General features: G+C 41.7%; 15 protein-coding genes and 1 long non-coding RNA gene across 16 annotated transcripts; 6 read left to right on the top strand and 10 right to left on the bottom strand.

The window, feature by feature from the left end:
* Window positions 1-2,384: 2,384 nt before the first annotated feature.
* Window positions 2,385-4,404, bottom strand: LOC123772323 (cuticle protein AM1159-like). Its single transcript, XM_045765413.2, has 3 exons — window positions 4,365-4,404; window positions 3,036-3,226; window positions 2,385-2,757 (listed from the first exon to the last, which is right to left on the bottom strand). The coding sequence occupies exons 1-3, from the start codon at window positions 4,371-4,373 to the stop codon at window positions 2,586-2,588; spliced, it is 372 nt and encodes a 123-aa protein (XP_045621369.1). The 5' UTR covers window positions 4,374-4,404; the 3' UTR covers window positions 2,385-2,585.
* Window positions 4,405-25,274: 20,870 nt separating this feature from the next.
* LOC123772324 (cuticle protein AMP1A-like) lies at window positions 25,275-26,952 on the top strand. The gene is made up of 3 exons (XM_045765414.2): window positions 25,275-25,330; window positions 26,309-26,505; window positions 26,640-26,952. The coding sequence occupies exons 1-3, from the start codon at window positions 25,322-25,324 to the stop codon at window positions 26,809-26,811; spliced, it is 378 nt and encodes a 125-aa protein (XP_045621370.1). The 5' UTR covers window positions 25,275-25,321; the 3' UTR covers window positions 26,812-26,952.
* Window positions 26,953-30,136: 3,184 nt separating this feature from the next.
* On the top strand, window positions 30,137-31,377 carry LOC123772199 (cuticle protein AMP1A-like). The gene is made up of 3 exons (XM_045765263.2): window positions 30,137-30,230; window positions 30,733-30,929; window positions 31,065-31,377. The coding sequence occupies exons 1-3, from the start codon at window positions 30,150-30,152 to the stop codon at window positions 31,234-31,236; spliced, it is 450 nt and encodes a 149-aa protein (XP_045621219.1). The 5' UTR covers window positions 30,137-30,149; the 3' UTR covers window positions 31,237-31,377.
* Window positions 31,378-35,052: 3,675 nt separating this feature from the next.
* LOC123772200 (cuticle protein AMP1A) lies at window positions 35,053-36,260 on the top strand. Its single transcript, XM_045765264.2, has 3 exons — window positions 35,053-35,115; window positions 35,620-35,816; window positions 35,952-36,260. Exons 1-3 carry the CDS (start codon window positions 35,107-35,109, stop codon window positions 36,121-36,123), a joined length of 378 nt encoding a protein of 125 aa, XP_045621220.1. The 5' UTR covers window positions 35,053-35,106; the 3' UTR covers window positions 36,124-36,260.
* Window positions 36,261-41,639: 5,379 nt separating this feature from the next.
* On the top strand, window positions 41,640-43,865 carry LOC123772325 (cuticle protein AMP1A-like). Its single transcript, XM_045765416.2, has 3 exons — window positions 41,640-41,735; window positions 43,197-43,393; window positions 43,531-43,865. Exons 1-3 carry the CDS (start codon window positions 41,727-41,729, stop codon window positions 43,700-43,702), a joined length of 378 nt encoding a protein of 125 aa, XP_045621372.1. The 5' UTR covers window positions 41,640-41,726; the 3' UTR covers window positions 43,703-43,865.
* Window positions 43,866-47,859: 3,994 nt separating this feature from the next.
* LOC123772204 (cuticle protein AMP1A) lies at window positions 47,860-49,735 on the bottom strand. The gene is made up of 3 exons (XM_045765267.2): window positions 49,601-49,735; window positions 48,560-48,756; window positions 47,860-48,406 (listed from the first exon to the last, which is right to left on the bottom strand). Exons 1-3 carry the CDS (start codon window positions 49,607-49,609, stop codon window positions 48,244-48,246), a joined length of 369 nt encoding a protein of 122 aa, XP_045621223.1. The 5' UTR covers window positions 49,610-49,735; the 3' UTR covers window positions 47,860-48,243.
* A 17,518-nt stretch (window positions 49,736-67,253) lies between these two features.
* Window positions 67,254-67,556, top strand: LOC138355903 (ctenidin-1-like). The gene has a single exon (XM_069311457.1). It carries the CDS (start codon window positions 67,254-67,256, stop codon window positions 67,554-67,556), a length of 303 nt encoding a protein of 100 aa, XP_069167558.1.
* A 1,358-nt stretch (window positions 67,557-68,914) lies between these two features.
* On the bottom strand, window positions 68,915-71,188 carry LOC123772203 (cuticle protein AMP1A). The gene is made up of 3 exons (XM_045765266.2): window positions 71,168-71,188; window positions 70,389-70,585; window positions 68,915-69,253 (listed from the first exon to the last, which is right to left on the bottom strand). The coding sequence occupies exons 1-3, from the start codon at window positions 71,174-71,176 to the stop codon at window positions 69,082-69,084; spliced, it is 378 nt and encodes a 125-aa protein (XP_045621222.1). The 5' UTR covers window positions 71,177-71,188; the 3' UTR covers window positions 68,915-69,081.
* Window positions 71,189-72,581: 1,393 nt separating this feature from the next.
* On the top strand, window positions 72,582-73,945 carry LOC138355935 (uncharacterized). Its single transcript, XR_011224071.1, has 3 exons — window positions 72,582-72,754; window positions 73,543-73,733; window positions 73,810-73,945. It is a non-coding gene; the product is annotated as an uncharacterized lncRNA (long non-coding RNA).
* Window positions 73,946-74,240: 295 nt separating this feature from the next.
* LOC138355902 (serine-rich 25 kDa antigen protein-like) lies at window positions 74,241-74,711 on the bottom strand. Its single transcript, XM_069311456.1, has one exon. The coding sequence runs from the start codon at window positions 74,709-74,711 to the stop codon at window positions 74,241-74,243; it is 471 nt and encodes a 156-aa protein (XP_069167557.1).
* Window positions 74,712-77,994: 3,283 nt separating this feature from the next.
* LOC123772201 (cuticle protein AM1159-like) lies at window positions 77,995-79,384 on the bottom strand. The gene is made up of 3 exons (XM_045765265.2): window positions 79,362-79,384; window positions 78,372-78,571; window positions 77,995-78,259 (listed from the first exon to the last, which is right to left on the bottom strand). The coding sequence occupies exons 1-3, from the start codon at window positions 79,368-79,370 to the stop codon at window positions 78,088-78,090; spliced, it is 381 nt and encodes a 126-aa protein (XP_045621221.1). The 5' UTR covers window positions 79,371-79,384; the 3' UTR covers window positions 77,995-78,087.
* A 3,714-nt stretch (window positions 79,385-83,098) lies between these two features.
* Window positions 83,099-84,476, bottom strand: LOC138355779 (cuticle protein AM1159-like). Its single transcript, XM_069311303.1, has 3 exons — window positions 84,460-84,476; window positions 83,436-83,635; window positions 83,099-83,322 (listed from the first exon to the last, which is right to left on the bottom strand). The coding sequence occupies exons 1-3, from the start codon at window positions 84,466-84,468 to the stop codon at window positions 83,151-83,153; spliced, it is 381 nt and encodes a 126-aa protein (XP_069167404.1). The 5' UTR covers window positions 84,469-84,476; the 3' UTR covers window positions 83,099-83,150.
* Window positions 84,477-90,488: 6,012 nt separating this feature from the next.
* On the bottom strand, window positions 90,489-91,799 carry LOC123772326 (cuticle protein AM1159-like). Its single transcript, XM_045765417.2, has 3 exons — window positions 91,587-91,799; window positions 90,869-91,068; window positions 90,489-90,756 (listed from the first exon to the last, which is right to left on the bottom strand). Exons 1-3 carry the CDS (start codon window positions 91,593-91,595, stop codon window positions 90,585-90,587), a joined length of 381 nt encoding a protein of 126 aa, XP_045621373.1. The 5' UTR covers window positions 91,596-91,799; the 3' UTR covers window positions 90,489-90,584.
* A 9,171-nt stretch (window positions 91,800-100,970) lies between these two features.
* Window positions 100,971-103,067, bottom strand: LOC123772327 (cuticle protein AMP1A-like). The gene is made up of 3 exons (XM_045765418.1): window positions 103,038-103,067; window positions 101,340-101,530; window positions 100,971-101,235 (listed from the first exon to the last, which is right to left on the bottom strand). Exons 1-3 carry the CDS (start codon window positions 103,044-103,046, stop codon window positions 101,124-101,126), a joined length of 312 nt encoding a protein of 103 aa, XP_045621374.1. The 5' UTR covers window positions 103,047-103,067; the 3' UTR covers window positions 100,971-101,123.
* Window positions 103,068-133,189: 30,122 nt separating this feature from the next.
* LOC123772328 (cuticle protein AMP1B) lies at window positions 133,190-136,133 on the bottom strand. The gene is made up of 3 exons (XM_045765419.2): window positions 136,088-136,133; window positions 134,504-134,694; window positions 133,190-134,397 (listed from the first exon to the last, which is right to left on the bottom strand). Exons 1-3 carry the CDS (start codon window positions 136,094-136,096, stop codon window positions 134,226-134,228), a joined length of 372 nt encoding a protein of 123 aa, XP_045621375.2. The 5' UTR covers window positions 136,097-136,133; the 3' UTR covers window positions 133,190-134,225.
* Window positions 136,134-140,683: 4,550 nt separating this feature from the next.
* Window positions 140,684-141,565, bottom strand: LOC123772288 (cuticle protein AM1159-like). The gene is made up of 3 exons (XM_069311455.1): window positions 141,482-141,565; window positions 140,968-141,158; window positions 140,684-140,852 (listed from the first exon to the last, which is right to left on the bottom strand). The coding sequence occupies exons 1-3, from the start codon at window positions 141,563-141,565 to the stop codon at window positions 140,684-140,686; spliced, it is 444 nt and encodes a 147-aa protein (XP_069167556.1).
* Between the last annotated feature and the right edge of the window lie 368 nt (window positions 141,566-141,933).

Below are 141,933 nucleotides of genomic sequence, written 5' to 3'. Positions count from 1 at the left end.
CGATTATCATCACTGTAACCATCAACATTTCACACTGTTTTGATAAAAAAATCTGTGGTAAACTTCTATTTATTTTACATGTATTAAGCATTTTTCTTCAGTATGGTTTTTCATGGTTATGAGAGCTCCAAACATTTAATTAATCACGTAGAAAATAACTTACCTGATGAATCTTAGTGAAGATAGTGTCTGGAGAATTGAAATTTGGCATGTTTTTGCCAATTCATGCAAAATGCATCCCTCCCCATGATGCAACTTTTCAATATGCTGACTAACTCAAAGATAAGCATTTACTGCTCTGTGAACAGGCCATTAGGTAACAGGAAATACGTCAACCATTTGTCCCGCTCGGGACATAGTAACTTGCTCTTATGACGATATTAGTATTAGCGTACGGTAAAGAGATCTTGGCAGTACCCAGTGTGTAGGATGGCATCCTACTGATTTTCTCATTGCTACGTCACGTTAATGTGAATTATTGGTACATTCGAAGAAAAGTGTTGAGGGTAGAATTCCTATACCACAGCTTGAGTGTACGGATGTAATGTTTAAAACACTGACTTTGTATGAGAAGATGCCTCAGGAAACCTAAAGGATTCAGATGAATTCCAGGTTACATTGCATTCGTAGTCACGATATTAGACCTAGTGTGTGTGCTTTGGAGTACCCAGTGTGCAGCGAATCCTCTCATTAACTCCTACTGAATTAACGAATGTTGTTATTCTCTATTATTATTTATTTCATCAATTATTAATATATGTTTCATCACTATTGTTTGTTTCATCATTATTATTATTTGTTTCATCATTATTTTTGACAAAATCAATTGGAACTCTGAGGTGACCAGAACCCGCGACCTAGAGAATCCCCGCCACTGACACCTACAGGATTCTCTTGGTTCCAGATTCGAATCACCTCAGAACTCTAGTTGATTTTCTCACTGATATATGTCAAGTTAGTATGAGTTCTCTGGGTATCGTTATTGTTTCGTCGTTATTATTATTTATTTCATTATTATTATTATTTGTTTCATTAATATTATTATTGATTTTATTATTATTACCATTATTTGTTTGATTATGATTAATATTATTTATGTTTCATTATTATAATTAATAGTTTCATCGTGATTATTTAATTATTATTATTCATTTAATTATTATTACTATTTTGTATTTATTTATATATATATAAGAATTGTTACTTTTTGTAAAGCCACTAGCACGCATAGCGTTTCGGGCTGTTCCTTAATCTAATTTTTTTCTTGGAATACGACCCGCCAAATTGTTTAACAACCAGGTACCTATTCACTGCTGGGTGAACAGAGGCTAAACTTAAGGATTGACACCCTGTCATTCTTGCCTGGGCAGGATACAAAACCAAGCCAAAACGTTCGTAAAGCGCCATGAGAGTTTATTATCACTGCCCCACGAGGAATGCACAAATTTGGTCCATCATGATTAATATTATTATTTGTTTATTTGTTTCATCATCATTATTATTTGTTTCATTATTTTTATTGTTATTTGTTTCATTATTATTATTATTATTTGTTTTATTATTATTATTATTATTTATTTCATTTGTATTATTAGCATTAATTGTTCATTTTTATATTTTGTTTCATGAGAATTCCTAATATTTGTTTCATTATTATTATTTAAAACAAATAAAATGCACTATCCTGAAATATATAAACCTCATGACCCCCCACACACATTATTGTGATATATACCAATGAAAAAATCCCCTGCAGCTTTGAGGTGACTTGAACCTGCGACCAAAGAGAATCTCAGTCGCTGACGCTAACCACTCTATATATTTCATTAGCATCAGCGGCTAACCCACCGTCCAAGTGGTTGGTACAATTCCTCCCCCCCCCCCCCTCACTCTTGTCCCATCCCAAATCCTGACCTTAGCACTGAATCAGTGTTATATTGTCGTAATGGCTTGGCGTATTCCTCTGATATTTCCCTTCCCTTCTGTGTATCTGATTTTGGAGCGTACAGCGGATGAATTACGTTGCCTACACCAGAGTGCTTGAGGGTCATATGTTAAACTCGGACTGGCTTTAGGAACGGGTTACATGACTTTTCCAAGTCATGGTGGTCCACTCAACGTCAGTGGTTGGAATTCGCTTGGTCAAAGGTTCGAGTCACCTAAGACCTCCAGTTGGTTTTCTCATTATTATTTATTTCATAATGATTATTACCGGGTATTTGTTTCTTTATTATTATGTGTTTCATCATTATTATTATTTGTATTGTTGCTGTTACTTAACACTCGCTACTAGTTGATAAAAGTTTCCTATACAATATAAGTATAGAGTGAAGCTGAAGCACCATTAAAATCGCCAAAAGGAACTGCCCCACAGAAACACAGAGGCCTGCAAAAAAGTTTATTTTTCTATACATGTGATCCTATTAGGGTTGTGTTTGGACTACTGCTGAGCCGAAGGATGCACCCTAAAAATTGTGCTTGAGGGAGATCTTTTCTCATGTGTGTATGCAAAGGGTACGAGATAAGGGTCAGCTGTGTATCGAAGTGGTAGTGGATGAGTGGGGGCCAGCCTCACACCTCCCACATTACTTTTCGAAGGTGACGCCCTTAGCGCGCTGCTCCTCAGCAAAGCGAATCTGTTCGATTGCGTGGGCTGGGAGGGGGTGGGGCGTGGGGATCAGTGGAGACTCGGGTCGGTAGCCGTTCTCGTCAGCGATGAAACGGATCTCGCCTACGGTGCCGTCAGGCAATGTGAACCTGTGTGGGAACGATGATTGGAATTAACGAAAGACGAGCATGAGGTAAAAAAGGTTATTAGAGAAAACTCAAAGCTAATATTATTATATATCACTTGGATCGGATATGAGTACGAAGTGAATGAAGGGTGTCCAACCACTTGAAACATCGAGGGATTGAAGACCAACAGTGTAACAAAGGAGCACATTGCTTAACCAAACAGGTCAAGTGTGTGATTCGTAACCAAGAATCTGTCTCTGACCCAAAGGAAGTATCAAAACGTTCGTGCTGCGACCTACCTGAAGACGCCATTTATGTTGCTCTGGCCATCAGCCCCAAGGGTGCCAGTCCTCTCCTCGTAGATGCCGTTGCTGGTCTCGAACTTGTAGTTGAAGTTACCGTCGCCGGAGTCGTCTCTCTCGTCTAGCGTTGTTTCCGCGTCCTGTTCAGGGCGAGCGGCGGCCAGAACGACCAGGCAAGCGAAGAGTATCTGAAAAACGACGTTGACAGTGATTAGATTATTATAATAAGAATGGTGATAGTGTTAACTATGACGTCAATATCACCACACTTGCCGAGCATGAAAGTAGCATCAAGCAAAAACCACGAACTTCGAAACATGGGAAAATGAGAATAAATACGAGACGTCTAAATAAGGTATTTGAATGGAAAAGGAGAATAAGTGATAGAAAGACGGATGGAGGAACAAGCGGGCATATCGGCATTGGGTATAGATAACCGAACTGCTGAATAAGCGGCTGAATGAATTGATAGATGCCGCATTTGATGAGCGAATGGTTAGACGCAGCAACGCCGTATCTGCTTCAATGTCTGCTCCCAGCTACCTCCTGTCCTCCGACCCCAGATACTCATCCCACATACCTTCCTCCCGTTACCCCTTTTCTTCCCCACCCACCGCCTATTCCTATCACTCCTACTTGGTGCTACATATTCTTTCTGGCTTGGCGCCTTCTTTGATAATTCTTTACTTATCACCCCTCCGGCCCTCCACCTGGTAGAAAGAAAGCAAGAAGCTGTGTTATTGCATCATTGAAATCTATTATGACTTTTACTGTTGGCGAAAACATCGGCCGGAACGCCGGGGGTAAGGACACACAGCCAGCTGTTGACAAGCCTGGCACGGTATGAGTATACAGGATGAGAGCCTAGGCAGTGCTGAATCAAAGGCAGACGTGAATACAAGAAAATGCCGTAGACAAAGATGAAGAGAGACTCACAGACCAGCAGGAATAATAGGGGAAAGAGTGGTTGAAGATAATAGTAGCTTTGAGCCTAATGAGAATTTAAATCGTGAATTAACAGATCCAAGAATGGCACCCACAAGAGCGATAATGCGGATATAAATCAGAAAAAAGAATGATGATCAAAGCCGCAGGTGTTACAGTCGTTTTCCATGCTCTCTCTCTCTCTCTCTCTCTCTCTCTCTCTCTCTCTCTCTCTCTCTCTCTCTCTCTCTCTCTCTCTCTCTCTCTCTCTCTCTCTCTCTCTCTCTCTCTCTCTCTCTCTCTCTCTCTCTCTCTCTCTCTCTCTCTCTCTCTGAGAGAGTCTCTTTTAGCCTCAGACTGAAGAGACTGAGACTAAAGACAGCAGTCATGGCCAGTACTCACAAGCTTCATGTTGTCGGTGTGAGAGTCAGTTGAGAATGCTGACCAACCAACTGGGCCCCAGCTATATATACCGTCACCGTACCCCCACAGGACAGGCAGCGAAGGTCTCTTGCAGTGGTCAAGGACCTAAGGTGAAGGGGGTATAATGATGGAGGGTTGGGGTGGATATAGTAAGGGAGGGACGAGTATTGGTGCTACTGATGAAGATAGACAGAGAGGGATGATGATGGATGATAAGAGTAGAGATAGACATGGAAGGATGAGGATGGATGATACGGGTGGATATAGACAGAGAGGGAAGGGGGATGGGAATGGATGATATGAGCAAAGATAGATAGAGTAGAGATAGACATGGTAGGATGAGGATGGATGATACGGGTGGAGATAGAATGAGAGGGAAGGGGGAATGGGAATGGATGATATGATCAAAGATAGATAGAGAGAGAGAGAAGGGAAATGAGGCTGGATGATAGTAGTTATAGACAAGGAGGGTATTCACTTAAATTAGTGGAAATAGATTGAGAAAGAAAAACTTAATCGGTGATGCGAAAGGGGTGAATGGCAATGGTAAGCGGATATAAAGAGTTGGGGAAGAAGATGGAAGTGAGGCTGGAGTGAGAGAAAAAAAGCCAGAAAGTTTGAGAAGAAAGACTTAGATAAATATCATAAAATTTAAGAGTATGTTTGCCCTCTACCAAAACCTATAAAAATCTCCCCCACCAGTTATCACATAATAAGTGTACCTCTCTTAATATGTCTCCTCCACCTCCCTCCCCCGTCCCTCTCCTCTACATGCAAATAAAAATGAATATTAAACAAAATCCTGTATTTTTCAGGGACGTCTTATCACGTGAGCCGCTTTCATTGTTGATACTAACGGCTGACGCGAAGCACTTAGAGAACCAACGTCAACAGTGAACTTCTCTCTTTCCTTACGCTCAACAACGACGAATATCAGAATGGCTTACGTACCACAGAAAATAAATTAGCATTTAGGAATTCCCATTCTATGAACGACAATCATTCAATAAGAGTTATATGACTATGATAATCCTGAGTATCCCATATACAACCATCGCATGATCAATTTGTTATTCAATTTCTCGATAGTTTTACGTTCATCGTGATAAGTAATCACGGGAATCTTTAGTGATTTGAACAGCTTTTTCCTTTTTATGTGACTGTATTATAGATTTTACTGTACAGGCATTCAATGCATTTGGCAATCTTCCTTGGATCAGCCTGGAGTTGGGTGAATAGATTACCGAAATTCATGGTCTGTCCGGGTTTTACGAAAATAAAACATGACAAGAAGGACTATATGAGGTATTATATGCACAACATTTCATTCCTACCTGGAACACTTTAAGGTAAGATATGGTGTTTGGCATGTAGATGATTGATTGATTGATGAAGATTAAGCCACCCAAAAGGTGGCACGGGCATGAATAGCCCGTAAGTGGTGGCCCTTTTGAGCCATTACCAATATCAAGAGCTTGATACTGGAGATCTGTGGAGGTGCAACTGCACCCTGCGTGACGGGAAATGTCTCCCGTGTTGGCATGTATGGTAAGGGAGATATATATAGTCAGGGAGAGGTGAGGTATAGATTAGGTAAGTCAATCCGAAGCTCAGGTACTGGCGAATGATGTCATCTTCCATTCGGTGGGGTCTAGGTCTCAGTTTTGGTAATGATGCTGAGTCGTTGTTTTGTATGTTGAAGTTAGGTCTTTACCTTTCATGAGGATTGCCTCTAGAATTTATAATCTTTTGCCGTCAGTTGCAGAATCAAGTATATCTGTGTGATCCTCAAGCATTTTCATAGTGAGCGCCACATCGTGATTAGTTTGCATATGGGTTTTTTGCAGCTCCTGCTTGTAGGCAACAAGTCAACATTCTTGAAGGGTTGGAAATGATCATGCATATATAAGTTGACCGAAGGTTACATCCTTCATGGGGAGCAAGTGTATTAGTATACCATGTTAGCTTTCTGGAGAGGGTCGCTTGTTTTGTTCTGGCTATACTTCATTATTAAGTCTGCTGTTTTTTTGGTCTTATAGTAAATTATGAGTTCAAGTTTTTGGTTAGGTCAACTGGTTTTTACTCCTCTGGATATGATGTCCTTCACAGTGCGTTTATTTATCTTGTATTTGGTGTTCATGATAGATTTATAATATAACTTGATGGGTGGGGGCGTCTGCTGGTGTGATTGGTTAGAGCTGTACCATTAATCTAGATATTTCCTAATGCAGGTGTTCATTTCTTTGTTAGTTTATTCATTGTTTTCTCGGGCCTACAGATTCGTATATTCTCTGTGTACCTTTTCCCAGTTTGTACAGTGGGTGAGAGCGCTACGTATGTAAGAGTTCATCACACTTCTCTTGTATCGGTAGGGGCACTCGCTGAAGCCATACAGACACAAACCAATTTTGGTTAGTTTCGTGTAGACTTCATTGGTGAAGGTGGTGTGTCTGGTCTCGACGTCTACATCAACGAATGATAGTGCACCGTTGATACTAAGTTCATGTGTGAATTGGAGTACTTAGAAATCGGTAAGCAATCGCTTGATTTTTTCCAGGCTCTTGAAAGTCCTTGACGCAGAGGAAAATGTCATTAACATACAGATGATGAGTTACAATAACGTGGCTGAAGATTGATGACCAAACCACAGATCAGCCAATGGAGAAACTACGACCATTCGGTCCGTCCTGGACCATTATCAAGTCGTGTGATAGAAGAGAGGATGTTGTTTTAGATTTAGCTACTCAGAACGAAATGTCCATGTAGCAAGAATGTTACATTGTGAGCCCGTAGTGGACTTACCTGATACCGGAGCGGGGCTGTAACTGTAGTATAACCTGGCACAGGAGACACCATGATAACTTTTTTTTGATGATACGGAAGGTACGGGCAGAGAGGATGTTGTTGTTGTTTTAGATTCAGCTACTCGGAACAAAAAGTTCCAAGTAGCATTGCTATGATGAATCCGTAGTGGACTTACCTGGCACAAGAGCAGGGCTGTAACGGAGAGGATTGTTGTTGTTTTAGATTCAGCTATTACGCAGGCTACTCCAAGTAGTCCGTAGGTGGTAGACGTTTGGAGTGAATGTGATCTATGGTCGGGTAATATCTTGAAGTGTCTCTGGGTCACTGTGTATTTCATAACATTCTCGTTGTTTTAGATTCAGCTACTCGGAACAAAATGTCACGTAGCACGGGCTATAGTGAGCTCGTAACTGAGTTCGCTTATTCACGATAACCTTGTTACTGTGATATTTGGGTCAAAGTTTTAATGAAGAAAGAGTTTCCTTTGTTTCGCACTGGTTTTAGTATTTCGTTTAAATAACATTATCTTGGTGGCGGATATAGATGCACAGTGTTCACCATGTGTCCCATTCTTCAACTGTTTTTTTTTGTACCATTGTGTTCGCTGTGAATTTTTAATTTAATGCAGCTGCTCTTGTTGGTAGAATTTTGAGTTTGATGCGCACAGCTTCAGTTGCTTTACATTCTAGTAAGTAATGTAATGGTGGCATTTCTGCAACTGTTCCACAGATATGACGCTCTTTAACTATTGTGGTTTCACAACATGTTGTTGTTGTTGCTTTAGATGGTGAAATGACAGCTTACATAGTCGATGTCGGCTGAGGCAGTAGATGTGGTGTAAGAATGTAAGGTACATCCAGCTAAGACTAAGCTGGATGTTGATAGTTGGATGAGAATGATATGTACGAACTCAAATATATCTTCTTTCATATTTTCTTTATGTCTGTCGATTATTTCGGTATTGTTGGTCATGATATCTCTGACCTTGCTTATACACTGAGATCGCAGAGGTTGACAGTCCCCAAGTGGGCACATAAAGGCAAAGGCAACCTATATCATGCTATTGTGATTTCGGCTAGAATTGTCTGGACGGAAGGTTTGGGATATTATTGCCTAAAACAGAGTGTAAACGAGTATCATGTAAAACTTCCTGCCCGAAACGCTGTGCGTATTAGTGGCTTTAGGCATATTGTGTACAAGCTGAATCTAGAAATCCATCATTCTGTTAGTAACTCATTTTTAATGTATGTACTTTTACCTGAATGAACATTTATTCATTTATTTATTATATCTATTACTTAGACTGTAGTTACCGGCCTTCTGAGCGCCATGTGAGTTCAGTTGAACTTCTGGTTGCAATGCTTTTAAGTTCGTCGTTAGTGGATCGGTAATGCTCGCATCTAGGGAGGCCAGACAATCACATGTGAATAATAAACAACAAACTCTTACTTCTTTAGATGAATGGAACTTACAATATTATTATAAAAACAAATACGTAGTTGAGTAAATAAACCTTGTCAACAAATGACTGAGCATTTAAACATGGGACAACATAACCTCGTGCTTTACCGGGAGGGGGAGGTGGAGGGCTTTCCAGAAATATTTGAGGTCAAGAGTCATGTTTGAACGAGAGAATGTGTCCTCTCTCAGTTATTGGCACGTCTGGCACTTACAACACTGATACCTCTTATCTTTTTATATTTGAGGGGAAGACGGTCATGGAGAGTGTAGGAGAGAGACAAACACACACACACACACACACACACACACACACACACACACACACACACACACACACACACACACACACACACACACACACACACACACACACACACACACACACACACGCACACACACACACACACACACGTGTTTGTGTGTGTGGACCTCACGTCGCTGGAAGACTGGAAAGTTAGAGGGAACATGGTCTCCACATACGAAATTCTCAAGGGAATTGATAGGGTAGACAAAGACAGTTTATTTAACACAAGGGACTCAGGCACAAGGTGACACAGGTGGAAATTGTGTGCCCAAATGAGCCATAAAGACATTAGAAAGATTTGTGTTAGTGTTAGAGTGGTTAATAAATGGAATGCATTAGGAAGTAGTATGGTGGAGGCAGACTACGTACACAGTTTCAGGTGTAGATATGAAAGAACCCAACAGGCTCAGGAACCTGTACACCGGTTGATTGACAGTTGAGATGCAGGACCAAAGACCCGAAGCTCAACCCCGAAGTGTACCAACCACTTGGGCTGGACGGTAGAGAGACGGTCTCGCTTCATGCAGGTCGGAGTTCAATTCCTGACCGTCCAAGGGGTTGGGCACCATTTCTTTCCCCTGTATCCCGTACCAAATCCTTATCCTGACGCCCTTTTCCCAGTGCTATATAGTCACAATGGCTTGGCGCTTTCCCCTGGTATCATTGCCTAAAACAGAGTGTGAAAGAGTATCATGTAAAATTTCCTGCCCGAAACGCTGTGCGTGTTAGTGGCTTTAGCTCCTTTCCCTTCAACCCCCGCAAGCACAACTAGGTGAGTACACACACACACACACATACAGTAGTAGTCATGTATAGTCATAGGAGGGAAAAAAACGTATAGTAGCTTTAATATATATAACCCCTCACCAAAATTCTTCTTCTGGACAGAAGACGCAGACAGGAATATGATAGAAACAACACGGCTACCATTAATATAATAGAGAGAGCAGCTTCTGTCGATAGTCGGGACGGATCCGGACTACTAATAATAGAGACTTCAACCACGGGAAGATGGATTGGGAGAAAGAGACCCACATGGAGAACCAGTCACATTGAGAGCTACACTGCTGGACGTGGCAACAAGAAACTTTATAAGCAAACACATGAAGGGACTGACAAGAATGAGAGGAGAAGATAAATCAGCTATGCTTGATCTGATATTCACCCTAAATGAGTCGGGTATAAGGGAAGTTAAGTTGGAAGCACCCTTGGGAATGAGTGATCACAGTATATTGATCTGTGAGTACCTAATAGAGCTAGGAGTTATCGCCCCCCCAAAAAAGAACTAGAAAACAAGGTGTTGGCGTTCCGAAAGGGAAATTATGAGGAAATTCCTAAGGGATATACAATGGGACTCAGAGCTAAATCCATACCAGTAAGACATGATGGACTATGTCACTCAAAAGTGTCAGGAGGCAGTAAAAAGGTTTATCCCGGCCAAAAGTGAAAAAAATAGAAGCAAAAGAAGAATCCGTGGTATAATAAGGCATGTATGGAAGCAAAAGAACTAAACAAAAGGTCGTGGAGGAACTTCCGAAATAACAGAATACCAGAAAGCAGAGACAGATACCAGAGAACCAGAAATGAGTATGTCAGTGTGAAAAGAGAAGCAGAGAAAGTCTATGAAAATGATATAGAAAATAAAGTCAAAACTAAACCAAAGCTACTCCACAGTCACATGAGGAAGAAAACAACAGTGAATGAACAGGTGATGAAACTTAGAACGGGTGAGGACAGGTACACAGAGAATGACAAAGAGGTGTGTGAAGAACTCAACAAGAGATTCCAGGAGGTTTTCACAATAGAACGAAGCGAGGTCCCTGCGAAAGAGTGTTGGCCAGGTGGCAGTAAACCAGGCGGCCTTGGAAGGGTTTGATATTACCAGAGATGAGGTTAAGAGGCATCTGTTGGATCTGGACGTGACAAAAGCTGTTGGTCCGGACGGAATCTCACCATGGGTATAGAGAAAGTGTGCAGAGGTACTTTGCTTGCCACTCTCAATGGTGTATAGTAGATCACTGGAGAAGGGAGACCTACCAGAAATATGAAAACAGCTAATGTAGTCCCAATATACAAAAATGGTGACAGCCAAGAGGCACAGAACTACAGGCCAGTGCCCATAACTTGTATACCATGCAAGGTGATTGAGAAGATCGTGAGAAAAAATCTAGTAGCACATTCTGGAGAGAACGGACTTCGTGAGTAACCACCAACATGGGTTCAGGGAGGGTAAATCTTGCCTCACTGGATAAATAGAATTCTACGATCAGGTGACAAAGATTAAGCAAGAAAGAGAAGGATGGGCTGACTGCCTTTTCTAGGACTGTCGGAAATCCTTTGACACAGTACCCAATAAGAGGCTGGTGCATTAGTTGCAGAAACAGGCAAGAGTAACTGGTAGGGGTGCTGATGTGGCTAAGGGAGAACCTAAGCAATAGGAAGCAGAGAGTTATAGTGAGGGGGTGAGACCTCAGATTGGCGTAAGTCACCAGTGGAATCCCACAAGGCTCTTTACACGAAACAATATCCTCATTCTGATATACGTAAATGAGCTTCCAGAGGGAATAGGCTCAATCATCTCAATGTTTGCTAATGATGCCAAAATTATGAGAAGGATTAAGACAGAAATGGACTGCTTGAGGCTTCAGGAAGGCCTGGACAAACTGAAGAGATGACCTAACAAATGGTTATTAGAGCTTAACCCAAAAAAATGTATTGTAATAAAGATAGGAGTTGGGAGCAGGAGGCCAGATACAAGGTTTGGGAGATGAAATTCTTCTAGAATCAGAGAGAGAAAGAAATGGGGGTTATTATCACGCCAAACATATCCCTTGAAGCCCATATCAAGAGGATAACATCAGCAGCATATGCCAGGTTGGCCAACATAAGAACGGCCATTAGAAACTTGTGTAAGGGATCGTTCAGAACCATGTACACAAAATATGGCAGACCAGTCCTGGAGTATGCAGCCCCAACATGGAGTCCATATCTCGTCTAGCATAAGACTGAACTTGGGAAGGTTCAAAGGTTTGCTACCAGACTAGTACCCGAACTGAGGAGTATGACCTAAGAAGAGAGACTACGGGAATTAAACCTCACGTCGCTGGAAGACAGAGTTAGAGGGGACATGATCACCACATACAGGTTCTTAAAAGAATTGATAGGGTAGATAAAGACTATTTAGCACAAGGGGCACACGCCCTAGGAGATACAGGTGGAAATTGACTACCCAAATGAGAAATAGAGACAAATCCATAAGGGCCGTGACGAGGATTCGAACCTGCGTCTGGGAGCATCCCAGACACTGCCTTAATCGACTGAGCTACGATAGGGTTAAAAGGATTGAAACCGAAGTTCTACTGAACTTACTGGATCCCGTAGCCTCTGCGAGGAACAAACCAGGCTTTTACACAACCCCCCCCCCCCCTGAACCCGAGCTTTATCAATAGGTCGTTCTCCCTCTTCGCCCTTACATCATCACACACAGAGATCACACTAACGTGATGCACCAAATGAACAAATCCACAAGGGGAATCCCTTGTGGATTTGTTCATTTGATGCATCACGTTAATATGATCCCTGTGTGTGAGAAATAGAGACATTAGAAGGAATATGCTCAGTGTCAGAGTGGTTGACAAATGGAATGCTTTAAGAAGTGATGTGGAGGAGACTGACTCCATACACAGCTTCAAGTGTAGATATTGTAACGAGTAATCTTTATACTCGCTCATTATCTCATTTTCTTAATGGCGTAACTAATTAACGCTAACTACGCAAGTTATAATCTTATCCCTAATTACGGGTAACAGTTCTCACATCCTCCTATCCTAGTAGAGAAAGGTGAGGGGTAGTCACCAAATATAAGGAAGTGATATGAGAATAGACCACATCACTTCCTTATATTAGTATGCAGCCCCAGCATGGAGTCCATATCTAGTCAAGGATAAGACTAAACTGGAAAAGGTTCAAAGATTTGCCACCAGACTAGTACCCGAGCTGAGAGGTATGAGCTACGAGGAGAGACTACGGGAATTAAACCTCACTTCGCTGGAAGACAGAAGAGTTAGGGGGGACATGATCACCACATTCAAGATTCTGAAGGGGATTGATAGGGTAGATAAAGACAGTCTATTTAACGCAAGGGGAACACCCACAAGGGAACACAGGTGGAAACTGAGTGCCCAAATGAGCCACAGAGATATTAGAAAGAACTTTTTTAGTGTCAGAGTGGTTGACAAATGAAATGCATTAGGGGGTGATATGGTGGAGGCTGACTCCATACACAGTTTCAAGTGTAGATATGACAGAGCCCGATAGGCTCAGGAATCTGTACACCTGTTGATTGACGGTTGAGAGGCGGGACCAAAGAGCCAGAGCTCAACCCCCGCAAACACAACTAGGTGAGTACAACTAGGTGAGTACACACACAACACACACACACACACACACACACACACACACACACACACACACACACACACACACACACACACACACACACACACACACACACACACACACACACACACACACACACACACACACACACACGCACACACACGCACACACACACACACACACACACACACACACACACACACACACACACACACACACACACACACGCACACACACACACACACACACACACACACACACACACACACACACACACACACACACACACACACACACACACACAAACACATACACCATTTGCATTTATCGACATTTCCCGGCACTCTTGTTTGGAATGTTACTCCAGCAACTGGATATCAGAGTCTGTGTTTATCACGTTCGCTCGCTTTCATGACGCCGAAAGTTCACTATTTTTTTGTTTTTCACATCCTCTCACCTTCTGAAACCTGTAAGCCTATTTCCCATGCACATGAAAGTTCACTATGACTTCGCCCTTCCATTAACCTCACGTGTAAAGGAGAGATAAGAACAGTCATAACACTGGGAACTTTGTCAATGGAAAATCCTGGTCGTGAAGGCTTCAGTTTATGGAGATCTCATGTAATGGAGATTTTATATATATTAGTGAATCGAGATTTTGGAGAATCCGTATAATGGAAAAACATATGCAAACCATTAACAATCTAGGTCTAGTAGAATAATGTTGAAATCTAGATTTTTGTAGAATCCAGGTAAGCAAGAATCAAGATATGGGGGAATTCACAGGACAGTCATTCCTTTTAATGAAGAATCTAGTGCAAGAAAGTTCTTAGTCTTGACAAAATCAAAAGGTAAAGAATATATAACGATGAATATAATACAGGGAAATAATCATTGAATCCATAACTAGGAAAACTAGCACATGAAGAATTCTGATCCAGGTGAATCCAGACATTTTTACAAAATCTTGACTTTGTAAAAATGCATATCTTGAATATTTTCTTTCCTTTGGAAACTAGATATTACCGCGAAGAATTTGAACAATGGCGGCAAGTTGAAGAAACTTACTCTCACCTCGATAACAAAACTTACATATAAGAGAGAAAATAACCACAACATAGCGTTAAGACAACATGGATAACTACTGTTTGAAGGTGTGGTAAGGGACACAAATTATTGTGAATAGAATGAGGGGATACAAGATATGTGACCAGAACGAGAGGACACAAGGGATGTGAGCAGGAGAAAGGGACATCGGGAATGTGGCCAAGACAAAAGAACACAAAGATGTGACCGTGATGAGAGGGAAACAGGGACGTGACCGGAAGAAAGGGGCACAAGTGATGTGACCAGAACGAGAGGACACAAGGGATGTGCGTATACTTCATTGTAGGTAATTTAAAAGATTCCGCCCCTAAATCACTGTATCCGGATCAAAAGATTTATCCAGGACTCCATGCTTTAAGTATTAGCTTGATGGCTCCTCAACACATTATTAGCAATACCTGCAAACACATACACGTTAACACACATATCTATCCGAGTTTAGGAGTGAACGAAATAACATGTTAAGTATACCTTAATTCTGATTCCATGAACGCCAAACAGCTTGTCGATCACTGAGGTAATATTATTATCTTATGGTATGTGAAAAATATCAACGCATTCTACACTTCTGCATAAAATAATCAAGATTTCCAGGTTGCACGGATAATTCGAAGATCTATGGAACAAAAAATCCCGAGAGGTGACATTATGAAAGTCTACGAAGAAAGATTACATGTGCTTGATCTTACGACACTAGAAGAGTGCAAAACTACGAACATATGCTCATGATGTAGAAAATTCGCCTAGGAACCGACTGGATGGACGAGTATGGATTGTTCCGAATGGGAGAAACCTAGACCAGAGGACATGAGAGTATCAACAACAACATAGGGGGAATCAGGATCAAAGGTCATGTGGAGGGGACCAGTACGATAAGACATAGAATGGACCAAGACCAAGGGATACTGAATGAGTCAGGACCAGATAACATGGAAAGGAGCTTCAATAAAAGACATGAGAGGCGCCAGAACCATAGTACACGGTAAGGATCAGAACCTGAGGACATAAAAGGAACCAAAACCAAGACAAATGTAAGAAACCAGAACCAGACAACATGGTTGGAACCAGACAACGTGGGTGGAACCAAGCAACATGGTTGGAACCAGACCACATGGTTGGACCAACAACACCCGCAAACACAGACAGATGAGTGCACAGAAAAATAAGCATGAAATCTTCCGTAGAAATGACAAAACCCAAAATGACTGGAAGTCGCCATACTAGACAATGGATGGTTGAAAGGCTGAACACAAGAGCTAAGCTCAATTCATGCAAAGACAACTGGGTGACTAAATTTTCATGGAGACACAGGTGGAAGCTAGAAACACAGAAGAGCCTGAGGGATGTTTGGAAACATATCCTTAATGTAAGGCTTGCGAACAAGTAGAATGGGTTACAAGAATAGACAGTCGAGGTGAGTTCATTACACATTTTCAATAGAAAGTACGACAAAGACCATGAAAAACAAACGTCAAAAGTGTAACTGACAATTCAGTACAAGCAAGGAACCCTTCACTTAATAAAGCACAGTAAAACTAAAGAAGGATAAAATATGTGCAACAAGGCTTGCTTCTGAGCTACATGGACTGAGCTACAAGGAACGAGTAAATGAAATGTACATCACCACTCTGGTAGAAAGATAAAAAAAGTTGGACATGATAACAACATATAAAATACTAAAGGTAATTAACTAGTAGACAAAAAAAAAAGGATTAAAGTCACTGCCATCCGAGCGAGGGAACATAGATGTAAACTAGACACACTTGAGACAGAATTATTACAGTGCAATAGCTGTAAATAAATGGAATTTGTTTGAACCAGAAGAGGTCGTAGGTGTAAACAAAAACTGAAGTACTACTAATGCATTAAACAACTTAAGGATGGAAAACCTGAACGTTGGAGCTGGCATTGAACCCTAGGTGAGTACACATTCACACACCTGAAATACAACCTCTGAACATAGTGATTACCGCATGAATATTAATGGCTACCTGGCATTCACAGCATCACGCATCTCCGTTAGTAATAGTTGTACAGGAGCATCCTTCGTTAAGAGACAAACAGATAGAGAGGTAATTTTCATGAGCTAACAACAGCCACCTCGAAGAAAAATAGTTCCTTTCGCTCCTTGGAAAATATAAACAAGTTATACTTTGAAACACATGATCTTGCATCACCTCCTCGGGTGTTTGACATTTTACGTAGCCTGTAAAAGTCTTAGGATATGATTTACAACAATATTTACGAGCTTGTCTGTATTCAACAAGTTACATACATATATATATTTATATATATGGAGCAGCAGACTCGTGACTATCTCTTTGGGTGTCATCACCAGACTTTGCTATATTGGCTGAGGCAGATAGGCGTCTTTTTACCTAATTGGATGTTCCCCCAAAATATATCGTAGTTCATTTTTGTTGGTAAGCAGATCGTAGCGTGTTTGTTGACATAGTCGTTGGTTACTAGGTTATTGACATCATTGAGTGATGATCAGCATATCTGTTGATCACTCGGATATAATGTCACTTCTATCTTGGCAACAGAGAGGAAGAAAAGGGAAGAGATACAGAGAGAGAGAGAGAGAGAGGGAAGGGGAGAGATACAGAGAGAGAGAGGGAAGGGGAGAGATACAGAGAGAGAAAGGGATAAATACAGTGTATGAGAGAGAGATGGGGTTAAATACAGAGAGTGTGAGAGAAGAGATACAGAGAGAGAGATAGAGAGATACACCGAGAGAATGGGAGAGATATTTCTGTAGCCTCTTCTTAGCCCATCTCCCTTGCCCATCGGGTGTCATCTCCTACAGTTAGGCGCCTGGCACCCACCCAAGGCCTTCACTTGGACCAACTCAGCGCTGCCTTGTAGGGAGACAACAATCCCACTATTTAACAGGAATATTTAATACCTGTTTCATAATTAGCTACGGAAGTGATAGTTGTCCGACTACTAGTACTTTAATAGTAGTAGTGGGATAAAAACCCACACATGCGTATTTGTGAAATTTATGTAAGATATTAATACCAAGTCTTTCGCACGCTGCTGAGTACTTTGTCAAGGTCTGAGTGTGTGATTAGGACGAGTCTTACATCTCAACGTCTAATGACGTGGTCATTAGACGTTGAGATGTAAGTCTCGTCCTAAATTATATATGTTAAGTGTAAATTATCAGTTAACTGGTAGCAACCAAAATTTCGATTACCTAGTCCTATCAACAGGCAATATTACCATTACCAACCAATATGAGGTGCCTATTAGCAACAGTATCAGTTACCTAGTAGCAGCCAGTATAAGTTACCGAATTGCAGCCAGTATGAGTTACTTTGTAATATCCGTCAGCAGTTACCTATGTTACATGGTCATGTATAAACTGATAATAACCAGTGTTAACAAATGCTAATCAATGGACACCAGTGACAGCCCATGACAATCCATGACAACCAGTGACAACCCATGACAATCCATGACAACCAGTGACAACCCATGACAATCCATGACAACCAGTGACAACTGTGACGCCAACCGAAGGACTTGTTGCAAGACATTCTTGAGAGATATGATAAGAGCAGGAGGCTGGTAAAGTCAAGGCCTAGATGAACCTGATGTGAGAACGTAACCCGTCCTTGCAACTAAGAGGTTACGTTTTTAACGATATCATAACCTATTACTTTACAAATGTATAGTATTAAGAAAAGAGACGAATCACAAATATTCACGTTTTCTGTACATCGAACTCCATAGGTTAGGCGGGTTGCATGGGTTTGAACGTTTCTAGTTAGGATAAAAGGTTGGATTTTTTGTGTAGTGGGAAATTGAGATTACGGATTGTAAGATAAGCTCACCAGCTACCAGGGACCACTGGATCCTCAACTTATCCTTGTAAGGAGCTGATGCATCCTTTCTGAGGGAATTTTTAAAGTAATTTTATGATCATAGCTATGAAAGTAAATTTAACAGAATTCATATTTTGAACCAATGTCCCTGATACATGAGCAACATCTGTCTCATAGACAAGATGCGACTTTCCAGAGACCTGATACTCCATTCCACAGACGCGATGCTCTTTTCCAGATACCAGGTTCTCCTCTCCAGAGATTAGATGCTTCTCTTCATTAACTAAATGGTCCTTTCCAGAAGCCAGATGTTCCTCTGCACAGATCATGTTCTCCTGTTTAGAGACTAGAGTCGCCTCTCTAGAGACCAGATTCTCCTCTCTAGAGACCAGGTTCTCCTCTCTAGAGACCAGATGCTCCTCTCTAGAAACCAGATTCTCCTCTCCGTAGACCAGATAAGCCATCCTTCAAAGCAACTTAAAGCTTCCTTCTCACAAGCTCAAATAACCTAAAAATATGAAAGATCCTTCTCTATAATCTTTGAAAAAGATCTGAGCTTTGAAGACCTACATTGCTCGAGTTCCATGGCTGGTGACCCCGGCTGGCAATCACCCAGTGAGGCAGTGCCTTCACCAGCTCTATGTTGTCATTGTTGATGTACACTGTTGAATGCACACACGATGAGTCTGACAATATTCTTACCACGCGACATCCATTGCACCATGCTAGCCGGTATTAGCTCGGATAATATTCGTAAGAAGGCATTTGATATGCTGCTTTAAAATGTTGAAATGGTCGTTGATTCAGAGGTCATCGAATGGAGAAAAATTCAAGAATGTGAACAGTGGATGAGGCAATGCTGAGACTCCTGGACTTGCACAGGAACGTGAAGAACGAGGAAGGTGGAAACGTTCAGCCCAGCTCGTGGACACTAACCTTTCACCAGTGAACCTGGGATAGGATTATCGCGAGTTGGAAAACTAGCGAAACAGGAGTTATCGATGGTAGTCATATCCACATGTCCTCATATAAAGGCCCTCGATCAATGTCTCCAAGACGATTGGCGATTGCTTGGGGCTAAACAGCTTTATATAACAAGTAGGGACGTAATCTTTTATACAAAAGGTGGGGAGGGAATCTGGTGTATATAATAGGTGGGGAGGGAATCTTAGATTAGTTTTAGTGAGTACAATTTCTGACTAGAGGCACGTGACATTCTGGATGACCCCATATTATGCATGAGATGCTGCAGCTGGAAGCACATGCAGCTCAGGACACAGTCAGGCGGAGACTCACGCAGCTTTGTCCGGAACAGACGTCCTGTCCCAGACAAAACAGGACTTTTCGGCTTGCATCGAGGTGCCACAAAGGTCAAGCTACCGACCCTATACCACCCCACAACGTTGCTTAACTTCCGGGTACCTATGAATTGCTAGGTGAATCGTGGCATTAGATGAAAGGAAATCACTCGAATCATTTATGTTAAGTCTAGGAATCGATAATTCAAATATTCGTGTTTATTTGTATGCTTGTTTACTTAAAAATTATGTTTAGTTATATATTTGTAATAATTTTTGTTCATATCTATTTGTATGAACAGTTGAATATTGTTAGCTGTATACATGTAGAAATGTTAACATTTTTCCTGTCAGGATAGGAAGAGTTTGAGTCGAAATACCTCTCTATCAACGAACTTAAATTTGTGATCATCCTTTGAGATAGGCTTTGCTGGATAATCTTCCCATATCGTGTGCTAACCAGTTAAAAAAAAAAATTTACCTGAAGCTTGATAACCGTATTTAGTTAGCAAAGTCTGTTAACAAAAGCTTCTCATCCGAAGCCTATTAACCGTTTTTTGTTTTTTTTTTGTCAAGGCGCTGAAACCTGCAGCCAGTTTAGACGGGTGTGTAGTTCTGAAGGACATAGATGAAGTGGTTGTGTTTACATTTGCTTGTCTCTCTCTCTCTCACTCTCACACACACACACACACACACACGAACGCGGGTCAGGAAAGTGTAAAGTAATGAAATTAGGCGAAGGGAGCAGGATGCAGAAACAAATGACTTTCTGTCTTTCTGGTGCCCCTGTTCACCTAGCAGTAAAGAAGTACCTGGGAGTTAGACAGCTGCCATGGGTTGCTGATTGGGGATGTGTGTATCCGTTAGAAATATATGAAATAGATTTGGTAGAGGAAAATAAGTCGAGTCATTAAATTAGACAACCGAGTGAATGGAAGGCGGGGTCCAAGAGCTAACAGCTTGATCCTTCAGGCACAAATAGTAAATACTAATAGTAAACACAAAAGCACACACACTCGTCAAGGGCATCAAGCTTATGATTAAACATTGTGTTTATTTCCATATATATATGTGTAAGGTATACATATATAGGGAATACATATTCTATACAGTAAAAGGAACCCATTAAGAACGACCCGTGTAACAATGATACGTATTATATTTCACTATGTATCGTTATGTGATTTCTTAGTTGTGAATAGTGGGAGCGAGTTTCGGCTCTAGGACCTCGCCTCATGGCTGTAGAATCTTGTGTACTTATAACTATCAAATTTCCAGTGCCCATACTTGTTCTTGAAGCTGCGACTCCCCCTTCTGTTGTCTCTCACCTGGAAAAGACTTTGTCCAATTTGAATGCGTGCACTCACCTAATTTGTACTCACCTATATGTGCCTGCAGGATAGAGCATTGACTCTTGGATCCCGCCTTTCGAGTCATCGGTCGTTTACAGCAGTGACTCCTGTCCCATTTCCCTATCATACCTAGTTTTAAAATTATGAATAGAATGTGCTTCCACAACCTGCTCCTTAAGTGCATTCAATTTTTCCACTACTCTCACGCTAAAGGAAAACTTCCTAACATCTCTGTGATTCATTTGAATTTCCAGCTTCCACCCATGTCCCCTCGTTCTGTTACTATTCCTTGAGAACATTTCGTATATTTCCACTCTGTCAATCCCCCTAAGTATTTTGTATGTTCCTATCTTATCCCTCCTCTCCCTTCTTTTGTCTAGTGTCGTAAGGCTAGGTTCCTTCAGGCGCTCTTCATACCCCATACCTCGCAACGCTGGGACGAGTCTTGTAGCAAACTTCTGAACCTTTTCCAGTTTCCTTATGTGTTTCTTCAGGTGAGGACTCCACGATGGGGTGGCATACTCCAAAACTGGCCTCACGTTGGCTGTGTAAAGCGCCCTAAATGCCTCCTTACTTAGGTTTCTGAATGATGTTCTAACTTTTGCCAGTGTAGAGCTGCTGTCGATATCCTATTTACATATGCTTAAGGAGTTAGATTAGGTGTTACGTCCACTCTCAGGTCTCTTTCTCGAGTGGTCACAGGTAGGCAGTTCCCCTTCATTGTGTACTGTCCCTTTGGCCTCCAGTCACCTAATCCCGTTTTCCATAACTTTACGTTTGCTCGTGTTGAACTCCAGTAGCCATTTCTCTGACCATCTCTGCCACCTGTTCAAGTCCTCGTGGAGGATCCTACAATCCTCATATGTCACAACTATTCTCATCAACTTCGCGTGTGTGTGTGTACTCACCTATTTGTGATTGCGGGGGATTGAGCTCTAGCTCTTTGGTCCCGCCTCTCAACTGTCAATCAACTGGTGTACAGATCCCTGAGCCTATTGGTCTCTATCATATCTACATTTGAAACTGTATATGGAGTCCGCCTCCACCACATCACTTCCTTAATTAATGCATTCCATCTGTTAACTACTCAGACACTGAAAAAGTTCTTTCTAACGTCTCTGTGGCTCATTGGGGTTCTCAGTTTCCACCTGTGTCCCCTTGTTCGCGTACCACCCGTGTTAAATTTATCTTTATTATATGTATTTATTAGTGTATGTGTGTGTGTGTGTTACCAAACAATCACTACGGGGAAGTGAAGTTTTGTTCTTTATGCCCCGTCGACTAAGTTTCTTGTACCTGTTGCCTTATAATTTAACTTTTAGTTCGATTTAATTCATACGAGTATTTCTATACATTTCTACCATTCATTTGCATTTCCAGCTTCCCTCTATTTCTTCTTGTTCTACTTGTTCTCAGTTTAAAGAGGCTACCCTTACCTATTACCGTAAGTATCCTGTATGTCGTGATCATATGTGATTTATTTTAGACGCATGAGCTATAAGACAAATCACGGGTAGCTATTCTGACCATATAATCAAACAGCTCACGTTCATTTATTCAATTCCTCCTCACTGCTAATATAACTGAGTAAGCTTGAAGATCGTACATTCTAGACATTATTTACAATACTTCTTCATCAAAGTCCATCACCGTTTTTTATGAGTTTTGGACACGAGGGAAAGGTTGGTTTCGTGGTTCCTGGGAGAGTGTGTGGTAGTGTGAGGTAGGTGGTGAGCGGGTGTGTAGAGACAGGGTTGGCGTGTGGGGTCAGTCAGCAGGATTTCAGGGACGTTTGTGAATTTTATTACTGTGTCAGGTAGTTTGTGTGTACTCACCTAGTTGTGCATGCGGGGGATGAGCTCCTGCTCTTTGGTCCTACCTCTCAACTGGCAGTCAATTGGTGAACAGATTCTTGAGCCTATTAGGCTCTATCCAATCTATATTTGAAACTGTGTATGGAGTCAGCCTCCTCCATATCACTAATTAATGCATTCTATTTGTTAACTACTCTGACACTAAAAAAAAAAAATTTATAATGTCTCTGTGGCTCATTTGGGTATTAAGTTTCCACCTGTGTCCCTCATTGTGCGTGTAGGGGGTGGGGTGGGGTGCGGGGGAAGGTATTGTCTCAATAATCTTAATGTGCATTGTTGTCACTGAAACGATAATGACTTCATAACGCAGATGATGACCAGCCATGCTTTTGAAGAAGTGAAACAGTGAAGAAGTGAAACAGAATAGAAGGAATACATTATAGAATATAAGTGATACTGGAGATAATAATAGTGATCCAGGAGAGAATAGAAGTGAATCTGGAAAGAATAGAAGTGATACAGAAGAGAATAGAAGTGATACAGAACAGAATAGAAGTGATACAGAAAAGAAATGTTACTGGAGACAATAGAAGTGTTACAGGAGACCAAAGAAGTGATACAGAAGTGTTATATAAGAGAAAGGAAGTCATACAGGAGAGAAACCTTAACGGCTATATTAAATGATATATTAACGATATTGATCACAGATAAATGTGTGTGACGAAAGTGTACAACAGCGCTAAGAAAATGATTTATGTTTATGCAAGTTAAATAATGTTTCGGAAATAGTACGTCTATTCTCTTTCTGATGTAGAACAAGTCAAACTAAATATATGGTGAAAAAGCTAAGATAAAGTGGAAGATGGGGTGACGTAAAGATGCAACTGAGGGAGGTTAAGAGGTTGATGAATTCTGGGAGTGAAGAGATAGGTTAAAGACGCGGCTGAAGAAGATTGTAATACTAAGGAACAATAGAAAGTCGAGTCTGAACTATGCGAGTCATGCAACGCTAACTGCAATTAAGCAAATGTTTCAAATACCAGGTCAGGAACAAGGGATCTGCGACCATCACGACCTCTCAACTAATACCTCTCATATTGTAAGTTATGGTCCCCAACGTACAGATTATTAAATCCTATGAAACTTTGCGGCTTACATATATATTCACACTTTCTATGCCTCGGTTGGTTAGGCGAAGTGGTTTGCTTGGGATCTTACCTTTCTGGCTAAGTTAGTATACTGTATTTTCTACGTTATCGCACCTCCGTGGTACATGAAAAGATTGGGAAGACCACCGCTGATCCCAAGGAATGTCAAGTGAACTCTCAAATAGGGAGAGAAAGAGAGAGACAGACAGACAGACAGACAGAGACAGAGGGAAAGAGAGTAGTGAATCTTCTCGGATCCCAACAAGGACCAAACAAGGGTCAAGGAGACCCGTGATGGGTCCTTGTTGGGTCAAGGAGACCTCTTGTTGGACCCTTGTTAGCTCAAGGAGACGGAGCTTACAGAGCTGAACCCCCGCAACAAACTCAACTAGGTAACAAATATAAACACATAAAAAAAATGAAGACCTTATCGGGGTACCTCTGGAGGCACGCGGGCCCATCGTGGCTAGATACGACTCGCATCCTAATGACTGGAGCCTGAAAACGGCTCGCTGTGGGGAGTCACTGAGGGAATACTGGCAGAGAGAGATTGGTGTGAAAGACGAATTATATGCAATAGTATTCAATTAAATACAGACTCCCGCATTACGAAGAAGAAAAAGCGGAAAGGAAGAAGAAGAGCAAGAGGAAGAAGAAGAAAAAGAGGAAGAAGAAGAAAAAGAGGAAGAAGAAGATTAGGAAGAGGAAGAAGATTAGGAATAGGAAGAGGAAGAAGAAGATTAGGAAGAGGAAGAAGAAATGAAAACTAGAAATCCGCGAAAGAAGAGAAGGAATCGAAGGAAGAAGAAAATAGTGCTTCAGACATTAGGTGTTAATGGCCCGGGATGGAGGCGCCTCAAAGCATCTTAAGCCAGTCAAGACAAGATGTCTCCCAGGCCTCCAAGTCACACATATGCGTATTTAGCAGTAATATTCATGTTAATCACTGTAAGGAGAGGAAGAATTAAGTAATAAAGATCATTATATACTTATGTATATATATATATGTATATATAATATAATAATAGTAGCAATACTACACAGAAAACCTTTGAAGCGACTCATATACACATCATTTAAATGTGTTAGTTTCTGTACCAATTGGTAAAATGTCTGTTCAATGTCCTGTTTCAAAAAATGTTGGTTAAATGTCCATCAGGACCCGTTATGTAAATTCCCACTGGTGAAATACCTTACTCTTATGTACCTCTCGGCCTTGATACTTAAAAACATTGCAAATCATACCTTCCCTTCCAGACCCCACCACTAGTACCCCTACCACCCACCGGCCAGCTGACCCGTCGACCTGCCCACCAGCCTTCCCCTGCTACCCGTCCTCATGCCCTTGGTCGGGGTATATATACGGCTCCTATCACCAGCTCCTAGACATCCTCCGCTCATCCTCACACCGACAACATGAAGCTCGTGAGTACTGGACAGGCTCATTTCTCCTTGCAACACCTCTAATAAGGTGTTGAGTTTTATATATATATATATATATATATATATATATATATATATATATATATATATATATATATATATATATATATATATATATATATATATATATATATATATGTATATATATATATATATATATATATATATATATATATATATATATATATATACACATATATATATATATATATATATATATATATATATATATATATATATATATATATATATATATATATATATATATATATATATATATATGTATATATATATATATATATATATATATATATATATATATATATATATATATACACATATATATATATATATATATATATATATATATATATATATATATATATATATATATATGACGGAAAGATTAAGACAGGAATTTCCTTAAGTACTTTCGTGTTTAATAATACATTTTCAGGAGGATCCATCTGAAGATGTATTATTAAATACGGAAGTACTTAATGTAAAGCATTTAGCAAGTGTAAATTACAAAGCTCCAGGGAGAAATAAGAATCAGTTACAGGCTCGTAGCAAATCCTTAACACAGAAGCTACTTGTGCCCATCGATGGTTAAGTTATTGGGAAGCTGCAGTTAGTATGGCCCGCTGGTGACTCCTTTGTGTAAAATAATTATGTCAAGTCGTTCCTACTGACTGCCAATAAGGTCTTTTGGGAACATCGAACTCAAGAGGGATAAATTTGGGTACATAAATCAATTAACAAATTTACAGAGATATTTTCTCATTAGTTAAGTTTGAAAACTTTAATCGGTATCACACAATGTTAATTTAAACGGAATATAAGGTCTATAGAATCAGTAAGGTCTGAATGCATAGGAGAAAATATCACGTTCATGTGATTGCAATTTGTACATCAAAATCTTCAAGAAGTATTTACTACCCTGTCACCTGACAATCGCAGGTTCTGCTCGCCCTCTTGGTCGCCCTGGCCGCCGCCGCCCCTCGCCCTGAGCAGGACGCAGAGACCTTGGTGGACGAGCGCGAGGACAACGGTGACGGCAACTTCAAATACCAATTTGAAACCAGCAATGGACTCGTCGAGGAACGTGTCGGCACCGTTGGCGCTGAGGGCCAGAGCAACTTCCAAGGCAGCTACAGGTATGCAAATCCTCCTGACTCACCTTCCATTCGAGTGACTACTTTTTGTTTCTGAATAATTACACAAAACATTACATGTTTGTACGCCAAGAGATCCCTCTCTACAATATTTTATGTGTTGCATCTCTTCTCAGATTCACTCTTCCTGACGGCACCGTCGCCGTGGTCACCTACGTCGCCGACGAGAACGGCTTCAGGCCCGAGTCCCCGCTGATCCCCACGCCCCACCCCCTCCCCGCTCATGCCCTCGCACAGATCGCCTTCGCCGAGGAGCAGCGCGCTAGGGGCATCACCTTCGAGAAATAAGGAGGATATTGACCTACTCTACGACGACTCTGCTAACGACCTTTATGTACATACTTTACTCTGGACCTCCAACTTGTCCTTCTATCCTTACATAAGCCATCGGAATAACCCGTTTAAAATAAATTGAATCATCTGATAAAACTTTCTTTTGTTTACCAACCTCTGCTAATGAGCATCATTATTATTATTAACTAAAATTACTATAATTATCAGTACGGGCCTTGAGGATTATATATATATATATATATATATATATATATATATATATATATATATATATATATATATATATATATATATATATATATATATATATATATATATATATATTAGTTTTTTTTGGTAGCAGTCTTTCCTGTAGACATATATTATTAAATATGACCGAAAAAGTAAGATTAATAATTCTAACACGAATTTTCTCAATCCTTCGTACATTTCTTTTCACTGTTGGTGGTAATTCAAAAATCAATTCTCCAAAATTCATTTTTATTTCTAGTCTGACGCGACACGTGCACGTTTTGTAAAACTTATTACATTTTCAAAGACTTTAGTTTACAAATACACAACTGAATAGAACTTACACATCTCTGATTTTGTTTATATCTACATTTGAGTGAGGTGGATGGGGTGAGGTGGCATTAATAGGGTATTAATTTCATCAACACAAGACAGAACACGAAACAATGGGTATTGAAATGGAAGTGATTGTGGAAAGCCTATTGGTCCATATTTCTTGATGCTTCTATATTGGAGCGGAGTCTTGAGGTGGGTAGAATATAGTTATGCATTAATTGGCTGTTGATTGCTGGTGTTGACTTCTTAATGTGTAGTGCCTCGCAAACGTCAAGCCGCCTGCTATCGCATTATCTATCGATGATTTCTGTGTTGTTTACTAGGATTTCTCTGGCGATGGTTTGGTTGTGGGAAGAGATTATATGTTCCTTAATGGAGCCCTGTTGTTTATGCATCGTTAAACGCCTAGAAAAAGATGTTGTTGTCTTGCCTATATACTGGTTTTTTTTGGAGCTTACAGTCCCTAAGTGGGCATTTGAAGGCATAGACGACGTTGGTCTCTTTTAAAGTGTTCTGCTTTGTGTCTGGGAAGTTTCTCATCAGTAGGGTGGCCGTTTTTCTGGTTTCATAGTAAATCGTCAGTTGTATCCTCTGATTTTTGTCTGTAGGGATAACGTTTCTATTAACAATATCTTTCAGGACCCTTTCCTCTGTTTTATGAGCTGTGGAAAAGAAGTTCCTGTAAAATAGTCTAATAGGGGGTATAGGTGTTGTGTTAGTTGTCTCTTCAGAGACAACTGCTGTAATGAGCATTCATTTAGGCCCCTTAACTCGACGTTTGGTTCATCCCACAGCGCGAGTTCTGCTTACCAAAAATGGCCCACTAGATACTCAAATTAGTCGCCGAAGCTTCAGCGTTCAAGCCGAAGAAGCCGAAGCCAACAACGGCTTCTCCAATGGTTTCGTCGAAGACATCATAAGAAGGAAAGTGAAACGCCATGCAACCTCTGAAGAGACAACTAACACAACACCGTATTATGCTTCTCAAGTTTAATTTACATAACAAGAGGTGCGGTAGGTGACTACCAGACATAATTCTTTTGCATAAACACGACAATTTCGACGCTCTTACCACCCGAAATAGGAACAATATTTTTTGGAACACATTTTGGCAACAGACTGGAGACCAAATCATAGTAAATTCAGCAATTCAAATACAGTATTATGCAAATATATGGCTAATAACACAACAGTATTCAATGAAAGCAAATAAATTCCTACAGTATTACAAATTATGCAAATTGCAGTTATATTTTATAAACTCATAAGTAAACACTTACAAGTGACGTGTAAAACTAAAACAATAATAATAATAATAATTATAATAATAATAATAATAATAATAATAATAATAATAATAATAATAATAATAATAATAATAATAATAATAATAATAATAATAATAATAATAATAATAATCACACAGAAATCATATTAACGTGATATATATCAATTAGGAAATCCACTAGGGATATAGGTTTGCGCTCACCTATGACCACGCATTATCACACCGCATATTCTACCACTAGACCATCACTGACTTGCCAAAGTCCAGCGGTAGAGTACGCAGCCTGGCAATGCTGTGGTCGTAGGTTCACACCCACGCATAGGCCTAATGGATTTTCTCCAAATTAATAATAATAATAATACAAAGAAATCACAGTGGTGTGATATATCAATGAGAAAATAAATTGGGACAGTGAGGTGGCTTGAATCGCGTTCTAATGATACCCAGGTGCTCGACTTAACCCACTCGGTCACGATAGGACAAAAGCCCATCAACCCGGAACTCATTGGGAACGTCTGGAGGACCCAACTAGTGTCACAACAAGTATTTTACGAATGCCCCGCTTATACTCTGGTATGCGGGTAATAATGTTCCTTCAGGACGAAAAAGAAATTACATTCACTAGAACGCTGGTTCAAATCACCTGATTGCCTGAAAATATTTGTTCTATAACAATGGGTAAAGGTATACAGTTTGTTTAGGAATTTAAAAGGTAATGTGGCATGGCACTTTATACAAAATCCTACTAATTTAGCAAATTTGCCGGTGCCAACGAGGAGTCCCCCCTCACCTGTAGTGAGTACTGGTTCCCTTCAGACAATCCAGTAAGTAAATACCTCCCCTCATTTTAGCACTGTTTGTATACTAACCTAAGCATTATTTAATCTAATCCATAATACATACGGTAAACCTAATCTAAGCTAATCTAAACTAATCATATACATCCTAACCTATGATAAACTTAACCTTAACTAATCATATCCATCCTAACCCCTGATAAACCTAACCTTAACTGAGCATATCCATCCTAATCTATTATTAACTTAACCTAACAAAAATGTAATCAATCCTAACCTAACCTAACCTTGCCTATGCTAACTTCATTCAAACAAGCTCCAGGCCACTTACAAACGAACGTAAACACGTTTAAGACAAAATTTCATACACTAATAACTATATACAGAATAGTTCTTACAATCTTAAGCATAGTATTGCAATATGTTATTGAGACAGGATGCTTACGACAACAAATTATCCACTCGAGGGACTGAGAAGGACGTTGGCGAGTGTGCACCACAGGCCTCAGGACCAGAATTCTTTGACCTTGCTATCTCCCTTCCTTATTCAACCTCAAACCCGAGACCTCCCCTCGCCCCCACCACAACTCTCACTCTCCACACAACCACCCACTCGACCCACCTACCCAAAATCCCACCTACCCCGCGTCCCAGGAGCCGCCCCCCGCCTACCTTGCCGCATGATGTGGGTATATAAACAGCTCCCCGTACGCAGATGTCAGGCCTCTTCATCAAGTCCCCTTACCAGCAACATGAAGCTTGTGAGTACAGTGTTGGACAGCGTCACGGCTGCGTAGTATGACTATTCCAGCATACACAGTGATGTATTATATATTCTGCAAGGATTTATTAAGAAATTGATAAGGACATTTCGAAGCATATGTTCGTTTTGTAGCTTTCAAATAGAGAACGAATCTTGAAGTGACTATCAATTCCCGCTTGATCAAAAGCAACGCTTTAAGGTATATTTTCTTAGAAGTGAAAGATAGAAAAGATGATGAGCTATTTATTCAGTTGAATATGAATGTTTGCTGCGATCAAAATTGGCTTTCAGTCATCTGATTGTCAGGGTGATAAGAGATTGATAGAAGTTAAGAACACCCGAATATATTAATTAACGTATATATATAGATATGTTCAGCAAGTCAAGATTGAAACTTGCCCTCAGTATCATGTAAAATTAAGCAGAATTGAGAGTTCGATTTCTTAGTAAGGAGTAAGAAGGCACAAGAAATATTTACGGGTCTTTCCTGACGGTCACAGGTTCTGCTCGCCCTCTTGGTCGCCCTGGCCGCCGCCGCCCCTCGCCCTGATCAGGACGCAGAGACCTTGGTGGACGAGCGCGAGGACAAAGGTGACGGCAGTTTCAATTACCAATTTGAAACCAGCAATGGACTCGCCGAGGAACGTGTCGGCACCATTGGCGCTGAGGGCCAGAGCAACTTCCAAGGCAGCTACAGGTATGCAAATCCTCCTGACTCACCTTCCATTCGAGTGAACGCTCTTTGTTGCATAATAGTTACAATAAATATTATAAGATTGTACGCCAAGAAATCCCATTATGACAGTATTTTATGTGTCGCTTCTCTTCTCAGATTCACTCTTCCCGACGGCACCGTCGCCGAGGTCACCTACGTCGCCGACGAGAACGGCTTCAGGCCCGAGTCTCCGCTGATCCCCACGCCCCACCCCCTCCCCGCTCATGCCCTCGCACAGATAGCCTTCGCCGAGGAGCAGCGCGCTAGGGGCATCACCTTCGAGAAATAAGGAGGATATTGACCTACTCTACGACGACTTTGCTAACGACCTTTATGTACATACTTTACTCTGGACCTCCAACTTGTCCATCTATCCTTTCATAAGCCATCGGTATAACCCGTTTAAAATAAATTGAATCATCTGATAAAACTTTTTGTTTACCAACCTCTGCTAATGAGCATCATTATTATTATTAACTATAATTACTATATATATATATATATATATATATATATATATATATATATATATATATATATATATATATATATATATATATATATATATATATATATATATATATATATTTATATATATATATATATATATATATATATATATATATATATATATATATATATATATATATATATATATATGCGAACAAGCCTGAATGGTCCCCAGGACTATATGCGACTGAAAATTCTCACCCCAGAAGTGACTCGAACCCATACACTCAGGAGCAACGCAACTGGTAACTACAGGACGCCTTAATCCGCTTGACCATCACGACCGGACATAAGGAAGTGATAGTCGAACCTATTTGAACCACTTTCCCGCCGGCACTCGAATGGTAATCTTGGGCATAGCATTTTATCAAATCACCTGATTCCTTGGGGCACACATGAGGAACACAAATGCGAACAAGCCTGAATGGTCCCCAGGACTACAGCAACACAACTGTAGTTACCAGTTGCGTTGCTCCAGGGAGTATGGGTTCGAGTCACGTCTGGGGTAGTTTTCAGTCATATATATATATATATATATATATATATATATATATATATATATATATATATATATATATATATATATATATATATATATATATATATATATATATATATATATATATATATATATATATATAATACTCAAGGCTCGTCCTGATTTTCTCATGGATATATCACTTTAATGTGATTTCTTTGTGCAATGAGAGAAGAGCGTAGGAGGTAGAATTCCTTGAGTACAAGCCAGAGTGGATAAGGGCACTGAATGAAACCCTGATTAGTCTTCAATGAAAGCCTCAGGCACCCTAAAAAGTTCATTTGAATTGCAGTTTGTAAATGCGTTACCATGTCGTGGTGTCGTGGTTTAGAACGGTTGCCTGGGAGTTTGAATCATGTACATGAGTGCATGGTTTGAATCTTCGTCATGTCCCCTACTGATCTTCTCATTGATAAATCACGTTAATGTGATACCTTATGCAATAATAATAGTAACGACAAAAATAATAATAATAATAATAATATTAATAATAATAATAATAATAATAATAATAATAATAATAATAATAATAATAATAATAATAATAATAATAATAATAATAACGATAATATTATTAATATAATATATTCTTGTAGCACAACAAAAAAGTAGTCTGAAATTGGCAATGTAAGTCGTAACATCCTTAATGGACGTGCAGTGCCACTTGCAGCCGCTCTGTTAGTAAAAATCTATAGGTCAGCATCCTTCTTCTCAGTTGCTGGAAAGATCTTTATAAAAATCTTAGTTTTAAGACTAGGAAAAACACCCTAATAAATATTAAATGCTAAATAACAACCAATTTGGTTTTAGAAGTAAAGGATGCACATCAGATTTGCTACTACTCTAGTTGACCACAAAATAGAACTTGAAAATATGTCCTAACTTTTAATGTTGTTGGAGTACTGGATAACAAATCATTGATATACACTCAAATTACCCTATTACGTTAGGAAATTGATAAGAATCTGTCCTTAGGAAGACGTGATAGAATTAAGAAGCCAAATGCGCTAGGAAACTAGCTTATCTACGGATGGAAGCGAATCATCAAGACACTTAAGGATGTATAACCTCTACAGCTCGCAAATCTGATCTATAATGAAGCTCTCACCAAATTTGGGATTTATGTCTACAGTTTTACCTGAAGTTGTTAAGAGATAATTCAAGATAGAGCCGAGCAACTAGAGAGATGTAAACTTATTTTATCTGACCCAGTGCCGTACATCCAGACTCTCCAACACAGAAGATATGTGGCTAGTCCGTGTTTTCTACAAAGTTCACAGAATGTAACCCTTTACCCTCCTCCGTATTATGCTTCTCAAGTTTAATTTACGTAACAAGAGGTGCGGTAGGTGACTACCAGACATAATTTTTTTGCATAAACACGACAATTTCGACGCTCTTACCACCCGAAATAAGAATAATATTTTTTGGAACACATTTTGGCAGCAGACTGGAGACCAAATCATAGTAAATTCAGCAATTCAAATACAGTATTATGCAAATATATGGCTAATAACACAACAGTATTCAATGAAAGCATATATATTCTTACAGTATTACAAATTATGCAAATTGCAGTTATATTTTATAAGCTCATAAATAAACACTTACAAGTGACGTGTAAAACTAAAACAACAATAATAATAATAATAGTAATAACAATAATAATAATAAAAATAATAATAATAATAATAATAATAATAATAATAATAATCACACAGAAATCATATTAAAGTGATATATATCAATAAGGAAATCCACTAGGGATATAGGTTCGCGCTCACCTATGACCACGCATTATCACACCGCATATTCTACCACTAGACCATCACTGACTTGCCAAAGTCCAGCGGTAGAGTACGCAGCCTGGCAATGCTGTGGTCGTAGGTTCACACCCACACACAGGCCAAGTGGATTTTCTCAAATTAATAATAATAATAATACAAAGAAATCACAGTGGTGTGATATATCAATGAGAAAATCAGTTGGGACAGTGAGGTGGCTTGAATCGCGTTCTAATGATACCCAGGTGCTCGACTTAACCCACTCGGTCACGATAGGACAAAAGCCCATCAACCCGGAACTCATTGGGAACGTCTGGAGGACCCAACTAGTGTCACAACAAGTATTTTACGAATGACCCGCTTACACTCTGGCCTGCGGGTAATAATGTTCCTTCAGGACGCAAAGAAATTACATTCACTAGAACGCTGGTTCAAATCACCTGATTGCCTGAAAATATTTTTTCTATAACAATGGGTAAAGGTATACAGTTTGTTTAGGATTTTAAAAGATAATGTGGCATGGCACTTTATACAAAATCATACTAATTTAGCAAATTTGCCCCCTCACCTGTAGTGAGTACTGGTTCCCTTCAGACAATCCAGTAAGTAAATACCTCCCCTCATTTTAGCACTGTTTGTATACTAACCTAAGCATTATTTAATCTATTCCATAATACCTACGGTAAACCTAACCTAAGCTAATCTAAACTAATCATATACATCCTAACCTATGATAAACCTAACCTAAACTAATCATATCCATCTTAACCCCTGATAAACCTAACCTAAACTGAGCATATCCATCCTAACCTATTATCAACTTAACCTAACCAAAATTTAATCATTCCTAACCTAACCTAACCTTGCCTATGCTAACTTCATTCAAACAAGCTCCAGACCACTTACAAACGAACGTAAACACGTTTAAGACAAAATTTCATACACTAATAACTATATAGAGAATAGTTCTTACAATCTTAAGCATAGTATTGCAATATGTTATTGAGACAGGATGCTTACGACAACAAATTATCCACTCGAGGGACTGAGAAGGACGTTGGCGAGTGTGCACCACAGGCCTCAGGACCAGAATTCTTTGACCTTGCTATCTCCCTTCCTTATTCAACCTCAAACCCGAGACCTCCCCTCGCCCCCACCACAACTCTCACTCTCTACACAACTACCCACTTGACCCACCTACCCAAAATCCCACCTACCCCGCGTCCCAGGAGCCGCCCCCCGCCTACCTTGCCGCATGATGTGGGTATATAAACAGCTCCCCGTACGCAGATGTCAGGCCTCTTCATCAAGTCCCCTTACCAGCAACATGAAGCTTGTGAGTACAGTGTTGGACAGCGGCACGGCTGCTTAGTATGACTATTCCAGCATGCACAGTGATGTATTATATATTCTGCAAGGATTTATTAAGAAATTGATAAGGACATTTCGAAGCATATGTTCGTTTTGTAGCTTTCAAATAGAGAACGAATCTTGAAGTGACTATCAATTCCCGCTTGATCAAAAGCAACGCTTTAAGGTATATTTTCTTAGAAGTGAAAGATAGAAAAGATGATGAGCTATTTATTCAGTTGAATATGAATATGTTTGCTGCGATCAGAACTGGCTTTCAGTCATCTGATTGTCAGGTTGATAAGAGATTGATAGAAGTTAAGAACACCCGAATTTAATAATTAACATAAATATATAGATATGTTCAGCAAGTCAAGATTGAAACTTGCCCTCAGTATCATGTAAAATTAAGCAAAATTGGGAGTTCGATTTCTTAGTAAGGAGTAAGAAGGCACAAGAAATATTTACGGGTCTTTCCTGACGGTCACAGGTTCTGCTCGCCCTCTTGGTCGCCCTGGCCGCCGCCGCCCCTCGCCCTGATCAGGACGCAGAGACCTTGGTGGACGAGCGCGAGGACAAAGGTGACGGCAGTTTCAATTACCAATTTGAAACCAGCAATGGACTCGCCGAGGAACGTGTCGGCACCATTGGCGCTGAGGGCCAGAGCAACTTCCAAGGCAGCTACAGGTATGCAAATCCTCCTGACTCACCTTCCATTCGAGTGAACGCTCTTTGTTGCATAATAGTTACATTAAATATTACAAGATTGTACGCTAAGAAATCCCATTATGACAGTATTTTATGTGTCGCTTCTCTTCTCAGATTCACTCTTCCTGACGGCACCGTCGCCGAGGTCACCTACGTCGCCGACGAGAACGGCTTCAGGCCCGAGTCTCCGCTGATCCCCACGCCCCACCCCCTCCCCGCTCATGCCCTCGCACAGATAGCCTTCGCAGAGGAGCAGCGCGCTAGGGGCATCACCTTCGAGAAGTAAACTGGAGATAAATGGCCTCCTCTATGACCTTGATAACGACCTTTACGTATATATTCAACCTCAAACTTCAACATGTCAGTCTATCCTTACATAGTCCATCGGTATCACCTGCTTAAAATAAAATCTTATGAATATTTTTGCACCTATGCTTATACCTTCCTTAACTAATATCTGAGAACTCATTACCAGTAATGAAACTTTCAATACGATCGAGAAACTAAACATATACGCTACATCATGATTTTAACAATCTAATATTAATAAAATAGGATGTCTGTCATTCTCTGTCCACGCTTTGAGGACAGACGCATGGGGCTTGCATCACTAAATTTTTCAGTAGGGAGATTGATGCCAGTTTTGGGACAGTCATTTGTGGGGTTGGGGTCCACCCCCCATATCCCCGTCCCCTCTATACATGAAATATAAATTATACCAAATTCCTATATCTCTATATCCGCATTAAAATTTATCCCGCATATTATTTTCAAAGGGATGTTTAAGCGTTGGGAGGGAGGAAATTATTAAAGAAAAAGCGCCAAGCCATTACGACTATATAGCACTGCGAAGGGGTTAGGATATGGATTTGGGATGGGACGGAGGGAAGGAATGGTGCCCAACTACTTGGACGGTCGGGGGATTGGGCGCCGACCTGTATGAAGCGAGACCGTCGCTCAACCGTCCAGCCCAAGTGTTTGGAAGCTACTAGACTGAAGAGAAATCTAGCTAGAGTACGACGCTTGCGCGTGTAGGTAAGATGGTTACAGTAATGCCGATAGTGTGTAGTGAAGATGGCTACAGTGATGATGGTCGTGTGTGGTGTAGATGGTTACAGTGATGAGGGTCGTGTGTGGTGTAGATGGTTACGGTAATGAGGGTCGTGTGTGGTGTAGATGGTTACAGTGATGAGGGTCGTGTGTGGTGTAGATGGTTACAGTGATGTGGGTCGTGTGTGGTGTAGATGGTTACAGTGATGATGGTCGTGTGTGGTGTACATGGTTACAGTGATGAGGGTCGTGTGTGGTGTAGATGGTTACAGTGATGTGGGTCGTGTGTGGTGTAGATGGTTACAGTGATGATGGTCGTGTGTGGTGTACATGGTTACAGTGATGAGGGTCGTGAGTACTGTAGTTGGGCCATACGTTTTTCACCCGAGCCGCCCAGGTACCCAAGCTTGTGTTCCATATTAATAAAAAATATGATTAGAACAAAGGTTGCTACTGGTAAACAGGTTATGGATACTTCATCTTTAGATAACGAAAAGAGGAAGAACAGCGTCCTCCGGGTAGTGTAATCCAGGGAAGTAAACAATGGTAAGGACCAAGGTACTGTACCGGCGGAAGGTATTCCAATGAGTAGTGTAGACTATAATACTGTTCCCCCAGATTAGTTTGCCCCAAGGTAGTGTATTTCAGGGTATAGTGATCGGACCAAACATGAAGTTAATCGTAACTCTTAAACAGATGATCTCACACTTTGCTTTAGACATAAAAGATAACGTAAATCACATCAATAAAACGCTCATAACTATTACATACTGGAAACAATGAGAGCAAGTTAACGTTATCCCCCAAAATAATAAACTCCGGCAAACAAAAGCTCGACATGTGAAAGATGGCGCAGCTTAACGTGATAGGAAATTTGCATGTCTTAAGAGGGTCGTACATCACCGTGAAGCAGGTAATAATTATCAGAAGACGTCACACCGGGAAGACTGTAGCCCCGTCACCGTGACGCAGGGAAGTGTTCAACACAACAGACCCACAAACTAGGTCAGTCATGATTGAAGTTCCAGAAATTTATGATTGCTGTCCACGAACTAATTCACATTTTAAGGAAAACGTTCACGACAGTACAGGTATTTAATATGGTCTAAATTTAAACCACTCGACCGAATACCGCACATTTAGACTTTTCTACAAAGATGAGATGTGGCTTGTTGGTGTTCATTTTACCTAATTCCCATATGCGTTCCCTACTCTGAGCTTCTCCCCACCATCCTTCCTTGAGAATAAAATACCCCCTTCCCCCCCCCCTCCTCCCCCCCTCCCCCCCCCAAAAAAAAAATGTTCACCTATAACCAGATACATGTTCCCTGTGCAAGTAAAGAGTAGTTTAGACGCTCGTTTCACCAAATTATGCATAATTCAGAAACTTGGGTAGTCAACTGGCCCGCAAAAAGCAACAGCCCGTTCTCAGACAAAATCCATTTCATCCAGCGGTCGACCCCAAAGTCGCATTCAGCAATTATAATATTCTGTTCATTGTAAACGGGAATTTTCTCAAATATAAATTAATATTATTATATATTGGCAGATTGTTTATATTTAGGCATTGGTTAGGTTAGGTGTTTAGGTTCTGTTGGCGATTATTTGCAGTTGAGTGTGTAAACCGTTTTACATTCACAACAAGGGGTCTGCGGGAGCCTGGAATGGACCTTGGCCTTTGTTTATGAGGTCGGGCTGAAAAGCATAGTCTCTCTATCAATTCAAGTCTCGTAAACATATGGCTAATAGCATAAACTCGAATCCTAGCAGTTTCTTCATACCCGAACTACTGCAACAGAAAACGTTCATATTACCACATAACCAAAACGTAAAGTACAAGAAAAAACTTGTTAACTAATTAATAATAATAATAATAATAATAATAATAATAATAATAATAATAATAATAATAATAATAATAATAATAATAATAATTTACAAGGAAATCACATTAACATGTTGAATCAGTAAGAAAGAGTGTACACGGGTAATGTGTAACGACTTGATGTCGTATCAGCTCGAGGCCTCAAGACCCTTTAGTGGTCGTTTACAAGACAACAGCAATGATCCTATAACAATCATTGGTCTATTGGTTATGGTACTCTGTACGCCAAGGAGTGATCCTGGGCAGTGGGCTTCGAATCTTGATCGGGTCAATTGGGTTCATAGTGATTAGTGGCTCGTGCCTTCACGCAGCTTTTGTGGCACTCACACACACATCCATCCATGGTTCCATGGCGGGCAGGAACCATGGATGCAGTGTGCGTTTCCTCTCTGTATTGCTACACTAAGGCACTGAAAGAGGAAGCTGATAGTTCTGAGGTCTTTTGCTGTTTCAATTAGCTTATTATGAGAAGGATTAAGACAGAGGAGGAAAGCATGAGGCTTCAAGAAGACCTGGACAAACTGAAGGAATGGTCCTAGAAATGGTTGTTAGTGTTTAACCCAAGCAAATTTAATGTAATGTAGATAGGTGTAGGCAGCAGGAGGCTAGATACAAAGTATCATTTGGGAGATGAAATTCTTCAAGAATTAGAGAGAGAGAAAGACCTGGGGATTGATGTCACACCAAACCTCTCCCCTGAAGCCCATATCAAAAAGACAACCTCAGCGAGCCTGTGTGGGTGTGCTCACCTATTTGTATTCACCTATTTGTGCTTGCAGGATCGAGCATTGACTCTTGGATCCCGCCTTTCTAGCCTTTGGTTGTTTACAGCAATGACTCCTGTCCCAATTCTCTATCATATTTAGTTTTAAAATTACGAATAGAGTTTGCTTCCACAACCTGCTCCTTAAGTGAATTCCATTTTTCCACTACTGTCACGCTAAAAGAATACTTCCTAACATCTCTGTGACTCATCTGAGTTTCCAGCTACCACCCATGTCCCCTCGTTCTGTTATTATTACTTGTGAACATCTCATCTATTTCTACTTTGTCAATTCCCCTGAGTATTTTATACGTTCCTATCATATCCCCCCTCCCCTTCTTTTTTCTAGCATCGTAAGGTTCAGTTCCTTCAGGCGCTCTTCATATCCCATCCCTCGTAACTCTGGGACAAGCCTCGTCGCAAACTTCTGAACCTTTTCCAGTTTCCTTATATGTTTCTTCAGGTGGGGACTCCATGATGGCACGGCATACTCTAAGACTGGTCTCACGTAGGCAGTGTAAAGCGCCCTAAAAGCCTCCTCACTTAGGTTTCTGAATGATGTTCTAACTTTTGCAAGTGTAGAGTACGCTGCTGTCATTATCCTATTTATTTGTGCCTCAGGAATTATATTAGGTGTTACGTCCACTCTCAGGTCTCTTTCTCGAATCGTCACAGGTAGGCAGTTCCCCTTCATTGTGTACTGTCCCTTTGGTCTCCTTTCACCTGATCCCTTTTCTATGACTTTACATTTACTTGTGTTGAACTCCAGTAGCCATTTCTCTGACCATCTCAACAACCTGTCCAGGTCCTCTTGGAGGATCCTACAATCCTCATCTGTCACAACTTTTCTCATTAACTATGCGTCATCCGCGAACATTGACATGTAGAATTCCACTCCTGTAAACAAATCATTTACGTAAATTAGAAATACAATTGGTTCAAGCACCAATCCTTGAGGTACTCCACTCGTTACTGTTCGCCAGTCCGACTTCTCGCCCCTTACCATTATTCCCTGGCTCTTTCCTGTTAGGTAGTTCCTTGCCATGACAGGGCCTTTCCACTTACTCCTGCCTGCCTCTCAAGTTTGAGAAGCAGTCTCATGTGCGGCACTGTATCAAAGGCCTACGTGTGTGTGTGTGTGTGTGTGTGTGTGTGTGTGTGTGTGTGTGTGTGTGTGTGTGTGTGTGTGTGTGTGTGTGTGTGTGTGTGTGTGTGTGTGTGTGTGTGTGTGAGTGTGTGTGAGTGTGTGTGTGTGTGTGTGTGTGTGTGTGTGTGTATGTGTGTGTGAGTGTGTGTGTGTCACATTATTCATTAATATGACACCAATTACATTATTATTAACAGAATATACCTCAAACAGTGTTTATGTAGGCCAGACGTAAATATATGAACTTATGTATGTAGTTAAGCATTCTAAAAGCACTACAATCACTTCTGTGGTTGATTGTTCAGTAAATCACTGAAGTATATGTACAACAGATCTCCAACACTGTTTATGAAGGACAGAAGAGCAGTGATTGACAGCACACGGTCCGTCACCGGTCAATAAATGCACAGTACACTACAAGGCGAGTATACACTATAAGTCTCATTACGAGTCATTGAATATACACCACAGGGTTCATCAACAGCCAGTGAGTATACACTACAAATATCATCACCAGTCAGTGAGTATACACTACAAATATCCTCACCAGTCAGTGAGTATACACCTCAAGGCTCATCATCAATAAATGATTATACAGAACAGAGGACAACATATATCATAACTAAGTATACAACTTAGGTTTCATCAGCAGTTAGTGAGTATATATCACAAGGTTCATCACCAGTCAATAAGTACCCCGTAATCTACAAGATGAGCATACACCACAGGTCTCAGCACGAGTCAGTGAGTATGTGCCACAAATGTCATCACCAGTTAGTGAATATATACCCCTCAAGGTGAGTAAACACTACAAAGGTTTATCCCCGGTCAGTGAGTACACACCATAACTCATCACCAGTCATCCCACAGCTCCTCGACCTTGCCTTCTCTTCCAAGTCCCGACACCTTCCCCAGCAACCGCTGCAGACGCTCCTATACTTGACCCACCTACCCGTAGCTGCTGTTGATGGTCGAGGGGGTATATAAACCGCCAGCCCAGGCACCAGCAGTCAGACGTGCTCAGCTAACCCTCACACCACCAACATGAAGCTTGTGAGTACTGGGCAGCAGCAGACAGTTGTTTATTGCGAGTCGTTCACGACAGCACTGGTGCTGCTGAGACATACTGAGACCGGCTTTGTGAATTGTTCTTTTTCTTGAAGATCTGAAGGAAAATGTTAAGGAGATGAAGGAATTAGAATTGATAAAATCTATAGCTATGAAAGGGTTATCAGTTTGACAGTCTATCCCTCTGTGAATAGACGCAGGGCACCTGACAGCTGAGTGGACAGCGCTTCTGATTTGTAGTCCTGAGGTTCCGGGTTCGATCCCAGGTGGAGGCGGAGACAAATGGCAAAAAGTTTCTTTCACCCTGATGCCCCTGTTATGTAAAGTAAATAGGTACCTGAGAGTTAAACAGTTGCTACGGGCTGCTTCCTGGGGGTGTGTAACAAAAAGGAGGCCTGGTCGAGGACCGGGCCGCGGAGACGCTAAGCCCCCCGAAATCATCTCAAGGTAACCTCTGATTGAGGTTGCGGCCTGACGCCTTGGGCTAGCCTTCATAAACTTTGCATGGTGACTGGTTTAGTCCGTGAATGGTCCTCGGCATGTCAAGGGAAATCTTGCTATATAAAAGACTGCATTTTCGTTAAGATAACATTTATAAAGGAAAAGTCGTTAAGTGTAAAGAAGGTGGTGAAGGATATGGAAACTGTTGAAGAGTAGGGAAGGTGGTGAAGAGAAGGGAAGATGATAAAGGAGAGGGGAAATCGATGAAGTGTGCAGAAGGTGGTGTAGCGTAGCGAAGTTGATAAGGGATTGGCAAGGTGATGAAATGCAGGGAAGGTTGCGAAGGAGAGGGAAAGTGTGGCGGTGTGTAGTTAAGATGTAGTTAAATTTCCTACAATTCATTTTGAAGCTTTGGTGTCCGTCACCCAAGCTAAGCTTTGTACTCTTTCTAGTAAAGTTATATACAGATTTGGATGTTAGTTTAGTCCTGTAAGTTGTTCTCAGTGTCATATATGGATAAACAGTATTTAGAAGAAGGAGTGTCAGTAATATAAGCATCCCAACCAATCCTCCGGAAATGATAGTACTTAAGTAACTATTTGGTCGAAGGTACTGATATGTAGAGATGAACTACCAGCAAACCAATGTCTGTACTATTAGTTTTATAGTCCGTAAAAATATTGCCAAAAATTATACTTAAAAATTCCTTGGCATAGTAGAACACGTATATATATGATATATTTGGCCGAAGAAAACTTGTATTCGGCTTTGGATTACTAGGAGAGGTTCGGTTAGGATATGATAGGTCCTATATTTATGTTGCAGTTAAAAAGGTTTCTGGTTTGTTCACGTTTAACAACAAATAGTCAACTTTCTGGTGGTGCATCACGTACAAATTTGTACTTTCGACTACATTACGATAAGTATTTTCAGTATAGGAGGGTGAACTGATTAATTCGTATGGTATATCAAGATATCTACTACAGTCTCTCTTGACGGCCGCAGGTTCTGCTCGCCCTCTTGGTCGCCCTGGCCGCCGCCGCCCCTCGCCCTGATCAGGACGCAGAGACTTTGGTGGACGAGCGCGAGGACAACGGTGACGGCAACTTCAAATACAAATTTGAAACCAGCAATGGACTCGCCGAGGAACGTGTCGGCACCGTTGGCGCTGAGGGCCAGAGCAACTTCCAAGGCAGCTACAGGTATGCAAATCCTCCTGACTCACCTTCCATTCGAGTGAACGCTCTTTGTTGCATAATAATTGCATAAAATATTACATGTTTGTACGCCAAGAAATCCCATTAACACAATGTTTTGTATGTATTCCTTCTCTTCTCAGATTCACTCTTCCTGACGGCACCGTCGCCGAGGTCACATTCATCGCCGACGAGAACGGCTTCAGGCCCGAGTCTCCGCTGTTGCCCACGCCCCATCCCCTACCCGCCCACGCCCTCGCACAGATCGCCTTCGCCGAAGAGCAGCGCGCTAAGGGCGTAGTTTTCGAGAAATAAATCGTAGATTAGTCAAGTTATTGACTATTGACATGACATCCTGTGATCTTCGCAATATTTCCCCTTCTATTCCATGTATTTAACTCGATCACAGAGAAAGTTTGCTTTTCTGTGCATCACTATTCCAGCGCACTATCTAGGGTAACCTTGTGTTAAAATAAAACATTTATGCAAAAAATTATACTATGATTTTCCTTTTCTGATGTCGTCTCCCTCACTGGAGGCTTTGTCTGCTGATATTTTTAAATATATAATCTACAAATATCAGAGGAAGTGAAATGCTGTGAAACACATAACATGGTATATGAGAATGATATATGAGAAAACACGTATAATCACAAACACATATATTAGCTCTGTATAAAAATGATTTCTGGGAAGTAGGTGTTATTTTCTGATTGTTAATGTCTGTAAGGTAGAGAAAATAGATTTTAATTCCCCTAAAACTTCCTTAATCCTTTGCCTCAGCTTAGGGAAGATACCTGAAGGCTGCGAACTTGGGAAACATTATGTCACAGCTTCAAATAGGGAGTCAGCAGCCTTCAAGTTCCTTCACGTTGCTGTCTTAGGCAAAGTTCAAAGCACTTCCCGCGCCTCCCTCCCTCCCTCTCTCCCTTCCTCTGGTGTGATGGTTCTTTATATATCGCCGGAGGAAATGATGTTGGTCGAGTTAGGAGTGAGGAACTGATTCAGAGGTATAAAACAGCCATATAATTAGTTAAGAGCAAGGGAGGAATCTTGATCATATGTGGCATTCTTCTATGAAAGGGAGTTGGAAATGAATGGTCGTCGAGGGCACTTGGTGTCAATTGCCTGCTGGAAAGATATTGGAAATCAAATGCAATATCTTTCATAGATAACTGGGAACACTTCTATGGAAGAAATGAAATGTATGCTCGGGATGGGGTGCATCTATCGAGGGCTGGGGTTGTTGTTGTTGCGAACTCGTTGAAACCAGTGATTGGAGGCGTTTGTTTGAGTTTAAACTGTTAGTAGATAGTGGTATGGGAATTGATTTGGAGGAAGGAGGTAATAAAAGTATGTGTTTGTAGGAGAAAGAAATTGGCAAAATGATCATGGAAAGAGAAGGGCCTCAAAATAACAATACACTTAGGGTATATTACACTAACAGTAGAAGTCTAAGTAACAAAATAAACGAATTAAATGCTCTTGTCACTACAGAAAAAAATAGATATTATTGCACTTACCGAAACGTGGATGAATGTAGAAAATAGAGAATAATTACCTGATTATCAGATAAATGGATTTAAACTATTTCACACAGATAGATATATTAGACAAGGAGGGGGAGTAGCCATATATGTTAGGGACAATTTGAAATGTAGTCTCAAAGAGGGAATCAAAACTGAGCCACACAGAAACTATTAGAAAGAATTAAAAGAAAAGCAAATATTCTTATAATAGGAGTTATATATAGACCACCAAATTTAGACAGAATGGAAGCAAAGCATCTATGGGATGAAATATCTAAAGCATCTAGGTCTAAAAGTAATTGTGTCATGGGTGACTTTAATTTTAATGGAATAAACTGGATTAACAGAACAGGGAATATCGAAGCAGAAGATTTTATAGAATTAATTGACGATTGCTTCTTACGCAACACATTAAGGAACCAACGCGAGAAAATAATATTTTAGATTTAGTGTTAACTAACAGGGAAACACAAATTAATGACATCGAAATTGGGAGTGTACTAGGGAACAGTGATCACAAAGAAATCAGATTTAGCATAGAATGGAATAGATCTGTAAGAGAAAATTCTGTTAAAGTGCCAGATTTTCGTAAAGCTAATTTTAATATCCTAAGAAATTGTTTGGATCAAATAGACTGGAAAATCTTGGGCATAGGGGGCGGGCCGGTCTTGGAGCAAGACGTGAGCTCAGCGATATGTGATGTAAAGGAGGATTTCGATTTGGATTCAAAATATAACTTATTTGCAAATATTCTAAGCAAAGCACAGGAAAGTAGTATACCTTACAAATTGAATAGATCAAATACAAATGACCCGAAATGGATAATAAAGGATCTGAAAAACCTTATAGGTAGAAAGAGAGCTTGGTACAAAAGGATTATGTATGGGGAAGTCATTTTAGAACAAGAATTCGCACAACTGGTTAGAAATGTTAAAAAAGAGAAAAGGAGAGCAAATAAAAATAGTTTAAATCCATTAATCTGATATTCAGCTAATAGATCCCTATTTTCTACATTCATCCACGTTTCGGTAAGTGCAATAATGTCCATTTTTTCAGTACAGACAAGAGCATTTAAATAGTTTATTTTGTTTCTTACACTTCTACTGTTAGTGTAATATACCCTAAGTGTATTGTTATTTTGAGGCCCTTCTCTTTCCCTGATCATTTTGCCAATTTCTTTCTCCCACAAACACATACTTTTATTACCTCCTTCCTCCATACCACTATCTACTAACAGTTTAAACCCAAACAAACGCCTCTAACCACTGGTTCCAACGAGTTCGCCACAGCAACAACCCCAGCCCTCGATAGATGCACCCTATCCCGAGCATACATTTCATTTCTTCCATAGAAGTGTTCCCAGTTATCTATGAAAGATATTGCATTTGATTTGCAGTATCTTTCCAGCCGGCAATTGACACCAAGTGCCCGCAGCAACAATTCATTTCGAATAGTTGTCGACGGCACTCGACAACACTCTACATGAAGCAGCATTCATGAAGCAACAAACATGAAGCAGTAGACAAATGAAGCAGCAGACATATGAAACTGCAGCTATATGAAGCAGTAGATATATGAAGCGGTCGACATATGAAGCAGCAGATATATGAAGCTGCAGCCATATGAAACTGCAGACATACGAATTTGCAAATATACGAAGCTGAAGACATATGAAATTGCAGACATACAAAGCAGCAGACACATAAAGCTGCAGACATATGAAGCAGCAGACATATGAAGCAGCAGACATATGAAGCTGCAGAAATATGAAGCAGCAGATATATGAAGTTGCAGACATATGAAGCCGCAGGCATTTGAAGCAGAAGACATGAAGCAGCAGACATATGAAGCAGCAGATATATGAAGCTGCAGACATATGAAGCAGCAAACATATGAAGCAGCAGACATATGAAACTGCAGCCATATGAAGCAGTAGACATAAGAAGCGGTAGACATATGAAGCTGAAGACATATGAAGCTGCAAACGTATGAAGCTGCAGACGTATGAAGCTGCAGACGTATGAAGCTGCAGGCGTATGAAGCTGCAGACATGTGAAGCTGCAGGCGTATGAAGCAGCAGACATGCGGAGATACAGACATAAGTTAGCAGGGAAGTGAGGCAGTTTACACTTAAGTAACAGTGGGCATTTCCTCTCTGGACTGCCACACTAAAGCGCTGAAAGAGGAAACTGTCATCTCTAGGGTTTCTAGTGGTTTCAGTTAGCTTAGAACCCAGCTCCTTCAAAAAACTAGTAGCAGTTTGACGTCAGGCACCAAGTGTAATTGAGGCAATGGGGACAAAATTGTAGCAGTGATTGAGACCTCTATATTTACGAGACTTGGCAGCTTCCCGGTGATTGGCAGCACCGCCTAGCTGTGCAACACTGAAGTCAATATAGGTGTTGGCCAAAGTTGAAACGCAAGTGTAGTCCCTTACCAACTGTCTACCATTCTTCGATTGGTTCACTGTGATCCTGTCTGGGCGACCGACAGGCTCATCAGAGTTGCGGGGCATTAGGAAACGAAGTTCTCTTTCTGCTGGACAACCGGCTGTTGTAAGGCTTCTCTTGATAATGTCATTTACCTCACTGTGTCTTGCATGCCATCCTCCTGTGCTTTGGCAGAGTAGGCCATGCCGTCCGTACTTGTCGGTCACTACCTTGCTGCTAACACTCCTATATTCGGTGTAGATTGTGGCAGAGAGGCGTTTCTTTATTATTATTCGTGTTTTCTTGTGTATAATATATATATCACGTTATGTCCATTACACATACATTATTACCAGAACATTTATTATTTGTGAAATCTCAGTTCATCATAGGATTTTTGTTTACAAAACTTTAGACTTTACAAAAAGTCTCCATTTTTAGTCTCCAACTAAGAATTCGCAGACATGGCCTCTAGTGAGGAAGACGACAGCAAGAGAGGAAGAGTATAGCATAATTTCAGCATAAACATTTTATTTTAACATATGACAACATTAGGTAGTGCGCAGGAATAGTGATACAGAGGAAAGCAAACTTTCTCTGTGATCGAGTTAAATTCATGGAGGGAAAGAACAAATGCTACGAGGGAAGGGAGATGGTGGGTTAAGATCACTGGCTGATAGATGGGAACTATCAGGGGAAAGTGCCACGCCATTACAACTATTTAGCACTGGGAAAGGGTCAGGATTAGGATTTGGCATGGGACGGAGGAAAAGGAATGGTGCCCAACCACTTGGACATTTGGGGATTGAACGCCAACCTGCACAAAGCGAGACCGTCGCTCTATCGTCCAATCCAAGTGGTTGAACTAGAAAGGTCAAGAACTTGACTAATCTACGCCTTATTTCTCGAAGGTGACACCCTTAGCGCGCTGCTCTTCCGCAAAGGCGATCTGTGCAAGCGCGTGGGCTGGGATGGGGTGGATCAGCGGAGATTCGGCCCTATAGCCGTTCTCGTCGGCGACGTAGGTGACCTCGGCGACGTTGCCGTCAGGAAAAGTGAATCTGAGAAGAGAAAAACATATGAAGTACTGTAATATCGTAATTTCTTTACATATGAACGTAATTTTCATGTAATTATTAAAAAAAATGGTTACTACAACGGAAGGTGAGTCAGGAGGATTTGAGTACTAGTAAATGCCTTGTATCTTTATTTACCTGAAGGAACCTTGGAAGTTGCTCTGGCCTTCAGCGCCAACGGTGCCGACACGTTCCTCGGCGAGTCCATTGCTGGTTTCAAATTTGTATTTGAAGTTGCCGTCACCGTTGTCCTCGCGCTCGTCCACCACGGTCTCTGCGTCCTGCTCAGGGCGAGGGGCGGCGGCGGCCAGGGCGACCAAGAGGGCGAGCAGAACCTGCGGCCGTCAGGAGCAAGTAATTAGTTTTGCATTTTATGTAGACTTAAAACTAAGATCTTATTTAGGCACCCAATTTTCAGCCACGTTATTGCGACTTTCTGTCTGCATAAGGAATTATTTTTTACTAACCACTATTCCCCATGTTTCCTTTTACCATGAAGCTGAGCGGAACTCACTCGTTAAGAGTAAGAAAGTTGAGCATTCATAGAGAAGCATAGTTGCGGTACATAGTTCTAAATTAAACTTATAACAATGGATTATTGATGACTATGTACATTAACCCCTATATGTAATTCCTAAGCGAAACAGATTACAATATACTTGTTATACTCGCCTGCACCAAAACTCAGTTCTCAGTTAAGACAACAAATGTATAATGAACGGTGCAGCAACGATATTAAAACCACCTTACAGGCTCCAATTTGAACTTTCAATAAAAGCTTGTCTCTGCTAGGCTCTTTACTGCAAGGTAGTAATAGGGGCTGTTCAACACTGACCTAGTTAAAAGGTTTTGTTACAGGCACAAGCAAGGCACCCAAAACTTGACTTTATATAACTATAGCAGTACCAATAATATTACAAGCCGATATCCCTCAGAATATCGGGATATTCTGAGGGATATCGGCTTATGGACACCTCGCTGGGTCCACAATGATTTATTATATTCTATTCATGCACACTGCGTGTATTTATTTTTAACTACGGGGAAGTTGAGGTGCAAAACCGTCTTGTAAACTTTACTTCTACGGAGAGTCTTCTAGCCAAGTATCGAGACACCAGTTCACTAAGAGAGATTGAGGAGGCGCAATGATTCAAGCTCGAAATAGCCGCCAGTACTCACAAGCTTCATGTTGACGGTGTGAGGATCTGCTGAGGATGTCTGCAGAGTGCTCGGGTAGAGCTATATATACCCCCACCAGCACCCGGGGCTGGTGGTGGAGGAGGGGTAGTGGAGAAGGGAGTAGCGAAGGAGGACTAGGAGAGAGAGAGAGAGAGGTGGGGGGGGGGGAGAAGGGAAGGTGTTAATAGAAGGGGTGGGGGGGGGGGGGGGAGTGTTAAAGAAAGTTGAGTGTGAAATGTGAAGATGAATAATCTTTCATTTGCTGTGAATACCAACGAAGATACAGGAGGTGGGGAAGGGATGGGTTAAGGGATGAAAGTGAGGACGTGAATGGGGTGCAGGGTGAGGGCAGAGAGGGTGGGGATGGTATGGGGTTGATTGTGAGGTGTGTGTGAGAGAAGCGCCTCTGGTCATACACCAACCTCGTGGCCTATGATGCCGACACCGCTGTCCTGCGCAAACCCAACATGGCTTTGCAACGTATTTAATAATCAATTTTGTTTTCTTGCAATTGACATTTGTCGACACCGAAATACAAACGAGGAGACCCCAAGTAAGTCAGAAAATTTACCTTGAAGGATGATCCATTATTATTGAATCATCCTTCTATAAATAATACTCGGGTATTTCTCCACTTCCCTCAGTTATGGTAGCGGAGAAGTTACGGTAGCGTCCAGGAGCTCAGGTAGAAGAATTTCCGAGAAAATTCTTATTTTAAACATGCCTTCGCAAGTGAATCCAAGGACCCAGGCCGTCTGGGCGTTGCACTTACATTTGTAAATTTGCTATTCTATCAGTGTTTGTTAGTCTATATGTCTGTCAGTCTTTGTGTTTGTCAGTCATTATGCCTGTCAGTTTTGTGTCTACCAGTCTGCCAATTAAATTACAGTGGAATTATTTAAATTTTCCCCTCACGTGTCCTGATGTATGAGTACAGGCTAAATGTGAAAGGAAAATGCACAATCTTGTTAATTTATACCACTTAGAAACATAATAATTACCCGGAGAACACACAAAGGGACTTCTACAAAATATATATATATATATATATATATATATATATATATATATATATATATATATATATATATATATATATATATATGTATATATATATATATGTATATATATATATATATATATATATATATATATATATATATATATATATATATATATATATATATATATATATATATATGTATATTGTTTGTTTTCTTTGGCTGGTGAGCATCATGTGCCCTCCAGGCGGAGGTTGCCTCGCTGCGTTTGTGTACACTGGGCCAAGGAGAGTCAGGAGGACGAAGGATGACAGGGGAATGCATTACAGGTCGCTATATGTGCTGACGTGTTGTAAAGTTATCATATTATGTTAGTGAATGGAAAGTGTCATATTATGGAAGAGTATGATAGTTGTCATATTGTGTCAGTAAGTTGAAAGTTTCATATTGTGTCAGTAAGTTGAAAGTTTCATATTGTGTCAGTAAGTTGAAAGTTTCATAGTATTTCAGGCGAACGAAGGTGTCATAATTTGTCAATGAGAGAAAGGTGTCTTAATAAGGAAGGTTCAGACTGTCATAATGTGTTAGGTTGTCATGATGTTTAGTTAAAAGCTGTCATGTTATACTAGGCTGTGACTGTGGAGTAAGTTGGCATATTACACCAGGATGTTGTCATATTATGCCTGTGAGTAATGTCAAATTAACTCATTTTTGTCATATAATGTCAGGGAGTGTCTTCACATTATGCCTGGAAGTGTTATCAGATCATGCACGGAAGAGTTGCCATAGTATGCCAGGAAGCAATACATATTATGCCGTGTGGTGTTGTCATATTACACCAGGAAATGTTGTCATGTTATGCCAGAAAGGGTTGTCATGTCATGCCAGGGAGAGTCGTTATATTACGTCAGGAAGTGATGTCATATTGTGCCAGGGACAGTCGTCATATTATGCCAGAGTGTGTTGCCATATTATGACTGAAAGTGTTGTAATATTTTGCAAAGCAGTGTTGTCATATTATGTTGTCCTGGTTGATGGAGTTCTGGGAGTTCTTCTAGTCCCCAAGCCCGGCCCGAGGCCAGGTTTGACTTGTGAGAGTTTGGTCCACCAGGCTGTTGCTTGGAGCGGCTAGAAGGCCCAAATATCCACCACAGCCCGGTTGGTTCGGCACTCCTTGGAGGAAACAATCTAGTTTCCTCGTGGACATCTTCAAGAGGAAAAGAGATTGTTTCCTCCAAGGAGTGCCGAACCAACCGGGCTGTGGTGGATATGTGGGCCTGCGGGCCGCTTCAAGCAACAGCCTAGTGGATCAAACTATCAAAAGTCAAGCCTGGCCTCGGGCCGGGCTTGGGGAGTAGAAGAACTCGCAGAACCCCATTAACCAGGTAATCAACCATGACGCTATAAATGTTGCCATATTATTTGTTGTGCAAGTTGTCACATTATAACAAGAGATGTCTGCTGTTCAGTCTCATGTCTGCATGTTGACATAATATGCATTACAGAAAAATTTGTTATATAATGATTTATTCTATAAGTTGCCATACTTGGTAAAAAAAATGTGAGTTGTTAGATTATGTTAAGCGATACCAATTTTTACATTATGCAAGGCAATGGTGATTGCCATATCATGTTAGAAAGTCATAGGATTCCATAGCATATTAGGGACAGGGGATCCAGAAGTTACCTTATGTTAAGGTAACAATCGACTTGAGAATAGTCCAGAACGGACTGAAACGTCATCGTCCCTTCACTTTCTAGTGTGCGGTTTGGTCAACATATTTCAGCCACGTTATTGTGACTCCTCGTCTGCTTACCTTATGTTAATCTGTTACTTAGTAAGTTTGTGTACCTATAATGCAATTGTAAGTATTAAGTACCTATAATGTAAGTACCTATAATGCAATTGTAAGTTGGAGTATATTATTGCTGCAATCTGCCATGCTGTATTAATGTTGCCTGCGATAAATATTATGGGAATTCTAGTATATGTCGCTATATTTGAGATAATTTTATCGCATGCGCAATCGCATCACAAACGACTGGACCCGAGTTCCATTCCCGGTGAACGACAGCGACGATTTGGCCCGTTTCCTTACACCTGATGCTTCTGCTCACCTAGCAGTACATATACCATGAAGTAAGGCAACTGTTGTGGGCAGTGTAACGTAAGTTTATGTTACGTTGTTGGGTAGATTAGATACACAGTGTTTAGTGAGTTTCATATTTATTTAGTAGTCCTGGATACAGCAGTGTCGTAGACGTTGACGGAGCTTAGAGCAGAGCAGAGAGCTGAGTGTGGCCGGAGTCGCGGAGCTCTGTTTGGGAGAGCGTTGTAGCTCGATGCAGTCCTAGTCTGCTGCCTGTTCTGTGTCGAAGCTGTAGCGTCGTGGAGACGATTAGAACTGAATACGCTGAGTGTTACATTCTTGACTGGAAATTGTACTGTTATCTATTTTCATATCGCTTCCTTATATTTGGTGACTACCCCTCACTTCTCTCTACTAGGATAGGAGGATGTGAGAACTGTTACCTGTAATTGGGGATAGGATTGTAGCTTGTGTAGTTAGTGCTAATTAGTTACGCCATTAAGATAATGAGATAATGGAGCGAGTATAAGGACCACTATAATATAGTTTATACAAAAATAGCCTATACGGTTATTCTCAAGTGAGGAGACAGGAGTGAACATATCTTCCTCTTCCAATTAAAACAAGATGCAAAAGCACTAGTCAGAGGGATAGAAACCCAAAACAAGAATGTAATCAACACGGAATTTGCAGTCATATTCGATGAAACACGTTTAAAAGAAAACCTGGGTGCAGTATATACCAATTTGTATAAGTAAGGACTGATACTTGCTGTTTTGAGGGTGACCCACAAAAATGTAGATAAAGACAGTCTTTTGCACGTGTCGACGACTGTGAGTAACGTACTCAAGCTAACACACTCAGTCTAACATACTCATGATAACACACTTAAACTACCACTACCCATATTAACACTACCCATGCTAACGTAACCCAAGCTATCACAAACCAAGCTACCACAACTCAAGCTACAACAACCTAAACTACAATAACCCAAGCTCAAACTCAGACACCCAATGCAACCCAGTCCTTGCCCACTGCCTTACTCTCAACGTGTCTCATATCCTATTCCCAGAAAGTACCTAAAACTTGTACATCATCTTGCTCTATTGTCAAGCCTAGTTAGTGATACCGGGACAAGGTCAGCCTTCCTGAGCTACCGGGACGCCACGAAGAAGGAGAAGAGGTGAAAGCAGGAGTGAAATGTTGAGAATGGAGTGATGGGCAGTGAAGGGCTGGGGTTGGGGGTGAGGGAGGGAAGTACTCACCTAGTTGTGCTTGTGGGAGTTGAGCTCTGGGCTCTTTGGTCCCGCCTCTGAACTGGTGTACAGATTCCTGAGCCTACTGGGCTCTTATCATATCTACATCTGAAACTGTGTATGGAATCTGCCTCTATATATACTCAATATATTCTCAATGCAACCCAGCCTCCACCCAATGCACTGCCTAATATATTCTATTTGTTAACTGAAAGAGTTCTTTCTTACGTCCGTGTGACTCATTTGGGTATTCAGTTTCCACCTGTGTCCCTTTGTTCGCTAAGGGACACTCTAATATATAAAACACATAACTTTTTAACACGAATAGAAGGAGTCCCCGTGTTAAACAATTTATCTTTATCTACCCTGTCGGGTCCTTTGAGAATTTTGTAGGTGGGTAGGTTGGGGTGAGGGAGGGATGAGTGTTGGGTATGGGTAATGGTGAATGCAGTTAGGGTTGGTAGTGGGGGTTTGGTTGATGGTTGTAGCGAAAACCCATAAATCAGGGACAATTCTTGACCATTTTTAAGCCTTTCCAATAGAAAACAATTCTTGTTTCTTACCCAGTTTTTTATTCAACGATATATGCAGTAACATGCAAAGTTAAGACGCCAATTGTATTGAATTCTTAGTGCTTTCTATTTATTATGTGGAGATACATGTACAACATTCCTCTTCATTTGGAATGGAAGGTGTGTATGTCTGTGAGATCGTGTGAACGCCTCTGAGATTATGTGTACGTCTGCTACATCATGTGTACGTGTCTGAGATCATGTGTATGTCTGCTACATCGTGTGTAGGTCTGTGAGATCATGTGTATGTCTGCTACATCGTGTGTACGTGTCTGAGATCAGGTGTAGGTCTGTGAGATTGTGTATGTTCATGGCATAGTATGTAAAATCCCGAATAGGATCAGTTGTAAGTAATGTGTATCGTGTTGGATGAAAACAAATTTGTTTCGATTCAAGGCTGTGCAAAAATGCAAGCACAAACATAAGACAGATTCGTGAATCTCAGACAGAATCAAAACAAATAACAATTTAAAGAATATAAGCAAGAGAATGTAAGACTGGTCCGTGAATCAGAAAGGTTGTAGAATAAAAGCAAAGTAAGCATGCAAATGTTGCAACAATATATGAAACTGAAAAAACTGAGAAACATCCACGTCTATCTCTAAAAACCTTTCTCTATCCTCAGCCACCTTAAAATAAATAAGAAAGTATATTGATCACAAGAAAATCTGTCTCTTTTATCCATTCATATCAATTATCCTAAACAGATTGGGACATTTCTACAGCAGAAACCTGAACTGGAGAAGGCAGTAACGTCCCAAAATATTAGTGATCAGAACAAAACACGTTGTGATGGAGGATTTTGACATCCCTCCTCGGGCATTGATTCCCAGCTGGGCATACACAGTTCAAACAATCTCAAAGTGGTCAAGGGACAATGTATAACATATTGTACTCTAACAAAATAAGAACCTTTATTATAAGTGCTTGTTGAACTGACAGATCAATCGCCGACAATCCAAGTGGTTGGGCACTATTCCTTCCCGCTGTCCCATCACATATCCTTATCCTGATATCTTCCAAGTGCTATATAGTTGTAATAGGTTGACGCTTTCCCTTTATAGTTCCCTTCCTTTCATGTTATCATCCACGTGAAATTCGAAGGAGAAATACAGTGCTGGGCCTGTGACATCTGAGTGTGTGTGTGTGTGTGTGTGTGTGTGTGTGTGTGTGTGTGTGTCACAGTGATGGCTCTTCTCGCTTTATATGGTTTTATCTGTTTTGGTGGCGAGGTCCCAAGGTGAGAATGTGGGTTGTAGGGGGTCCTTAGGTGAGAACGTGGTTGTAGAGGTTCACAGGTGAGAATGGGGTTGCAGGGGTCCCCAGGTGAGAATGGGGTTGCAGGGGTCCCCAGGTGAGAATGGGTTGTAGGGATCCTCAGGTATGAACGTGGTTGTAGGGACAGGTGGTCCACAGGTTATGGCGGTGTTGGAAAATAGTAAATTAGAATGGAACGGTTGAGAATCACTACCCAAGGGCCTGGGAATCATTTGGGGCCTGACAGCTGGGTTGAAAAATCCCTTAGGATTCGTAGTTCTGAAGTTCCGGGTTCGATACCTGGAGAAGGCAGAAACAAATGGGCAGTTTCTTTCACCCTGATGTCCTGTTCTCCTAGCAGTAAATAGGTTCCTGGGAGTTAGACAGCTGCTACGGACTGCTTCCTGGAGGTGTGTAACAAAAAGGGGCCCTGGTCGAGGACCGGGCCGCGGGGACGCTAAGCCCCGAATTTATCTCAAAATAATCTCAAGATAAGAAGGTGAGGATTCTACTCATTGAACGTCTTAAATCTCTCAAAACGCTTGTGGGCAATAGATTTGACATTAACTTATAATATACTTGTAGATTTTATTGCCTTTATACGATCTGTTGTTGATTATTATGCCTTGAATCTTCTTATTTTTTCTCCTAAACAGTTACAAGGCCTAGATGTAGTACAGAATGATGCCATGCGCATCATCCTGGGTTGTCACAGAACTGTCAGAATTGTTAACATGAGAAAGGAACTTAGATTTCCTATTATTCATGAAAGAATAGTTGTACTTAATACTATGTTTTGCGCCAAAATTTAAAAATAATGGTCCCACTAGCGCTATTCAAATTTAATTGAGAGCTATTCTAAATAATTCTGATTGTTCACTCAATCCACCGCAAAAAGCTCCTTACAGTGTGTAATCACTTATCTAGTTGTGCTTGCGGGAGTTGAGCTTTGACTCTTTGGTCCCGCCTCTCGACTGTCAATCAACAGATGCGTTACTCAGTTGCTGTGTCCATATTCTTATGAGACTGAATGTCTTTCTCAATCCTGGTAAAACTTTTCACTATATTCCTTCTTGGAAAGATGTGCAAGTCTCTGTACACTTGTGCACCCATCAGCGTAACACAAATCTATAACACTGAAACTATGAAATGCATAACACTAGAAGCTATTGACAGTCATCTTCAAACTCTCAAACCAACTGAATCCTATGCCTTTACTAATGGTTCTGTGCAATTGGGCACTGGTAGAACAGGTTGTGCATGTATAGTATATACAGGGAACGAAATTATCGTGTCTAGTACACAGAGATTGAACGGCTGGGCAACCACGACACAGACTGAACTATTGGGTATCTTTCTAGCCACTGAGTTTGTAATAATACAACTTTTGTGATAATAGGTATTTGTATGGTCAGCACAGTAACCGGACCAAGCAATGTGATGTAATCATTGCGCGAATTCGCCTTGGCTATAGGCACATCTGGCCGGTTAGTGAGGCTGAGCCACTACCAGAATATTCAGATTATAAACTCTGTGACAAATCTTTAAGGCTTTCAATGTAACACTATATTGTTGAATGTGAGACTCTAAAAGATTTTAGACCTCCTGGCCTATTGTACCACCAACTGTGTAACTATTTATTTGAATCTAGTATACTGGACGACATCCTAACCATTTATCCTACATTTGCTTGTCCATTTTAAAGATTGAAGAAAAATTTAATTTATTTTCTTTTTAGGCTGCATCTCTTATGAACCCATTCCTGCCTTTCCGTATAATGAAACATATATACTGTCTAATGTAGTTGATTGTAACCATGACATATGCATGTGCTTCGGCCTATAGTTTAGACCTACTGTCTTGTGAATGATCCTCTGTCCTGTGTGACAGGGAATATGAGCATAATCCTCACTCTAATTAAACCTAATTGAATTACTCTAATTAGACAAAATTTTAGTTAATTTTTCTCAATAAAGATGTTAATAATAATAACTCTCCGAGACCCCAGCTCAGACGCATATATATGACGCTAAACGTGAAGCACCAAAAGGCTTACCTGCAAGCTGGAGCCTGATTTGACAACTTGAGTCAAGATGACAAAAAGTTCTGTCAAGTTGCTAGCCTGCTTACCTTGCAACATCACTCAGAAAATGTATTGTTCATGAGTTATTCAACAAGCTGAGGTATTCACATCTCCAGCGGCAAGCTTAGCACGTAATTTTTATGTTCATTTCACAAGACAGAGTGAATATTCTTTTGACATAATTTTTTGTTTTGTTTTCATGTACAAAATGATGCCATGCGCATCATCCTGGGTTGTTACAGAACTGTCAGAATTGTTAACATGAGAAAGGAACTAAGATTACCTTCTATGCATGAAAAAATAATTCTACCCATAAAATATTTTCGCGTTTCTAAACGTTTTAACGACGACTTTTCACTGTTTTAATCACATTTTAAGTTACGTTTTATACACGTGTTTTGAGAATTCGTAAGAACAAGTATAACACGTGAGGTTATAATGTTTTACTACCACGTTTTTTAATTGTTATAACATAACGTTTTGGAGCAAAGGTTTTTAAAACGTTAATTCTAATTATTAATTGCTGAAATTATTAGGTATAATTGTCTTTATGACATTTAGAAAGACAAAGACGGAACAGAGAGCGAGAGACAGTGAGAGAGGAGAGAGAGAGAGAGAGAGAGAGAGAGAGAGAGAGAGAGAGAGAGAGAGAGAGAGAGAGAGAGAGAGAGAGAGAGAGAGAAGAGAGAGAGAGAGAGAGAGAGAGAGAGAGAGAGAGGAGAGAGAGAGAGAGAGAGAGAGAGAGAGAGAGAGAGAGAGAGAGAGAGAGAGAGAGAGAGAGAGAGAGAGAGAGAGAGAGAGAGAGAGAGAGAGAGAGAGAGAGAGAGAGAGAGAAGAGAGAGAGAGAGAGAGAGAGAGAGAGAGAGAGAGAGAGAGAGAGAGAGAGAGAGAGAGAGAGAGAGAGAGAGAGAGAGAGAGAGAGAGAGAGAGAGAGAGAGAGAGAGAGAGAGACAGAGAGAGAGAGAGAGAGAGAGAGAGAGAGAGAGAGAGAGAGAGAGAGAGAGAGAGAGAGAGAGAGAGAGAGAGAGAGAGAGAGAGAGAGAGAGAGAGAATAGGAAAAGAGAGAGAGAAGAATGAAGAAGAAGAGAGAAAGAGAAGAGGAGAGAATGAAGAAGAGAGTGAGGAAGAGTGAGAGAAGAAGAGAGAGAGAGAAAGAGAAGAAAAGAGAGAGAGAGTGAAGACTATATATAAAGAGAGAATATATTTAATACTAGGTTTTGCAACAAAATTGTGAAAAAAATGGGCTTGACTCACATTGTAAGAAATATAGTCACGTGTGCATAGGAAGATTATTTTAGAAACAGATGTGCACAGCAAAGTCAAACGAGATACGGATTTACACAGAAGTGCACTAGAGACAGATATGCACAGTAAGGTCAGTTGAGAGACATGTGCTGAGTAAGGTCAGCTAAGAGTCAGGTGTGTGTTACGTAGACCTATTCAAGGAAAACTCACATTAATTTATCCAGTATAAATTATTTGATTTTTCTTTATGTATACCTTTATATATATATATATATTACTTTTAAAGTTGTCATATACTTTGGCAATACCGTTCACACAGGAGGGGGCTTGCTCCTAAGTCACACCTGTGAGTTTCGTGATTATAAATTTTGATCTTGTTCAGTTGTGTAGTTGCCAGCAGTTTCCTCTTTATTATTATATATAAATATATTTGTTTTATGTAAAATATGTTACCTCTGTTGATGCATGTCAACTTGATCATTCTTATTTAAGTTATTTTAATCTTTGCCAGTCATGTTGCTCATTTAAGTAAGATAATTTTATGTAAATTTTCCACACGTCATGTTGTGAGGGAGCGAGAGCGGGGGGTTCCGACGCCAGTTGAGTTAGTATCTGAGAGCCGGCCATAGAGACAACTGGTATGATATGTTTTGTCTGTTTTATATTCTGTATTTTGTCTTAATAGTTACAATTATCTGGCGAGCATGCTATATTATATTATAATACTTTAGTATTCCATCTGATTACTGTTATACCAGAAGGATAATATTTTTTTGATATATATATATATATATATATATATATATATATATATATATATATATATATATATATACATTTTTATATTATACTAGTAGTTTATATGCATGTTATATTTGTATAACCTGATAACCATTATTATGTATGTGACGTACTGATGAGGCACTCTGGTTGAACATTAAGAGACAGGGGGTTATTATTGAATACCCCTGTAGTGCAACGAGCTGTGTGGACCAGACATATTAGTGTGCAGAGGAAGGTTAGATAAGTGTCAGGTGTGCAGAGGAAGGTCAGGTGTGCACCTGAATGCGACCAAGAGGGTGAGATGCCATCCTTCACCTTAGTACAGGTTTTGAAGGTTAGAGAGTCCTGGTCCTGAAGCTAGAGGACGTCAGTAGAGAAGTGGCTAGGTATGGATAGGCTTGGGAAGTCTGATATGGACGCCAGTAGGCGTGTGTGGGCGTGGGGAGGCTGGCATGGGCCGAGGTAGGCGTGTATGCGCCTAGGATAACCCAATGTTTACTTAGGTAGGCGCTTAAGAGGACATATAAGCGGGCGTTGGCACTACATACCTGTGTGCCATTCTTGGAAAGAAGGCCTGGGCATGTAATGGGAGAATTGGACGGGATAGACTGGGCCGTGGGTGGGATAGACAGGGCCGTGGGTGGGATAGACTGGGCCGTGGGTGGCATAGATCAGGTAGTGGATGGGATAGACTGGGCCGTGGGTGCCAAAGATCAGGTAGAGGGTGGGATACGACATTGGTGTATCTAGGGAGAGGCTGGAATATATGCTGTGAGAGAATATTTTGTGAGTGAGGAGATTTTATGGAGTGAAGAGGAAGGTTCTGGGGATGGGGCTAGGAGGAACCAGGGGATAAGTGGGGAGAGACAGGCGAGAGTGGGGGGGGGTGGAGAGCACCGGTTGTCAGCAACAGGGTAGCAGCAGGAGTGGGGATACCCTCTGCAGTATGCGAATGGGATAGGCAGCAACATGGTTGGAGATGTGTATAGGCAGCAACTTGGATGGAGGTGGGTAGGCAGCAGCTTGGATGGAGGTGGGTTGGCAGCAGCTTGGATGGAGGTGGGTAGGCAGCAGCTTGGATGGAGGTGGGTAGGCAGCAGCTTGGATGGAGGTGGGTAGGCAGCAGCTTGGATGGAGGTGGGTAAGCAGCAGCATGGATGGAGGTGGGTAGGCAGCAGGTTGGATGGAGGTGGGTAGGCAGCAGGTTGGATGGAGGTGGGTAGGCAGCAGCTTGGGTGGAGGTGGGTAGGCAGCAGCTTGGATGGAGGTGGGTAGGCAGCAGCTTGGATGGAGGTGGGTAGGCAGCAGCTTGGATGGAGGTGGGTAAGCAGCAGCATGGATGGAGGTGGGTAGGCAGCAGGTTGGATGGAGGTGGGTAGGCAGCAGGTTGGATGGAGGTGGGTAGGCAGCAGCTTGGGTGGAGGTGGGTAGGCAGCAGCTTGGATGGAGGTGGGTAGGCAGCAGCTTGGATGGAGGTGGGTAGGCAGCAGCTTGAATGGAGGTGGGTAGGCAGCAGCTTGCAAAGAGGTGAGTAGGCCTATATTGACGTAATGGACAGTTAAATAGCAGAATTTGATACTAATCACTTTATAGAGTCCGAATTTTTTTTTAAAACCAAACTAGAATGTTACTAGGCCTATTATAGCACATATATATACTATATTAGGCATCAGATAGCGTGTGTTGGGTCTAAGACTGTTAGGTTAGGTTTTATTAGCAACTATAAATAAAAAACCTTTTCCGGTTTATTCCTATTCAATAGTACCCAAGCTAGTGAGGAAGATGGGAGCTGAGGGGAAGAGGGTGGTGAAGGGCTTGATTGAGCGAACAGTCGGAGTGAAGGGGTAAGGAAGGGGGGGGGCAGAAAAGGGTACATGTTTGTGTGCGCTCAGCTTGTGTGCTCAAGTGCTTCCGTGGTTCATTGTTTTGCAAATTCCAGTAGCAAATGCATTAGAAGGTGGAAGATAGGGGCGAACACAGGTGTAATCTTCTGCTCGGTTCATGTGTTTCCTTGTGTTATTGCGAGTGCCATATATATATATGTGTCGTTACGAGTCACATGTGCGTTACATCCCTCCTTACTGAGGGATGAACTCTCAAATCCCCTTATTGTTATTGTTATTGTCCACTATCACTCCAACTTGCAACCGTGACTCTCTCTCTCTCTCTCTCTCTCTCTCTCTCTCTCTCTCTCTCTCTCTCTCTCTCTCTCTCTCTCTCTCTCTCTCTCTCTCTCTCTCTCTCTCTCTCTCTCTCTCTCTCTCTCTCTCTCTCTCTCTCTCTCTCTCTCTCTCTCTCTCTCTCTCTCTCTCTCTCTCTCTCTCTCTCTCTCTGTCTCTGTCTCTCTCTGTCTCTCTCTCTCTCTCTCTCTCTCTCTCTCTCTCTCTCTCTCTCTCTCTCTCTCTCTCTCTCTCTCTCTCTCTCTCTCTCTCTCTCTCTCTCTCTCTCTCTCTTTCTCTCACTATACAGGAAACCTCACCAGGACAAGAGCGTATATCAGATGGTTGTGTCAGCTTTGAGAGCACAGGATATTCTGAATTCAATGGCTGGTACAGGCTCCGTCATCGGCTATGTAGATGGCGCTAGAAGTGCAGAGGTGCAGATGTCAATTCACCAATCAGAAGCGGTCTGTCTTGTGTTGGAATTTAATACCCATTGAATACCCATTGTTGAAAGTTCGTTTTTCACCTCATCCACCTCACCCAAATGTAGATATAAACCTCGAAGATGTGTAAGCTCTATTCAGTTTCAGTTGTGTGTTTGTAAACTAAAGTCTTTGAAAATGTAATAAGTTTTACGAAACGCGCTCAAGTGTCGCGTCAGACTAGAAATAAAATTGAATTTTGGAGAATTGATCTTTGAATTACCATCAACAGTGAAAAGAAACATAAGAAAGATAGAGAAAATTCGTGTTAGAATTATTAATCTTACTTTTTCGGTCATATTTAATATTATATGTCTACAGGAAAGACTACTACCAAAATATACTAATATTAAAACGCACGACCCAGCAGCAAGGAATCAAGCCTTCACGATAAAATATCGCCAAGATCTGATTCGTGATCAGATATACAAGGCAGAAAATGAAATCAAAGATAACAAAGCGCAACTACTTCAGGCCACAAACGAATGGAGAAACAACAACATCGACGAAAGTCTCCGTACTCGCATTGAACAGCACCTCGACATCCTCACAGACCGACATCACCTCAGCACTGAAACAAGGATAATCAAGAAACTAACAACGTTATATGGAGGACCTATGGCAATTCCACGACCAAGAGATGGCTTCCTGAACCTTGCAGGAATCAACCTCACTGAGGACCAAGTCACTCTCCTAAATCTGGGTATAAACTGCCACGTTATGTCCAGACCGAGTGAGATGGCCCGGAAAGTGCAGTTGGAAATTCTGTTGGACGACATATTCGACCTCGAAGCACAAAAGAAGGTCACCACCAAAGATACCTTACAAGCAGAACTTATTGCGGAAGGAGGAAAGAATCGAGTCAACTACAGAAGTACCATACTGTCCCACGAGCTCAAAGCGGCAGCTAAGAGCCTTCGTGAGAACAAGGAGATAGTTGTCAGAAGAGGCGACAAGTCGCCAATATACGTCATTCTTAAAAAAGACGAATATCTGGCGAAAATGAACCTCATACTCTCTGACCAAACTAAATTCCAAAGGGTAACGACGGACACTACAGCCGAACTGAAAGCAAAGGTCAACAAATTGATCGAAACTGTGAACGCCAAGAAATCTGGACTCCACCTGCCAAAGATTATTGGGGAATATAAACCTGGATATGCGTATGGAAATGTCAAGACACACAAGCTTGGAAACCCACTTCGGCCAATCATCAGCCAGATACCCACACCCACGTACAGACTGGCGAAACGAAACAAACAAATAAAACGGAGGAAAGGGTCCTGAAAGATATTGTCAGTAGAAACGTTATCCCTACAGACAAAAATCAGAAGACACAACTGACGATTTACTATAAACCAGAAAAACGGCCAGCCTACTCATGAGAAACTCTCCAGACACAAAGAAGAACGCTTTAAAAGAGACCAACGTCGTCTATGCCTTCAAATGCCCTCTTGGGGACTGTAAGCTCCAAAAAAAACAGTATATAGGCAAGACAACAACATCTCTTTCTAGGCGTTTAACGATGCATAAGCAACAGGGCTCCATTAAGGAACATATAATCTCTTCCCACAACCAAACCATCGCCAGAGAAATCCTAGTAAACAACACAGAAATCATCGACAGATACAGCAATAGCAGGCGGCTTGACGTCTGCGAGGCTCTACACATCAAGAAGTCAACACCAGCAATCAACAGCCAATTAATGCACAACTATATTCTACCCACCTCAAGACTCCGCTCCAATATAGAAGCATCAAGAAATATGGACCAATAGGCTTTCTACAAATCACTTCCATTCAATACTCATTGTTTCGTGTTCTGTCTTGTGTTTAGGAATTTAATACCCTATTAGTACCACCTCACCCCATCCACCTCACTCAAATGTAGATATAAACAAATCGAAGACGTGTAAGTTCTATTCAGTTGTGTATGTGTAAGCTAAAGTCATATTTAATTTCATATTTAATTTATAAAGTCAATTTAATTTTTAATATATATATATATATATATATATATATATATATATATATATATATATATATATATATATATATATATATTTATATATATATATTTATATATATATATATATATATATATATTTATATTTATATTTATATATATATATATATATATAATATATATATATACATATATATATACATATATATATATATATATATATATATATATATATATATAAATATATATATATATATATATATATATATATATATATATATATATATATATATGTATATATATATATATATATATATATATATATATATATATATATATATATATATATATATATATATATATATATTATTAAATATGACCGAAAAAGTAAGATTAATAATTCTTATATAATTCTTATAATAATATATATATATATATATATATATATATATATATATATATATATATATATATATATATATATATATATATATATAAATATGGAAGGGAGTACCACCTCTAGCTGGAAGAAGGGGGACCCATAGCCTCGGAGGAAACCACGCATAACGCATTAGAGGGAATGTTTAGATCCCCTCCAATACAGTTTCTGTGTGCTTTTCTCCTACCACCCCCTTCCTTTTTTATTTTTTGTGCTTTATTATGCATTTGATGGTTACAAGATATACATGGGTTGATACAAAAATAATAATGCAAAAAGGTGCTTAAAGGTTATGGATCTCTTGAAAAACACAACAATGGGAAACATTGATGAATGTCACAGACGGGTTCGATCATTGTTGCAAGTCAAACACTTCTTCGAATTCCTCTGAAGTTGGACTAGTGCCCAAGACGCAACAGGCATTTCCCCTCTGAATCGCAACACTGAGGCGCTGGAACAAGAAACTTTTTGCTCTCTGGTCTTTTGTAGCGCTGATCAATTTGTCCCCCAATTCCTTCAGGAACTTCAATGCACATTTTCCCCACGAACCGAGGGTCTCCGAGCCGATCGGAACAAAGCTGTAGCAGTGTGCTAGACCTCTGTATTTAATAATTTTCTGCGATTCCCTGAAAGAAGCAGCACCACCGCTTTCACGTGTGCTGTAGTGGAGGTAGGTACTGGCCAGTGTGGCAGCGCACGTGTAGTCCCATACCACTTGCTTACCATCCTTCCAAGGTAGCAAGGTGACCCCATCAGGGCGCTTCTGAGGGTCGTTAGGTCTGGATAAGTGTGGTTCTCTTTGTGCCGGGCAGCGGGCTGTGGCGAGGCTCCTCTTGATGATGTCGTTGACTTCTTCATGTCTTGCGATTTTACCCTGTGATTTACGACATACCAGACCATGACGACCATATTGGTCTGCCATCGCAGTTCCGCAGATGCACCTGCGGATGCGCAGATGCACCAGATTCCGCAGATGCACCAGATGTATATATATATATATATATATATATATATATATATATATATATATATATATATATATATATATATATATATATATATATATATATATAACTGAAAACTCACACCTCATAAGTGACTCGAAACCATACTTCCAGGAGCACTCTGCAACTGGTGTACAGGACACCTTAACCACTCGACCATCACGACCGGAAAAAAGATGATGGTAGCCGAGGCTAATTCATCATCATCCCGCCGGCTCTCTGATGGTAATCGTGGGCTTAGTATTTTATCAAATCACCTCATTTTGGGGGGCACACGTGAGGAACACAAATGCAAATAAGCCTGAATGGTCGTCAGGCATATATGCAACTGAAAATTCACACCCCAGAAGTAGCTCGAGCCCATACTACCAGGAGCACTCTCCATTGTTCGGAAAGGCATCCGAACGTATCGGATGCCTTTCCTTGCAATCTCCATTGTTCAAGCCAAGCAAGGTGAATTGCTCGATTATTTCCCAGCTTCAAATACACTTTTACGCAGTGGGATAGGGGCAGTGAGGCAGACATTATTGCAACAGAGAAAATTTGTTGCCAAGATGTAACTCCAATTGCTGATATGTATACAAATTATAAAGTCATTAAAGTGTGAGGCTCTCACGGCAGTGAGGCAGGCGATCTCCTATTTTAGATGTTTAGTCTAAAAAAAGCATAGCTTCAATCCCTTTCTCAGCTATAGAGTTGATTCCAGTTAGATTCCTTTCAAACTGTGACGATAGAGGTCTTGGTTCAAGGGTTGCAAGACCATCCCACTGACTGGAGCTCACAGTGAGGGCTGGGATGTGTACCTTTCACGGATACCCGATCCTCTGGAAGGATTTTTGACTGGCAGAGGAGTTTGTTAAAAAATGAAAGTCGTCCAGTGAAAGGTCGAGGAGTTTTTACTGGCAAACAATTATCAGAATGTGTCACGCATCTATTATGGTCTTACTGTGGCATGTACGACCACAATAGACGAGTGACTAATTGTGGTCCGTGAGCATCGCTGTCTACAATGCTGTTCAACAGTTTCTTCAAGTAAGCGACTTTCTTCCCTAAGATGGCTTTTACTAGATCAATGATTGGTGGCTTGTAGGAGATTGCATCACTTTTGGAGAGGTTTTAGGGAGAGACCTTGATGACACCCATGGCTTTGGAGAGAACCTGAGGTGCCGCCCAGTGGCAGCTCCTGAGGACCAGATGCTGAGAACGCTGTCAGAGTTTCAGCCACTTTTATAATGACGTCATAGGAAAACACGGCAATTAGATGTTGGAGGGGGTGTAGAGTGGAGGAGGGGGTGGAGGTTGGAGGTGGATATGTTGGAGGATGGTGTGGAGGTGGAGATCTTGGAGGATGAAGTGGAGATCGGTGGAGATGAAGGTCTTGGAGGATGGGAAGGAGATGGAGCTTGGAGGATGGGATGGAGGTGGAGATCTTGGAGGATGGGGGTGGTGATCTTGGAGGGTAGGGTGGAGGTGGAGATCTTGGAGGGTGGGGTGGAGGTGGAGCTTGGAGGATGGGATGAAGGTGGAGATATTGAAGGATGGGATGGAGGTGATGTTGGAGGATGGGGTGGAGGTGGAGATCTTGAAGGAAGGGGTGGAGGTGGGGACGTTTAAAATGGAAAGGTGTAGAAGAGAGGAGTATGATAAGGTAGATATCTTGAGATGATTTCGGGGCTAAGCGTCCCTGCGGCTCGGTCCTCGACTAGGCCTCCTTTTTGTTATATACTCCTAGGATGCAGCCCGTACCAGCTGTCTAACTCAAAGGACCTATTTACTGCTAGATAACAGGAGCATCAGGGTGAAAGAAAATCTACCCCATTGGTTTCCGCCTACACCGGGGATCGAACCCGGAACCTCAGGATTATGAATCCGAAGCGCTGTCCACTCAGCTATCAGGCGAGGTGGCGGAGTAAGAGGGAAGGGATGCGTGAGCATGTGATGGAGTGGGGGAGCGGAGGAGTGTGGTTGTAGAGGAGAGTGAATGGATAGATTGAGGGAAAATGCTGTCCAAGGAAGGGCTTGTAGGATGTTTAAGAATGTAAGGAAATGAATGGCAGGCCTCGTGCACTACTGGATGGCGGATATATACGCCAGAAGAGAATACTAATACCCGGATGATGTAGCATCTGTTTATGTATGTGTGAGAGAGAGGTATGAAGAGACGCCGATTTGCATAGGGGAGGGAGGTGTGCTAATACACGGGTTTGCGTAAGGAAGGATGGAGGCATAAAGTCACAGGTTTGAATAAGGAGAGGGGGGGAGGGGAGGAGGAGGAATGAAGATATACCGGTTTGTTTAGGAAGTTGAGAAGATGTGGTTGGGTTCATTTAGATGTGCGGAAGAGGATTGTTCAACAAAAAACAGCAGATAGACCTAATATATAAGTATATCACAATATTCAGTTTCGAAAGAAGTCATTCATTTATTCCTGATTTTTAACTTCAATGAAAACTCTTAAGGTAGGAATCAAATTTAAGACGAAAGATGAAAATGAATAGCAAAACATGCGTTACCGAAATTGACATGTCAATCAACTCCTCTGCAACATAATATAAAAGAAACCGTAGCAGTGAGTTGACGCAGAGATACAAAAGTAGTAGAAAAAGTGAATGGAAAACATTGAGGAGAAAAACAAAGGGTCATCTGGCGAGGGTGAGAGAGAGAGGAACATCATGGAAGGGGGAGGAGGGGTGCCTCAGTGAGGCTCAGGGGGCTGGAATGGGGGAGGGGAGTAAGGGGTAGTAGGAGTGAAAGGAAGTAGAAGGGGAACAGACCAGGAACGGGGTGAAAGGATAGATTGAAGAAGCGTGTAAGGAGGTAGGGAGCGGAGAGGAAGGGATTGAATGGGTAATGAGGTAGGGCAGGGCATGGGCAGAGGTAGCTGGAGTTCCATCAGGATAGCACACCTGGCACCAATCTGCATGCCATACTAATCAAAAAACATCGGCTAAAAGGTAATTAAACGCCAAAAAAACATTTATAAAAACTATATTTATTCTCGATATGTTAAATAACAACAGACTATCCCCATAGTCCTGACACGCTGAGTGGGCGTCTCAGAATTATGGACAAGTTTTTTATGTATATAGGAACGTCAGTAACATAGAATTATGGGTCAAGCTGCGGGTCATCGTCGGACCTATTTCTCGAAGACGATGCCCTGAGCGCGCTGCTCCTCAGCAATGCGGATGAGCTCGTGGACGTGGGCGGGTAGCGGGTGGGGCGTCGGGATCAAGTCAGACTGTGGCTGGAAGCCGTTCTCATCAGCCTGGTAGACGATCAAAGCTGGCGTGCCGTCGGGGAAGGTGAAGCTGTTCAAAAGACACGAAATTAAAAGTTATCGTGTATTACACGAACACACTTAACACTGACATTCACAGACATGCAGTACTAGTAGAAATGTGAACAGACATAGAGGTATATATGCATACATACAGTTCTATTCAATCATATAGACATACACAGGTATGCATTTTTAAAGACCTAAAAAGGTCAACACATCTATACTCACATTGGAAAATATATTCGCAGGCGCACAGAGGTAAGTATAGGTAGATACATAGATGATAATAATTACACAGAGTCACAGAGATAAAACATACAGACACACACAGATAAACTTATTGATAGACAAGAAGTATTTGGTATACAGAGATAATCATACAGACATACATAGATATAAACACAGAGATTGACATAGAGATAAACACACACAAATAGATATACAGACAGACACAGAGATTGACACACAGACTTACCAACAGAGAAAACACACACACACACACACACACACACACACACACACACACACACACATATATGGTCCATCTTTTGGACCATATGTGTGTGTGTGGCTCATGCCCCCGAACTGAGGGGCATGAGCTACGAGGAGAGACTACGGAAATTAAATATCCCGTTGCTGGAAGACAGAAGAGTTCGTTGGGACATGATCACCACATACAAGATTCTCAAGGGAATTGATAGGGTAGATAAAGATAGATTATTTAACACAAAGGGCACACGCACTAGGAAACACAAGTGAAAATCGAGTGTCCAAATGAGCCATAGAGACATTAGAAAGAATTTTTTTAAGTATCAGAATAGTTGACAAGTGGAATGCACTAGGAAGTTCATGTGGTGGAGGCTGACTACATACACAGTTTTAAATGTAGATATGATAGAGCCCAATATGCTCAGGGACATGTACACCAATTGACTGACAGTTGAGAGGCGGGACCAAAAAGCCAGAGGTCAACCCCCACAAGCATAACTAGGTGAATACAACTAAGTGAGTACACACACAAACGCACACACACCGTCCCGTAAAGAGGGGGAGGGAAAATAAACAGGTATTAAAAAAATAAAGCTATTTAAATCAGCGAAAGAAAAATGAGTTTAAGAAGCAACACCACTAGACTACAGCAATGTTAGTTTCTCTTATCTCACCTGATGGAACCTTGCATGTTGCTCTGGCCCTTTGAACCCGGGGTACCAGTTCGCTCCTCGATTATCCCATTGCTAGTTTCAAAGTTGTACTGGAAGTTGCCGTCACCACTGTCACTGCGGTCATCGACTAGGGTCACGGCGTCCTTTTCAGGGCGGGGGGCGGCGGCGGCCAGGGCGACCAGGAGGGCGAGCAGTACCTATGGTCACAGAGGAAGGAATGTTAGATCGGTTTTCTTAATGACTAATGGGTTGATTCGCTATTGATTTGGAAGTTAATATATTAACATGTGAATGATTAGCGCAGATGATGAAGTCACAATAACGTGGCTGAAGAATGTTGATCAAACCACACACTAGAAGATGAAGAGATGACGCCGTCTTCTTTAGAATTCATTCAAATTTTGACAAGTTGATTGGCTATTTGATATTTCGACTAAATAGTTAATGAACTGAATGACTGATACATTGACTGGGCTGCTCTCCTCCTTGCTACACGCCAGTTAGGTCAGTGAGGCGGAACATTTTTGCAGGACGCGCCAAGTTTCCTGAAGAAGCATCTCAACAAAATATCTCCTTGACGCGCATCTCAACCAGCAATCTCGAGTTTCATTGCACAGTTTTTCAGGCAGAAATACTACTGACTCCACCATAATACAAATGATAACATCAAGTTATCAAAATAATAGCAATACAAATACTGCTTTTGGAACATTTACCAACAGTAAGAACTCGCTCTAGTAAGAAATATGAAGTAGGTAACAAGAGCCGAGTGTACTCACCAGCTTCATGTTGACGGTGTGAAGATCAGGTGGAAGATGCTGGTCAAGTGGCCGAGACGAGCTTTATATACAGTGGTCGGCAGGACAGGTTGTTTAGACTGTCAGTGAAGGGAACTTATGTAAGGGAGGAAGGGGGGTTAAAAGGTTGGGGGATGGGGAGGAAAAGAGAAAGGAAAAATGAGAGACCACGCACTTTCTGTGGGAGGGGAAGGGGTTGTTTGTTCTTATGGTGGACTGATCAAGGTGGTAAGATGGGGAAAGGGGGGGGGGAGATAAGGTGAGAATATGGAAGACAGGGAAGGGTGGGGAAGATACGGAAGCGTGTGGAAGATAGGGAGAGGTGTGGAAAATAGAGAGGGAGTGAATGGTATGGAAGATAGGGAGGGGTATGGAAGATAAGGAGCGGTATGGAAGAAAGGGAGTGGTATGGAAGACGGGGAGCGGTATGGAAGATAGGGAGTGGTATGGAAGATGGGGAGCGGTATGGAAGATAGGGAGTGGTATGGAAAATGGGAAGGTGTGTGGAAGATAGGTGGAGGATGATGGAAGGCAATGAGTGGTCGAGTTTAGTTGAACGCGTCTATAAAATATATCTTTTTCACAAGATACTGAAACATCTGAGGCTTCTACAGGCGTCACTTACCCAGATTTCATTGATATCACACTCCAAGAAGTTTACTTCTCGGATATATAAGAACAGGTTCTCCAGTTTTCTCCTCGTCATAATTGTCAATGTTGCAAAGACGGACAACTGATACATGGCGATGAGCTATAATTAATCGCTAAGCTCCCCTTCAAATCATAACTTATGGCCAAATATAATGAGGTACTTAGATATTCTGATGCGTCAAATTTATTGAGAGTACACTGTCAGTGTTACCATTGGTCTAGATGACACTGACGGCTCTTGGAAAGGGGCTTCAGTATATGTTGAGAACAATATTCGTATGTTTAACATCATAACAGATAAAATAGGAATACAAAATTGAATTTCCATTCCTTATCCATCTCTCTCTCTCTCTCTCTCTCTCTCTCTCTCTCTCTCTCTCTCTCTCTCTCTCTCTCTCTCTCTCTCTCTCTCTCTCTCTCTCTCTCTCTCTCTCTCTCTCTCTCTCTCTCTCTCTCTAAATATATATCCCTGAGTATATATGTCTCTACGTTTCTCAATATACATATATATTGAGAGACGATATATATATATATATATATATATATATATATATATATATATATATATATATATATATATATATATATATATATATATATATATATATATATATATATATATATATATATATATATATATATATATATATATATATATATATGACAATGTCAGACCACGGAGGAAAAATGAAACAGGAATTTCCTTAAGGACTTTCGTATATTAAATACATCTTCAGAAGGTCATTTTACAGATCGAGTGATGGGTATAAATAGGCAGGAGAGAGTGGTGAAGTAAGGTGAGGTACAATACTTGGACAACGCAGACGGCCCATTGGCCCATCAGATGCACCCAATTGGCCCATCCGATGTAGCCCAATGGCCCATCTGATACAGCAGACATACAAGCATAATACATAGGTAATTATAACATAAAGAGGTAAATATATACAATAAATTAGTGAGACAAATGTTTTTCAATGATCCTACTTAAATCGCCCTTTAGCTGATCTATTAGAAATGGATCTAAGTTATATAGACCACTGCTAATATTCAAATTACTTTCTTTGGTGATCTGTATCAAAGCAGATTCAATTATGTTTCTGTTATAGGTGCTTTTACAATTTGTTATTGAAGAAATCTTCAAATTTAAATCTTCAAATAAAATTTCCCATCATGAACGAAATATAAATTTATCGATTAAAATTTTATTGTTCATGGTCCTATCAAAACACGAAGTTTCTCTGCTTAAGGTAATTATTCTTTGTATTACAAACCAGTGTGAAACCAGTTATTTCAGGGTCCATTAAACTGACCTGTAATTCAAATGTTTTTGACAATCTACGACGCTCGTCCGCGACATCTTAAGGAGTATTGTGAGAAAACCAGATTAACTGTCTAACAAAAATGGCTGCCTGATTAAATATAAGAACAAATTTGCTTAAAATGAAGAAAAAAAATGGGTAAGCTACACATTTAATACAAGGAGAGTTCAAGGGTTGACGTCTTCCTGCAGTGGGTGTGGCTTTTGGCCTTGGCACTCTCTCTAGTCACCTTTCTCTTTCTCGGTCTCAACAACTTCCCTTCTCTCGCTCAGACAGCCTCAGAAATAACCAGTTGCCCTTCTAACACTAACTGAGCATCATCACCCATCAGATTCATACTGACTCAACTTCAGCATGCTCCAGTGTTCCATCTTTCTCCTTCAGGCACTCCTCCTCTGCCTGATCGCTGTGGCCGCCGCCGCCCCAGAGAAAGACGCCTACCCTCTGGTGGACGAAAGAACTAACCTTGGAGAGGGACACTTTTTTTACAAATATGAAACCAGCAACGGAATCTCCGTCCAAAAGACTGGCACCCCGGGCGTCGAGGGCCAGAGCAACATGCATGGCTCCTTCAGGTGATTATCACATCTCAATAGTTAAGAGCACTTAACTATTGAACATTTCTAGTAATAAACAAGATTCCTTCCCCAGGTTCACTCTCCCCGACGGTACCATCGCCGAGGTCCGCTACATCGCCGACGAGAACGGCTACCAGCCGAAGATTTCCCTCATCCCAACACCCCGCCCGCTCTCCGCCCTCGATTTTGCCTTTCGGGCTATCGTCGTCGAAGACCGTCCCAGCAAGAACACCGCTGTCATTCGCAGTCCTGTATAGAGTGCGCTGACTGGCGAGCATAGCTTCGGGCTCATCTCATGCCCACAAACACCTACGGTACACAGTTTTTCTTACTTGGGAGAAAAATACTTCCTCATATTATTTAATTAGAATGCAATAAATGTTTGGCAGTCTCCAGGACGATAACAAGGAATATTGTTTTAATAGTCCTGATATAAAATATTGGCATCAAGGAAATATTACTTACAAAAGCACAACAAGGATTTTTAAAGGTAATTTAAATATTTCATATAATGGAACTATCCGAGGAGAGGTTGCTGGAACCATCCGGTTGGAGGTTGCTGGAACCATCCGGGTGGAGGTTGCTGGAACCATCCGGGTGGTGGTCGCTGGAACCATCCGGGTGGTGGTCGCTGGAACCATCCGGTTGGATGGTCGCTGGAACCATCCGGGTGGTAGGTCGCTGGAACCATCCGGGTGGAGGTTGCTGGAACCATCCGGGTGCTGGTCGCTGGAACCATCCGGTTGGAGGTTGCTGGAACCATCCGGGTGGGGGGTCGCTGGAACCATCCGGGTGGAGGTTGCTGGAATCATCCGATTGGAGGTTGCTGGAACCATCCGGGTGGTGGTCGCTGGAACCATCCGGGTGGTAGTTGCTGGAACCATCCGGGTGGAGGTTGCTGGTACCATCCAGGTGGTGGTCGCTGGAACCATCAGTTGGCACTTTGATGGAACCATCAGGGAGCAGGTAGGACATTCCCTCTGCCTCTAAGGTTGCATCTATCCTAAAAGTTTGGTAACATCTGCCCGATGTACTCTATTGCAACCTCTGCCTGTGGCTGACAGTGGCAACATGTTCATGGGGTACACGGAGGCAATGTTTTCCTGGTGCATGCCGTGCCAACATCTTCCCTGGAAGGATGGTGGCAACATCTTCCTGGGGTAGACAGTGACAACATCTTCCTGGGGTAGACAGTGACAACATCTTCCTGGGGTAGACAGTGGCAACATCTTCCTGGGGTAGACAGTGGCAACATCTTCCTGGGGTAGACAGTGACAACATCTTCCTGGGGTAGAGGGTAGCAACATCTTCCTATGGCAAACTGTTGGAACATCTACCAGAGGAAGATGCCAACATCTGCCTGATTCAGATTGCTGTAACATTTACTCTGGTAAAAATTAAAATAGTAACCAGTGGTAGGCGGTTGCAACATCTACGTAGAGAAGGAAGCGGCAGGGATCAAACGCAGCAGAGAAAGCTTAAACGATGCTCACGACTAGACTGCATGATCCCCCCTCCCCCCCCCACTAGATCACCGTGATGACGAAAGGCATGAAGCTTAAGTCTGTGGATCAAATTTTGTTTCAGAAGCGACCATTAAGCTGATGTTCCCGAGGTTCTTTCTCTGGCCCAACGTCGTGGACATCCGGAAAACTGTTGAATAGACAAACCCCGTCGCACAGCATCCATCAGCTTGACATTGGAGAAACTTTATTAAAAAGCATTATCAGTTCAGCAGTATTCTCACAACAAATTGGTTTTCAACAGACTCAAATAATACTGCACAGATGGCTCCAGTATCACAATGTACCCCGGCCCACAGATGGCTTCAACATCACAATGTACCCTGGCCCACAGATGGCTCTAGCACCACAATGTACCCTGGCCCACAGATGGCTCCAGCACCATAATGTACCCTGGCCCACAGATGGCTCTAGCACCACAATGTGCCCTAGACTACAGATGGCTCCTTCATCACAGTTTAAACTGTCTCACAGATGGCTCCTTCATCACAGTATACACTATCTCACAGATGGGATTAGCATGCCTCAGTACCTAAAAATTACCATATCATAATTCCGATAAAGAATACACCAGCAGAAGAACCTCAGAGAAACACTCGATAATGGAAGACTAACATGAACTGAAGGAAGAAACTACCTTGGATTCTACAACTTACACTTGAAATATCTTTATCTGTGTAGTCTTGAAGAAAACTTGGAAAATAGTTAAAAAGCAGAAAGAGAGCTGAGAAAGAGAGAGAGAGAGAGAGAGAGAGAGAGAGAGAGAGAGAGAGAGAGAGAGAGAGAGAGAGAGAGAGAGAGAGAGAGAGAGAGAGAGAGAGAGAGAGAGAGAGAGAGAGAGAGAGAGAGAGAGAGAGAGAGAGAGAGAGAGAGAGAGAGAGAGAGAGAGAGAGAGAGAAGGGGGGGGGAAGAAAGAAACAGATAGAGACAGAGATTGAGAAAGAGAGGGAGAGAAACAGACACGTAGGAAGGGATTGATAAAAGCATTTGTTCAATTAGAATAACCTCTCTTCGAATGCAAGTTAACGCGAGAGAAGCCAGATCAAAATAGAACGACAAATATTACTCTTTGTTGTGTAAGGAAAGCATTTCCCGGCTAACGAGCGTATCTCTTCCTTTACGAGCTTGAGGTCAGACAGATGCTATCTGTACCCCGAAGATGAAGCAGACAAGTCCACGAGGAAAGTGACGAAAGTGAGAGAGGTGAGGTGGTAGAAGAGAGGGAATTTGAGACAGGATAGAGACAGAGAAAAGTAGAAACACACACACACATATATATAAATATATATATGTGTGTGTCTGTGTATATATATATGTGTGTGTGTGTGTCGTGCCTAGTAGCCAGAACGCACTTCTCGGCCTACTATGCAAGGCCCAATTTGCCTAATAGGTCGAGTGATTTTTTTAATTTTCAATCAAATGTTTCCAGTTCGTTTATTTTAAATATTTTTAGTATATTATGTTAAGAACATAAATTATTGATTTAGTTATGTTAGTTTAAGTTAGGTTAAGATAGGTTAGGTTGGGTAGGTTAGGTTCGGTCATATATCTCCATTCCATATTGCCTTGCACAAGGTTTATCTTGCATAATTACAGCTATTCCTTTGTAATGGGTAAAAGATGTTACCTATTACATAATCACGTCTGCCTCCTAATAAATGACTTTGGGTATCCGTAATATACACTGTTAATCTGTTGTCATAAGCATATTTGATAAATTTGCATCCATTATCATTGTTAGTACTGTCTCCCAGCGTAATATGTCTAGAATTAAAATCTCCTATGTATATTGCCCCATGATTGTCTAGATCTGGGAGCAATGACATTATTAAGAGGAGCCTTACCACAGCCGGTTGTCCAGTAGAGAGAGAGATAACATCGTTACCCAATACCCCGCAATTCTGATGAGCCTGTCGGTCGCCCAGATGGGATCACGATGAACCCCTGGAAGAATGGTAGACAGTTGGTGAGGGACTACACTTGCGTTTCAACTTTAGCCAAAACCTATGTTGACTTCAATGTTGCACAGCTAGGCGGTGCTGTCAATCACCGGGAAGCAGCCAAGTCTCGTAAATACAGAGATCTTGATCACCACTACAATTTTGTCCCCATTGGGTATCATAATTCAACCATTTCATTTGATTTTCAAATGTCAGCATTAATTCAGAATTAGTCACCACACAAGAAATTGAGAGCAACTATGGCTGACTGCCCCTGAAAATCACACTACACATAAAATGAAACACACAATATATGACAACTTTACAGTTTACTCATCAAGTTCGCAGAGACTAAGTTTTGTAGAGAGGAGGGGAGGTGGTACGGCTGACAGAGTCCCCACCCGGCCAAGTAACAAAAGGTGTTACTTTTGAATTCTTAGGGCCGATAACCTGGCGCCACTGATATCCTGTGTGACTGACTGCCATTGTATGTGAAATAAATGGCATATAAATATAATTTATTGAACAATTTCCCTTGGAACTCTATCAACCATTTGGATAGCAACGAAATAATCAATTACTGCTGGGGAAATGGGTGTGATTAAAAAGGATTCGAATCTAGACCAAAAGTGTACGACAAACGTTGGGGCAAGGATGCAACGAGCAGTGTTGTTGGAGATGGCCGTATGGAAGAGATGGTATGATGTGAACTCAGACAGCGTTGGTTGATAGACCAACATGTAGCAGGAGAAAACGTCTAAGGCATTAGTCATACCGGATAAACAAATACAGCAATGCAAACATTATATTTATTGAACATTTATGATAACGTCGAGTGAGTCTAGTGTTTTGTGTGATGGAGTACAGACAGGAAGGTCAACTTCGTGTTTATTTATCGAAGGTGATACCCTGGCGGCGTTGTTCTTCGGCGACGCGGATCTGCTCGATGGCGTGGGCGGGGAGAGGGTGGGGCGTAGGGATCAGCGGAGACTCAGGCCTGTAGCCTAGCTCGTCGGCGACATAGCGGACCTCAGCGACGGTGCCGTCAGGGAGTCTGAACCTGAGGTATGAATATTGTTACAATAATTTTTGTTGAATTATATATATACAGTTAATGACAATTAAATCAGTTATTATATATAATGTTTCTAAATCCTAAATTTGTTACTCACCTGAAGGCGCCCTGCATGTTGCTCTGGCCCTCGGAGCCCGGGGTTCCGGTCTTCTGGGCGGCTATTCCGTTGCTGGTTTCAAAGTTGTAATAGAAGTTTCCGTCTCCGGAGTCACTTCGCTCGTCCAGCACGATCACAGCGTCTTTTTCTGATTGCTGAGGAGCGGCAGCGGCCACGACCACCAGGCTGATCAGGAGTGTCTGAAAAGAGAAGGTCTGAAATATAAAGAATGCCTCAAGCTGAGAAGACTGTGTAGAGATGCGAAGGTACTGAGTACCGACCCTGTGAAGAAGATAGAAGGGAAGCTCTTACGCAATAGCTCTTTAGTCCAGGTTATAAACCCTATGACGAAGTGTGTGCAATATTTCGAGACTGTTAGATTCTGTTTTTGTTTGCTCTTTCGCCTCAATTTCTCTTAACAGCGTATTTTTTTTTTCCATTACTATTATAACAATAATTTTTTTTACATATTTCCGTTGTTCATTCGGGTACTTATTTTTCATCTGTCCACTTATTCTTATATTCAAAGATAAAAAATCTATTTATGTGGGATCATGTCATCCCTGTTTTTTCTCTTCTAGTAATGCGACGTTTAATTCTCTCGGCCTTTTCATCGTAATTCTTATATAACAGTTCTGAACATTCACCAACATCTTCCCGTGTTCAATCTAAAAAATGACACCACACGAGTGGTGTATATTACATAAATAATCTAATATGAATTCTGAACTACAGGCTTGTTGTTATGCATAAGAGAATGTCTTATGCTGGCAAGGCATGTATACATGTAGCTCATTACATTTGTTTGATGAGGTCTTCTTTTGACACATTCAAGTCTACTTCTAACCGGAAGTCGATTTCTCAGTATGAATGCATAAGAGTTTTATATTCCATATGAAATATGGAATATTCATATTCCATATGAAACCTTGTATCCAGTCTCGTGTTTGCTATCACCAACTAGTGTATGTTAAGTGTCGTAATACTCACAAGCTTCATGTTGTAGGTGTGAAGTCCAGCTGAGGATACCTCCCAGCTGCCCGAGACGTCCTTTATATACCCCCACCCGTGACTGAACACAAGGGCGGGGAAACGCGACCTCACCTGGTCACGATCCGAACGCGTTTTTATGTCTGTTTCAAAACTTATATCCCATGTCACACAAGTGGTCAGGAAAGAACTGATTAGCCAAGAAGCCGAGTATATATATACATATATATATATATATATATATATATATATATATATATATATATATATATATATATATATATATATATAATATATATATATATATATATATATATATATATATATATATATATATATATATATATATATATATATATATATGTCGTACCTAGTAGCCAGAACTCACTTCTATGCCTACTACGCAAGGCCCGATTTGCCTTATAAGCCAAGTTTTCATGAATTAATTGTTTTTCGACTACCTAACCTACCTAACCTAACCTAACCTAACTTTTTCCGCTACCTAACCTAACCTAACCTATAAAGATAGGTTAGGTTAGGTTAGGTAGGGTTGGTTATGTTCGGTCATATATCTACGTTAATTTTAACTCCAATAAAAAAAAATTCACCTCATTCGTAATGAAATGGGTAGCTTTATCATTTCATAAGAAAAAAATTAGAGAAAATATATTAATTCAGGAAAACTTTGCTTATTAGGCAAATCGGGCCTTGCATAGTAGGCATAGAAGTGAGTTCTGGCTACTAGGTACGACATATATATATATATATATATATATATATATATATATATATATATATATATATATATATATATATATATATATATATATATATTGGTAGCAGTCTTTCTTCTAAATTTATGTTGTTAAATATGACCGAAAAAGTAAGATTAATAATTCTAACACGAATTTTCTCAATATTTCTCATGTTTCTTTTTACTGTCGATGGTAATTGAAAAATCAGTTCTCCGAAATTCATTTTTATTTCTTAGTCTGACGCGACGCTTGAACGCGTTTCGTAATAACTTATTACATTTTCAAAGACTTTAGCTTGCACACACAACTGTAATCTGAAAACACTAAACAGAGTCAGCAAATCCGTCATACTTAAACTCACATTTGGGTGAGGTGATATGGTGCAACAGTTTTGGATGAGGTGAACAAACTTTTGACAAATACAAGACAACACGAAACTGTGGATATTAATTGGATATGAGAGCATAAGAATGGAAGTAACTGCAGAGGACCTATTGGCCCATACTTCCTCTTGCTGCTTCTATATTGGTTCGGAGTCTTGAAGTCGGTAGAATATAGTTGTACATTAATTGGCTGTTGCTTGCTGGTGTTGTCTTTTTGATGTGTAGTGCCTCGCAAATGTCGAGCCGCCTGCTATCGCTGTACATAACGATGATTTCTGTGTTGTTTGTTAAGACTTCTCTGGTGATGGTCTGATTGTGAGAGGAGATTATATGTTCCTTGATGGCGCCCTGTTGCTTATGCATTGTTAGTAGCCTGGAAAGAGACGTTGTTGTCTTGTCTATATACTGAGTTCTTTGGGGCTTACAGTCCCCAAGTGGGCATTTGATGGTATAGACGACGTTGGTTTCCTTCAAGGCGTTCTGCTTTATGTCTGGAGAGTTTTTCATGAGTAGATTGACCGTTTTTTTTTGGGGTTTTAAAGTAAATCGTCAATTGTATTTTTTTATTTTTGTCTGTAGGGATAACGTTCCTATCAACAATATCTTTCAGGACCCTTTCCTCCGTTTTATGAACCGTCAAAGAGAAGTTCCTGTAAAATAGTCTAATAGAGGGTACATGTGTTGTGTTAGTTGATTCTTCAGAGGTTGCATGGCGTTTCACCTTTCTTTTTATGATGTCTTCAACAAAACTATTAGAGAAGTCGTTATTGACTAGGACCTGCTTTACCCTACAGAGTTCTTCATCAACTTGCTTCCATCCAGAGCTGTGGCTGAGAGCACGGTCGACGTAAGCGTTGACAACACTCCTCTTGTACCTATCTGGGCAGTCACTATTGGCATTGAGGCACATTCCTATGTTTGTTTCCTTAGTATAAACTGCAGTGTGGAAGCCTCCGCTCCTTTCCATGACTGTTACATCTAGAAAGGGCAGCTTTCTATCCTTCTCCATCTCGTGAGTGAAACTCAACACAAAATTCCGCTCAAATGCCTCCTTCAGCTCCTGCAGATGTCTGGCATCAGATACCTGCGTAAAAATGTCGTCAACATACCTGCAGTATATGGCGGGTTTCAAGTCCATGTCAACTAAGACCTTCAGCTCAATGGTACCCATGTAGTAGTTCGCAAAAAAGCCACCTAGGGGAGAACCCATGGCGACCCCATCTACTTGCTTATACATGTGCTCATCTGGGCTCAAGAAGGGTGCCTCTTTAGTGCAAGCTTGGAGTAGTTTCCTAAGTATGTTTTCTGGTATGTCAAGAGGAGTACAAGCCGGATCTCGATACACTCTGTCCGCAATCATCCCGATTGTTTCATCCTATCCATCACTCTGTCTATCACTCTATGCATCTGCTTTTTAATATATGTAGCCTTCTATCCATTAATCAATCTATGCATCTGTCAATCAAGCTATCCATCTTCCTATGCATATATCTCTCCATGTATCCATACATCATTACATCCATCCATCTATCCTTTTATCTACCCATTTATCTATTAATCTATCCCTGAATCCATATATTTACCCACCTTTCCACCTATATTTATTTCTGTCAATCCATCTGTGCATGCATCCATCTATCTATCCATGGATCTGTTTATCGCTCTCTCCATGCATCTGTACATCTATCAATTTGTCTATAAATCTATTTTTCCTTCCATCAATCCAAATATCTAACCATAATCATTCTATCTATCCATATATCCATTCATATATTCGTCCATCTACTCGGCTATCTATCCATCTACTCATCTATCTATCCATCTGTCTATTTATCCTTCCAACTATCTATTTATCCATCCATCTATCTATCCATCTACCTGTTCTTCTATCTATATAGCCTTCAATCTATTAGTCTCCATCAATTAGTCCTTCAATCTTTCTATCTGTTCATCTTGCAATCCATCTATATATCCACCCATCTGTCTGTCTCTGTCTCTCTCTTATAAAAAAAACTGGAAGAGTACCCGGCATTGCCTGGATCTGCCTGTCTCTCATCTATCAATCTGTTCAACTATCCATCTCTTCATCCATCTATATTACCATCTATATATCAATTCATCTATCCATCCATCGACCAATCTATGCGTCCGTTTATCTATAGCCATCAATTTAACCTTCTATTTATCCACCTGTTTATTCATCTATCCATGCATCTACCCACTTATCCACCTATGAATCTATATTTTTATTATCCATCTATTTATCATTCTCTTTATCCATCCATTCATTTAACTATCTCTCCATCCATGAATCCACCTATCTGTCCATCCATCCATCTATCTGTCAATTCATCTACTCATATCTCACCGGCATGATTTTCTTACAGAATATAATAGTTTCCCCATTCCGAATTTGTGATTAGGTTCAATTTTTTATGGGTTAGGAGGTTAATTTCAAAATATAAGTTATGTGTTTTATGTTGATTAGTGTTCTAATATGTTGTAAACATCTAGAGCAGTCACTTGAACCATAACGGATAAACAAATACATAAATATAAACATTATATTTATTGAAAAATTGTGATAACGTCGAGTTAGTGTAGTGTCTAAAGTACACGCTGGAAGTTCGAGAAATAGGTCGTCCTTGTGTTTATTTATCGAATGTGATGCCCTTGCGGCGTTGTTCTTCAGCGACGCGGATCTGCTCGATGGCGTGGGCGGGGAGAGGGTGGGGCGTGGGGATCAGTGGAGACTCGGCGCGGTAGCCGAGCTCGTCGGCGACGTAGACGACCTCAGCGACGGTCCCGTCGGGGAGTCTGAACCTGTGGTATGAATATTATTAATTATAATACTTTTGCTGAATTATATATTTACAGTCAATAAATATTTAATCAATTAATGTCTAATGTTTCTAAATGCAAAATTTGTTGCTCACCTGAAGGAGCCCTGCATGTTGCTCTGGCCCTCGGAGCCCGGGGTTCCGGTCTTCTGGGCGGCTATTCCGTTGCTGGTTTCAAAGTTGTAATAGAAGTTTCCGTCTCCGGAGTCACTTCGCTCGTCCAGCACGATCACAGCGTCTTTTTCTGATTGCTGAGGAGCGGCAGCGGCCACGACCACCAGGCTGATCAGGAGTGTCTGAATGTAGGAAGAGGCGTTCATGAGTGCTGAAGCTGAATCAGTCAAAGAGGAGCCTGACGTCTTTGCTAAATATTTCCAATACTAGGCAACAAAGTGCCTAGTATAAGAAATTTGATATTATTTGACGAAATCCATCGGAGCCGTAATGAGGATTTGAACCTATGCGCTGACAACCAAAACGCACCCTCTAGACGACTTCGCCAGGACATGGGCAAAAGATATGCCTACGACATGAGCAAATGAATGGCCTACGACAAAGGTAAATGCCATAGAGTAGGCTTCTAGAACATGCGTCTGGAAACACCCAGCCCATAGGTACGATTGCTTATCACCACTCCTGTGGATTTCCTAATTGTATGTATCACGTTAGTGTGCTTTCTCTCTGTATAGATAATATTTTTACCTGGCGCTCTCATTAAACATTCTATGAATATTATCATTTATGAATATTAGGATTAATGCTCGACAGTTTATTAAGATATGGGCAACACTTGTGACAATTAACATTAAACATAACGAGAAAATCCAGGAAGGTTAAAAACGAATCTCCATTATAAGTGTTTCACAACAAACTCATCACGAGAACACAGGGTCATTACATTATAATAGTTATTCCTGTCTTGTTGAGTGAATTTAAGGACCATGAGCTTACAGGTTAATTGTAGTTTTTCACGAGTAAAGTTTAGTTGCATTAATACATGCACGACTTTTTTTAAATGTTAAGTACAAATAAACTTAAATCTAAGAAGAAATTCGCATGATTGTGTAAAGTTTGCAGCGAGTTCAATGCTCTCTACTGCTCTGTCTGAGCCAGAACTCACGAGCTTCATGTTGTCGGTGTGAGGACCAGCTGAGAATACTTTTCAGCTGCCCGGAACGAGTTATATATACCCCCCTCCAGTGACTGAACACAAGGGCGGAAAACTCGACCTCGCCTCGTGATGATCTGAACCGGTTTTTATTTCTGTGTCAAAACATATTTAACATGACACCCAACAGAATAAGAGACAGATGATCAACCAAGTGGCCGGTTTCTTTTGGTTCTTTGAAATGAAGGAAGTATGTCTCCTACATAATCTATATATATACATATATATATATATATATATATATATATATATATATATATATATATATATATATATATATATATATATATATATATATATATATATATATATGACAATGTCAGGCCACGGAGGAAAAATGAAACAGGAATTTCCTTAAGTACTTTCGTATATTAAATACATCTTCAGAAGAACTTTATATATATATATATATATATATATATATATATATATATATATATATATATATATATATATATATATATATATATATATATGTATATATATATATATATTTATATATATATACCTATATATTCAGTTTTGAATATATTAAGTTTTCAGTTGCATATTGTCCTGGGGACCATTCAGGCTTGTTCGCATACCTATATATATGTTGTTGAACATGATCGAAAAGGTAAGATTAATAATTCTAACACGAATTTTCTCAACATTTCTTATGTCTCTTTTCACTGTCGATGGTAATTAAAAAATCAATTCTCCAAAATTCATTTTTATTTCTAGTCAGACGCCTGAACGCGTTTCGTAATAACTTATTACATTTTCATAGACTTTAGTTTACAGACACAACTGTAACTTGTAAACACGCAAAATACATCCATACTTATACTCGCATTTGGGTAAGGTGATATGGTACAACAATTTTGGGTGAGATGATTGACATTTATACATGATAGAACACGAACCAATGGGCATAAAAACATAAGAATGGTAGTAATAGCAGAAGGCCTATTGGCCCATGATGCTTCCTCTTAATGCTTCAATATTGGTGCGGAGTCTTGAAGTGGGTAGAATATAGTTGTGTATTAATTGGCTGTTGATTGCTGGTGTTGACTTTTTGATGTGTAGTGCATCGCAGATGTCGTGCCTCCTACTGTCGCTGTATCTATCGAGGACTTCTGTGTTGTTTGTTAGATTTCTTTGGTGATATTCTGGTTGTGGGAAGAGATTATATGTTCCTTGATGGAGCCCTGTTGTTTATGCATTGTTAATCGCCTGGAAAGTGACGTTGTTGTCATGCCTGTATTCTAAGTTCTTTGGGGCTTACAGTCCCCAAGGGGCATCTGAAGGCAAAGACGACGTTGGTTTCCTTCACAGCGTTCTGCTTGGTGTCTGGAGAGTTTTTCATGAGTAGGTTGGCCGTTTTTTTGGTTTTATAGTAAATCGTCAATTGATTTTTCTGATTTTTGTCTGTAGGGATAACGTTCCTATCAACAATATCTTTCAGGACCCTTTCCTCCGTTTTATGAGCCGTTGAAAAGAAGTTCTAGTAAAGTAGTCTAATAGGGGGTACACGTGTTGTGTTAGTTGACTCCTCAGAGGTTGCATGCGTTTTACCTTTCATTTTGTGATGTCTTCAACAAAACCGTTAGAGAAGCCGTTGTTGACTTGGACCTGCCTTACCCTACAGAGTTCTTCATCGACTTGCTTCCATCCAGAGCTGTGGCTGAGAGCACGGTCGACGTAAGCGTTGACAACACTCCTCTTGTACCTGCTTGGGCAGTCACTATTGGCATTGAGGCACATGCCTATGTTTGTTTCCTTAGTGTATATTGCAGTGTGGAAGCCTCCGCTCCTTTCCGTGACCGTTACATATAGAAAGGGCAGCTTCCCATCCTTCTCCATCTCGTAAGTATCGTAACTATCTAAGTAACATCTCGTAACTATTATCTAAGCCAGCATTTTTACAGATCGAGAATCATTCTTCACACGAATCCGATTTTAATATTTTGTACACTTGCACGAATGGCCAGTCAGAGTTGCAAATAATGGAATCTCTGTATATCAGGGAGCTGGGGAGTCTGCTAAATAATAATGCACCAGCTGTCCAATTGTAAATTTCATCAAAGTTTCGGTTCTATTTGTTACATTACCAGTCCACAATTTGTTACATTTGTTACACCTCCAGTCTCCGTGGTGTAGTGGTAAGACACTCACCTGGCTTTCCGCGAGCGCTCTGTCATGGGTTCGTATCCTGGCTGGGGAGGATTTACTGGGTGCAAATCCTTAACTGAAGCCTCTGTTCAACTCAACAGTAAAATGGGTACTTGGTTGTAACAACGATTCTTCATGGGGGATCGTATTCCAGGGACCTGCCCGAAACGCTACGTGTACTAGTGGTTGTACAAGAATGTAACAACTCTTGTATATATCTAACCAAAAAAAAATGAATACTTCATTATGTATATATTTCTTAGTATACCCTTCATTGAGGCTTTGGTGCTCATTTTCAGTGGTCATATACTTTTACCTACACAATTGAGATACTCAGTAAAATGCTTTTTGGTTTTTACTGTATCATATTGTTTTATTATTATTATTATTTGTGCAAATAGATTCTATAACATTGTGCAAATGTTCTATAAAATTTAAATTTTTATTTGTATAAGATTTTTACATATTTTACATTATTATTTATAATTTTGAGTTATTATTTGGTATCGCTTCGAATTATTATCAAATTTTCATTCGACAAAGTTACGTAAGTTATGTTTTGTTCTTCATTATAATGATTTATTTTTTTATTTTTTTAATCTCTGTATGTTTGTAATCTTGTTAAGTATAAAATCTTGGTTTTGCTGGATAGCTTTTAATATAACACTTTTATACTTTAGATCTGATGATAAATATGGGATGTATTCGAAACTTTATGGATTATAATTTAAGATGTTTGTCACGTCAATGAATTTTAATTTCAAGAAAAACAGTAGGACGATTGACATGGCAAACTTCTTCTTTAATGATTTTTTTATTTAATTATATAATATTGGTAGTTGATTCCCGTTTAGACATGATTCGTTTATTATGAATGCATATTCTATGTTGATTTTCTTGTTTAGGGCTTTTATCCCTCTAATGCTCTTGCATCTTTCTTTAATTGGAAGAAGATTTCTCCGAATGTCATATATATTCAAGTTGACATAAAAAAACAAAAACTAAATGTATAAGGTATTATGCTTATTATAATTTGGAGCTTACAAGATTCATCTCAAATGAGGAATGACAAAACATGAGGAAATCAAGCTTAAATCCAAACTTACATACTCTTGGGCTTAGCAAAGCACACATGTACTAAATTAGGGCTAAGATGGCCTGTATTACATTTAGGATTTCTAGGAGAGGATAGGTTAGGTCTTCTTTTTTAAGTTGCTGTTAAAGTTTCCCATTTGATCAACCTCAGTAATACAAAAATCAACTTTCTCTAGGTCCAACATTATATATTGGTACTTTATTGGTACTTTCGATCAAATAGTCACTATAAGTACTGTCATTTTAGGAGGATGTGCATATATATATATATATATATATATATATGTATATATATATATATATATATATATATATATATATATATATATATATATATATATATATATATATATATATATATATATTGTGACGGTAACGCGTTGGTGTTCGGCTGTTCAAAGTTAGGGGTATGGCCTCGTCACATAGTATTAAAAAAAAATAGAAAATCTGGAACTTTGTCTGTGGTAAGGTAAGGAGAAGACACACAAAACACAAGTAAACTTTAACAATGAAATTTTAATTACGTTAAATAAACAAAACATGAATAAAATGGACAAACAAATTCGTATAATAAAATCAATCAATCAAAATAATAAGAATAATTAAATGACACAATGAAAAGTTACGTTAAGACAAAATAACAAGAAAGCAATATACAAAAAATGAGAGGTGCTGGAATATTGGCTTTAAGCTATCACCTCTCTTAGTACACGTATGCCAAAGCTTACGTCTAGCAGGGAGAAGTGTTAACTGTGAGAAAGCACGGAATATTCTGAGGACTGAGGTCGTGGCGGCCCCAGACATCAAGTAGTATGGGGGGGTGGAGTGCAGTTGCAGCCCGACCGGCGACCAATCAGAGGAGCCGGCAGCAAGACAGGTAGTTTGGCGGTTTGAGTCTGAGCAGGTGTTCTTGGCTGCATACGTTTTGCTCTCTGGCAAACCTTGCTGGTGTTGTTGTCGTTGTTGGACATTTCTTCCATAGTAGTTTTATATATTTGTTGCGACGTATTTTTGGAGGGAAGAGCAGGCTCAATCTCTTGAAGGAGATTATCGTCACAATATATATATATATATATATATATATATAATAGACTAGGAGAGGTAGCCGGGGATAATCTTCCCCCAGCATACGCAAAACGTTTATCTATCGTTTTTGATTGGTTGTTGAAAGGTAACACTGTATATAAATTTGAGCATTTATCGCTTAAAACACTTTAATTTCGGTCAACCAAATCCTTGACCTTTTAACACTCAGCCAAATGACGTTTTAATAATGTTTAAATACAATTATTTAATGTTTGTGTGCGTTAGTGTGCACTTGTGTGTGTTTGAGTGTATGTATTTGCGTATATGAATGTTTGAGGTGATTGTATATATGTACTCAAGTGTCAGGTGGTGTGTACCGCTAATTGTCAGATGATCGTGGCCAAAAATCAGTATTGTTTGAAACCCTGATTTTGGCTTAGGTGGGATACGTGGCATTTCCTGGGGTCTCTCTCATCTGTCCATCAATCCATCTATTTCTCTATCCATCCATCATTCTATCCTGCATTTCATTTTCATCAGCAGAAAGAAGCTTTCTGTCTGTCCATATATCCATATAAGTATCCATCTATATATATATATATATATATATATATATATATATATATATATATATATATATATATATATATATATATATATATCCATTTACCAAATATATATCGATCTAGCTACATATTTATGCATCTATCCATATATATATCCATCTATCTTTCTGTTTATATATCTCTCAGTTTATCCATTCATCTACTCATATGTCAATCCAAATATCTATCAATTTGTGTATTCCGTCTATCCATCTAAACATTCACCTATAAATAGTTAAAGGCATAGGGAGAGTGGGGGAGAAGAGAGTGGAAATTAAGAGATAATGAGGAGAGAGAGGTAGGGGGAGGGAAGAAGAGAGGGAGGGAGAGAGTGAGTGAGAGAATGAGTGAGAGAGTGTGAGTGAGAGAGAGAGTGTGAGTGATAGTGAGTGTGAGAAAGAGAGAGAGGGAGGGAGGGAGAGAGGGGGAAGGAGGGAGGAAAGAGAGAGAGGGGAGGTATAGAGTTGGAGGGAGAGATGAAGAAGGAGAAAGAAGTATAAGAGCGAGTGAAAGATATTGAGAGTGCCACGGGAGACATTTCCCGTCACGCAGGGTGCAGTCGCACCTCCACAGATCTCCAGTATCAGCTCTTGATACTGGTAATGGCTCAAAAGGGCCACCACTTACAGGCTATTCATGCCCGTGCCACCTCTTGGGTGGCTTCATCTTCATCTTAACACATTCACAAAGGAGACATCTCCCGTCATGCAGGGTGCATTCGCACCTCCACAGATCTCCAGTATCAGCTCTTGATACTGGTAATGGCTCAAAAGGGCCACCACTTACGGGCTATTCATGCCCGTGCCACCTTTTGGGTGGCTTAATCTTCATCAATCAATCGAGAGTGCGAAAGGGAGAGAGACTAGAACTGGTGTAGCTGTAGCTGCTGCAACCTGTGCTACAGGTGTCCCTGGACAGCAGACTTCATCAATGGAAACCCTCTCTCGTCAATTGAGAAAGTTGTATTGGAGCTGATGTTATGGGCTGAGGGGAGTTGATACGAACTAAGTGTTCAAGAAGTAATTGTTGATATACCAACATGAATTAACAAAAAACGTCAAATAAATCAAGTAAACTATACCGGATAAACAAATACAGCAATGCAAATATTATATTTATTTTTCATTTATAAAAACGTTCGGGAAGTCTAGTTTTAAAAATAACAAAAGTATGTCAACAGGAAGGTCGTCCTCGTGTTTATTTATCGAAGGTGATGCCCTGGCGGCGTTGTTCTTCAGCGACGCGGATCTGCTCGATGGCGTGGGCGGGGAGAGGGTGGGGCGTGGGGATCAGTGGAGACTCGGCGCGGTAGCCGAGCTCGTCGGCGACGTAGCGGACCTCAGCGACGGTCCCGTCGGGGAGTTTGAACCTGTGGTATGAATATTGTTAATCGCATCAGTTTTGTTGTATTATATATATTTACAATCAATAAGTTATATCAATTAGTAGCTTATTTCTTAAATGCAAAATTTGTTGCTCACCTGAAGGAGCCCTGCATGTTGCTCTGGCCCTCGGAGCCCGGGGTTCCGGTCTTCTGGGCGGCTATTCCGTTGCTGGTTTCAAAGTTGTAATAGAAGTTTCCGTCTCCGGAGTCACTTCGCTCGTCCAACACGATCACAGCGTCTTTTTCTGATTGCTGAGGAGCGGCAGCGGCCACGACCACCAGGCTGATCAGGAGTGTCTAAGTGTAGGAAGAGGCGGTCATGAGTGCGGAGGCTGAGTCAGTGATAGAAAGGAAACTGCTGATGAGTGTTGAGGCTGAATGAGTCAAAGAAAAGTGTTACTTCTTTGTTGAAAGTTTCTAGTACTAGGCAACAAAGTCCTCTCTTCTTGGTGCTCTAATTAAACGGATTTCGACGACACTTCTGATAATTAGCATTGAACATAACGAGTTGTTCACCAAGAAGATTCAAAACTCAATTATACTATAAAGTGTGCTTCAAAGCAGACTCATCACGGGAACTCTGAGACATTATACTGCTATAGTCATTCCAGATATTTTGCTGCTGAGACAATTTAAATACCCTGAACTTGCCGGATGAGTATAGTCATCGAGTAAGATTTAGTTGCAGTAATACTTGCATGACCTTTTAAATGCTAAGTTCAAATAAACTAAAATCTAAGAATAAATTAGCATGATTGTATAATATATGCAGCGAGTTCAATGCTCTCTACTGCTCTGTCTGAGCCAGTACTCACAAGCTTCATGTTGTCGGTGTGAGGACCAGCTGAGGATACCTCCCAGCTGCCCGGGACGAGCTATATATACCGCCACCAGTGACTGAACACAAGGGCGAGAGGGCGGGAAACTCGACCTCACCTCTTCACGCTTCGAACCGGTTTTTTTTTTTAACATATTTCCTCTGTCACACAACTGGACAAGAGACAGAGGGCCAGCCAATTGCTTTTCATTCTCTGAAATGGAGGAGCTGTGCTATAAAAAAAAAACTAATTCTTTCCGTCAAATTAATGCTAGTAGTCTGCACATAAACATTTAAGGTACTGTTTTATTCCAAATTATTCTGCTGTAGAATAGTGGCAAACTATGAATAAGTGATCACTGACGATTCATGCATCGTTCGTAAAAGTTCAATGATGTATATAAATCAATATTAATTATAAGAATAAGAAGAGAAAACTCACATTAACAATTTTGAAAATATCAGAGACCTAACAATCTACTTGTAGAAGACGAATTTGAGTTTAAACAGCGCAACAGAAATGTTATAATTCAGTAATATCAAACAGAAGTCAGTAAAACCGGTGTATGTTAATAGGGGTAAGTTAAAAGGATTAAAATCGGCAGTGATCACTTATTGTGGAAGATGTAACTTCCCTTTGGGACGATCCTGAGTGGTGAAGACATATCCATGTGATCACAAATGTATTGATTACCTCACAGTTACAAGGACTAGATGCGATTTAACCTTGTTGTACCCAGTGCCTTCATTAACCTACTTACATTTGAGTACTTTGTCGTATCTGGCCTTGAAGTTGTGAATGGAGGTACCTTGATAATCATAATTCGTTTTTTCAGGGACAATAGGCAGTGTATATATATATATATATAATTACTTTAGGCTTATATCGAGGTCTCCACAAACCAGAACTATTGACCTTTCCCAGGAGTTGGCCCGACAACAATTTCCTTAGCTTCCTGTACATATTTACTGCAAGGTGAACAGGAGAAATTAGGAGAAAGGAAGCGTGCCCAACCATTTGTTCCCTGAGGGTATCGAACCTGGGATCCCCGACTGCGTGTTAAAAACAAAGCCAACTGTTCTACCACGACTTCTTTCAGTACATTCCACTTGTAGACCATTAGCAAATAATTCGAGAATTTCCTTACATTTCTTCACCTTAGTTGCTTCTCTAGCCTCTCTACGTCCTCGTGTCTATTCTCTCCCAAATAATAAAAAGTCTCTCCTTTTCTGCCTTGTCTGTTCCTATACTGTGTTATTTATGATCATATTCCTTCTGTTGCCTAGCTTAGGCCCCACTTAATTCAATCATTTGTCTTATTTTAAAGCTCTGCACTTTTTCAAGTTTATTTCGTAAATGGAATGTCGATACTACGTATTCTAATATTGGCCTCAAATATACTGCATAGATTGCCTGGAGAGACTCGTTATTAGCGTTTTTAAAAAGTGTTCTAACGTTTACTAGCTTCCCATATACTGCTGATATTTCACCAGTTTATATATGCCTCTGGAGTAGATTTATTCTGGTCTGTATCAGTTTTTTTCATATTTATTACCTTACAATTGTCGGGGTTGAACTCTAACAGCTATTTGTCAGTCCACTGTATGACTCTGGCAAGGTCTTCCTTGCCAGAGTCATGATTACTTCCAATATGATTACTCGAAAACACAAATGAAAATTTTGCTCTAAGTAAATAATTACCAAAATGTTAAAAAAAAATTATGTGAATCTGAAAGCTTATAGTACCACATGAAGATTTTCTGCTTGCATATGACTCTCTTTCAGGACCGTAGAGAGTCATGACTATAATATCACTTCTTGGCTTTCCGTCATGCAGGTTTATGTTAATGGAAAAGCTGGAGGTCTTAACCTCCACCTTCCTTATTGAGACTACTCAATAGCAACTGTAGATCTGTAAATCTACAATAGAGATGCAACTGTAGAAGTTGTTGCAGCTCCAACACACCAAATTGGGTGTTGTTGTTGTTCTAGCTCCTTCACACCAAGGTGGGTGTTGTTGTTGTTGTTGCACCTCCAACACACCAAGGTAGGAGTTGTTGTTGTTGTTGCACCTCCAACACACCAAGGTAGGAGTTGTTGTTGTTGTTGTTGTTGTTGTTGTTGCACCTCCAACACACCAAGGTAGGAGTTGTTGTTGTTGTTGCACCTCCAACACACCAAGGTAGGAGTTGTTGTTGTTGTTGTTGTTGTTGTTGTTGTTGCACCTCCAACACACCAAGGTAGGAGTTGTTGTTGTTGTTGCACCTCCAACACACCAAGGTAGGAGTTGTTGTTGTTGTTGCACCTCCAACACACCAAGGTAGGAGTTGTTGTTGTTGTTGTTGCACCTCCAACACACCAAGGTAGGAGTTGTTGTTGTTGTTGTTGCACCTCCAACACACCAAGGTAGGAGTTGTTGTTGTTGTTGTTGTTGCACCTCCAACACACCAAGGTAGGAGTTGTTGTTGTTGTTGCACCTCCAACACACCAAGGTAGGAGTTGTTGTTGTTGTTGCACCTCCAACACACCAAGGTAGGAGTTGTTGTTGTTGTTGTTGTTGTTGTTGCACCTCCAACACACCAACGTGGGTGTTGTTGTTGTTGTTGTTGCAGCTCCTACACACCAAGGTGGGTGTTGTTGTTGACAGTGTTGCAGCTCCTACACACTAACGTGGGTGTTGTTGTTGACAGTGTTGCACCTCCAACACACCAACGTGGGTGTTGTTGTTGTTGTTGTTGTTGCAGCTCCTACACACCAAGGTGGGTGTTGTTGTTGTTGTTGTTGCAGCTCCTACACACCAACGTGGGTGTTGTTGTTGACAGTGTTGCAGCTCCTACACACCAACGTGGGTGTTGTTGTTGACAGTGTTGCAGCTCCTACACACCAACGTGGGTGTTGTTGTTGACAGTGTTGCAGCTCCTATACACCAAGGTGGGTGTTGTTGTTGACAGTGTTGCAGCTCCTACACACCAAGGTGGGTGTTGTTGTTGACAGTGTTGCAGCTCCTACACACCAACGTGGGTGTTGTTGTTGACAGTGTTGCAGCTCCTACACACCAACGTGGGTGTTGTTGTTGACAGTGTTGCAGCTCCTACACACCAACGTGGGTGTTGTTGTTGACAGTGTTGCAGCTCCTACACACCAACGTGGGTGTTGTTGTTGACAGTGTTGCAGCTCCTACACACCAACGTGGGTGTTGTTGTTGACAGTGTTGCAGCTCCTACACACCAACGTGGGTGTTGTTGTTGACAGTGTTGCAGCTCCTATACACCAAGGTGGGTGTTGTTGTTGACAGTGTTGCAGCTCCTACACACCAAGGTGGGTGTTGTTGTTGACAGTGTTGCAGCTCCTACACACCAACGTGGGTGTTGTTGTTGACAGTGTTGCAGCTCCTACACACCAAGGTGGGTGTTGTTGTTGACAGTGTTGCAGCTCCTACACACCAACGTGGGTTGATATGTAATGAAAACTTTTTGCTGTGTTAAATGTGAGTTTTGCAGTAATTACTGTTGTCAGTGTGTAAGTCGATACATTACCTTCTTTTTTAATCTCAATGTTTGTACTGCTTATTTGTATATACATTCTTTAGATGGTTTATATGTTTTCAATGAGTAATATTTTGTGTGATTTGACTGATCATGTATGTAAGGACATTTACTAGTGCCTTGATTACTATATCATTTAGCGAGCAAGTTTGTTTTTTGTTTGAAAAGACGATGATGGTATCAATGGTCTCCGCAGCTCCTGAATGCTGGCGATCTGTAAACAAGTGATAACAGAAAATGGGAAGGGGAGAAGAATATCGCACCAGTGCTGCCATCTGTTGGTGGCCGACTCTCTGGATAGGATATATTTCAACACTCTCCCTCCAACATAAGGGGCATCATAACTAGCCGACCTCTCGCGGTGTTCAGGAGAGAACTTGATAAACACCTTCGAAGGATACCTGATCAACCGGCCTGTGATTCATTCATCAGGCTGCAATCAGATGCGTCTAACAGCCTGGTTGACCAGACCATCAACCAGGGGCCAGGTGTCAGATTCACTCGGCAGTTACGAACGTGTACATCTTTCCACAATCTTTGACGGCTTTGGTTACATTTATTAAACAGTTTACAAACATGAAAACCACCCAATCAACTGTTGTTATTGTTATAAACAGCTTCCTGGTGCTTCGGAGTTCATTAACTGTTTAATAATTGTAAACAAAACCCCCAAAGATCGAGAAAAGATGTACAGGTTTGTAAGTGCTTGCGTAACTGCTTCGTGAATCTGGCCCCTGGAGACTAGGTCAGAGACCTGGGGATGAGGACGTCGATCCTCGGAACCAACGCAAGGTAACCGCAAGGTAAGGGCGGGTGTTCGTTAGTACGTATATCTACTACCTTGAAGTTGTTAGCGATAAAAACGAGAATTCAAGTTATCAGGTTGAAAAATTCAAGCTATCTTCTTCCATGAAAAACAAGAAAAACACTGATTATAATACAATTACCGCTATTTAATTTAAAGGTCTATAATATTTACCAAGTAAGTATTACTTTAATATATATAAAGTAAACTGACTTTCGTATGTATGATATCATGCAACATCCCTGCAAATACACAACGTAACGGTCCCTTTGATTCCCTTGATACAACTTGTAATAAAGTTGTTACATCTTAGTATAACGTTTTTATGACGTATTTGGACGTTGTTACAGCTTGCTATATTAGTTGTTACAATTGTTTGGTGTTAAAGCTCGTTCGAACGTTGTAGCAACGTTGTAGCAATGTCGTAGTTTCGTTGTGTGTGTTTGGCGGATATTATTTCCCAATAAACGCCCAACCCGTTCTCACGCCAGGCTGTTTAAAGCAGCGGCCGTCCTCTCCAGACGCATTCAAAAATTTTAACATACTGTGTATTAAAAATTGGTTTGTTCTCATATATAAATTAATATATTAATACATACAAATTTTATGTATAGTTTGGCGTAGGTTAGGTTAGGTTACGTGTTTAGGTTCTGTTGGTAATTATTTTTATTTATAAGTTCGTGGGTTGTTGTTGTTGTTGTTGTTGAGTTAGGGGCGACGACGATCGTGGGATCGGATGCGCCCCGGCGTACCCTTGAAGGGTGAATCGCAAAGCCAGGAAAGGCGAAATGCCAAGCCAAAACGCGAAACGAGTGACGCCAAGCACTAGAAACAAATATGCCACACGGCAAAGCTACGCACAAAGGGAGAGGCAGAAGCACATAATAGAACAGGGCAAACAAACAGCCAGAAGGGCACACAGCATGTCAGAGCAAATGCACAGGAAATCAGAGCACAAACTTGCCCGGGAACTTGGCCCGCCGGAACCTTACATTAAACGCCTCCCAGAGCACCCATTGCCAAGGGTCTCGTCCATCCACCGGGGACGCCATAATATCCGGGCACCAGGCACCAGCACCGGCAGGCACATGGACCTCCGCCACCACGAACCGCGGAGACATCGACGCATCCGTATCCACACTGTCAACATCCGAAGCTCCACAGTCACTGAAGTCACCAACGTCGGCCCAGGAAGAAGACGAACGCCGGGAACGTTTGGGCACCGGCCGGATATCGTCAGAGCCGGTAAGTGACCCAAAAACACGGGTACCACGAGCCGAAGGAACCGACGCCAGGACGGCAGCAACCTCAACCACAGGGGGAACCGGGCCACACACAGCAGGAGGCTCCGCAGCCACCCCAGCACCAAGCACATCCGGGACCCGAGTCACGGACACAGGGCCAGGCGCACCATCAGAAGACAAGGGAGAAGACAGCGACGTCACACAGGAAGCTCCAGGAAGGCCCACGGGAGCAGCTGGGACAGCGACAGGATCAGGCAGACCAACCGACGGTACCTCAAGAACCGGAGGAGGGACGGCAACAACCGGAGGAACGGCAGGCGCCGCCGGGGAAGCTGCAGCAGCGAACGGGACGCACACCTCCTCATCAACATCACCAGAGACTGCCTCCAGAGGGAGCGGCGGGAAATCCTCGTCGCGGAACAAGTTGACAGGAGCAGCAGGGGCCTCAGAGCACCCGGCAGCCTGATGTCCCAACAGGCCACACCAGAAACAGGTACGAGGCTGACGGGCATAATACACCCGGACGTAGTACCCCATAAGCCGGACAGAAGAAGGTATATCCGACCGCAGGCGCATCCCCAACGTGCGAATGTTTGTACGCCTCCCAGCATATCGCCCCGAGAAGAGCGTATTCACCCGCACACTGACAACAGTACCAAACCCCCCGAAGTAACGCCGGAGGAGGTCATCAGGGAATTCCAGGGGCGCACCATGGATACTGACATAAGTCAGGGCACCACTGCGGTCCGAAATCGCCACAGAGCCGGCATCGTCTAGCAACGGCAACGTACGCCCCCCGTACCGACGGAGGAAGTCCCGGTACTCGTCCTTCCCCACGAACTTAATAACAACCCGATGGGCCGTAACTAGCTCCACACCGTAAAAACAAAACTGGTAGGGCAGGGACGCCCACACCACCTAGCGACCAAAATAGCAAACAACTCCCTAAGTTCGTGGGTGAGGCTTTTATAGAATTGTGGTTCGAACAGATGACGTGAGCGAAGCACTTGTTCCAGAAGTGTTCGGACGTCAACAGTTGTGAGTCGTGTGTTACAGCCCGTTCTCCAAACAAAGATCCAAAAGTGATTCCATCCACCCGCCAAACCCCCTGTTTATGAATGAAAAGCGGTTTACACACAACCCGTCCTCGACTCAAGTCCATTACATTCAGCGGTCGCCCCCACAGACGCATTCATAAATTTTAACATGCTGTTCATTCAAAACAAGAATTTTCTCAAATATAAATTAATATTATAATATATTAGCATATTGTGCATATATAGGCATAGGTTAGGTGTTTAGGTTAGGTTGGCGATTATTTGCATTTGTAGTACGTGGGTGAAGCATTTACAGCGTTGTGGTTCGAACAAAACTCGCCAGTGAAGCACTTGTTCCGGAAGTGTTCGAACGAAATCAGTTGCGAGTCGTGTGTAAACCGCTTTTCATTCATAAACTGGGGGTTTGGCGGGTGCATGGAATCACTTTTGGATCTTTGTTTGGAGGACGGGCTGTTACACACGACTTACAACTGTTGACGTTCGAACATATCCGGAACAATTGCTTCACTGACGAATTTTGTTCGAATCACAACGCTATAAATGCTTCACCCACGTACTACAAATACAAATAATCGCCAACAGAACCTAAACACCTAACCTAACCTATCCTATGCCTATATATGCACAATATGCTAATATATTATAATATTAATTTATACTTGAGAAAATTCCCGTTTTGAATGAACAGCATGTTAAAATTTATGATTGCGTCTGTGGGGTCGACCGCTGGATGTAATGGACTTGAGTCGAGGACGGGTTGTGTGTTAACCGCTTTTCTTTCATAAACAAGGGGGTTTGGCGGCTGGATTGAAGAGCTTGGTTCTTTCTATGCGAGAACGGGTTGCTAAACGCCATAATCATCATCAAGAACCAAGAGTCGGGGCCAGATTCACGAAGCAGTTACGCAAGCACTTACGAACCTGTACATTTTTTCTCTATCTTTGGCGGCTTTGTTTACAATTACTAAAGAGTTAATGAGCTCCGAAGCACCAGGTGGCTATTTATAACAATAACACAGCCCCTCCTCCAAACAAAGACCCAAAAGTGATTCCATACACCGCCAAACCTCCCTGTTTGTGAATGAAAAGCGGTTTACACACAACACGTCCCCGACTGAAGTCCGCTACATTGAGCGGTCGACCCCACAGTACGCATTCATAAATTTTTACATACTGTTCATTCAAAACGGGAATTTTCTCAAATATAAATTAATATTATAATATATTAGCATATTGTCCATATATAGGGATAGGATAGGTTAGGTGTTTAGGTTCTGTTGGCGATTATTTGTATTTGTAGTACGTGGGTGAAGCATTTACAGTGTTGTGGTTCGAACAAAATTCGTCAGTGAAGCACTTGTTCCGGAAGTGTTCGAATGTCATCAGTTGTGAGTCGTGTGTAAACCGTTTTTCATTCATAAACAGTGGGTTTAGCGGGTGCATGGAATCACTTTTGGGTCTTTGTTTGGAGGACGGGCTGTTACACACGACTCATAACTGATTTCGTTCGAACGCTTCCAGAACAAGTGCTCTGGAAGCGAACACTGACGAAATTTTGTTCGAATCACAACGCTGTAAATGCTTCACCCGCCCAGACAAAATGCGTTATAAACCTTGAAGGTCTACTCTAGTTTTGATCTTTAAGACTAAAGTACACTTGCTGGTTGGTCAGTTATCTAGTGTACCTTAATAGTCTTCACGAGGTCTGCAGGCCTCAAGACCAACACCAGACCAAAAGCAGAGTGTGGAGAGACGTAAAGGGCACACATACCTGTCATCAGAAGCACTGTGGGGGAATTCCATCCTGTTTTCGTCATTTCATTGATCCGGGTAGCTGGGATGCAACCAAACCCGGGTAGCTGGGATGCATCTGAATCCAGATCCTTGGGTCGTACCCGGTCCATGGGTCGTCGTCGCCCTAAAAGCAACAACAAAGGACTCATCCCATGCCATCGGAACCTTAATTTTGGGGTGCCGAGAGGCAGAGATATTTCATGGATCCGAAGGCTTGTCTCTGTCAACAGAATTTCCTTGTTTTCGGGATGTTTTCATGCACGTTTATGGCTAGATCTGCGACGATGTTGCAAAATGGTTATCAACTGCTACCCGGAGTCTGGGCATGCATTTAGGGAGCCGGTCGGCCGAGCGGACAGCACACTGGACTTGTGATCCTGTGGTCCTGGGTTCGATCCCAGGCGCCGGCGAGAAACAATGGGCAGAGTTTCTTTCACCCTATGCCCCTGTTACCTAGCAGTAAAATAGGTACCTGGGGGTTAGTCAGCTGTCACGGGCTGCTTCCTGGGGGTGGAGGCCTGGTCGAGGACCGGGCTCCGGGGACACTAAAAAGCCCCGAAATCATCTCAAGATAACCTCAAGATGCTCATAGCTATCCGGCTGTGCACAAGCACACCAGCTTGGGCACAGATGCGACGTGCAGCATGTGCACAGGTACAGAGTGCATCTTGTGCACAAGTGAACAGTTTGACAGTTGACCCCAGGATTATTAAACTTTCCTGTATTCTCAGCGGATAACGCTAGTGCAAGAGAGGACTAGTGGGTGTAGAGGAGGGGCAGGAAGGTGTAGAGAAGGGTAGCAGGTTGTAGGAGAGCACAGGAAGGAATAGGAGAGGACAGGAGGAAGTAGGGACGAGCAGGATGACGTCTTATTAGATTCCAATTAAATTCCAACAAATGTCAAGTAAACCATGCGGGGTACTCAAGAGATAGTAGTGCAAACATAACATTTATTATACACGTGTGATAACACTGGAATATGTGGAGGGTCCGGCGTGCTGGAGGACACCAACAGCGCAGCGGTCAGTAACAGCGAGATCGAGGATTAGATCAACTTCGTTCTTATTTGTTGAATTAGAACGTTTGACTTTAGGGCCTGCTCCGGCGAACGTCGAACGTGGGCTGATTAACCTTGGGTTTGTAGCCGTTCTCGTCGGCGATGTAGATAATCTCTGTGATGGTTCCATCGGGGTGAGTGAACCTGGGGAAAGAATCTTGTTTATTACTAGAAATGTTAATAATATAATAATATTGCCAAAAACAGATTTTGATAAGTGCTCTTAACAAATGAGAAGTGATAATCACCTGAAGGAGCCTTCCATGTTACTCTGGCCCTCGACGCCCGGGGTTCCAGTCTTCTGGGCGGAGATTCCGTTGCTGGTTTCATATTTGTAAGAAAAGCGTCCATCTCCAAGGTTAGTTCTTTCGTCCACCAGAGTGTAGGCGTCTTTCTCTGGGGCGGCGGCGGCCACAGCGACCAGGCAGAGGATGAGTGCCTGAGGGAGAGAGAGATGGTACACTGGTGCATGCTGAAGTGAAGACAACATGGAACCTGATGATTGCTGAGACTGCAACCCATCCTCCAAATGGAACGTCACATTTTGATGTATACTTTACCTAAGGCCAAAAATTGTCGTACTAGAAAGGGTAGCGGCTCACGAAATTGACATCTGTCTCGTTTTCAGTACTGTTTTCTTTTTTTAGGTCCTCTGGTAGGTTTAGATAAGGATACTTTAGTACTACAGTTTCTTGACTTTGGGAAATCTTAGGACAGGCTGAAGACTCAGTGTGAGAATTAAAGCTGAACCCTTAAACTCTTATCATATATATAATTCAATAAATATTACAAAATTGGCGACACATTTTCGTCATGCTGTTAATACTAGTAGTGAATAATTAACATAACAGTATATGACTTCAATACTGACAGTTTAAAATAGGTTTACCGTACTCCAATTTTTGAGCAAACGCTTTGGAGATCTGAAGAATGGAAGCAATCTCTCAGATCCTTCCAATTTTACCGTCAATGAATTCAGGACATTAAACACAGAGTTGTCTAAGGAACCCAAATGAGTACATTCACCATTCAGTACTGGTCAGAAGAAAATTGTGCATACAGCCAGTTGTTTATTGATTTTTCTACATGCTTTTATACACTGACCTTAGACGTAACGAATCGTCTAAGTTGTGGTCTGAATCACAGTGTTCGGGGACACTACTGAACCATCTCTCTCACTTTAAAGTTTGAATCTCATTTAACCCTTCGTCAAAACAAAGAGCCGGAGGCACCATGATGTGAATGTACAAAATATGGACTATCTCACTCGGTAATGCTCCGTATTTTCTACTTTGTCAGTCTGACTGCTCGAGACAATTGTTCGAAACGTGTTTCACTAACTTTCAGTGACCTGAACTGTGGACACTCCCGAGGCCACCGTAACCAAAACACCTTATCTCAACCTGTCTAGGCTTAAATATGCACTAACTATAAATTTCGCAAAAATAATTACAAACTTAGAAAAACCATATTATATTTCGTCGCATTAAAGTCAGTGTGTGTCGGTAGGCACTGACTTCTTAACGCTGTCAAGAATCAACACATGTTCTGTTATCTAGAGGTGGATGGCTGACTTAAATAACTGAACCGAACTAATAAGCACATTTAACAAAACTTGAGCAAAAGAGCTCACAGTATATGAATATAATCTCGACCCCACTTGAACTCGAGATTGTATATATTATCCTAACCACTTGGGGTGGACGGTAGTGTTGATCTCCCTTCATGCAGATCGGCGTTCAATCCCCGACCATCCAAGTGGTTAGGCACTATTCCTTCCCCCTGTCCTATCCCAAATCCTTATCCTGGCCCCTTCCCAGTGCTATATAGTCGTAACAACTTGGCGATTTCCCCTGATAATTCCCTCCTTCGAGTCCCTAATGTTCAATTACAAGAATAAAACGTTATCCTCCGAGGAGGAGCTGCTCTGTCCTGGCCACACTCACGAGCCTCATGTTGTCGTCTTGAGGATGGTTTGGTGTGCTGTCTGCTAAAGGGTAAAGGCTATATATACCCCCACCTCGGCTGGGACGGCAGACTTGACCCGAGCATCTGGGGAACCTGTTTTAACTTTCATTTCGGTTTTAGTAATTTTACTTGTAGCCTTTTTTTCGCGGGTTATAATCATTAACCAGGTACCAGGGTGAGATGTATAAATGATTGTCTATGTATTTTTATACTTCAGTCATGATAGAATGCTGAGTTTGTCTCCTCTAGTAGTGGGCTGGGGTGAGAGGGGCCCACCCGTGGACACAGGTAGTAGGGCCCACCCATGGTCAAAGTTTATGGGACCCACCTATGGGCGGGAGTGAGGGGGATCACCTTGGATTGGAGTGAGAGGACATACCTATAGTCTGGGGTGACTGAGTCCCCCAAGAGAAGAGTGTGGGGAAGGAAAGCCCCAATTTTGTGAGATTACGGACTTACATATCACTTACCGTGAATAACGTAACCGCTGTCATAATACCCATTTTTATCTTTTATATATATATTATACCAAGAGGTAGGAATATAGGAAAGGATGAGGATTACGGAATAAAGGTAAGGGGGGGGGGGGAAACGTGCCTAAACTACACGTAGCCACTACCAGTGTATTGAGGGCCCACGTGGATGGATCTGAACATCCACGTGGCTGGTTCATATGTTTTAACCGATCACTCACATCCGGATCAACATATAGGGACAAGATGTATCTTATAGCGTAAAGGACATTAAGGGGGTACTTATGAAATGGAGATTCGCCAGGTGACAAAAATGTGCCTTGTTTGTATTGGTGAAGAATGATCCTTTCCCTCCAAGGTTAAACTAATTACCTTTCCTGGGAAGCAACCCCCAGAACAGTTGCCTAAGTTGAGCAATCCACAAACTAGAAAATGAAGGAAGACGACGTTTCGGTCTTATCCTGGACCATTCTCAAGTCGAATGGTCCAGGACAGACCGAAACATCGTCGTCCTCTCATTTTCTAGTGTGTGGATTGGTCAACATACTTCAGCCACGTTATTGTGACTCATCACTTGCACAACAGTTGCCTAACTCTCCGGCAACTACAACTGGGTGAACAGTCGCAATCAGTGAAAGGAAACATGCCCAAAGCGTTTCTGTCTCGACCGGGAATCGATCACGGGATCCCCCTAGTGAGAGGCGAGAGCGAAGCCAACTGTGCGTTAACTCTGTCAATAAAGATGTTAATTAAGATATTAAATGCTTTCCGTCTTCTGTTTACGGTATCTACCGGAGTAACGCTTGACAACGGTCACATCATGGACACAAATATCCACCAGAGTAACGCTTGACAACGGCCACATCTTGGACACATCATACGCATTACCATTAGAAATGTAAAATAAATTATCAATTATAATCATATGCTGAGAACTGATGTATACGGTAAAGCTTATAAGAATTTGCCAAAGACAATTACAAAGCTCTTACTCGTTTGTACTCTATTGTACTGCTTCCTTCCATGTGTACTTATGCTCTGCCTTGTTCTCCCATGTAACCAGCGTATTTGTATGTGCTCTAATGTAACGTCAGTATTCTCCTGTGTACTATTCTTCAATGTGCTCCTGCACACTCCACTATATTCCAATGTACTTAGCCTACTTCCGTGTACTTCCTGAGCATTCATATTGTTGGATGACTTCATTTCACTCTTATCTACGTGTTGAACGAATATGTTAGAGAAACGAGTAAGTCTCGGTATCGAGACAACGAGTAAGATCGTTGATGGAGTGATGTTCTTCAGAATGGGACATCCAGCGTGAGGCTCCAGATTGCTGAGCACCTTGTGTTACAGGCGCCAACTTTTACATGTCCACATAGTTGAGCCAGCTAGAAAGCCTTGACAACATTGCCATACGCATATTGGCAATGTTGCATATGTCAGGCAACATCTCTTTGTTGCTGAAGACTGGTGATCTTACCAGGCTCACCAGAGCGGGTCTAGACTAGAGATCAACTTCCTTGAACAGTCCTCCACCTTATCTAGCATGCTGATAAAAGACGGGGGGAGGAGGAAGGGAGAATGACAGGCAATACTGGAGATTTACGTATACTCAAGATGGGCGCGAACTTGTGCACAATATATAAGGTTTTGCAACCCCTGCTGTCAAGAAGGTGTGTGGTTCTCATACCGTCTTATAGCAAAAAAGCTGTAACCGTTTTGGATGCGTTGCTGGTCAGGTTGAACAGGTGAATTACCATGATCATTGGAGAGTCAAATTTAGTTCTCAGAGTGTCAAGATCATCACAGAATGCTCGGCTTTTGCCATTCATTTGTATGCAATATTACGTTATCTTGTTATCATCATTACTTGTATTTTCTCAACAACAAATGTGACCTATCATGGCTTTCCCAAGAAAATATTGCTGCAAGTTTGTGATTAATAACCATTGTTGCAGAAGATGTGCTGCAACATCATTGTCCATGTGCAAAGGTTAAAGTATAGTCATCAGCATATCTCTGAGCTTTAATAATGAGGTGTAGTAGATTGTCGAAGTGCACAAAACCTGAAATACACTCATTTGGTATCAGCGTACCACAGGGTAGTGTGGTTGGCCCTTTGTTGAGGTTTTGATTTATTTATTATGCCCCCCATACCCAACACCCACGGGACTGGTATGGGGTGCATATTAAATAAATAAATCAAAACTTCAACAAAGGGCAAGCACACTACCCAGTGGTATGCTGGCACCAAGTGAGTGTATTTCTGATTCTGCTTCATTGAGGAATATTCTAAAGTCCATTGACGGAGGTTGTCCTATTTTAGCTGTAAAATGGAGCCTGAGATATCTAATAATTGAAGCTTTGCTAATAATCCAGAGTGCCAGACTCTATCAAAGGAATTTGGAATATCCACCACAACACAGCTGATCTTGGATTCATCCAGTGATTGATGCCACTTAGTGGAGAGATTTAGCAGGAGATCAGCAGCAGAATGTACTTTTCTAAGACCCCAATGTCGGCCACAATGATCAGTGAGGGTACCAAAATAATCTCATTTGCTGAGAGATTAATGTCTCGTTTTACCACTTCAAATTTTGACACAGTGCTTGGATCAGGCTGTGAAAGCTGTCGTTCAAGATCAGGAAACTTGTATCATTGGCAGACAAAATAGTTTGCCAGTAGGTCATCCCTTTCATAATTGCAGGTTTTGTAAAAGACCTGTCTTCCGAGTTCAGTGGTGGGAATGTGCCTTCAGATGAATATTTCTGTGTTTCTGTAACCAGAGACCAGCATGCTTGGGATGCAAATCTTCCAAACGCAAGTTTTTTTCTTGTTTCTGTTTCTCAATTGGTAATAGCCCACTTTTGAACCTCTGTCATTTACAAGATTGTCTGTGTACTCACCTAGTTGGGCTTGCGGGGGTTGAGCTTTGGCTCTTTGGTCCCGCCTCTCATCTGTCATTGAACTGGTGTACAGATTTTGGAGCCTATTGGGCTCTATCAAATCTACATTTAAATCTGTATGGAGTCTGCCTCCACCACATCACTGCCTATTCCATTTGTTAACTACTCTGATACTAAAAAAATTATTTTTAATGTCTCTGTGGCTCATTTTGGTACTAAGTTTCCACCTGTGTTCCCTTGATCGTGTTCTACTCACGCTAAATAGTTTGTCTTTGTCTACCCTAACAATTCCTCTGAAAATTTTTCAGGTAGTGAATATGGTTCCCCTTACTCTTCTGTCTTTCTGGGACGTGAGGTTTAGTTCCTGTAGCCTTTCCTCGTAGCTCATATCTCTCCGTTTTGGGACAAGTCTGGTGGCATACCTGGTGTAGTCTGGGGGCATATGTATGTTCCTCTTGTTGACCAAAGGTTTCCATTTATATCTAGGTCTTTCGTTTTGGTCTCGGCTGCCACCCGGAATCAATAAAAAGTTCATGGCTAATTAGAAAGTTTGGTCAAATGCTGCCGAAGAAAATAATTATGCTGGAGAAACAATTTGCAACTGTGAAAAGCGTTTTCTTACCTGTTTCACGTCACCCTGGAACAAGGCGTTCTATTCAGTTGATCCTAGCTCCTCAATCTGTTCGGAGAGTCAGTGTCGTAAAGACTGCCTGGTGGACTGATGACCCAACATATTCCGGGGGTCCATAAAGAACCACGCTTGTAGGCAGTTCCCTTACGACACCATCAAGGGTAAGAACCTAAAACATGGGCGGGGAAGCTCACGCGAAAGGGTGGGTGCGTTTGCCAACACAGTAATAAAGTCACTGATGTTAGTAGATATATTGCTAATAGATTGACTTTTCATATTTTAATGGTAGAAACGGCAGCGGTGAATGGTGGCTGGCCTCGTTGGTGTTCAACCTGTCCTCTTGCAAAGAACGTCGCATTTTGATCGTATGCGTTACAAAAGGCCACAAATTGTCGTACTCGGAGATGGAAGTGGCTCGCAAAAGTGACGTTCTCTCCCGTATTCTGTTTTGAGTTCTCTGGTAGGTTAGGAGAAGACACTTTAATTCGACCGTTTTTTTGACGTTGGGAAACCTTTGGAAGACGAGCTGGGCTGTTAGATTAGTGGTGTGAAAATTTGCTGTGCTGGGTAATGCATAAAACCATCTACAGAGCTTGGATATGTGTAACAAGGTTGTTGACGTGTGAGTTTGTTTACCAGATCTAAATGTTTCTTAATACTAGTCCGACTTTAAGTCTATAAAATTTGTTCCTCTCTGAAAGCTTTTATTTTTTTTTGGGGGGGGGGGGTTGGAAGGGTTCAACAGGTGTCCTGGTTCCCTCTCCGGTGAATAGTGCAGTTTTCAGCAGTATTATCCGTTCTAATGTAATTAGAACAGTTGAGCCCCGTATTAAGTACTTTGCTGATGTTTTTATATTACAAACGTTGCTGAGGTTGGTAATGTACCACTTATGTTGGATGATGATTAAACAGGTAAGTGTGTGGGGGCTATGAATGCTGGTTAGTGACCACACCTGCGTTCACGTCTTTTATTAGTTATCTTAGGGAAACATCAGTTTTTATTTGGTTCTTACACAGATGCTGTGTGGAGTAGATGTTGTATTTGGGTTATGATCTTCATGTATGACCTCGGGGTTGTGTGACAGCAGTGTTGTGAGCGTCACAGGTTTATGAAAGTTCACCAGAGGTATTTCCTGAGCTGGAGTTGTGTTTCTTAGTTCCAAGTAGTGTTTTTAGATGTTCAGATTCACACCAATCTTTAGTTTTATGTCGAAAGTGGGTTTTGATTATCTCTCAATAATTTGGTTAAGATCATGCAGTCCAGGAGATAGCCTGTTAGTCTGTGGAGTCAGCCACTAGCCTAAGTTCATTCAGGTCCTGCTGTATTTCTGAGTCACTCAGTGCTATATAATCACGGGAATAAAACAATTTCTTCAGCGACGTGTAATTTCACTTCGGTACAGCAAAAGTCCGCATCTGTTCTTGCACGATGTATGGCAGACGTTAGAACATTTTTCACTGGATATATTTTGTATCTTGTGTGGCATAATTACAAAATATAGCTCAAATAATCTGAACCATATCCTGAGATAGATTTTTCTTCTGAAATTCTAAGATACTTTTGGATCGACGTATGATCTCATGATTATAAGTTGATCTAAAGCTGGTAAGATCTGCTAAGATACTGTGAACATAAGAGCTGCTAGGATACTTAGCAGCTCAGAATATGTTAGAAAAGCACTGTTAAAAAATTAGCAATTAGGAAGCTCCGAGCAACAGTTATCTGTAAACTCTATCAGGAGCTGAGAAAAGTAAGTGTTAAGTAACCACGACACCTCCTGAGAGAGGCCCGAGTGCTGCGGTCATAAGAGACGCGGCTGGTCGGTTCTGGGGGCAAGGGGTCGGGCAGGGAACTGTGGAGATCCACAGTCGACTCAGAAGTTGTTCACCCAAATATTCTTTCAAGCCACGAGGGACCAGTGTAAGAGAATGGGAAGGTCACGGAGGAGAAAACGGAAGAAATAACTCAGCTAGACACAGCAGAGAGAATTTTGACTCAAAGTTTAAGAGATCGCGAGAGAAGTGACAGAGAAGTAATAAAGAAGCTGGAAAGTGAGATCAGATTAAAGAGGAAATAACAAGCACCAAGGAAATGAGTCTAGCGAAGGTAGAGACGGGAAAGAGGGTGTAGGAGAAGGCAGAAAGATGAACAGGAGTGGAGGAAGGGGAAGGAAAAAGTAGGAAAGAATAGTGGCCGGTAGAAAAGGGCAAGAGGGTGTAGTGGAAGCCAAGAGGTTGTAGTATAGGGCAGGAAGATGTAGTGGAGTGCAAGAGGGTACTAGGGAAGAGACAAAGTGTCTTGGTAAGGTCTTGAGTGGGAAGTGAAAAGTAGTTGGGTTCGAGTTTGCAGGGAAGGGCATGGTAATAAATACCAAAAGTAGTCATGTATACATTTGGAATTAACAAGAGACATAAATGTAATCATTACATTTATTGTACACTTGTGACAAGGTTTCATTGTGTCTCGCGTCCGGTGTCCTGGAGGACACCCCGAAGCTGCACCACACAGTACACATTATATTTTTTTTATTATTAAGACTAGAGTTCATAAAGGCTGTCAAATAACGTGCCTAATGAAACTGCAAGCAAGAGCTGTTATCCTAACTCGGCTCAGTTGAAACCTGGTCCTAGAGGCTCTTCTATTTTATGAGCCTGTTATATGCATCAGTAGGAATAGGATTAATTTATTAACAACAATCCAGCACTTTTTTCTGGACGGTAGAGCAACAGTCTCGCTTCATGCAAGTCGGCGTTTAATCCCCGACCGTCCATGTGATTGGGCACCATTCCTTCCCACCGTCCCATCTCAAATCCTTTTCCTGACCACTTCTAAGTGCTATATAGTCGTAATGGCTTGGGGCTTTCCCTCTGATAATTCCCTCCCACTCATTAACAACATTAGGTGACAATCTTATAAGGAAGAGGATGAGTCTATAGCCAACTGTGTGCCAGACCCTTTATACGTTAATCATTATACGTTAACGGTTGTTGTAAGTTTTCACCTGGCCACGACATGGTCAAAACCATAATCTTGACCAAGTCGTGTCCTGGTTGTCTGGTGCATATGCCTGGGGAACACCTTCCGCATTGGTTCGAATCGTCATCACGACTCCTACGGATTTTCCCATTGATACATGACGTTAGTGTGATACTCGCATTGAATTTTAATATATAATTACAACTTTCATTGCCTGGTATTATTGAGTCCTCGCACTTGGCATCACTTGCTCTAGCACACTGTATAAAAGTTGACTGAGTTGACGAATGACTGAGCTACAGCAACCTTGAGTATTGAATTCGGTTGAGCCTCAATAAGATGACAGCCAAGCCGAGAGTTTTGTAATGTTCATTACAGCAAAGGGTTGTTCGTAGATCTGTGCTTCCAATTACTGACATAATCTTTGAGACAAAACACTTGCTCCTGGGATAATTTCGCCCTATATATTGATCATATATGTTAATATCAACCTTGGAAAATGTTTCACCTTAAAATAGAATCACTTTGTAACTAATATTTCTTGCTGAAAATAAATATTTTATTTCTTCATTAATACCGATCATCCACGTATTTTTAGAAAATATTATTGAGGTAATTAAACTCAATATTTTTAAAACGCATTCCTTAGCGTATGCATCTTATTACAGTACTTTTCTGTGTGAGCGTCAGCACAGTGTTCAGGTGAGTCTCGCAGGATGCTCGTAGCTGGAAAGTGGGGAAGATTTATAACCGCAAATTACCTTTCAATTAAATATCACAAGTTTCACCACAGAGGTATGAATACAGTCATCAAATGATCTCGCAAATTTCATTGCATCTTTGTGGTAAGGTAATTTAGGTATTCAGGACTTTGAATTTTTTATTAACTTTCAGTTCATGCACATCCTTTCCATTCTGTACTATGAAAACGTGTATTTCACCACACAGGTCATTACAACACTTCAGAACAGACTGGTGACTCTTCCACCAATATCTTTAGTGTGATATGGCAGTCCGTAGGGGCTCTATTTTTCTTCCAATAAGTAGTCGAACTGCCTGTGATTAAGGCTTGGTGCTAAAATAAAGTGCACTGAACATCTCCAAAGTATACCTGATCAACCAGGCTGTGATTCATACGTCCGACTGCGAGCAGGTGCGTCCAACAGCCTGGTTCACTAGTCCAGCAAGCAAGAGGCCAGGTCGACGACCGGGCCGCGGAGACGTTGAGCCCCGAAATCATCGCAAGGTGGTAGTAGTAGTAGGTTTCCTGCAGTCACGGGAGACTGTGGAGGTCATCGCAAGGTAACCACTGTCGTTATGACGACATTTTTTACATAATCCTATTTTATCGTTTTACATAACAACACTTCTCTATGAGCAATCAGTTGGAAATTGCGAAATATTCCTGGCGTTTACAGGTAGTAGCAGTTCTTATAATTTAGACGCAGCACCAGTTATTCTACCCATCTGGTTCTCCATTGTAGCCAGACCGAGCTTTTTTGTCCAGTGAACGCTCAATCTGATTAGCATTCCTTTCAAACGCATCAAATATTCATCATATGATGTTTTCTTTGTTGATATAATTTCCACAGGCTCTGCTTCCTGCATACTTTCATCGGGTAAAAAATTTAAAGTCGTGCTGCACGACTCACTTACGTTCATAAATTGGAAGAGAAAATGCAGTAAAGGTTTATTTCCTCTCATCGTGAATGGCTGTTAAGTCTCGTACATATAATGCTATATATGCATTATTCAATTATTTGCCTGTTGTATCAAGTGTCTATAGTGTTGATTCATAAACTTGAAGTCCGTAGGTTAATCCATGAGATATAACATATATCTTTCATATCACTCATTTTTTATGAAAATAAAATTTTATGGAGCTTTTTTTTTTATAAATCACTTTTTTTAGTAACTAACGTTATTCACAAATAATGGTATATGTATAATATACAAAATTTCGGAGACATTCATCATTTGTACAGAACAAAGTAATAAACGATAACATTAGATATTCTAATTATTTGTTAAACGTGACAAAATCTGCAATGCACATTATGACATGTTAATCAGTGCAAATTATTTTAAAATATAATAAGAAATTATTATTTTAAGGTTATCAATAATACATAGCGAGATACAGATTTTTCTGATTTGAAGCTAAATTTTAAAACATAATAGATTAAAATTATTGTTAGTATTAAAATCCTGGTAGATACAATAAATAAAACGATACATAAATTTTGAGAGATGAAACCTACATACGGTTCACTAAACATAACAGTTTTATTAATTTTTTAATTATTAATATTTAAGTATCCTTACTAATTTTAAGTATCCAGTTTTTGTTTCCCAAATATTACAATGATTGTAGAGGAAAATATAACAATAAAGATCATAAGCTGATAAATTATTAATATCATAAAATGAATAATTACTCATCATTATTATTCAATTACACTACACTAATCTGTTTAATGTACTACAGTTTTACTAATTAATTATTAACTACCTCTAAAAATAAGAGGCGTAATTGGCCGACCACTCACGATGTTTAAAGGACAACTTGATTAAGAATTCCACTGGCTGATATGGCTGTGATTAATGACAGACTGCTAGCAGCTGCGTCTAACAGCCTGGTTGGCCAAACCACCAACTAGAAGGCCTGAGATTCGCTCGCTGGCCGCTAGGGGGTCAAGACGTGCTCGCCTGACCTGCCAGTTGTTGCCTGGTGTTGAATGGAGGCGGGTGTGGTTTGTGGTGCGGTGCACCCGCTGGCCGGAGGACCCGGCTGGCGGTATGGTTGTTGGTGGTGTTTCCCGCGTTCGGCGGGTTGACACGGCGTGCTTAGACTTTTCTGGGGCTGTGGACTGGCCGCTGGTGGATATTGCAATCATCGATGGGCTCCGTGCGGACGTTCTTGATTTGCTAGGACTGGAAAAGCTCTCACCTTCTCGGGTGGCGGTGTCCTTCAACTCGAGTCTGCTGTACCGGGAGTTTGTGGCGCGCTGGGATGCCCGTACGGTTACTATCCCTGAATCGGCTGTGTCTGTAGAGGTTTCGGATCCCTGGGGGGCCGTGCAATATGTGAGCATTCATGGTGTGCCGGTGACTTTTCCCGTGGACGAGCTGAAGTCGGTATTTACGCGATACTGTGTGGTGGTGGTTCCCCGCTTCAACACTGAGTGCGGGCCGGCTGCGAGGGATACGTACGGGCACTCGTACGCTCGTTATGCAGGTTACGACACCCATTCCGTCCAGCGCCGTCGTTCAGCTCGGACCGCGTCTCCTCGCCGGACGTGGGCGGAGGAACGTGATGCGATGGGTGGTGTGGCTGTGGACGTCGTGGTGTCTTCCGTGTTGGATGTTGTGCCCCCTGCTGGTGGATCCCCTCAGTGGTCAGTTCCCCTGGTGATAGAGACCTGGTGGTCGTGTTATCCAAGGATGGGCGTCAGGGGCTTCTGCCAATGTTCCGGTTGGTGGGGGCACTGAGGCTCCTGCGGAGAGCTTCTCCGTGGGGCTCGGTGCGGTGGCTGGCGTCGACCGCAGTGCGTGCCCTGGGATCCAGGCTGATGTGCGGCCTGATGTGCAGCATGGTGTGCTTCAGGTGGTGGGGGTGTCCCCCTGGGGTCGCGACGGGTTGAGGGTGTCCTGAGGTTCTCCCGATGGCGCCCTCTGTTGTATGCGCGTCTTTGAATATTCGGGGTTTGAATGCTCTTGGGGTCCAGTTGGGCCTGTTGGATGTTCTGCTGGAGCAGTGTGTGGATGTGGCTCTAATTCAAGAGCATAATGTTCATGATGTTGCAATGTTTAAGTGTGCATTTTCATGGGGTGCTCAACCCGCCGAGGACGCCTTTCGGGAGGACACTTATGTTTTCTCAGAGGGCGTCCTTCTCAGTGCTTCACACGGAGATGGACGAGGATGGGCGAGTGTTATTTGTGAGGGTGGAGTTTTTGGGGGTCGTCATTCCATTCCTATTGGTATATGCCCCCTCAGGGGCGGCGCACCGTCGGGAGCGGGAGGGTTTTTTTAGGGTGGGGCTTCTCCCTTTCTTGTCATGATACGCGGGGTATGATTTTTGGGGGGGATTTTAATTGACGAGTGCGCGGGACTGTTGTAGCGCTCGCCCACAGAATGTCTCGGGTGCGCTGCTGGAGGCAGTGCGTTCCTGCGGTTTCCGGAACGCTGCTGTGCTCTTTGGGGGCGAGTTGTCTTTTACGTTTGCTGCATGTGGGACGCGTTTGCGGCTTGGTAGGGTGTATGTTACTGGCGGGGAGTGTTCTGTGTTTGATTTCCGCACTGTCCTGGTTGCGTTCTCTGACCATAGTTTAGTGGTGGTCCGGGTTGGTGTGGCCAGTCAGGTGCGGGGTGGTGGAAGCTGAATTGTGGGTTGTTGCGTTGTCCGCGGGTCTGTCGTCAGTTTCGGGTTTGGTGGGTCGGGGTTCGGGCCCGGCGGTGTGCGTTTCCGTCTATTTTGGAGTGGTGTAAGGTGCAGTGTTGTTTGTTCATTCGCGTGGTTGCCAAACGTGAGGTTGCTGGGCGATTTGGATTGCTGTGGTTGTTACAGGCGCGGCTGTCGCGGTTGTATGTGTGGTTCAATGCTGGGGTTGATTATTTTGGTGAGATTGCGGAATGTAAGGCACGTATTTGTGGTTTGCGGAGTAAGTGGGCGGAGGGTGCTCGTGTGAGTGAGCGTGTAGACAGGGAACGACTCTCCATTTCGTTTGGGGAAGGTGCGAGCTACGCGGGACTTCTTTTTACAGCACTGACAACAGGATGGGACTATTGTTTCGGACTCCGGTGTTGTGTTGCATTATGTTCAGCAAGAGTTGGCTGCGCTCTATGCAGATGTGGTAGGGGACGCTGCACTTGCAGAGGATTTCTTGGGTAGGTGCGTTCCTGGGTTGTCCATTGCGGATTGTGCTGGTCTAGTGGAGGAGGTTTCCTTGGCAGAGCTTTTCGCGGTGGTCCGGTCGTTTCGTACCGGGAAGGTGCCGGGCTCGAATGGTCTTCCTGTCGAGTTTTATGTCGCCTTTTGGGATGTGTTGGGGGATGTTCTTCTGGAGGTGGTCCGAACTTGTCTTCGGGGGTGCATTCTGCCTATGTCTCAGTGCGTTGGGATTGTGCGACTCCTCCCGAAGCCGGGTGATTTGTGGTTCTTCTCGAACTGGAGGCCCATTACTTTGTTGAATGTGGACTATAAGGTCCTATCCAAGGTCTTAGCTGGTCGGCGTCGCCGTGTTGTGGCGTCTGTTATCTCTATGGAACAGTTTTGTGGTATTCCGGGTCGGTCGTTGTTGCAGTGCAATGCGTTGTTTCATGATGTGCTCCTGTACGTGTCGGGTTCTCACTCGTCGGCGGCGATGCTTTGTCTGGATTGGTCGAAGGCTTTCAACCGTGTGTCGCTCGCTTTTGTTTTTCGTGTGTTAGAGGGGCTTGAGTTTCCGCCTTTGTTTGTTGGGTGCGCATGTTATACGCTCAATGTTGTAGTCGGGTTTGCGTCAATGGGTTTTTGAGTGATTCTTTCCCTGTTCGTCGCTTGATGCTGCAGGGTTGCTTTCTATGCTTCTTTATGTCCTCTTTCAGGAGCCTTTTTTTTCGGGCGGTCAAGGCTTGTCCGATGATCACCCAAGGCGGTCGTCTGGTCTTCGGTTACCCATCTGCGGCTATGCAGATGATTCCGTCCTGTTCGTGGCCTCTGAGGAGTCTGTTGGGGCTGTCCAGGTCATGGTTGAGAGGTTTGAGTTAGCCACTGGGCCCCGGGTCAATCATGCGAAGTCCAGTATTCTGGGTTTCGTTGGGTGGTCCTCTCGACCTGTGTGGATGGGATCATGGTTTCCGGTTGTCTCTTCTATGCATGTTTTGGGGATTACCTGGTTCGCTTCCTATGAGCGGTCTTTGGGATGCGGTTTCTCATATTGTCAGTGTTGCGATTGGGTTGTTGACTGCGCGCCCGTTGACGATTTATCAGCGGGCGCTGCTTGTTAATTGCAAGGTTTTGTCGCGAGTCTGGTTCGTGGCTTGGTGCTTTCCTCTGGGTCCCCGACTGGCTCTGGGGTTGGAACGCCAGATCTATCGGTACATGTGGTGCGGTCGTTACCGCCTGGTTCGTCGCTCGACGTTGGTGTTGGCTGTGCGGGAGGGTGGGGTGGGTATTCCTGATGTGTTTACTAGGGCTCGGGCGTTGTTCTGGGTCTTGTTGTGTCAAGGGTTCATAGTCTTCGTGGTGTAGTGGTAAGACACTCGCCTGGCGTTCCGCGAGCGCTTTGTCATGGGTTTGTATCCCGGCCAGGGAGGATTTACTGGACGCAAACTGTAGCCTCTGTTTAATGCAACAGTAAAATGTGTACTTGGTTGTAACAATGATTCTTCGCGGCGGGGATCGTATACCAGGGACCTGCCCAAACCGCTATGCGTATTAGTGGCTGTACAAGAATGTAACAACTCTTGTATATATCTTAAAAAAAAAAAAAAAAAAAAAAAAAAAAAGGGAGGTTAGGGCTGGGTGGGGGGGCTCAATGCTTTAGGTGTTTTTTATTGCTCAGTTCGGTTTAGTTTTTTTATGGATTTCGGTGTTTGTAGGGAGGTGGCCTTCTGCACTCCTCCTGTTTACTCTTGGGCGGTGGACATTCTTCGGGCTGTCTGCCGTTGTCCAGGTTTCATGTCCTTGTCAGTAAAGGTGGTTTATGGGGTTTTATTTTGTTGTGTTCAGCCGCGGGTGGAGGGTTTGTTCCCGTGTTGGGATTGGGTGGAGGTGTAGGCGGCATTGGGGACTCGATTTCTGGCGCCCCAGCAGCGGGAGTGTTTCGTATGTTGAATCTGTCGTTGTCGACGAATGCACGGTTATTTATGCTGGGTTTGCGTGCCTCTGACGAGTGTGTGCACTGTAGTCTGCCTGAGACTCGGTTACATGTATTTCTATTTTTTTGTATTCTACCTTTGATGGTAGGACCCTTCCACCCTCTGTCATTCTTGCTGGTGCCAGGTGCTCTGTCCAGGAGTATTTTCCTTCTCCTCGGCTTTGTAACAAGTGCTGGAGGTTTGGGCATGGTGCCCTCCGCTGCTCTGGGACTGTCTGTCTCTGTCCTTTGTGTGGGGGTGAAGGTCACTCTAAGTCGGAGTGCACTTCTCCCCAAGCTCGCTGCCTCAACTGTGGTGAGGCCCATCCTACCTTCTCCTGTGCCTGTATCCATTAAAAGCTTGAGGTAGCCGTCCTCAACTTGAAGCACCGGGAGTGTTTATCTTTTCCTGAGGCGAGGCGCCAGGTTCGCCGGCTCCCGCCTTATGCTAACGTCTCTTATGCTCGCATATTGCGCTCTTCCTCTCCTCGTCTTTCCCACCTTCCTCAGACTCGCAACCGTTTTTGAACCTTGGACCCTGATATGCCCACTGCCCCCTCCTCTGTTCCTTTGAGTTCTCTCCCGAGGGGTCCCCCTCCTGGTCCTCTGTCTGGGGTTCCCCTTCTTTCAACCCAGTCGGTCATGTCTCTTGTGTCTTCTTCCTCGTCTCCCTCCGATCCTCCTTCCCATCCTTCTCCATCTATTGACTCTCCCCGCCGCCTGTCGATGCAGGCGGATGTCCATCACTCTCCTAACGGCCGTCGTGTGTGCTCTCGTTCAGCTTCTCCTGTTGAGACGCTGGAATCCGTTGCCCGGTACGTAGTTGCTGGAACACCGGTTTCTTTACGTCAAAAGCGTAAGCCTGGCTCCTCTCCTTCCTCCTCCCCGGCGGGTAAGAAGGCTTCGCTGTCTTCCTCGGCCCCTACTACTGGCGCTTTTGCTCCTTCCCCTCCCATTTCAGTGGTTGTGCCCTCTGTCCCTGCTATGGAGGTTTCTTTGGCCCCTGCTTCGCTCTCGGTTGCTGCCCTTGCTGAGGTGCGCTCCCCTCTTTCTACTCCCCCTCTTCCTGCTGCTGTCCTTGTTTGCTCCTCTCCGTTGTCTCCTCCTCTTCCTCCTCCTCCGTACCCCACCCGCCCACCTCTGGTCTGTTCTCCCACTTCCTTCCCTCCGTCTTTGCTCAGTTTACCCATGCCCCCTAACCCTGACTTTGCTGACCCTGATCCCGACCCTGATATTCTTTAACGTGCTATGTTGCTCTTTCGCCTTTGTTTCTTCCTTGTTCTCTGTTGTTGTCCTTTCTCTTCTCGTCGATGTCTATTCTTCAATGGAACGTTCGAGGTTATTACGCCAATTTCCTCGAACTCCAACTTCTAATTTCGCGGTTTTCGCCCCTTTGTGGCTGTCTCCAGGAGCCGATGCTTGGTGCTCGTCCTGGTCGTTTTCGTGGCTATTCCTTTCTCCCCCCCCCCCAGCCATTGCTGGGGCTTCTAATTCTTCTGCTCTCTTTATTCGCGCTGATGTTCCCTTTGTCCCCTTACTTTTTCCTTCACCTCTCCATTGTTCTACTGCTCGTATCTTTGTGGGGAAATGGTACACAGTTTGTTCCATTTATCTCCCCCCCCCCCCCCCCGAGTGTCCCGCTTTTTCTTCCTGATTTGAAACACCACCTGGACTCCTTGCCGGAGCCTGTGATCCTGCTGGGTGATTTCAATTGTCGTCATTCTCTTTGGGGTGATGTTCTGACGAATACTCTAGGTCGCCTTCTTGAGCCGTTTATCCTTTCTTCTACCCTGTCTCTTCTGAATTCTGGTGAGCCCACTCACTTGGACTCTCGGACTCGCACCCTTTCCTGTCTTGATCTTTCTCTCTGCTCTTCTTCTCTTTACTTAGATTTCACGTGGCAGGTTCTTGATGACCTCCATAGCAGTGACCATTTCCTCATCCTTGTTTCCTTTTTCTCTTTTCGCCCTTCCCTCTCCTTCCCTAGGTGGCAGTTTACTAAGGCGGACTGGAACCTATTTACCCTCAGTGCTGCTCTCTCTGACCTCTCCCTTCTGCCTCTCCCTCGTGCTCTCCTCCTTTTTCATAAGTCTTCGACGCTGCCCTCCGCTCTATTCCTCGCTCTTCCTCTCGGGGTCCGCGGAAGTTCGTTCCCTGGTGGAATGCGGACTGTGCTCATTCTTTTGGTCTTCGTGGTCATCTCCCTCTTTCTCCGCAGCTTCCTCTCTCGTCGTTCCTATCGGGTGCGACTTGGTACCACTCTCTCTGCCTCTTTTCAGCAATACGAAGGTGTGCCCCAGGGTAGTGTTCTGAGCAATACTCTTTTTCTGGTTGCCCTTAATGGTCTTCTTTACTCTCTTCCTTCAGGTGTGTTCTCCGCTCTCTATGTCGATGATCTTACCCTTTGCTGTCAGGGTGATGATTCGCCTCTCCTTCAGCGCCGGCTTCAACTTGCAATTGATGCCGTGTCGTCATGGGCCACCGATCATGGCTTCAAGTTCTCTACTTCTAAGACTTGTGCCATGTCTTTTACGCGGAAACGGGTCGTTATTAGTCCCTCTTTGTCACTTTATGGTCATCCCCTTGAGTACAAAGATTCCGCAAAGCTTTTGGGGTTATTCCTTGACACTCATTTGTCTTGGTCTCCCCATATCTCTTACCTCCGAGTTGAGTGCTCTAAGGCCCTTTCCCTCCTTCGGGTCTTGTCCCATACTTCTTGGGGGGCAGATAGGCGGACTCTCCTTGCTTTACATTCCTCTCTCGTCCTGTCTAAACTCGATTATGGTTGCCCTGCTTACTCGTCTGCTTCTCCTACTCTTCGCCGTCTTGATGCTTTGCACTATACTGGGTTGCGCCTATATTCTGGTGCCTTTCGTTCGACTCCCGTCCTTAGCTTGTATGTTGACACTGGCTTCCTGTCTCTCCAGGACCGCCGTGATCGCTACTGTCTTCGCCGTCTTGCGCGGTCCTTACAACATCCTTCCTCTCTCCTCTGTCGTGCTTTAACTTTTACCCCTCTTGCAGTTCCTGTTCCTCTTCACCACACTGTCCGGTTATCTCACCTACAGGATTCTCTTTCCGTTCGTATTTCTAATGTTTCTCCTCGTGTTGTTCCCCTTTGCCCCTCTTCCGCGGTTTTGTACATCCTTGACCCGTATCACTAAAGCTTTTACCCCTCCTATGGTTCTAAAACGCCTTTTCCTTGAGCACTTTTCTTCTCACTCCCGCTCCGTTTCTAACTTCACCCGATGGGTCTAAGTCTGCGGATGGTGTTGGCTACTCTGTTGTTTTTCCTGATCGCACTTATGTGTTGCTTACCTCCGGAGACTAGCATCTTTACAGCGGAGCTTTATGCTATTCTCTATGCTCTTCGTCTCCTGCTTTCTCGTTGTCAGTCTTCCTTTATAGTTGTTGTTGACTCTCGTAGTGCCCTCATGGCTCTCGGGTCCTTTAATCCGGTTCATCCACTAGTTGTCGAGATCCAGCATTGGCTGTTTCTTGTTCACAGTAAATTTAAGTCGGTTGAGTTTTGTTGGGTTCCCAGCCATATTGGTGTGTCTTTAAATGAGCGTGCGGATGCTGCCGCCAAGGAAGCTGTCCGCTCTAGTCCCATCTCTCGTAAAGGTATTCCATATTCCGACTTTTACCCGGTTATCCATTCCTCCGTCCTTACCCGTTCGCAGGCTTCTTGGTCGTCTGTTACTGGTAACAAACTACGTACTCTTAAATGTTGTGTTTCCTCGTGGCCGTCCTCCTACCACTGTAACCGGCGATGGGAAATAGCTCTGGCGAGGTTGCATATTGGCCATACTCGCTTAACCCATGGTCACTTGATGGAGCGCTAAGGATAAGTTAAAAATATCGTCAATTATTCTAATTATTTATTAAAGTTACAAAATCTGCAATGCACATTATGACATTTAATGGATGAAAATTATTTAACAATATAATAAGAAACATGATTATTTGGAAGTTATCACTAATACATAGTGAGATACAGGTGTTTCTAATTATGAAGCTTAATTTTATGACAAATTGATTAACAAATTGATTAAAATTATTGCTAATATTTAAATTCTGGCAGATACTGTAAGTAAAACGAAACATAAATTTTGAGAGATGAAACCTATATTTAATTTTCTAAACGTAGCAGTAATTCCGAATTAATTTTAAGTATCCAGCTTTTGTTTCCCCAAATACTACAATGATTGTAGAGGAAAATATAACAATATAGAGCATAAACTGATAAATTATAAATACTATGAAATGAATAAATACTCATCATTTTTATTCAATTACATTACACTAATCAGTTTTAATACACTACAGTTTTATTAATTAATTACTAACTACCTCTAAAAATAAGGGGCATAATTGGCCGACCACTCACGATGTTCAAAGGAGAACTTGATCAAGACCTCCAATGGCTGTAATTCATGACAGACTGCGAAAAGCTGCGTCTAACAGCCTGGTTGGGCAAACTACCAACTAGGAGGCCTGGCTGCAGGGACGTTGATCCTCAGGATCAACGCACGGTAACCGCGAGGTAAGGTACTTCAATAAATGTTTGGTTAGATTAGGTAATTATTTTATCCTAGTTTGCATTTTATATTTTGTACGCATTCCATCTAAGTGGGAAATTTCGAAGTATACAATGCAACCACAAAATCTTGGCTGCAACGGGTTGCAATGCAGAGAAACTTAATTTATATCCGGGTTACGTTATACTATTAGCGTTCCGTTGTCACATTAGACTGAAAGGAACCTTTAATGCGTTTCTTAAATCATAAACTATTTCACGACTACCGACGTAGCCACAACGACCAAAATAAGTGTATTCGAGTCTCTAAAGTGGTAACGGACCTGCTTTGTGAATATCATCTCAGACTGCTAAAATATTAATTAGCACTCCTCAGTATTCTCACTGACATGTACTTCTGCTTACTTTTTGGTACTCGAATACTCTCTATTATGCTCAAATGTAGTTCTGACTTTATGCATTTATTGCTATGCACTCAAGTGAAATCAGTGCCATCGGGAAGACCTCAATTAGTGTCATCGGAAAGTCTGCACCTAAGGAAAGAATCTTACTTATAACAAAATATTTCGTCATCTAATATTACTTTCGATTCCAACAATATTAGTAGGTTCTCTTTGTAGTGTGTCTGAACCTCAGAAGTGTGGTACTCACTTGAAGGAGCCCTGCTTGTTGCTCTGGCCCTCGGAGCCCGGGGTTCCAGTCTTCTGGGCGGAGATTCCGTTGCTAGTTTGGAAGTAGTAGTGGAAGTTCCCGTCTCCGGAGTCACTTCGCTCGTCCAGCACTGTCGTAGCGTCTTTATCTGGGATGGCGGCGGCCACGGCGACCAGACAGGTGAGGAGCGTCTGAGAGAAGGGAAGCTGGTGAGTACTGAGGCTGAGGGTCTATAACTGGGTCGGTAATTAAATATAAAAGAACATAACATAAGTAGTTTAAATCCCCAGGGCTGGACTTCGTATCGCACTTCAAAAAAAGTTAGTTAACAAATTGGTTAAGGGCAGGGTGGTAGGACTCGAATTAGCTTCCTACTTCATACCAGATGTTTAGGACAGTGACAAAAATGTCAAGTGAGAACAGGTGACTGAAATATCTAATTCTCATATCTTCTATAGAGATCAGAGAACCATTGTCTACAAAGCGTTTACGACCCTTTTATATCACACAATTCCAAATTATGTAAAACATGTGATCTGAATGAGAGTTGGATCGGAAGTTTCCTAACAATAACTATTCACACAATTGTGAACCAGTAAACTCTTCATGGACCCAAACGAACACTAATATTACATACTAGTCTTCGTTCTGTCAGTGCACATTAGTAAAAATTCCTTTGGAAGCTAACGTTCGTCTACGTCTACAAGTACATAATCAGTGGGGAAAATAATAGTATTAAAAACATTATGTAATCTCAATAAAGAGGGAGATTTTAAATTGTTTTTTTTTATTGTGCTTGTTAACTCAAACCTGATGTTGGTGTAGGAGCTGCAACATGTGTAGCAGGTGTTCTTGGACAGGTGTTTGTGCGTGAACGAGGACCTTACCGTCTTATTTATGTTGTGCTGGAGATGGTGGCGTACCTGGATTGAACCTGGATGAGGTTCTGAGAGTTCCTCTATTCCCCAAGCCCGGCCTAAAGCCAGGTTTGACTTGAGACCTTGGTCCAACAGGATGTTGCTTGGAGAGGCCCGCAGGCCCACTCTCCCCCGTCCAGGAGTGCACGGGGGAGAGTGGGATGTGTGCTCTGTGCTCAGGTAGTGCTGGTTTACCTTACATTGTGTGACAGTAAACGTCTAAAGTAACCACGTAAACCATACCGGGTAAAGAAACACAGAAATGCTAACATTATATTTATTGTATAAATGTTACAGCAATCTAAACATTATATTTATTGCATAACTGGGAACAATTACATAATTATTGCAGAATTGTTACAGTAATGCAAACGTTATATTTATTGTATAATTGATCACAATTATTGTATAACTCTATCATTGTTACAGCAATACAAACATTGTTTATAGTATAATTGAGAACAATTATACAATTACTGAATAATTTTTGCAGCAACGTAAACATTATACTACATATTTGTGAACAATTATTGTATAATTTTGTAATTGTTACAACAATGCAAACATATAATTATTGTATAATTGGGTGATTCTCGAGCCTGGCATGGTGAAGTACACACTGGAAGCAAATATTGCGTCAGCTAAAAGAATGATAGGATGGATTACGAGAACCATCAAATATACGGATCCCATCACAATGGTTGTACTAGTCAAATCCCTTGTGCTGTTCCGTCTTGAGTACTGCTCGATACTCGCTCCCCACTTCAGAGCGGAAGAGATTGCTGAAATACAGGGAATACAAAGAACATATCGGCATACATGGACGCGATAAAGCACTTAAATTATTGGCATCGTTTCAAACCTCTCCAAATGTACTCACGATAAACCTTTAATGCATTCACTAAAACACTATATTGTTGAATGTGAAGCCGTAAAAGATTTTAGACCTCCTGGCCTATTGTACCACCAACTGTGTAACTATTTCATTGAATCTGGTGTACTAGACGACATCCTAACAATTTATCCAAAATTTGCTTGTCCATTTTAAAGAATGAACAATTTTATTGATAATTATTTTGAGCTGCATCTCTTATGAACCCATCCCTGCCCGTGTGTGGCAGTTCTCAATAAAAAGTTTTTACATATTCGTACATTTACACATTGACTGAAACCATGATATATATATGGGGTTCAGCCTAAAGTTTATTGTCTTGTAGACAATAGATCCTCTGTCCTGCGTGATCGTGAATTCCAGCATTATCCTCACTTTAATGAGACAATTTAAATCCTCAGATTAGGCAAAATTGTAATTAAATTTTGTCAAGAAAGATGTTAATAATAATAACTAGAAAGGAGGCGAGAGAGAAATCAAATAATAAACACATGGAAAATACTCGTGGGCCAGGTCCCAAATCTACACTAAAATAACAACATACCGGAGTGAAAGAACGAAGGAAATACAGAATAGAACTAGTGAATATCAGGGGTGCCATAGACACAATAAAAAAAAATTGTATAAACATCAGAGGTCCACGGCCATTCACTCCCAGCGAGTAAAAGAAATATTGTCGGAACAAACGTGGACATCTTCTTGAAGAAAACTATTTAGTTTTCTCTTGAAGTGTCGGACCAACCGGGCTGTGGTGGTTATATGGGCATGCAGACAGCTGCAAGCAACAGCCTGTTGGACCAAGCTCACACAAGTCAGGGGCCGGGCTTGGAGAGGGGAGGAACGCCAAGACCCCCACCCAGCATGTATCCAGCAGGGAGATCTATCTCATGCTTATTTTTCGAAGGTGACACCAAGGTGGCGCGGCTCTTCAGTGACGCGAACGTGTTGAAAGACTCTGGATGGTTCGCGGAGGCGGCGTAAGGATCTTGGTAAGTTGGGGTCGGTAGTCGCTCTCTTATGAATAATAGCGGACCTCAGCGATGACGCGTCGGGAAGTCTGAACCTGAGGTACGAAAATTGTAAGTTTGAAAAACTTTGTGGATTTATATATGTACAATCATTAATAATTAAATAAATTAATGGCTTATGATTCTAAATACAAATGTGTTGCTTACCTGAAGTTGCTCCAGCCCTTGGTGCCCGGTGGTCCTGACATCTGGGCGGCTATTCCGTCGCTGACCTCAAAGTTGTAGAAGTTTCCGTCTCCGGAGTCACTTCGCTCGTCCAGGACGGAGTGATTGTCTTGTTTTGATTGCTGAGTAGCGGCAGTGGCCACGACGATGAGGCTAATCAGGGATGTCTGAGCGTGAGAAGAGAAGATAATGCGTGCTTAGGACGAGTTAGTTATTAAAAGAAAGTTTCTTATGAGTGCTGAGGCTGAGTCAGTCAGTCAGGAAGGTAAGATTTCTTTGCTAAATATTTATAATTCTATGCAACATTTCTTGGTTCTCGTATTATTATAATTTATTAACACAATTACCATTTATTAACTTATCACTTTTGTTCGACAATACACTAAGATATTGTGACACTTGTGATAATTAACAGAGAACGCGAAATGCTTCACAAGGAAAGGCTCAAATCGCAAACCTAAAATATTAGATTTATAGCAGGGTCATTACACCAACGCTGTCATTAAATTGATAAAGTTATCCATAAACCCTTGAACCAGTTCATTGCACTTTTCACGTGTAGCGTTTAGTTGCATTAAAACTTGCCCCATATTTTATTTAACTGTCAAGTACAATTAAACTATAATCTATGAACAAATTCACAAGATAGTGTATGAAGTGAGTCAGACAACCTTCGTCACTCTGAGCCAGTACTCACGAGCTTCATGTTGACGGTGTGACGACCAGCGAAGGATATTTCCCAGCGGCCCGGAGCGACCTATATATATCCCCACAAGTAATTGAACACAAGGGCGGGAGCTGAACCTCAAGTGGTCATGCTTCGAACCGGAACTTATTTCTGTTTCAAAACATGTTTCGCGTGTCACACAACAGATGATGAGCCAGGTGGCCAATTACGTTTAGTCCTCGTAAATGGGAGGAATTATGTATGAAAAGCGTTATAATTCGCACCCTCAAATTTTCATCCCATCCTATTGAAATGATGGTAACTATGTGGTCGAAAGTACCAGAATGTAGTGATGAACCACCAGTAAACCACATTTTGTAATTTTCTTCTATAGAGTCCGGTGAAAATAAAGCTAAAAATCAAATTTAAATATTCGTAGGCCTAGCATAGTACATTTATGTACTATGATAGGGCCTAAGATAGCGTGTATGAAGCTAAGGATTTCTAAGAGAGATAAGGTTAGGTCTTATTTTTATGTTGCAGTTAAAAAAGTTTCGGGTTTGTTCAACTTCAGTAATTCTAAAGTCAACTGTCTGGTGGTCCATCATTACATAGTGGTACTTTCTACCAAATAATTACTATAAGTACTTTCATTTTAGGAGGATGGGCTACAAATTTAATATATATCTGTTTGTCGGTCTATCCAAAGTTGGAGGCCAGATGCATTGAGCTAACCTCACCTAAATTGGCAGAGGGAATTAGTCTGAGATCGTTTGGGTATTACCGCCAACAGGGCGTAATTAAGACGTTTCTTTGAGCAAGACTGTATCCTGGAAACCGCAACAAGCTTTTTAAATTAAAATAATTGATAAATACAAAAGTTCCAAAGTTCCCTCTTATTCCCTGTTAATACCTGTGAAGTGTGCAATCCTCTATGAAGATTTCTCGGGGATACTTCAGGATCCTCCTCTTTGCTGAGCTCTTTATTTTCCAGCACTAACACTGAGCTGTTGAAAGGAGCCAAACGCGACACTTCACGTATTGCTTAAGACTATTCTAAGGAGGGGGGGTGGGAGGTACCCGGCGTTGCCCAGGTCTGTCCGTCTCCCATCTGTTGATCTATTTTGCTATCCATTCATCAATCTTTGTATCTATCCAGCTATATGCCCATCTATTTATTTTTCCGTCTATCTATTCTTGCATCTATCTATTCTTCCATCTATTATACAGCTATTTGTCTATCAATCCATTCTTATATCAAACTATCTATCCATCCATCTATACATATCTATTCGCCTATACATCTATCCATCCATCCAGCCATCTATTTATCCATCTAACCGACTGAACAAATCCACAAGGGCCGACTGTCTTTCTTTACATCCTTCAATGTATACATTCATCAGTTCACCTATCCATCTTTTTTTTTTTCTTTTTGAGATATATATAGAAGAGTTGTTACATTCTTGTACAGCCACTAGTACGCGTAGCGTTTCGGGCAGGTCCCTGGACTACGATCCCCGCCGCGAAGAATCGTTGTTACAACCAAGTACCCATTTTACTGTTGAGTTAAACAGAGGCTACAGTTAAGGATTTGCGCCCAGTAAATCCTCCCCGGCCAGGATACAAACCCATGACAAAGCGCTCTCGGAACGCCAGGCGAGTGTCTTACCACTACACCACGGAGGCATCTTTGCCTCTATCAATTTAACTATCCATTGATTTATCCATCTATGCATTCATTTTCACTCTATCAATTCCTCTATAAATTCATCTATCCATTCATCCATCTTTCGTTCTATCCATCCATCTATCTTTCCATCTGTCTATCCGTTTATTTGTACATTTATATGTCCATTCATCCATTCATCTCTGTATCCATCGATGTATCCATGAATCTATCCATATATCCATCCTTCTGTTCACCTATTTATCCATCTATAAGACCATCTATCCATACATTTATCTATCCGTGTATCCATCTATCTAATTATTCATCGATCTGTCCTTCTTTACATCCATCTATCTAACCATCTATCCATCCATATATCCCCTCCATCTACACATCTGTCCACTCATATAGCCCCCTCAATCTACTCATCTATCTATCCATGTATATATCCATCTATATATCAATCACCCCATGAATCTATCCATCCACATATCTATCCATTTATTTATTCACCAATATGACCATCATTCCATGCATCTATCCATACATCTAACTATTCATTTATTTATCCATCGATCTATCCAGCCAATTATCCATCCGTCTAACTATCTATCCATTCATGTATCCACCCATCTACTCCTCTATGTATCCATCTAACCATCTATCCATCCATATATCCATCCATCTAACCATCTATCCATCAATATATTCATACATTTAACATCAATCATCAATCCATGAATAGATCCCCCCCCCCTCCATCTATCTAACCATCTATTAATCAATCCATGAATATATACATCTATACATCAATCTCGCCAGATATCCAACCATCTGTTGTATCTATCCATCTATCTATCTGTCAATCTTTCCATTTACCACTCAATTCCCTGATCCATCTATACAATCATCTATCTATCCTTCTATTTATTAAAACATCTACCTATCCATCTGTCTTTCTAACCATCAATCAATTAATCAATTTATTCATAAAACTATTCATAAAACTATTCATCATTCTCTCCATCCATGAATTCACCCATATATGGATCCACCTTTCCATACATCTTTCTATTCATCTATTCATGTATACATCGATTTTATCCATCTAACCATCCAATTATTCCTCAATCTATACAACACTCTATCCATGTATCCATCCATTTCTCGAAGTATCCATCTATTTTTCGCTGTATCCATCTATCACTCCATTTATCCATCCATCAATTCATTCATCTATCGATGCATCGATCCATAGAACTATTTTTTCATCTATCCATTCTTCTATCACTTCATGTATCCTTCCATCTATCTATTCATGTATACATCGATCTATCTATTCATCATGTTATCTATCCATGTAACCATCCATCTTTTCACCGTATCCATCTACTTATTCATCTATCCATTCTTTTTTGTACCCATCAATCTATTCATCCATCTATCAATCTATACATCCCTTCATCTATTTATCAATTTATTCATCGATCTATGTATCCCTCATTTCATCCATCTATCCAATTATCTTATCATCTGTCCAGCCATCTATCTCATTATCTTCTCATCTATCTATCCATCTATCCCATTATCCTGGTATCTATGTATCCAACCATCTGTCCATATAAATTCATTTATCCAACTGTCTGTCTCTTTTTCCGTAATTGCGTGGTGTCTGCCGCTGTCTCCGGCTGTATAAATCTGTTTCTGCTTATGTCTGTCTCTCTCTCTCTCTCTCTCTCTCTCTCTCTCTCTCTCTCTCTCTCTCCTAAAAAAAATCTACCATTGTTATATGGTGGTCGCCTGTGTGAGGAGCGTAGCAGTGTGAAATAGAGAAATATAACAGCTACCCCATTTACAATAAGAAAAGTGACCGTGCAAAATATTGGTAGCAGGATTTTTTTGTCATTTCCCAAAGATGAATGAATATTGATGTATTTTACAATAAGAAAAAAACATTAAATATTTGTTTTCGAAATATTAAGCTGTGTAGTCGGCGGGCAGTGCCAAAAAGTGTCTGTTTGTTACCCTGGCACGCTTATTCTTTTAGAGTTCTGGCGAACCCGACCAGCCTATGTTCATCCCGTACGCCAGACCATTCCCTCTGACAATTTGGGTGCTGGCAGTCTAAACTGTGTGGCCTCCAACTCTTAACAGTCAGACATTCTCTCCTATTGATAGAAATATATAAATTGTAAACCTTTATAAACGTGGGTAATATCATTTCATTCACTTGGGCATCGAACCACGCACCCCAAGAACGGGAGACGGTAGCTCTTTTTCTTGACTGTAGGTGCAGTTTGCATGAAGGGTTCACCCTCCCGATGACTGCACCAGTACAGATGTTTAGAGACACATTTATGTTGAGGAAGATAAAAGTATCAGAAATTGATTGAAACGTTGTGTCGTAGATAAAGGGACTGTGACTAAAACAGAGGTGGATGTGAGAGGGAGACTTGCCGCACCGTAGGGCGATATGATGCATTTATGGCGTCAGCTGATCCTAGGAGTTGCGTTGTGCGCATGACGTCTACTAATATTTTTTCCGGGAACTTGTGTATCGGAAAGTGCAAGCAGTATGCTTCCCAAATCAACGTGTCAAAGGACACCCGGCCACCAGGCGGCGCTTTTGGCTGAGATCTTATCCGGCACCCCATAAACAAATTAAACGCCTTCGCCCGCGACACCCAGATAGTGGAATAGCACCACGGGATCGGAAGCACCCAGACATCCCGATAAGGGCCCAACACCTGACGCTCACGGGACACGACCTTGGCAGCCGGGACAAGGCTTCCCCCAGGAGGAGGGGGAACCGCAGGGGATGCAGGCGCTGCATCGACCCCGCCACTGGGCACAGGCGACGAGGCCCCCCCCCCATCCCGGCGCACATCCTTCCTCAGCACCACGACGAGGTCCCGATCAGCAGGGGTCAATTTCCTCACCCACTTTAGGGACCCAACAGCAGGAAGGGGGGAGCACAGAAAGCAACTCAGAGCCCCTCAAAGCCCCGTCACCCCTGCGGCCACGGCAGTCAACAAACGTGTCGCAGAAGCCGCAGAACCCGCCCCAACATGCGGAGCTGCAGACAGGCAATCAGGCGCCTCAAGCACAGTACCCACTCTGTCCTCAGTACTGTCCGAACGCAACAGGGGTGGAAAATTATCCGCACCAAAAATGCACCCCCTACCAATTGTTCCCACGTGGTATGCTGCAGCCAGATGACTCTCGTGACCACACTGATAACAGATGCACGGGTGCCCCCGATACAGGCAGCGGAGCGAGTAACCCAACACGGACACCGACGACGGAACACTATACTTCAGCGACATCGTCAGGGTGCGGGAGCCGTCAAGCATACCAGCACAGTGCACGGCAAGGACCTTGTTTTAACGAACACTTAACACAGTCCCAAACCGTTCAAAACAGGAGGTCAAAAGATCGTCCTGAATATCGAAGGGGCACCATGCACTACCACATACGTCAAGGCGACACGAAGATTCACCACTTTAACAGAACCGAAGGTATCAGGGAGAGGGTAAACACGCCCCTCACACCGCCCGAGAAAGGTCTGAAAGGCAGCCTGGTGGCGAAATTTGACCACAGCACGGTTGCCCTGAAGCAGCTGGACGCCCATTAAGTCCGACAGCTGCACATGCAGCACATCCACTAGGGCGACACCAACCAACAGATTATCCACCGGCACCGTAAATACCAGACCAGCCGACGATGTCCTCTTCACTGGACTCATGGCAAATCCAAACGCCACCCTGTCAGTGGCAAACTACCACCCCTCGACGGTAGCTCTACTAACCACTCCATTAACAGCCATAGTAAGGAAGAATTCCTGAAACAGCAGTTTTCCAACAGGAAGTTTAAGCTCTTCCTGAGCTGATACTCAACCATGGAGGAACTAGGTGATCCAGGCCCTCAGTCATTTAAGTTGTCAACCAAGAAAAACGTTTGTCATAACATTTCATTCACTTGTGTGGAAAAGAATTCATTACATGTGTGATTTTCTAAACAAAGGTGTTGAGTAATTTTATAAACAAAACACTTTATAAATTAAATGTCTTACGAGAAACAAATCTCTCTTTTTGCAGCTGCGATTACATTTATCTATTAAACAGTATTTTTGTTAATATTTTCTTTGAGTTTAGTAGGTATTATGCATAATACGTAAATACAATTACTGAGAATAACTGCGTAGGAGAGGCTATTGTAGGCAGCACCTCGTCATTCTTGGGCGGTCAGATGAGCCACGAACTTTACCTTAAATTGTTGTGTAAAAGTATTTATTGAAGGAAACCCTATTAATTCTTATGAACTAGTTAATTATAATGCAGACGATGAGTCACAATAATTTCTCATTATGATGAGTCATAATAATTTTGTCATCAATAATTTGATGAGACAATAATTAATAATATGATGCAGACAATGAGCCACAATTAATGGAGAAACGTCGACGTTCCTCCTTTTTCTGATATGTTATCACACATGATAATGGTCCAGGACATACCGAAACGTCGTCGTTTCTCCATTTTTTGTGTGTTCATAGTTAGTTATAATATTTGTGACTTGAATTAAACAAATATTAATTAATGTGGACACTCTCGGGAGAGGCGGACTGATGGCGGGAGCTTGTGTATGTAGTGACAGAATTTATTCCTCAGTCAATCCGTTATTACGCCGCAGTTAAGACATTCACAGACACCATAACAGGTCCATTTCTCCGCCTAACAATAACTGTAGCATTAAGTGACACCTCATACTGTTTTGTTGTGCAGTAGTTAGGCCAAATATACGTATACATGAGTAGTTATTAGGGGCTGGTTGAGCGCTGGCATGGGAATGCCAACCATAATCATACAGCGAGCATCATTTAGATCTTTAAGCATACTTTATAAACAAGCGTTGTACGATTATACGTTTTCCTCACTTGTAAATATAACAGCTACCTTGCCGGCAGGAATGGCTCTGATGATAAACTTTTCACCCACTACAGACTGACACCTGTTAGAATGGCCATATTAGGATCTGCATACAATTGAACCACGACCAGACTCCGAGCCAGCTAAGGCTTGATTCCTTTAAATAACCCATTAATTACTAACACTATATGAATGTATAACGGTTGAGCTTGTACTGTCCAGTGGGTGTTGATAATATAAGTTTGGTTCGAATTCGGAGTAAAATTCTGGTCTGAGGTCATTTGGCAGTGTTGCCAAGGTCTAAATTAATAGCTTGTCCCATGTACCATATTTGTTCATGCAGGGTGCATGAACAGCCGTTAGGTTGGCATGAACAGCCGATATCAAAATAACAAGAATCAGAACTTTCGGGATCAAGTTTAAAATGAAGATTTCCCAATATCCACTGAACTGTAAAAATTGCAACCTAAATAAAAATAAAAGGACTAATAAAGTGTTGAGTGTAGCTTGAAGTAACCCAACATTCACGCAGTGTATTTAAGCACATAATAATTACAACATTTCCCACATCTTGGTCCCTAGGAGCCTCAGACCACCAACCCTATTGGTGAGAGACGGTAGCTCTATCAACACAAAGCAGGAAGGCTTCCAGAAGCAACTAACTGTTGCCCAACGGGAACTGTATTATTGTACTTGCGCACATTCACAAGCACAATTTGATGCATATTTCAAGCCTTTCATTTGAATTTGTGTATAATTCGAACCGTAGTTGAGTATAGATCACCAAATAACACATAATGGGGAGACGTTTTGCAGACAAGGAAAAGTTAACGGCTCAGCGTAGATTAATCGATTTCATTGTAACATAATAAATGGTTTTATTTTATAAATTCACCATAGGAGTAAAGTCAGTTCCCACAGGAAACAGTCGCCAGTCTGTCCGTCCTTGACAATAGGAAAGTCACACCTCAGAGGCACTAATGTTCACAGATTGGGTGAAGTCAGCTCGTGTCACGTGACCTTATCTTATGCTAAGCGGATAATTGTTAGACGGTGGCTGTGTTCTTTCCATCCAGCAAGTGGCCTTTCTTGGTGTGATAGCAATGATAGCCGGGGGCTATCTCTTATAGGCGGAGCTTAGCTCTTGGTTCCTGTTATATACCCCCGACAGTTATATGGTGGGAATATAGAGGATCCTCGCTCCACCATAGAGGATTCAGCTTTGAATCCTACTCTCTACATAGATCAGCCCAGGCCAGCAGGGGCCATGACTGATAACCACACCCTCTCTAATCAACTTACTTAAAGATCTCATTAAGCTTGCGTGTGAGGTGATGTAGTTTGTGTTCCAAGATTATATGTTGTGGAATGTCATTGGGCAGTCAGCCGTGGTGGTCTCAATTTCCTGTGTAGTGACTTTGAATTTGAATTATTATTGTTGATTATGGTAAAGTGAAGGGAAGATAATTGTCCCTATTACTGAATCATGAATTTATATAATAATTAATGAATAATCTCTTAATTTATATTTAATTATCTTTAAATCTGATAACATAAGATCTTAGATTCATTTCTTGACTTATGCAAAGTGAAAGCTAGAGCGAAGAGCACTCTGAAGATTATTCAAGTTTCAGATTTAGTAATTATCTGTCCGATCCTTATGCGTACAGTTCTTACCTGTTAACATAAAGTATAATAACTGTTGGAAAGAATCTAGTTCCATTCCTTGTCTTGTAAATGAATGATTGGATGGTGACAGCTCTAATTCTTTCTACTCCAGCAGCAGGACATTCCAGCAGCTGCCGTCCCGAAGTCGCTATATATGAACAAGGTCAGTAAATTACAGAGAGGTCGCGGAGTAAGTCGACCTTCGTACTTATTTATCGAACGTGATGCCCTTACGGCGCTGCTCTTCGGCGATGCGGAGGAGTTCGTACACGTGATCGGGGAGGGGGTGGGGCGTGGGCAGGAGGTTGGACACGGGCTGGTACCCGTACTCGTTGGCGACGTATGTCAATTCAGCGACATTACCGTCGGGGAGGTTGAATCTGAGGAAGGTAATTTTGTCTGTTACATGAAATTTTATGTCTTGTAATATTAAAGTAACGAATGACCTATTAATAATATGTGTTCATTCTTCAAACATTTGCTCACCTGAAGGAGCCCTGAAAGTTGCTCTGGCCCTCGGAGCCCGGGTTTCCAATCTTCTGGGAGGAGATTCCGTTACTGGTTTGGAAGTTGTAGTGGAAGTTCCCGTCTCCGGAGTCACTTCGCTCGTCCAGCACTGTTTGGGCATTTTTATCTGGGGCGGCGGCGGCCACGACGACCAGGCAGATGAGTAGCGTCTGAGAGACGGGAAGCTAGTGAGTACTGAGACTTGAGTCAGCAAGAAATGAAAGCTAATTAATGCTGTCGGTGACAATTGGGAAGCTGATGAGCGCTGTATCTAGAAATAGATGCCTGGGGATTGCATGTGAGCCAACAAGAGGATATAAGAGTGTGAGTGCTCAAGGTGACACCAATGACAAGTAAGGAAGCCTATCCCCTTTCCTCGATTTTTAGATCAAAGAATATATTAATGCTTTGCTAAGGATGTTAGGTTCAATTTGTATTTTTTTTCTCATTGACATAAATTACAATATATGTGTGTGTAGTAGTAGTAGTAGTAGTAGGCATCCAGCAGTTTTGGGAGACTATGGAGTTGTACTCTGGTTGCCGAGGCTGGAGTGTCATTTCCAGGGCGCAAAACCTGGGTAGGTCGATAAGGTGACGCTTTTACCCATGCAGCAGGTCTCCCCTCTCTACATTGCTGAAATTGTCCAATGTAAAGGCAAATGCCAATTCGTTTGATTCTAACGCCGTCACAGGAGATGCCAGAACGAGGTGGAAGTCAACAACGAACTGTGTTAGGGGCTCCATCTCCGGATTTTTCCTCAAGGTGGACTCCTGAACCTCGTCCCAAAAGTGGGTATGGCCACGAGGCAGCGCAGGTTTGAGATCAGGGTTTTCCTACCCCTAGATGGGCTGCCTTACCAAGCTGTCGAGATGAAAAAATGCAGATGTACCTAAATGTGCTTATAAAAAATAGTCCCATCTATCCGGAGCAGCTGGTTGTAAGGCACCAGATGCACGAGAACCTGAACGGCTGCCCATACTCCCGGAGGAGTATGGGCAGTATTACTCCTGCAGAACCTCCCGGGGAAGGACTGGGAGTCCTCCGGGAGTATGTCAACTCATACTCAATAAACAAATCCACAAGGGCCGTGAAGGGTTTGATTCTACGTCCGGGATGATCCCAGACCCGCCTTAGTCGACTGTACCACAACATGAAAAGAATTGCAACCGGGAGTGCTACTGCCCTCACATGAATCCCGCAGTTTCTCTGAAGCACAGACCGGGGTTATACACAATTCCTCGAAGCACCCGGGCTCTGTTAACCAGATGTTCTACCTCTTCGCCTTTACTTCATGTAAAATCCCGCTTTACGTTTCGGATAGGCTGCGGAATCTGTGCGAGGGCAGTAGCACTCCCGGTTGCAATTCATTTCATTTCGTGGCGCAGTCGACTACGGCGCGTCTGGGATCATCCAGGACGTAGGTTCGAACCCTCATCACGGCCCTTGTGTATTTGTTCATTTTATGTATCACGCTATTGTGATTTCTGTGTGTATCATACTCAATGTTTTACATAAATTATGTAAAATCAAAGGAAGAGCTGAGCTGTCCTGGTCCTACTCACAAGCTTCATGTTGACGGTGTGAAGATCGGCTGAGGATGGCTGCCTGTTGCCAGGGACAGGCTATATATACCCCCACCATGGCTGGGGCACCTGACTTGACCCGGTCAAGTGGAGGAACCTTTTTGAACTTTTCTGTTTATATTTAGCTGTCTTCAGAACAGGTTCCTAGTATTCAAAAAATCACATATATGGTACTACATAAATCAGTGCCTCTTCATTTTCCTTTTCATCGTGACCGGATACTGTGTCATGGCGTCTGGCATGAGTAATATACACAGCGGTGATTAATTCACTTTTTTCGACAGATGTGTATAGAATTGTCTTTGATTCATCACAACCTTGCCAATATGCACTCGCAGGAGCTGAGTATAACGCTTATTTACCCATCTATTACTCTATTTACCCATTGCTGTCTACCAGGATGTGAGGTGTAGGCTCCTTATGCCCCGCCTACTGGCCTTGTTGTACCTGTTGGGTTACAAGGTAACTGTCCTGACGTTCGAAGTCTTTGTCTAAGCTATCCTTAAGTTATGCAAGGAGATGGCTTATACGATTTATTTTTCCAGTGCAATCCATTTGTTGACCACCCGTAGTAGCTACGGGTATTTCCTTATTTCTTCCATTCATTTTTTTTTCAACTTGTACTTATGTCCTCTTCCCACTAGTTTCTCTCAATTTATTGAGGCTTTATTTGTCCACTCTGTCTATTCACTTTAGTATCTTGTATGTTGTGATCACATCCTCTTTGCTGCTTTTGTCCTCTACGGTTGTAAGATCTAATTCCATTAGAAATGGAATTCTGTATGGGGTCTCGAACCCATAGGTTCGGCTGTAGGGCTGAATGGGGTCTCGAACCGTAGACTCCACGCGTCTGAGGCCAAAGCTCCATTAGGTGAATGGAATGTTAATTTACACGGAACTAGAACGGATCAAGTTCCATTCGCGTATCCTCATAGCTTAACTCTCTTAGCTTTGATACCAATCATATTGCAAACGTCTGTACTTTTAAAATTTTGTTTAATACTCCACAAGTTATCATACTGTGGTGACTGTGTTGTTAATTAAGAGACTTACGACAGTCTGTGAGGTTGACGTTCAAAAGACTGACTTTTCTACCCTGTCTTCGTTTATCTTATCTATCTAGAAGGTTTATCTATCTAGAAGATCCTTTAGGTTTTCCAGTTACTGAAGTCTTGGTCTTCCTGCAGATACCCTTTACCAAGATTTGTGGAACCTTTCGTGTTTCAATCCTTGGAGGTGCATAGGTTATAGAGCTTGGGGTTATAGAGCTCCTTCAGCGTGCATAAAGCTCCTTCAAGATGCACGGAACCCCTTCAAAATGCACGGAGCCCCTTCAAGATGCACGGAGCCCCCTTCAAAATGCACGGAGCCCCCTTCAAGATGCATGGAACCCCTTCAAGATGCATGGAGCTTCTTCAGCTTGCTTGGAATTGCTTGATTGTGCATTAAGCCTCTTTGAGATTTTTTCTTATCTTCGAGATTCTTTGCGATGCTTGGTGCCTCCAGGCGATGTGAGGACACTTTGGGAATATATAAAGCCTCCTGTCGATGCCTGGAGTCTTTCACAGGTAAGTATAAGATCCATGGTATATCAATATTGTCTGCTCCGAAAAGTAGAACATTTTGTAATTAATGTTACTTTTATGAATTTAATTATTAAATTATTAATTCATTAATATATTTGTAAACGCTTGAAAATAAACTTCCTGACAGGAATTTGCAATATTCCAGACTAAATATTGTTATTTTTTCGTGGCAGGAAAGATGTAAACGGTAATTACAGGTTTAGTCTCGCAAGAGGACATCGAGCATCCTTGTCTACATAATCAGGAAAGAAATGACTGCGCGCAGGCCCTTTCACCTGATACCGCTCTTCACCTAGCAGTAAATAGGTACCCAGTAGTTAGGCAACTGGCGGTAGGTGGCCTTGCGGGACCTCGATTAGCCTAAGAACACACTGAATGTCACCACCACCACCTAGGGAACACATCATTATTTTAGACACGACTGAGGTAAGTAAGGTATTGAAAGTCTGAAATAAAGAAAACAGTTATTATAGCTAAGCAAATTGAGCAAATTAAAATGATTGTGTTAAAGGCCTATATCAACACTAAAGTGTCTTGGGGTTGACATAATCTTGCAATCTAGCAAGAAGATTGTTATATGGAGCTGGCATAACCCTCAAGTGAAACGGTTAGTGAAGTTATCATTCATGTTCATATCATCAGTAAATTTGGTTGTAAAATTTATATTATTTCTATATATATTAACAGTATTTTCCTAATCCTTGTCTAGTAATTTTCCTTAAAATTAAAAAACTTATTTTGGTGTGAAAATATAATATGAATTAATACGGGTTTTGGATATTTATACACTGAAAGCATTCTGTGTATAAATATCCAATGTGTATAAGTATAGTCAGTGTGTATAAGCACACTGACTGTTCCATTCACCTGGGCTGTATGGGGTCTCGAACCGTGGACTCCACGCGTGTGAGGCCAAAGCTCCATTAGGTGAATGGAATGTTAATTTACACTGAAATGTGGATGGCAATTTACACACTGATAGCTTTCAGTGTCATTAACATTCGTGGTGTGTGGGGCGGTGATCTGGCTGAAATCATTTTGATGGTATTTTGTTTGTAAATATCCATGTGTGTTAGTGAGGGGCCGGGTACGTAATCTGTATCTATTGCTATATCCTTAAATATAATATTTGCATTTCTGTTTCTCTAGAGTAGACCAGACGCTTGAGGATAGCCTCACTCAACTCTCCACGATGACAGATGGGGGGTTATGTGAGTGTAATATACCAGCCGGAGTCGCCGCCTGTACCACGGTTTTATAAATATTGCAATCTATACTGATCCCTTGCGATTTTAATGGTCACAAATCGGGGTGGAATTTCCGTATAAAATTGAGTAGTTTTCCGTACATCATAATTTTAAATACTCAAAGAAATAAAGAGAGATACACAGGAATCAATCGAAAGACAGATAAACAGTAAGAAAGAGAGAGAGAGTGAGAGAATATATACATGGCTATATTCTCCAGTGTATGGCCATGTACTTCTGAGTACTGTTGTGCAATATAGGAATACACATGGAAGAATAGTCAAAAACTGCATTAGAAACGCATATCTTCAATGATAGTTGACAGATCCGTCGTCGAAAGTGTAGTAGAAAAGCTTGTCGGAAAATCCGACACCATTTAATATCATACAGACAGATAATAAGTGCTGCTGTATTACCAACAAGTTACCCATAGAAAACGTAACTTGTAGTGGAATTACCGTCTAAAGAAAACGGGATATCATCACCACATACTATTATAATTCACCAGCTATTCTGCTGGGAATTATTCTTAAATACATAAGTCTTTGGACTTTACCATCATAAAAACATCTTATATAAATTAACTTAATTATCAATATTAAAGTAGAGTAAATGTGACCCTTCTATCACGTTCTGAAATCTGGACAATGTAAGCCAGGCGTCAGAGTGGAGGAAGGAGGGCAGCCATTGTTGTTTATTGAGACCAGAGGCTCACACGGGAGCAAATTCGGCTCCTGTTAAATTTACTTGGACGTAGTGTTATGGAACCCAAAGGTGTACCATTGTCAACACGCTGTCTACAAATACAAGTTAAGTGTCTATCCGAAACCCGTTTATCATTCATTTATGGCCATTAATGTCAGGATATAGGGTTAGCCGGTTAGAACGCGAAATCGCCTCATACTAAAGGTAATTAAGCCAGGTCTTTAATGTTCCATGTACTGTATAGTGTTTTCTCTGATATAGCTTGTCATATATAGGATTCTGGCTTCACAGCTAGCGCACTTTTGACAGGTCAAGACGAGGATGCAAGATTATGTGCACCAGTTACTGGGTGATAGAAGCTACCTCAAAGAGGATAATTTGGTGTCTACACTCTAGTTATACCTGGTGGACTAACCTGCTGTACTATAAGAGAAGGAACCTCATCAATGTATGTAGCTATTACTGTAGTTTGATTGGCTGCATATATATTAATTTAATAACCCCCCTAATGTGTAGAGGATCGATTTGTGAGATTAAGAGATTATTGCAGAAATACAGTCCACTTATCATTATACAAATTGCTATCGAAGTATATAAATTAACGTAAATATAAATTCATATAAATTAAATAAATATAAATCTCACAGGTCGGTTCCCACAAAGCTAAACTTAAATTATTTAATGCATTTTCAAATCTTTCGGTTTCATGTGATTTTCAATTTAAAATTCTAACCTTATTTTATTAAATAAAGGGGGTATTAGCCACGTAGATGAGGAATGAAAGCGAGAGCATGTAAGTTACGGGTTCAAGTTAATTATTACCAACATGATGTACTGATAAAGATCGTATAAGCATTATAATAAATTTGGAGTAAACAGACATAAATGCAAACATTTAATTTATAGTACACTAATGACAGCGTTGTGTTGAGGGTCTAACGCACTAGACGTTGAAGGTACGCGTTCTGTATCTCTCTTAACAGGAGGTTAAGAGACTTAAAGAGATGTGGTGCGGCAGGTCGACTTATTAGTGTGTATTAGTCGAAGGTGATGCCCTTAGCGCGTTGCTCCTGAGCAACGCGGATCTGCTCGACGGCGTGGGCAGGGAGACGGTGGGGCGTGGGGATCAGCGGAGACTCGGGGCGGTAGCCGAAGTCGTCGGCGATGTAGCGGACATCACCGACAGTGCCGACAGAGAGTCTGAACCTGAGGAACAAATCGTGTTTATTACAATATTTTTGCTTCCTAATATAATTTTATTTTTTAATAATAATAGTAAGTTCTGTTGACAGTGTTTCAACCTCAGAAGTGTGGTGCTCACCTGAAGGAGCCCTGCATGTTGCTCTGGCCCTCGGAGCCCGGGGTTCCAGTCTTCTGGGCGGCTATTCTGTTGCTGGTTTGGAAGTTGTAGTGGAAGTTCTCGTCTCCGGAGTCACTTCGCTCGTCCAGCACTGTCGTAGCGTCTTTATCTGGAGCGGCGGCGGCCACGGCGACCAGGCAGATGAGGAGTGTCTGAGAGAAGGGAAGTTGGTGAGTACTGAGGCTGAGTCAGCAAAAGAAGGAAAGATGATTAATGCTGTCAATGAGAACTGGGAACGTGCTGAGCTCTAAATAAAAAGAAAGAAAGCGTGGGTGTTGTATTCCAGTCAACAAGATGAGGTAAGAATGTGAGTGCTAAAGGTGACACCAATAGAAAGCAAGGAAGCTTATATATTAACATGCTTATCCCAGCCTTACTAAGAGGATGTGGTTCAATATTTATTCTTTTTCTTAGTGACATAAATCACAAATTCAGCCGTTGCATAAATTGTTGCCTCTGCCTTTCCCAAATTCACCATGGACGGCTGCACGGACTTTTGTCGACCGCTGGACAAAAGAGCTTGCATGTGTCTTGCAAAACAAAACTGTTTATGATCCATCACAACTTTGCCAATGTACACTTGCAGAACCCGAGTGTATAGCACATATTTACTTTATGATGACTGTTCTGTTACTGTATTAATATTGTTTTTGTATTAGCATTGCTGTTATATTAACTTTGTGACTGTATTAACATTATAATGATCTTGAGATTGCGTTTGTATAAACATTAGTATTTTACTAACATTAATGACAAACCATGATAATCTACGTACTAGAAAAAAACATTTAGTGTTTTCTTTAACCCTAAGGAACATAGTTACGTTTTAGACAGAAAACAGTTTGACGTATAGAAAGCGCCTACTTTTCTGCAATGACTTCGCCTGTAAAAGGACCTGGAGGCTCTCCAAATACTTAGTTACTTAGT

The sequence above is a fragment of the Procambarus clarkii genome, chromosome 69 (assembly GCF_040958095.1).
Source record: "Procambarus clarkii isolate CNS0578487 chromosome 69, FALCON_Pclarkii_2.0, whole genome shotgun sequence".
In the NCBI taxonomy this organism is placed as follows: Eukaryota; Metazoa; Arthropoda; class Malacostraca; order Decapoda; family Cambaridae; genus Procambarus; species Procambarus clarkii.
The sequence above is the reverse complement of the archived record's forward strand: the minus strand, read 5'-3'. Positions and strand labels throughout refer to the sequence as shown.

Excerpts from the sequence above, each read along its gene's own strand:
- LOC123772201 (XM_045765265.2), bottom strand. Across the intron at positions 78,260-78,371 it reads AACATGCAGGGCGCCTTCAG|GTTCAGACTCCCTGACGGCA; the intron begins GTGAGTAACAAA and ends TTCATACCTCAG.
- LOC123772326 (XM_045765417.2), bottom strand. Across the intron at positions 90,757-90,868 it reads AACATGCAGGGCTCCTTCAG|GTTCAAACTCCCCGACGGGA; the intron begins GTGAGCAACAAA and ends TTCATACCACAG.
- LOC123772288 (XM_069311455.1), bottom strand. The coding sequence starts at position 141,565 with ATGGATCATAAACAGTTTTGTTTTGCAAGACACATGCAAGCTCTTTTG. Across the intron at positions 141,159-141,481 it reads AGTCCGTGCAGCCGTCCATG|ACACTCCTCATCTGCCTGGT; the intron begins GTGAATTTGGGA and ends CCCTTCTCTCAG. Across the intron at positions 140,853-140,967 it reads AACATGCAGGGCTCCTTCAG|GTTCAGACTCTCTGTCGGCA; the intron begins GTGAGCACCACA and ends TTTGTTCCTCAG.
- LOC123772203 (XM_045765266.2), bottom strand. Across the intron at positions 69,254-70,388 it reads AACATGCAAGGTTCCATCAG|CTTCACCTTCCCCGACGGCA; the intron begins GTGAGATAAGAG and ends TCTTTTGAACAG.
- LOC123772328 (XM_045765419.2), bottom strand. Across the intron at positions 134,398-134,503 it reads AACTTTCAGGGCTCCTTCAG|ATTCAACCTCCCCGACGGTA; the intron begins GTGAGCAAATGT and ends TACCTTCCTCAG.
- LOC138355903 (XM_069311457.1), top strand. The coding sequence starts at position 67,254 with ATGTTGGAGGATGGTGTGGAGGTGGAGATCTTGGAGGATGAAGTGGAG.
- LOC123772325 (XM_045765416.2), top strand. Across the intron at positions 43,394-43,530 it reads AACTTCCAAGGCAGCTACAG|ATTCACTCTTCCTGACGGCA; the intron begins GTATGCAAATCC and ends TTCTCTTCTCAG.
- LOC123772199 (XM_045765263.2), top strand. The coding sequence starts at position 30,150 with ATGATGTGGGTATATAAACAGCTCCCCGTACGCAGATGTCAGGCCTCT. Across the intron at positions 30,231-30,732 it reads TTACCAGCAACATGAAGCTT|GTTCTGCTCGCCCTCTTGGT; the intron begins GTGAGTACAGTG and ends TGACGGTCACAG. Across the intron at positions 30,930-31,064 it reads AACTTCCAAGGCAGCTACAG|ATTCACTCTTCCCGACGGCA; the intron begins GTATGCAAATCC and ends TTCTCTTCTCAG.
- LOC123772200 (XM_045765264.2), top strand. Across the intron at positions 35,817-35,951 it reads AACTTCCAAGGCAGCTACAG|ATTCACTCTTCCTGACGGCA; the intron begins GTATGCAAATCC and ends TTCTCTTCTCAG.
- LOC138355902 (XM_069311456.1), bottom strand. The coding sequence starts at position 74,711 with ATGTCCTACCTGCTCCCTGATGGTTCCATCAAAGTGCCAACTGATGGT.
- LOC123772324 (XM_045765414.2), top strand. Across the intron at positions 26,506-26,639 it reads AACTTCCAAGGCAGCTACAG|ATTCACTCTTCCTGACGGCA; the intron begins GTATGCAAATCC and ends ATCTCTTCTCAG.
- LOC123772327 (XM_045765418.1), bottom strand. Across the intron at positions 101,236-101,339 it reads AACATGGAAGGCTCCTTCAG|GTTCACTCACCCCGATGGAA; the intron begins GTGATTATCACT and ends TTCTTTCCCCAG.
- LOC123772323 (XM_045765413.2), bottom strand. Across the intron at positions 2,758-3,035 it reads AACATAAATGGCGTCTTCAG|GTTCACATTGCCTGACGGCA; the intron begins GTAGGTCGCAGC and ends GTTCCCACACAG.
- LOC123772204 (XM_045765267.2), bottom strand. Across the intron at positions 48,407-48,559 it reads AACTTCCAAGGTTCCTTCAG|ATTCACTTTTCCTGACGGCA; the intron begins GTAAATAAAGAT and ends TTCTCTTCTCAG.
- LOC138355779 (XM_069311303.1), bottom strand. Across the intron at positions 83,323-83,435 it reads AACATGCAGGGCTCCTTCAG|GTTCAGACTCCCCGACGGGA; the intron begins GTGAGCAACAAA and ends TTCATACCACAG.